Raw genomic sequence first — 121,896 nt, forward strand, 5'->3', positions numbered from 1 at the left:
ACAAGACTTGCACAGGCTGTTGCATGTGGCTGTGGTTCATTAAACTGCCATTTTTATGTTCTTCTGTGTCGTTCTGCTTTTGATGAGTATTTAAGAATTCTGCTACATGTGTTTATAAGAAAGAGACTAAGAATATTGTATTTATATACTTGCCTTCTGGTTAAAAAACATGTGAAAGAGCCCTCTTGGAAAAATACCTAGGATTATAAATTGCTGAGTTGTAACTGATTTATCAGATGATGACCAATTGTTTTCCGGAATGGTCACATATTAAGTTGTCATGGTCTTAACTGTATGTTCTTTACTGATTTATTACATAGGTGTGATGTGTATACATAGACATTTATGCCTATGTGAAATAAATTTTAATTAAAAGGGATCCCCCCCCCAGAAATCTAAACAATAGCACCAGGGTAGCTGTTTTAGAAAAGTGCACATGGTGAAAACTGTGGTTGATTGGGAATTTTTGTCCTTTGTTGCCAGGAAACAAAACATTAACGGAAAAATGGGAAGAATGTTTTCGTTGTGTCTTAAGAGATGGAAAAGCAAATGCACTGATCTTTCCCTTGCCTTCCATCACACTGCGATGTCTCTGTTTCAAAGACTAGAGTTAATATTTTGCTTCTTTTCCAACCCTTGTCCTTGGTCTTTTACGGATTCAAAGCCTCGATAGAGACGTTCAAATCTGGGTGTTAAACAAGACAGCAGTTTTAGGAATGGTATGCTCTCCTTCAGTCACAACTCCCCCCAAACATCAGAATCACAACAATGGAAAATAGTTTAGTATGGTTTTATCTTGACCATAACTTCTTGGAAGGTTTTTTTTCCCTACGGTATCCATTATGCACTGAAAGTTGGTGGAGACCCACTAACTGCACTATTGGGTATATTTCAAATATCCTGAAGCTTTAGACTTTACTTAACTAAAATCCTCTGGGTACAGTAGCACCAGAAGTGCATGATTCTCATTTATAGCTAAGTTTCTTTAATCAGTGCACAGTTGTAAGAAAAGCGTTGTTTGTTGAAAAAAAAAATGGCAAAATGCAAAATGGGGGAGGGGCCCTTATTATGCTTCCTTTGGGTAAACACACTGTTTTCCAAACCTTCTAAATGCTATAAGAACTCCAAATTACTTAATTAGAGCCAAGCAAATGGTAATATCTTGAAAATTACTCAAGCAGTTCAAATCAGCTCTAACGCTTTTCTGATTCATGTCTCTACCTTTTCTGGTCCAATGCACTAAGAGCAGGCATTTTATCATCTGCTTGGTTCAACAGGGCACTGCATTCACTAATGTGCTTTATAAGCACCAAATACGTAACCAGAAATACTCACGAACAGTCACTGTTAATAGCCTAGTGGTGTATTTACTGAATATTAGATAGTACAGTGTCTACTGAGTATTAGATAGTACAGTGTCTACTGAGTATTAGATAGTACAGTGTCTACTGAGTATTAGATAGTACAGTATCTACTGAGCATTAGACAGTACAGTGTCTACTGAGTATTAGATAGTAAAGTGTCTACTGAGTATTAGTACAGCATCTACTGAGTATTAGATAGTACAGTGTCTACTGAGTATTAGATAGTACAACATCTACTAAGTATTAGATAGTACAGTATCTACTGAGTATTAGATAGTACAACATCTACTAAGTATTAGATAGTACAGTATCTACTGAGTATTAGACAGTACAGTGTCTACTGAGTATTAGATAGTACAGTATCTACTGAGTGTTAGACAGTATAGTATCTACTAAGTATTAGATAGTACGGTATCTACTGAGTATTAGATAGTACAGTGAGAATTAGGCCACAGTCCTCTATGGAAAATTCAATGGAGAATCACAGAAAAATCTGAGTTTTTTCAAAGCACAATATATCAGATGCTAAATTATTTGGTGGTAATTATTAATCTGTTGGAGAAATAGTCGAAACAGAGATGGTTTCTGTAGTCCAGTATTGCCAAAACAAAAACATTATTAGCTATTAAAAGTTCAATATCTTAAACTCAAATCACAATGATGTCGAGTGAATATTAGGGAACACTTGTCATGGGCACTAAGCATTTTATATGTTACTCCATAAGTTGCGTGAAGTCTTTGGAGGTGGGTAATATTGTACCGTGTTACAGGTGAAGCTTAGAAAATGATGCAACTTACCCAAAGATGCAGAGCAGATGAACAGACTGAGTGAGAATCACTCCCCTGCCACTGCTACAGAAGACTGTGTCCAAAACCACACCCGGCACTTTTCATAAGATATGCCTTACATCAATACCTTCCTTCTCATAGTCTAAACACTCAGCATTTGACATATACCCTCCTGAGTCCCAATAAAGTGCCTACTGTGTGCACCGTGCCATGGACCCATTCACCCTCCCTTTCCGCAAGGAGCTCACAATGCAGATTAAGAGGTAAAATACATGAATGAAAACACATGTGGTCAAAAGCAAAATGAAGCAAGTGCCATAGAGGACATGCTGAACCAGGGTACAAAAGACAAATCTCCCAATGGTGGAAGGGTAGTCCTTATAGAAATAGGATGGGGCTTTAGGAGAGAAGAGAAATAATCAAAAAGTGTGTGTGTGTGTGTGTGTGTGTGTGTGTGTGTGTGTGTGTATCTTAGCAGGCATGTCTTTCATGAAAGGTGTGGGGTGGATGTCATGGGGAAGGCAATTAGAGTTCTTGTTGGGATAGGAGGTGTTTGTGTGGGAGGTAAGGGAGAACTCTGATAAGAGAGAGTGAGGAAGTCGTAGAGGTTTGAAAACAGAGATATCACCCATGTAACAAGTGTTTATGCAGTGTCTGTCATATGCCGGATATTGTGATAAATAATGGAGCTGGAAGGGACAGGCCAGTCCGCTAACATTTTCTCTTGTAACTACTACAGGCTGAAGATGGAAGAAGAAACCGGTTTTCCTCCTATTGAGACAGCAGTGGCTGTGGATCAACCAGGAGCAAACCCAGATTCGAAAAACACTCTGGTGTGTTGCATAATGTTTCTTAAATAAATCCCTTTTAAAAAATAAACGTTTAAGGATGGCATCTATAAATTTGCCCGAGTGGATGGGGAAAACCCATGGCGCTTCCTACACACACACACACAAAAAAACAAAACTACAGGGAACTAAGGCATGCTGGGAGGGAGAAGTAGTCTTTCCCAGAGCACAATTACACTGGTTGTCCAATACAAAATCACCAGCCCTGAAAACATAATGCAAATATCAAACTATGTGCTGGGAGGGGCTAGTTAGGAACGCATACGCATATCCTATTGCATATAACAACAATTGGTGAGAACGAAGATACGTATTTGAAAGACAGCAGGGCAGGGCACATGAGAGTATTTGGACAGAGGAACAAGAAGGGGGCAAATGTAACTATACTCTTGTTTCAGAGTAGCTTTAGACTCTGTGACATTTGAAACTTACTTTAAAATAATGTATTTCTTTACTCAGAGAATGTTATAATGAATCTGAACTTAGTCATGTTTGCAATATTCAAAACATTTTAAAAAGTGGTTTCTAATTATCACGATTTTCAAAATGTCTCTCAGTCTCAGTGAGAATTGCTGTTGGGGCTGGAGCTTGAGTACACGCTTGGCTCACACAAGGCTCTGGGTTCAAACCTCAGCTCCACTAAAGACATCAATAACTATTTCTCCCCAGGAGCCCCTTCTACACTCAGGTGTTATTTTTTGTACTTTTTTTTTTTTTTTTCTCTTTTCTCTTCCCACTTTTCCTTAATAATCTACAGTCCTCAGAATCGATAAATAATTAACAAATGAATCAATGTAATATAATTACTCTTTGCTCACTAAAACAGGATTCTATGTCAGGATTCTTCTTGTCAGTCAAATTTTGGAAAGACAAACACATTTGCACATTTAGTCACACAATCCAAACTGCTGCCGTGACTAAACAGACACACATATTGTGAGATGTCTTTGGTACACTTGAATTTGGCTCTGATAGTCACAAATATAACAGACCGAAATGTTAGCTAAATTAGAACATTTTCTAATGAGCAGATCATGTGCATTAGAAATGTAGAAAGTCCAGCCTACAAGGAACTCAGAAGACCAGGGTGAAGAAAGCTCCAGCTTTAATGGACAACTTATTCACCTCTAACCCATGCAGCCCGTGGATCAAAGGTGCACACTAGCAAGATTGCTTTAAAGTTTCTCTACAGGCTTAGAAATGTAAATCATGGGTACTTGTAAAAACCAAAACTATAGGCTTCTGAATTATTATTTCTGAGAATAGTTTTGTCTCAGTACACACTAACAATATGGGATGTCTTTCTAGACAGCCTAGTTAGCATGGAGACCACTTACAGGAAGAAGAGAGTAATTAGTCAGGAAGAAGAAATCGGATGGCAGCCAATTAAACAAAAACCAACTGGAATGTTCTCAGGGTTGCTTTGCATGATCCCGAAAGCCGTGCAGACAGCTGGTTGAATGTATGCACTGACCGCCTGCATCACCAGTATTTACTGCAAAGCTTTCCCAAAATAGCTTGATTTTCCTTAGGCAGCCACACAAAACTATACATTTTTGTTACTCTTAAATGTAGCTCCTTCCTAAACTAAGATGCAGGATTTTATGTCTCCTAACATCTATCCTTTGGAGCTGGGCTTAGTGATGGCACACACTTCATCTCAGTAGTTGGGAAGCAGAGGCAGGCAGGTGTCTGTGGTCTACACAGTAACACCCTCTCTCACAAAAACAAATTCTGGACGGTCAGGAATCCTTCCTATATACAACTCTGCAGCTGTCTTCATGCGGGTTTTATTTGATAAAGTGTTTTATTTTAAAACCAGAGAAAAAGATTCTGAGAGAAACGTTCTCCTTTCTCTCACCCTCATGTCAGTAATAATCTATGTCCTACGCCTTTAAATCATCAGACCTCACTGCTCTGGCCATCGGGTTCCCTGGGGTTTGTTAGGAGTCTATTTGGCTGCAAGTTGACAAAAAGAAAAGAAAAAGAAAACAGTGACCACAAGTACTGACAGGAATAGAGGGGTGTCTGCTCGTGTAACTAGTCTGAAATGTGTTCTCCATCAGTTCTGTTAGTAGGCAGAGCCTGTATGATCTCTAGCCTACTTCTTTTTCTGTATTTCCACCTCTTTGTATTAACGGTTGCTGGCTTTCCTACCAGATAGATGGTTGTCAGACAAAAACGTCTCAGTCCATGCAGAGGACTGAACAGACTTTATGCATGGTCTATAACTACTCTACTGCGGAACCACATCTCCAGCCCCTGGTTGTCATAATCAGAAACACCAAACACAGGCAGCGATGCTCGCCTGTCAAGAAAGGGGAAGCTGCACAGACAGGCTGTTAGTAACATCTGCCTTTTAATTTCATAACTAAAAACACTTCCCACCTTTCCTCCATGATGCCCTTATGCTAAGGCCACCCACAGACTTCAGAGGAGCCTAGGGGACACAGGAAACACATTTCTCCAGCTTGCATGCCTATCGGGCAATATATGAATAAAGACACAAACCATATACACAAAGAAAAGTGTGTTCAGCCCTAAAGAAATGTCAACTCATGGTATTCGTGGGAAAACGGACGCGACAAGAAAGCATTTCGTTAACGTAGATAAACTAGACACGGAAAGGGAAGGTTCCTATGTTTTTACACATATGTGGAGCCTAGCTTTAAATATATACATATATGTGTGTAACAGAACTCTAAGGGGGAGGAAGAGACCTGATAGAGGGAAGCAGAGGATGGGATGGATTGAGGATGGAAAGAAAGCAGATGGAGTGGAAAGGAGGCACCAGGGAGAATGGGGATGGGGAGAGCGGTGATGAAAAACAAGGCATAATGACACAGGATGATGATGACCGCGTGATGAGACCCGGTACTCTGCGTGCTGACTTAACTTCAGAACAATTACAAATAAACTTAGCTTTAAAAAAATTACAAATAAAAGGGCGGGGTTTGTTTGCTCATTAGTTTGTTTGTTGAGACAGGGTTTCTCTGTATAGTCCTGGCTATCCCGGAACCAGGCTGACCTCAAACTCAGAGATCTTCCTGCCTCCTGAGTGTTAAAACTTTAAATATTAGGATGGCATCTATTATCGTCCTTATATATAAGACTGAAGTCATACCGGGGGAGCATCCCCAAATTTTCCTACTATTGTACAAATGGAAGAGGTTCTATACAAAACTTGGGGTAACTAAATGGTGATAGATAGATGATAGATAGACAGACAGACAGACAGATAGATACATGACAGAGATAGGTGGATAGATGATAAATAGATAGAGGTAGATGGTAGACAGACATACAGGCATTCAGACAGAGAGACATAGCCTAGCATAGCATTCTTTAAGAAAACATTGCAGCCTGGATAACTTGAACAGTGGGATCTAGCTCCTCAGTTCCAGAGGCAGACTCCAGCTTCGATGGGTACCTGGGTCTGGATTTTCAGCATGCTTCCTGCAGTTTTACACAGGTACAGAAGGTACTCTGATCGGCCTTCCTTACTTTAGAAAGAAGATAACACTATAATGGAACTTCCATTCTGATTTCTTAGTTTAATTCTTACCAGTTCCCAGAGACCTCCGCCCATAATCCATAAAATATACCCCCAAATCACCAGAGAAATACACCGTTGCATTTGGGTTTCAGGCCTTAGATCTTACTGTGTGCAGCGAGGCTGTAGATAAAAGGAAAAAAAATAACAAAATGGTTCTCATTTGAATGCAGTTTTGGAAGCTATGAAGAAGCTGTAGCTACAACCCAAGATACACTGAAAACTTTTTTCCCCATTAATTAATTAATTAATTAATTAACCCACTTGGCATCCTTATCACCACCACCTCTTTCTTTCCAGCACTCCTCCTGGTACAGCCCCTCCTCCATCTCTTCCTCACCCCCCTGGGTACCACCCCACGCTGGGAAGTGCTGAAATTTTATACAGTAACTGTGCTGCTAATCTTTAATTTGATGACTGTTGCATGCTGACCACACGGTGTGGGCCTGCGTGCTGGAGGCTTTCCACGGAGATCTCTGGTCCGGAGCGGGTTCAGGCAAAGGGGAGAGAACTCTGGAAGGGAGAACTGCTTCTGCTGACTCTGCTGCTGGTGCTGCCCTGCCTCTGTTTCCACTGTTACCGCTTCAATTCTTCAATTGCTCCTGGATATCCAGCCGGGGGCTGAGCCAGCAGGAGACTGACTACCCCCAAGGGGTGCAAGGGAGCTTCAGGAGAGCAGCTAGAACTCGATTCTTGCACACCTTTATTCCTGCGGGGGGGGGGGTGAGCTGGGGGGGCTGGCCTCCTGGGAGTTTAGGGAAACACCTCAAAACACCTACTTCCCTTAGGGTCACCTGGGTTTCAACCTTATCTTGGCCAGGAATCAGGATACCTTTCACAGCCCCACAACGCAGACCACTTTATTGAATTTCCCCACCAACCTGACCAGTCATGAGCCTTATTTTACGAACGGGAAAACTGAAAGCTGAGCTCCTGCACGAGGAGGCCAAGGTAGAAGGATTGGCACAGCTCATGGCCAATAGGAATTGCACGATGAGGTTCAAGCCAGCCTGAGGTGGAAGAAGGAAAAGCCCAAACCGACTGAAACTGCAGTGGGGTTTGTTTGAACTAGAACTCTTCTGTTGAGGGTGAGCAATGTTTGTGCACAAAGTACACACTACATACTACTTCACTGATTCAGTTTGTGGAAGCCAAAAAAAAGCTTCCCTCATTTTATAAACACTTCTGCTTCATTTTGACCACCTCCCCTTCCCCAACTTACTCTACTCCTAGAATTCTCACTGGTGTCTTTGGTAAATGGGTCGAAAGAAATAAGATTGGGTTCTTGAGAAATCAGATAAGCTTTGGTTGGTTGGTTGGTTGGTTGGTTGGTTGGTTGTCTGCTGGCTGGCTGGTTGGTTTGGTGTGTTAATTCTGGGGTCAAAGTGCTCCTTACATCTATGTGAGGTTATCAAGAGGGATGGATTTAAGATAAAAGGGTAAAAGGAAAGAAGAAAAGGAGGAAGACAATAGAAACAAGAGACAGAAAGGACAAGAAGGGGGTGGGGGGGATCATGAAGTGTTTCTCCAGGACTCTTAAACCTTCAGTGCTGTATCACCCTGTGCTGTGACCCTGTCATCTCTGGTCTCTAGCCAAATGGATGGTTTGATAGGTCTGTCAAAGGTTAGCAGACTCCCAGGGAGTCATGACAGCAACTGGATGACTTTTCTCAACTATTCTCAAATTCTTAATCTTGCCTTGAAGGCCTTTGGTTCTTAATCTTAAACCATGTAAATATTTAACTTTGATCTATGTTTCAGAAGCCTGTTTTCAGGCAGGTATTAGGTTAATACTCCTAGTTTGAGCATTAGGCTGAAGAGAATGTATCCTTAATTTCCCTGGCCTAGTCCTCTTGCAATGTTGTTATAGTTCAGGTGTTCAAAACTGACTATTTTTATCTACTTGCATGTCCTATTAATATGGCAGGGAATATTTGATATAGGAAAGAAAGTTTAAGGTCCAAACATGCATCTGAGATCTCAATTCACCTTTATCTCACACTTAGAAGAAAGCAAAACAAAAGAGTAGTGACTCAAATTGGTTTCCTAGCTCAAGTTTGGACTTTTCTACATCTCTGTGCAACTCAGGACATTTATAGAGCCCTTCCCTAATGACTACTCTGGATAGCTCAGGCATTCCCCAATAACAAAAAGTCTTAAAATGTCAGTAACCTAAAACAAAATGCTTCTTTCTTGCTATGCTACGTGTAATTTATTATTACAGAAACACTTGGCTCCGGTCTAAGTTCTGACGGAGTACCCTGTCTGTAACACACACAGTTTCAGGTCACGTTACTAAGAAATCACATTCTGCCCATTTAAGTTTCTATCCTTCACTGTCCGTCACAAGTCACGCGGAATTGTCTCACTAAGGAGGCTAGGCAGGGGGGTGGGGCAACCCAGAGAAAGACCAAGAATATTTGGAATAGCATAATCTTCAAGACACTTATTGAGTCAACATTTTTACCTGACTATATTCAACATGTAACTTAGAGTTTTACATCTCAGTGGGCAGGCAACAGGAGGAGAGAGTTCCACTGGGCCTGACTTGAGCTTCTGAAACATCAAAGCCCACGCCGAGTGACACATTTTCTCCAACAAGGCCACATCTACTCCAACATGGCTATACCTCCAAATAGTGCCACTTTCTATGAGTCAGTGGGTGCAATTTTCGTTCAAACCACCATAGCAGTCAAAAGTGACTGTCCAATGCTGGAATGGCAGAGAACCCTGTAGCTGCTCCACCCACAAAGCTGGATTCCTCAGCAGTAGCAATCTGACATAGAAGGACTCGTGAGTTACTGGAGAGCATCTACAGTTCAGGTTGGAAGACTGAGGAACCTGGGTTCTGGTGACAAAAAAAAAAATGGCAGCAAAAACAACAGAATAGACCCATTCACCAGCAAGAAAGGAAGACTGTCCAGAAACCAGCACTGCTTTTCCTCTGGTTATCCAGCCACTGCCCCTAAATGCTGCCCACTCTAAGGGGAAAAACTGAACTCTCCCAGTTAACATTTCCTAAAAATACCCTCACAGACCAAGTCAGAGGCCTGTCTCTGAGTTGCTTCAAGATATAGTCTGTTTAGGTCGAGATGAATCATGGTACCCTTAATTACCCTGATAAAATTAATTTTTAAAAAGTTCAAATTTATGTCTGGATATATTTTTCTCCAAGACCAATACCCTTCACGCAGAATGGTTTCTTCTCCAGTTCTTAATCTGAACTTTTGTGTGTCAATGAGGCTATTAACTGTACTACAACAGTGCAGCCCTGTTCAAGTGCTTCCATTTGCTTATCTGTAAATTTAGTTTAGCAATAGAACTTATAGCACATTGTACTTGATACAAAGAGATTATTAGTAGGCAGTGCTGAGGAAACGTGAGCCATTTATTCAAATTCTTATTGGAGTAGTGCCTTTTAGGGTCCAGTCCTCACACAGTCTTCTGTAGCAGGAAGAGGATCAGCAGATGGGAAAATCGTGTGAGAAATGATAAGAGGCGAATATCAAGGGCCGTGGGATGACGTAACACAAATCTCTGCTAAGGTGTCTCTTGGCAAATTCTTCCTTTATGATACTGCCAGACCTCCTCTGCTCATCTCCCCTCTTGCCTACGAGTTCCTGTCCGTGCCTAGTAAGAACATATAACAGTCTGGAGAGCAACTCACTGCAATCATACTGTCTTTAGTCAAGCCCACGATCAACAGTGTGGCAGTAAGACAAGGAATTCAATTATTTGTCAATTCTTATCCATGCTTTATTCAATTATTATCTTGAACTTCCTCTCTTTTTCCCTTTGTTCCATGAGTCTTTTTTTTTTTTTTTTCTCTGTTGACCTTTTTATTGATGCCATATTACCAATGGGTCTGCAATGGGAAACTTTATAGAAGATTTCTGTGTTGCAGTTAATTAGGGTTATTTCCTTGAAAAAAAAAAATAGTCAGGGTCATGCTGGATGGGTCACAGGCATGATTAGTGGTCTGTTTTATCATGCACACATACCCCACACCTCCATACCCTGTTGACAACCAACATGAAGGAACACGGAGAACTGAATAAGAGAAAGTGTTGGACACGTAAGTTGAAGTCAGGGTCACTGTATATCACCAGGGGAAGGATCAAACAGTAAGTTTCCTCTCGGGCCTGTGTGAGCAGGTGTCTCCATGTTGACTTTCTTCCCAGGGGCAGAGCACATTATCCAAGAGAAGCACTAAGTTTCTCTAGGACACACAACCTCCTGCAAGCATGGCTAAAGGAATTTGACATTAGATTTTCAGTTGACACTCTTGCCTTTGTTACTATTTTCTGTGTGCGTGTATGAGGAGGTCAAAGGACACCTTTCAGGAGTCAATTCTCTCCTTCCATTACTGATCCCAGGAATCAAAATCGGGGTGGTAGGCTTGTGCACTGGGGTTCTGGTCGGCAGGACCATCTCATTGTCCTGGTACTCACTGGTTTTGTTGTCATAAATGGGAAAAAAGATGAAATGTCACAGAACTTACTTGTTTTTGCTTTTTATTTAAATTTTCTTTCCTTTTTAAAGAGTATTTTTAGAAGGGTAGAGGACGGGTGAATGTTGAATTTTCCTCTACTTTTAGAAACTGTAAAAGTTTAATTCAACCTAGTCCGACAGTGCTTAGGGACTGTGTGTTGCTGTGATTGTTTTGCTGCTAAGATGGGTATTTGAATGCCTTTTACCTCTATCTGAATTTTTTTTTCCTGACAAGAAGATGGAAAATGTGTCAGTCTCATGACCCTGGTGACAGATATATTAGCCTATGCTCGGGTAACTGACGTGACCTCTCGGAGTAAAGCTAACTTAGAACCCTCAGGCAACTCAAATCCTCTGAGCAAAGTGTTGGGGGGCAGGGACACGTGCTCTACCCTTCTCCATCTTCTGACATTCTAGCCTATCAGTGTGCTCCATTGCCTTTGCTGTTGGTCCACAGACGATTCAGTGCATAAATATTGACTTAGCATGGGACATGCAGACAGGATCTATTATTCTCACTCTACCATGAGCCGTGCATGAGGAACTCTTCTGGGGATAGGAGGAGGAGGAGACGGAAGTTCTTGTTCTAGGAATTTCAAATGTTAGGCTAGGGCCGTAAATGTTATGTATTGCCTCTAAAGAGAGGTGAGGGGGAGAGAGGAGGGGAGGGATGGAGGGAAGGAAGGAGGGAAAGAGAGAGGGGGGAAGGGAGGGAGAGGGTTGAGGAAGAGGGGATTCTGTGAAGGCAACATCCATAGCAAAGCAGACATGGAGTCTAGAGTCATGTCAAGGAAGAAATAAGGCTTGCATTCCAGTCAAAACATAGGTAGTAGGAAATGTATTGATTTGGAAAGGAGAAATATAGTTCTGAAGCCATTCTTTTCCTAGCCGTTTGTGTGGCCTTGGTCAAGTTATCGTTCACTTCTAAGTGTGTGGCAGTGGTAGGAACTGGATAGAGTGCTGATAAATGCCTCTGCTCAAGAGTAGGAAGGAAGCCCAGAGCCAATGCTGAGTAACTAGGGTGAGTTTCTTATCATCGTTGGGAGAATTACACCCAGTTCATTAAATAAAACACCTAGTAGTTCCAGTGTATGGCAACTGTTTCCTATTACGTAATGACAAAATCTGTAATATTAACCTTGCACGTTACATGAAGAATGAAAACACAGTAGGGTTTTTTTTTTTTTACTCGCTGTAAAATATTGTGCTAAAAATTACGAGAAATATAAATTTATATTTTTAAGAAGTATAAAAACATTTAGTCTAGTCATAAGAAATATTAACATGTGATCATAAAAAGGTGAAACATAATAAAATATGCAGGTAAGAACAGATATTGATTGACCCTTTGATAGTTTAGAAAATAAGAAGAATAGAGACTACAATAGACACAACCGTGGGTACGATACCCTGGAGGAAGGTGAGGCATCTTCTGGGCAGGATCACGAACCACCCCTGAGTCAGTCTGAGGACAAGTAGGCTAGTGTTGAGTGGCCTAACAGAAGGAAGGTGACAAAGCCAACAATGGGTCCAAGACAAGCATGAGCATAACCCCCCTACTCCCAGTGCATGTGTGTGTGTGTGTGTGTGTGTGTGTGTGTGTGTGTGTGTGTGTGTGTATGTGTGTGTGTGTGTCTGTCTGTCTGTCTGTCTGTCTGTGTCTCGGCATCTGTGTGTCCGTGTATCTCTAGGTGTCTCTGTGAGTGTGTCTCTGTGTCTCTGTATGAGTGTGTCTGTCTGTGTGTGTCTCTGTGTGTCTGTGTGTCTCTGTGTCTCTATATGTGTGTGTGTGTTGTCTGTGTATGTATCTGTGTCTGTGTGTCTGTGTGTGTGTTTGTGTGTCTCTCTATGTTTGTCTGTGTGTGTGTCTGGTGTGTTTGTCTGTGTGTGTGTGTGTGTGTGTTTCTGTGTGTCTCTCTATGTTTGTCTGTGTGTGAGTCTGGTGTGTTTGTGTGTGTGTATCTCTGTGTGTGTGTGCTTATGTGTGTGTGTGTGTGTGTGTGTGTGTGTGTGTGTGTGTGTAGGGGCAGGGTGACAATGAAAATAATTCATTCAAGATAGCTGAATTAGGTTACTTACTTCTCATAAGAAGCCTCGTGACCGTGGCCATCACATGACAGATGGAGATACAATGATGAATAAGACATGAAAGAAATCTTGTTAGGTAATGCTTGCTGGAGAGTTGCATGTAATGTCCTTTACCCCTTGCCTTCTTTACCTTCCCTCTCTCTGTCTTCCTGGAGAGCGTAATTGTTGTTAGCTACAATACACTGGAGAAATGTACCTCCGCTTACATCACCTCTGCATGACCCAGCTTTCTGGTGAGGAAAGTGACCTAACTTTGTCATGTGAGATGATATGGTTAATATTGCTTACATTGTAATTAGCTTCCCACATGGGATGTCTCATTACATATGCTGTCTGTGCTGTTGTCTTATCTCTTCCCCCAGCCATTGCTAGCACGGAGTTCTGGTTTTCAAGTTATATGAGCATGGTGAAGGGTGGTCAGCAATAAATACCGAAGTGAACTGAGGGTCTTGAGAACTTCAGTGGTCTGCAAACTTCAGGATGCATGCGGATTCTTCCAGATTCTGTAAGTTGGATGTTATTCTGAAGGACTTAAACTTGTGAACACCTTTTGTATGGTGGGAAAATATCCATATGCTAATTTTTAATGCAGTGTAAAAAAATAAAAAAGATTCATATTCTATTCACCCTAAATCTCTGCCCATCACTACTGTGCTCTGACATAATCAACTTACTGACCTTCCATACTTTCATTGGAAAAATCTTCAAAGAACAAAGTCAAATCTATTAGCCAAGGGGAGTTTTTACTTCAGTTTCATTTGTAGAACTTCGTCCCCTTACATGTACTCCCACATGTGTGCAGACATACATGTGTGCTGCTCATTGAAGAGTTGCTATTGAAACGAAAAAGCCATAAGAATTTCCCAACTCCCCTTGAGTGCAGAACTGATATAATGCACTATGGTGTAGCTGTGCTGATACTTACAGTGTACTTAGAGTGAATGGTTCACTTTGAGTGCTTTTATTCCAAGTGATACCTTGGACAGATTTCCGAATTGTCAAAACTACAAAAAATAAAAAAAAATTGGGCTACGGTGGAAAACCCCTATTGGTGAGACATAAACATACTTATGGCTAGTGTGTTTCATAATTCATTCATTACACTTAAAGGGTGTGCTGGCCTGGGAAATTTCTGGAAAGATAAGAAGGAAGTACATGCGATGATTACTTCGTGGGTGGGCACACTGCTAAGGTAGCTTCACAGCCTTACAGTTTTTCGACTTTCACCATGTTAATATCTTTTTATTAAAATGTTTAATTAAAGCAAGAGCATAGCAAATGGAGAAAAGCCATTTTTGGGTCAATTCCACAATGGTCAATAAAGGCCCCAATAAAGGCAACTTTGATATGATGTTCATATTAACAAAGTACCATTTCTCAAAACTGGTTTTATTAAAAGGTCATTTCCTAGTGACTCAAAATTATTAAAACATCTTAAAGGATAACTTAGTTTTCAAAGGAAGTTTGTTTTATTCATGCTGAAGAGGAAAACTAAATAGAAACTATTTTTTTAAATGGTCTTATACAGGGCAGTATAATCTCTTTAATGTCCCTATATTCCAAAGGCCCAAAGCACAGGGGAGCCCCATGCTCTTCCTTGCAGCCCACTCGGGTAACATTTTTCTCTTTGCTGTGGAACACAGAGCGCCTTAGGGGTAATGGGCCAATGTTTTCAGTTTCTGCCTTTCCGGGTTTTCCTCTGTCTTCCCTTCGCCTCAACTCAGGTCAGGCACACAGATAAGCATTATGCCGAGAATAAAACCTGCTTTGTCCATCTGAGCGAATAAGTGAATGGGGCCAGTTATTTTCGCTGGCTTATTCTGCAAGGAAACCAAACCAGTATCCACAGAGCTTAGATGGGTCCTAAACCCAGCTACTTGTTCTTATTAATAATCAGCAGCTATTAGCCCAAAGTGTTAAAGAAAACAAAAGCCAATAGTTTATGGAGGACTTTCAAGCTGCTGGCAACTAGGCTGTGTTTAGAACTAGAAAGTAACACGGGACCCTGTGCGTCCTGAGGCCCCTCACGTTCCCATGTTGGGGAGTTTGAGTCTCTCAGTTCAATAGACACATCCTTCATGTTCTAGATGCTTCCCTCTTCCTTTGGGCAGTGTCCTTCTCGGGCTGTGTTGCTTTCTGCTGATAAGCAGGGCGTTTGTGGTGCAGGCACAAGTTTTTCAAAAAGCTCTGTGTGATAAAGAAACTTAAAACTCACATCTGTATGTCCAGCGTTCTGACAGACCACTCACTAGTGTGGCTCATGGAAAAGGAAGCTTTTCCCCTCCAAGGTGCACATATAGAGGAACCTCAGGGTGATCCCACCTCTGTTCAGGAAAAGCACGCACTGTCTCTTTCATAGAGCATTCATGTTCTGGTTAAGATTCATGATGGGATTCTTCAAAACACTTTTACTACTGTTCTTAAGTTGTTTCTATAGAACACATACAAAAGCATTTAACATAACTGGGGAGGGGGCGGTGACAGAAGGGATCAATATCCCAGGCTGTCCTGGAACTCCTTATGTAGCCCAGGATGGCTTGGAATTTACAGTAATCCTATTTCTGAAGTAAACCCAGCTTCTTGGGGTAAGATTACAGACATGAGCCATCGTACCTGGTTTTAGCTATTAGCCTGCTTTTTTAGAAAATTGAAATTGTTTAATAATTTAAATTTTGCTTAACTGTTGTCTCCACTTGTTATTGATGATGTAATAGCATACTAAAGAGATTATTTTATAAGAAAAATGTACAAGGAATTTAAAACAATATAAACTTGCCATAATATATATTTTATATATGTTTATAGATCTAGATATATAAATATCATATATATCATATTATATCATAAATATAAATATCTAGATATATAAATATATAAATACAGATATCTAGATTCTATCTGTATTCCTAAGCCTCCAAAGACAACTTTGGCTAAAATGTCCCAGTCTTCATAGAGATAACAATATGGCAGATCTTAGGGAAGCCCAGATATATTTATAGACAAACAGGATCCTCCAGAGAGGGCTTGGGACATACTATCCTTTGGTGTGCTGATTATTTTGAGGTGCAGTCTTTGAAAAGCAGCAGGGGGGGGGGAGAGAGAGAGAGAGAGAAAGTGTGAGAGCTTTTTGACTTCTCCTTTCTACCTAAAAATAGGCTCCATTATTTTGATGAGAAGGAGAAAAAAAAGTCCTGACACTCAGAGGTTTCTATGGCTTTTGTTCAAATTCACTCCTGTGATGTCGTTTCTCCTGTGGGTCTTTCTGTAAGTTACTGCTCCTAGAACCTTAGCCCCACTACAGGACCTCTCACCCCTATTAATAATATACCAGTGACTGGTTACTGATTTCCTCTTTGCCATTTTATACTGTCTGCCATAGACAAACACTTAAATGATTCCCATTCCTTAACAGTACCGCACACACCCGAGTACTTTTTGCTGATCACCTTTTCAGGTTTTCTGTCTACAAGTTACTTGCCATCCACATCGAAGGTCTCTGAGTTGTGTTCTAAACATGAAAAAAGCTAATGTCATTCAGGAGTAGTTAGTATTTCGCCCGGAAGTTGCTCAGACAGAAAGTTTAGGTGGAGGAAGTGGTAAAGGAGACCAGAAAACCAGATGCTCGATCTAGTTAAAGATATGAGAAATTCGAAAGACAGTAAGGCTGAAGAGGTTAAGCAGTAGAATAAAAAAGTCATGTGTGGAAGGAGGCCAGAAACACCCTGAGGCTGCTGGCCCTAAGGAGAAAAAAAACCACAAACAAAAAAAAAAAAAAAAAAAAAAAAAAAGAAACTCTCAAAAGTTTGGGTGTGAGTGCGGGTAGTTGTGTAGTTATGTTCAGGACACTGGACAAGACAGCAAGAGATCATGCCTAAATCTACTTTCAAATATTACTAATTTCTCAATAGGCGGAAAATAAAAGTCCCCTTTGCAATGACAGTTTCAAACAGTCCCTTATCTTCTTTTCCCTCTCTCAGTGCTATTTAGATTAGACCTGCTGGGCCAATATCTTCTTAAACCAACACACTTGAAAAAGGAATCTTGGCTCTCTTCGTCAACTGCCCAGCCCCCCAACCCCCGCAGGTCGACATCTATCACCATGAAGGGCGAGCTGTGCAGTTTTAGCAGGTACAAGATCTACCCGGGACGCGGGCAGCACTACGCCAGGACCGACGACGGGAAGGTTTTCCATGTGAGTCTGCATTCCTTTCCAAAAAGGAATCCTCAGCAGACAAACTGGACTGTCTTCTACAGAAGAAAACACAAGAAAGGCCAGTCGGGAGAAATTCAAAAGAAAAGAACCCGCCATGGCAGTCAAATTCCGGGGAGCCATCACTGGTGTATCTCTTGCTGATGTAATGGCCAAGAACGGTAGGAAACCGGACGGTAGGAAGGCTCGAGGAGAGCAGGCTAGCAGGGCTGCCGAGGAAGCAAAAGAGGCTAAGCAGGCATCAAAGAAGACAGCAATGGCTGCTGCCAAGGCCCCCACAAAGGCAGCACCTAAACAAAAGAGCTCCCAGGATTGGTGGGAAACGCTAATTTGGTAGATCAAAATTTAAAATGAATATCTGTCTTTAACTCTAAAGATGAAAAAGAAGAAAAAAGAAAAAGAAGCTTAGAAATCTTTCCAATGTAAAATCTTTACAGTTACTGTTTACATGTATTTAAATCCAGGGGTGTTTGTTCAATGGCTGAAATCACAGAGGTGATTCGGCCGTGTTTTTTTTTTTTTTTTTCCAAAATAAAGTCCAGGGCAACACTTTTATAAAAATGCAGCCCATCACCAAACCCAGACAATATCGTGGATGCCAAGAACTGCGTGCTAACAGAAGCCTAATATAGCTGTCTCCTGAGAGGCTCTACTTGAGCCTGAGAATTGCAGAGTCAGATGCTCTCAACCAACCATTGGACTGAAAATGGGGTCCCCAATGGAGGAGCTAGAAAAAGGACTGAAGGAGCTGAAGGGGTTTTCAACCCCACAGGAAGAACAACAATATCAACTAACTGGACCCCACCCCAGCTCCCAAAGTCTAAACCACTAACCAAAGAGCACACATGGAGGGACCCATGGCTCCAGCCACATATGTAGTAGAGAAATGGCCTTATCAGACATCAATGGGAGGAAAGCCCTTTGGTCCCTGAAGGCTTGTTTCCCCAGTGTAGGGGAATTCCAGGGTGGGGAGATGGGAGGGAGTAGGTGGTGGGGAACACTCTCAAAGAGGCATGGGGAGGGGGAATGGAATAGTGGGGTTCCATAGGGGTAACCGGGAAAGGGGATAACATTTGAAATGTAAGTAAAGAAAACATCCAAAGAGAAAAAGAACATATTAAGGTTATAATGAAGGAATGAACAGATGAATGAATGAATGAATGAATGAATGAATGAATGAATGAATAAAAATGTAGCCCCGTGGATATTATTTCCCTGAACTATTGGCTCCTTCCCAAGGACACCTATAGTGCTTTTTGTTCAGTCTTGATATAAGCAGGCGGACTTTCTGGGCAGGGCCCAAAGATCAGACAGAACTCATGCAGTGAAGTCCAACAAAAGAAGGCTTGGCTACGGGGTTCCACTTAAACCCACAACTGCACCAAGTAAAGCAAGGCTTGGCTCCTGCTCACGGTCATGAGGCTGGATACGGTGATGAACGCTCTTCACCGGGTTCTGTGTCATCTTTGCTCGGTTTCGCCAGAGCAGCGCACACATCCCAGCTTTTAAAAAAAACTTACGGTACGTGAAAACGTAAGGAAATCACGGCTGAGCTCCAGCATCCCAAGTCAAAAGCAAGATTGTTTTTTTTTTTAACACTTGAATTGTTTATGCGCATCTCCAGATACCTCCACTACCTGCTTATTCTACTCATTTTCCAATTTGGGGCTTCAGTATGAATGGTTGACCTTCATCTATAAGGACAATAATGTATATCTAGAGCTCTGCCACACTCTATCTGCCATGTACAAGAACAAGATGATGATGATGATGATGATGATGATGATTAATTTTTACTTTCTCATTCTTTATAGCCCACTTTGGGGTTAAGTCAATTCTTAATTTTTACCACTGTTATAATAATGGCTATCACATCTGAATCATACTGTCTTGTAATTAATATTGTGTGTGTGTGTGTGTGTGTGTGTGTGTGTGTGTGTGTTTCCTAGACCATAACGTAGTCTTGTCTCCTTACTGCATCTATCATCTGGTCAGATAGTCTCAGATTTTCTGATGCTTCTGTTAAACTATTAGGAAAATCAGATCTAATTCAGTGAACGGTCCCCGGTCCCTTCTCCCAGGACCTGGACCATCCTCCTGCTGTTTCCCCCCATCTGTAATTAACCTTCCTGTGGATCGGATGCCTTACTCCTCTTTTTAATTCCCTTTCCCACCTTGAAGAAACAAACTGTTGAGGACGTACCAGGCAAATGTGTTGAAGGAATCCAGAAAAGCACCTTCAGTTTCCCCTCGAGCATGGCTGTGGTTTGGCAGGGCTGGAACTTCTGGGTTGGAAGTCACCCTCCCTCAGAGCCCTGGAGACAAGAATGAGATCCTGATCCGGGTTGCTTTAGAAGTTTAGTGAAGTCTGGTCCTGATGCTAAAAGAGAAAATGTTTTGGGGTTGTTCTTTTATCTCTAGAGTCCTGATGATGACCCGATCTGACTCTTCACACACATGAGAATACCAGCCCTTCCAATCTGTGAATATGTGCTTCAGTTTGATTTTAGTTTCTCCTTTCTTTCCTTTGCTAATGCTGTCTCTGTTTATCTTGTCCTCATGAAACCATTACTGACAAGATGTGACGATGTCAAGTTTCTGAACAGTTAATTGGATCACAGGTCTGGTCCGTATCAATAGCCTTCCAGACTGTCTTCGACACAAAGTCTGGTCATTCCATAATTTACGTCTCTATTTTCAGTTCTATTTATCTGATAGTTTCCTTTAATATATTTTAATTCTTCTGGTTTTCTTGGTAGCACTGTATTTTCTTCTTTTCTTCTTCCATTTCTCTTTGTAAACTTAAAAGCCTCTGTTTTACTGAATGTTTCATTCAGAGAGCACACTGCTGTTTTTTGTGGGTGCATTCTCTACTTTTGCCTCTGAAATCACTGCTTCCAGGTATTTGCTCTCTGAAGGGATCCTAGTTTCTGGTGTATGCAGAGCGCTCAGACTGCAGACCCTTCAGAAGCCAGCACCACATTGTCTTCTGCCATTAACTGTGGACGTGTGGCCTGAGCTCTTTTTCTCCATGAGATGGAAGAGGATATTCACTGTATAGGACCTTGGGAGATACATGGGGAACTCTATGTGTACCAAGCACCAAAACTACTCCCAGGAAAGAGTAAGCCTTGATAATATTTGCTACACTGTACCCTTCCAGTTTATTCTTTGTTAGCTTCAGGCTGCATCTTTTTAATGTTTAAATACTGGTGACCCTCAGTTCTTTGTTTTTAATTTAAGAATAAGGAACTAAAAACTGATTGGATGTTGTCAGTACATGCTGGATGTCTACGTTAGAATTTCAGGAGCTACACAACCTTATAAACTCAAAGTAGTATTGTAAGAGCAAAGAATTGAATGGGAGTTTCAAGGAAGCCTTCTTGTAAACTAAGCAATCCTCTTAAAACAAAGATTTCTTTATTCTTAAGAATTTTAGTTGCATATACAATGAAGTATGATCATATCTAAGCTGTTCACTTTCCTTCCAACTCATCCCATATTTCTCTCAATATGTACCCTTCCCAACTTTGTGTGTGCATGTGTGTGTTTTGTATCCCAAGTGTAATTAGAGCTACATATGTATGTACTCATGGATGTGGGGTCGTTCACAGTAGTGTGAGAATTCTACAAGTGACCACATCCTCAAAACGAATAATTTCTTGCCCCAGCAGGTTAACTACCAATAGCTCCTCAATAAGAAGTAAGGTCTGGTCATCATCTACCTCATCTACGCCAGACTTTAGGATGGCTGGGTCTTCTGCAGATAACTCCACCTCATGTGAAACTATACGTTAAATGGATGTGTCCTGTCCAGGAGACCTAATTGCACAGGACTCCTCATCCAATGAAAAGAGATGACCATACTCACTCACGCTTGACTTTTTGGAGCAGATAATTCACCATAATTGTCTAATGACAATTCACCATAATTGTCTAAAGGCCTACATGTTTTAAGCTATAGCATAACTCTCACACTGGGCAGGATAATGTTTGAACTCTGAATATCTTGACAGAGACTTTGTGTCTAAGATACATTTACTTCAAGTCAACAGACTCTGTTCCCATTTCCTTGCTGGCTGCTTTATTTCCACAGCTGAAAATGAAATTAGTCCTCAGTCGCAGAAGGTATGAGAAAAGGGAAGACACTGAGTAGTCAAGGATCTCAAAGAGTGGACACAGTCGCTCAGCATCCAAACTGGGGACATTTGCAGTGCTGTAAAGCATGCATCAACCATTCACCACGTGACTGGCGATCTCAGCTGGAAATTTTACTCTGCATTTATCTGACTTGTTTCAAAACTCTTAGCTTAAAATGAATATAATAGTAGGCTAGCAGGAAAATTTTTTTTTACCTGTTTTAATCACATAAAGTCACAGTGAATATGAGATGGTTCTTTGTATGCTCTGTGGGAGATATTATTTGTTGAAACTTCTAACAACATTAGTCACAGGCAGATGTTTAATGTAACAGTAGCTAGGAAAGGGAAGATGCTGAGGAAAATCTAACCATTGTATACAATGTATTTGGTTAAAAAAAAAAAAAAAAAAAAAAAAAGGACTGATGTCTTTAAAGTTGTATTCTGTCTCCATACTAATATTACTGCAGTTTCTCCACGTGGAGAAGACCTCTGCTGTGGACTCTGGGGTTGGGAAACCACAAGGAGCGCTGCGGTTCTCAGCCCTCCCCGAATGTCGGAATTACCCGGAGAACCAGCTTTTGATTGGTTAATCTCTAATCTGTGTTAGAGACTAAGAATTTACATTTCAGGAAAGGCTTTGGGTATTGCTACCTTCATCGGCTCATGGACCGCCCCCTTTAAAATTAGCAAAACACATCTATTCTATTCAGTTTGGACCCACAAATGCTAGGTGGCATCAAATGATGTCCTTTGATTAATGATTGATACAACACAATGTGCGATTTTGAAAGGCATCGATTTCATCCTTTGAACGCGTTTCCCTACGAAAGTAAGAAGAGAAAAAGGTAAGAAAGTTGGAGCTCACTTAGAGATAGTAACGAGTAAACCTAGATGGAGTGAAGCCCAGTACCAGTGGCTCTCACGGTCCAGTCACCTTTGAGCCCTCTGCGAGCGAGCATCGCGTACTTCACTCACATCGACAAAGCCACTGAATGATTGTGCCCTTGCGCGTTAGGAAACACCGATGCCTTAAAGGGATAAGACACAGGGTGAAAAGCATTCTGCCTTGCACAGGTGCAGAATTTCCCAAATCAAGAAATTCTGGACTCACAAGGGTGGTTGATTGTCTTAAACAGGAAGGTAACTAGTTTCCAACTGATGTGCCCAGGAAGTCTGAGAGTGCTGCAAAGCTTCAAGTATGTCCTTCAGGGTTATGGGCGGGCTTCCACCCCTGCTGTTCATCCATGGTCCTGAGAGCCGCTCACTCTGTGTCCTCAGAGAAAAAATCAGAGCGAGAACGTGCACCTGATAGGATGCTTTATCTTTATTGCTCTGTCTGTCGTGGACTGGCTAACCCAGACGACCTCCAACATGACTTTTGAGGATTGTCTTTGAGAATGGAACAGCTTGTTTCATTCTTCAAATTAGAAATCCTAATATGTGAGGAGATAAGGTTCCTTTCACCAAGAGACTTGTGTTTCAAATTGCTTGTAATGAATGCTGAAATACACAAAGTATAATAATAATGTGTTCGTTGATTCCACTGGGGGAGAGCACGGGATAAGCAAAAGTCTAAAGATGTACAAACAGGGATGAGTAAGTGTGAGGCACACACATATGGGTGTGACTATGAGGGGGAAGGATGGGAGGACCAAGCACTATTTATATATGAAGTGCTTGTGACACAGCAGTCACCTTAAAGAAGTTGGGCAGCGCTGTATGGTAGGAGCTCACGAGGGGACTTAGCTACTTGGGATAAGGTGGGTTTCTAGAAGGCTCATTCCTGAACCCAGTTCTGAAGGAAATTATGGTTGGTTAAGGAGAGACACATCAATGGGGACAACCAGTTGGAAGAAGTGTCTGTGGTCTCAGAGCAAGGAATCACTGTAAGCCGATCATGGGGCAATCAGAGATAAATGAGAGATTGAAAAAAAAAAAGAGCACTAAGTAAAAGTACCCAAGAGCACTAAGTAAAGGTACCCAAAAGGTATTAACGAAGCCCACAGACTAGAGGATGGGAGACACAATAGGTTGCCTTGAAAAAGACTGAAGTGCTTGAGTTTCAATTCCTTTAGCAATACTGATTCTTCATTACATCTGTCCTCACAACTGTGATGCTTGTTATTTAGCATCCTGCCTTGTTTTGAATAATTATGCACATTATCTTATGCTATGTGCAATATTGTAAGGCAGGTACAGTAAAATCAGTAGTGTGTGGGGGTTGTGGAGTGGGGTATGCCCTCCCATGCAAGTGTCTATGAGCAAGCCCTAAGGGCTTTGAGATGTGTTTTGAGAAATGGGACACTGGAGAAACAGGAATCAGTTTTCTTCCGGGGATCATGCTCCAGAGAACTCCTCTAATGTGTCTGCATTAGAAACACAAACAGGAAGGAACACAGAATTCTGCAGAGAACCAAAGCCCATTTTCATAAGGGCATTTTATAAGAAATATCTTGAGCCTGAGTTACGCTGGGCTCCAAAACACTGAGAAACAGAAAAGCCATCTGCACAAGGTTCTCTGTCGGGAATGCCTAGCTCCGGCCGGACTTTTCTCATCCACCCATCATTATTCGTTGAATCTCAGAGACCTTAAAGGCATGTTTTGAGGGTGTGAAACTGAAGCCTAGAAAAGATACACTTGATGTTGTGACTACTGTGCATTTATCAGTTTTCCCTGTTAGGGAAAAAACGGCAAACCTCGCTAAGAGACAGGAGTGAGGATCATGTTGTGTCTGACGCCACATTATAAATAACAAAGATTACTAAAGGACCATGTAGGTGGATGCCAGCAAAAGCATGTGAGACAATTCATGTGATTATATTGGAGAAGTTCTATAAACACACTGACCAAAAAAAAAAAAAAAGACACTTAGCAACTGATTGATTATGCATGTAAATACATTCTGAATGCACAGCTATGAGGTCCTGGAAAGAGGGGCCTGGTGAACCTGTACAATCAAGCAGAAGCTTGAGTTTTTGCTGGACTTGGAGACACAATATGCCACCTTATAGCTTAAATCTGTCTTTCTGTTATTTGCAGCTAAATGCATTATAGTTGATTCAAGATTGATGGATTTACTTCCAGTGAGGCACATTCTTTACAACAACAACAATATGCTTGTCTTTTCCCCTAGACAATGCCGCACTGTACTAGAAGATGTAGGAAACCCTATTAGTAATTGGAAATTACTCTCCTGAGCCCTGCCAGGTGTGGAGCCATTAAAAGGCAGTGGCGTGGGTGTCCAGAGAGTTTTAACAACTTTTTAGAAAATATCTAGAAAGAATCTTCCTTTCTTTAGTCACTGGGAGATACCAGAGACTAGAAAGAAGTTGGTTTTTGTTTGTTTGTTTTTTTTTTTTTTTTTTTTTGGTTTTTTGTTTGTTTGTTTTGGTTTTTGGGTATTTTTTGGGTTTTTTTTTTTGGTTTATTTTTTAGGTTTTTTTTGTTTGTTTGTTTCTTTCTTTCTTTCTTTAGCCTAGGGCAGTGATGTAGCCGGCTCTTCCTTTGTATTTGCTTTTACTTTGCTTTTGTTTCCTTTGTTGCTTGTGTGGATCATCCTTGTATACAAATTTCTATTTTTCAAATGTCTACATTTTAAAAGACTAACAGAGCTAGTAAACAGTGCCTTGATGATATATTTCATTTAATCCAATATATATCCAAGTTATAGCTTCAAAATCCGATCAAGAAATTTCACAAGTCCATTCACAGTACTAATATCAGACTGCCTTTCAAATCTTACATGTATTTTACAATTCTAGCATATCTCCAGCATTGACTAGCTACATAGCAAGTGTTCAGTGGACAGTACACAGGTAGCCATATGTCTATCTTCTGTGTTTCACTCACAGCACATACTACTCGGCACATACTATATAGCAGCAAGCTTCATTGCCTTGTCCTCTGAGGCAGCACTAAACTAGTGTTCTTCTGTTCCCATGTCTGACTTAATGCAACCTTATGTGCCACAGTTTCTAATACTGAGATGAGAGCTAACCTTGGCGGGCATGGGGGGATGTCAAGACATCACCTGTCCTTAAGACTGTTCTTTTTATTCTCTATTCAATGTCACTTTATTGGGTAGAAATATTACAATTCATCCTAGGAACCCTGATCTTCCAACTACACACTGACCAGAAATGTAAATGAATCGAGTGCTGGTTGTCTCTGTGTCAAGTAGAATAGTTATGCAAGAAACAAATCCTCAGACTAGAATCAAATCTTTATGCGTTGCTCTTTGGGTAAAAAGTGTTTTATGTATGGTTACTTAAGTGGCAAGTATCTTAGCAAATTGATTAAAGAGTCCAGACATGTATTATTGTAGAGACCATATATTTTAATTAAACAAACTCTGTTATAATGGTAACATTTAGGCATCTTTATGAACTTTTTACTCATAGAACGGGAGCCATAACATTGCAAGTAGAACTATTTGTATAAAGCTAAACATGTTTTTCCTGTTCTTTTTCATGAAAAAAAGAAATCTCTCAAACTAGCTAGCCCCAGAAGCTTCCCAGAAGAAATCCCATTCCTGGACTCCCTGCAGCTCAGGACCTCGAAGACGATTTCTGGTCAGCAGAGTATATCCTAGAGATGCATCTGCCATTTTTGACAAGTAGCCTTAGAGCAGAGGGGAGGGTTAATTCTCTCTGTGCTCTTCTGTGATGGCCAGAGGTCATGCAGTAGGCATAGCTAGAACTGTCACCTTCAGCCACACAGTGGGAATGGGACACCAGAGGGAAAAGAGGCCCGAGTTGCTCATGAATGTAGTCAGGGAAAAACTTCTAGTCTACCTACCTGGGCCTGCAGAGAAAATCAGTTTCTGGCTTCTTTTGTTGCTTGCTGATACTTATTTTCATTAACTTGCTACTGATGCTAACACATGTGTAATCTATAAGACTGTTTTGAGAACTAAATAGGCTAGCATAGGCAGAGAGCACTTCCTGTTGCATCTGGCCCACAGAAATGCAGAGGCTTAGCACATGACTGTCGGATTGCCTTCAAAGGTTACTGTCAGAGTCAGGCTGTAAGAGAGCATGCTTTCTAATCTAGGAGTCGGAGAAATCATGGTGTGAATGATGCTCATCTTCATTAAATTAGTATAGAGGGTTAGCCAACTGCCAGCGATCTACTCAGATCAATCTACTTAATGAGAATTGGATACAGATTTCTTTGCTTTTGCTGGATTTACTTAGCTTTAATCAATTATGAATGCCTGTAGCCTTGTTACATTTAAAGCTGAGACACTCTTTCGAGTAGTGGGAAGAAAACTGTTAGATCCCGATGAGACTGTGGCACATATTGCCTGTTTATTTTGACATTAACACATTCACTACTGCAGGCTGGAGAGATGGCTTAGCAGGTAGCAGCTCTTGCTACGAAGCTTGACAAGCTGAATTCAGTCCCAGGAACCCACTTCCTGGAAGGGAAGAATGCGTTCCTCAGGGTGTCCACTGACTGCCACACATGGTACATGAGCACAGTCTCAGTAAGTAGATAAATGTATAAAAATTAAAGTGCATTATTCTAAAAAATCACTGTGGTGCTTATAATCAAAGTAAATCACCATCTTAAAAGCTTGAAAAAAAATACATGAAACTCCACACCAACAGTTTAATGAACCAATCATTATATATAAAGTGTTTTTTTTTCCCCCTTTAAAAAGTAAGTTAACATTTTCTCTGCAAATAAAAAGGGATAGAGGAAGAGAAACCGTTTCTTGAGGAGGTCCAACACGTAGGTTTTAAACTTATATGCAGCAGCTGTTTTTTTTTTTTTTTTTTCCAAATTAAAACATCTCCCAGATATTTTTAATGTACATAGATATTTATCTGTCTCAGTTTTGCACCTTCAAGGAAGACATATATACATTTTTACAATTTCATAACAGTTGCTAATAAATTATTGTAAAATAAACAAGACTTCCTAAAATGAGTGTAGTTAACAGCTTAGCATCATGGGAATATCATTAGGTAATTGAGAAATGCTTAGCAAAAATTCTGACACACAGTTAGTGGTTAATAAATAACCACATGGTGGTATTACAAAGATGAATAAAATCGACTGAGGCCAGTATATTTAATTTCTAGAGAAGTGCTTTATTGTGTATTACATCTGGCACTGTATGTAATATTCACCATTGTATTGTTGTGTGTGTGTGTGTTCTTCACTATACTGTATGTTTTCACGTTAAGGTCTCCTACTTGGCACATAGGCACTGTGTTCTAGCAATTGTGTTGTTAGACTCAGGTCTGCTCTTTACTGGATTTGCACAGCCAAAATGGAACTTTTTTTTTTTTTTTGACTGTCCTTCTGCCAAGTGGTAAGACATGAGAGAAGGTATTTACTTTTAGGTATTAGAAAACTTATAAATAGAAATTATCCAAGGAAAGATGTTTGCTAGGTAGGACTTGCAGCCAGCTAAATGTACACCCTTCCCTGTAGCCATAAGGTCTGGCATGACAGTGAAACCTTGGAGTGGTTCTCGTCCTATGTGTTGCAACCCCACTGGAGGATTACATGACCTTTTCCCAGGGGATATCAGATACCCTGCATGCCAGATATTATATATTCATAACAGTAGCAAAATTATAGTTTTGAAGTAACAATGGAAATAACTTTATGGCCGGGCGTCACCACAACATGAGGAAACTGTATTAAAGGGTCGCAGCATTAGGAAGGTTGAGAGCCAGTCCTAAGGCTTGGGAGGAGCTGAGGGAATATGTGGGGTCTCCAGAAAGCGAAGCAAAAATGGGAAAGCGCGTTCTGTGTGATGAATCCTCTCTCAGCCAGGGCAGAGGGTAAGTTTCTCTTGACTGACAGTGGCCTTCTCCTTTAAAGTCTGATTGCTTTGTCATTGTCAAAACACTTTACAAATAATTATACCCAAGCTGACAAAAGATCAGGTAGATGGGGAGGGGAAGACAGGATTTCTTAAGTGCAAACAACTCTTCAGCCTTCTGTAGAAATATTAGGATACATAAATCCAACAGTACCCTCTTCCCTAAACTGGAATATCCAGAAATGTGTATGCATAGAATGTCAGCCACATGACAACACCACCCCCCCGTAGGACAACACTGCTGGAGGCAAATTATCCTGACTTGGTGAGAAATAGCATCGGCATCAGGAATGTGTTATAGTTTTTGCTAATTCTGTGAGCTTGGAATCCATTCTTTGCAACATCAGAGAGTTCCGTGCATGGAGGAGGTGACACCGTGCCATGAAGCATCCTCCACGAGGCAGGCAGCTTTTGGTAGTTTGTAAAAAGCCTTTGTGGTGGAGTCTCAGTCGAGCTGGCTGAGACACCAGGGCTAAGTGACTTCCAGTAGCACCATACCCATCAACATGTGGTGTTCTCAGAGCTACAGGGCGTATAGAGTCAAGGGATTTTTGGATAAGATACATTCCTTGGAAATGTTGAATTCCAATTTATTTTTATAGTCTAGAGAAATGAAGCATAGAAGAGTAATTTTACCTAAGCTTAGATGGGTAATGTTTTTTTAAATAAATAATATTGCAATAGTAAATGAGTTTCTACAGATCTATTTACTAATACATTGGTTTTAAAGGGAGGTCGAGGGTGGAGGAAGAGAGGAAACCCTAATAAGAGGCCTCCATCCTGGCTTAGTGGCTTGCACCTATTCATGTACCTGAAGCAGAGGCACAAGTTCAAAGGTAGTATGACCTGTCATATGTGGAGTGCCTGCCCAGCCACGAGACACTTTCTCAAGAGGAAAAAGGAAGTTTAGAGGTGTGTCCTCTTTTCTTTCCCATCCTCTTCCAAGGCTTATTTTGCTGTTTTTTCAATCCACATTAAATACTCAAAGAAATTCTCCTGTAAGATTCCAGAAAAATGACAAAACCCAGAAATGTATCAAGTCTGAGAGATGACACACTGTTTCTGACAAAGCATTGCTACTGAAGGCCAGGCAATTTTTTATGGGTGGATTCTGTGACTCCGTAGGGCTGGAGAGGATGTCATAAAGACCAGTTGTCGATGTTCACATGCAAATAAAGCTTTTTCTAAACTCTTCCAAGGGATAAAGGTGGGGATGATGGCATCAATATTCGAATCCAAGCACCCTATGGAATTCTCCATACATGCTAGACAGCAGAGGAAGGAATGGACTTCCCTGGAGTACATGCACATAATGAGTCTACTTATATTTTTCAATGACAAATACATTTATATATTCATTGACATGTATGGAAATTTCTAGACTGTCTAAAGCAGAGTAGGGGAAATGCAACTGAGTTCAGGAATGAATTGGCTAAAGAATAAAAGATGCAAGTGTGAAGGTACGAACATAAGGCCTTAGAAGCCTGTGTGTCTCAGTTAGGGTTTCCATTGTTGGGATGAAACATCATGATCAAAATCAAGTTGGAAAGAAAGGATTTATTCTGCTTACACTTCCACATTGCTGTTCATCATTGAAGGAAGGAAGAATAGGAACTCAAACAAGGCAAGAACCTGGAGTCAGGAGCTGAGGCAAAGGCAATAGAGGAATGCTGCTTACTGGCTTGCTCCTTATGACTTGCTCAACTTGGTGTTTTTGTTTTGTTTTGTTTTGTTTTGTTTTGTTTTACGCTCCAAATTTTATCCCCCTCCAGGTCCACCTTCTGACTATTTCCCATCCCATACCTCCTCCCTAGCCCTCTTTCTGCATGAGGATGTCCTCCCCCTGCCCCCCCCCCAGGCCTCTAAACTCCCTGGGGCCTCCAGTCTCCTGAGGGTTAGGTGCATCTTCTCTGACTGAAACCAGACCTGGCAGTCTTCTGCTATATATGTATTAAGGGTCTCAAATCAGCTGGTGTATGCTGCCTGGTTGGTGGTCTAATGACAGAGAGATCTCGGAGGTCCAGGTTAATTGAGACTGCTGGTCCTCTTACAGGGTCCCCCTCCTCCTTAGTTTTGTCAAGGGGTCAGCAGCTTCTGTTCATTAGTTGGGTGTAAATATCTGTATCTGACTCTTTCTGCTGCTTGTTGGGTCTTTCAGAGGGCAGTCATGATAAGTCCATTTTGTGAGCACTCTATAACCTTAGTATTAGTGTCAGGCCTTGGGGCCTCTCCTTGATCTGGGTCCCACTTTGGGCCTGTTGCTGGACCTCCTTTTCCTCAGGTTCTTTTTCACTTTTGTCCCTTCAGTTCTTTCAGACAGGAACAATTATGGATTAGAGATTTTTACTGTGGGATGGCAACCCCATCTCTCACTTGATGCCCTGCCTTTCTGCTAGAGTTGGGCTCCAAAAGTTTCCTCTACCTGTAGGGCACCTCACCTCATCCAAGGTCCCTCCCTTTGAGTCTTGAGAGTCTCTCACCTCCCAGGTCTCTGGTACATTTTAGAGGATATCCCCACCTCCCACCTTCTGAGGTTGCCTGTTTCCATTCTTTCTGCTGGTCCTCAGGGTTTCTTACCTTTGCCCCACCCAATACCTAATCATGTTCCCTTCTTCCTCCCTGTCCCCCCTTCGTAAGTCGCTCCCTTCCTACCCCTTGTGATTGGTTTCTTCTCTCTCTAACGTGGGATTGAGACATCCTAACTTCTGTGGACTGTATCCTGGGTATTCTGGTGCTTTGTTTTATTTTGCTAATATCCACTTATCAGTGAGTACATACCATGCATGTCCTTTTGGGTCTGAGTTACCTCATTCAGAATGACACATCCATTTGCCTGAAAAAACTCAGAGGTTGTCCTCATTCTTAATAGCGGAGAATTATTCCATTGTGCAAATAAACCTCATTTTCTATATCCATTCTTTTGTTGTGGGTTGTTTCCAGCTCCTGGCTATCACAAACACGGCCGCTATGAACATAGTGGAACACACATCCCTCTGGCCTGATAGGACATCATTTGGGTATAGTCCCAAGAGTGGTATAGCTTGGTCTTCAGGTAGGTTTATTTCTAATTTTCTGGTTTCTGGACTGATTTAACCCATTTGGAATCCCACCAGCAGTGAAGGAGTGTTCCTCTTTCTCCACATCATCACCAACATGTGCTGTCACCTACCCAAGGCCACCAACCCCGGGGACAGCACCATCCACGATGAGCCGAGCCCTCCCTCATCAATCCTTAATTAAGAGAACGCTCTACAAGCTTGCCTGTAGCCCACCTTATGGAGGCATCTTCTTAATCAAGCTTCCCTCCTCTCGGATGACCTTGGCTGTGTCAGTTGACAGGAAACTATGCAGCACAGTGACTAGGCACTCTGAGCTGTGGTGTGATGAGTCACTGCTCTGTATGAGACCCTCAGAGGCACCCCAGAGGGCCATGGAAGGATGTTCTCTTGTTATTCACTAAATAGCTTATGGTGAGTTTGGATGATGTAGTTTTAAACAGGTGCTCTGATTGTTCATTGGGAGAAGGAACAACGCCAGGAACCCGTACACCGAAAGGATGGGAGGAAACGGGGTTTTCTTTCTAAAAATAAGAAAGGCTGACTTAGTAGATTTGACCCCGGGAACATGTAATCACAGGTGTCTTGACAAGGCTTTGTTCTTATTTTAATGGAAGAGAGTCTTTTGGACCAAACAGGTGTCTCTGAGTAAGCAGTAGGAGGCAGAGTGTCAGGGTGCATGTAAGCAGCAGAGTTTCTCAGCCTGCTTTCCATAAGGCATAGCCTCCTCAGCCCGCTCTACATGAGCACCTGACTTAATGATGAAGAACAAGCCAGTAAAATGTGTGTGTGTGTGTGTGTAGTACATGTACATATGTGTATACTTATACATATAGGTCTACATATACACATAACACACACACACACACACACACACACACACATACTTCTTTTCAATCTTATTTGACAATTAAGAAACTGCTAAGACAACTTATATTTTCCTCTTCCCCAAATCATATACTTTTGATACATTCAGATATTGGGGCCCAGAATATAATCTTGGTGGCAGAAGAGTTTCAGAGTTTACTTATAAAGCTAGAGGTTCTTATGTAATTGATAAAACAAATAATAAACAGACTAATGAAAGAATAGCAACATTTCCCAGCCACTGTCATAGCTACATCTTTCCTGGGATCCATCTTTCCACGTGGAAAATACAGACACATTGCTTTCTTGTTTCTCTGGCACCTCCACACTTGCTTCCCATATCCACGGCGTGCGGGGGGAGGGGGGGCGCTCGGTAGCTCTGCAGTGCCCAGCATAGGGGAGTCTTCCCGGTGACTTTAATTTTACAGACTTTTTAAGGTCTCACTTGCCTGCCCACAGACAGCTCTTTGTGTGTCTATCTGGAGTTCTTTGCTCATTTCATTTTTTAAAATGTTCAATCAAAGACGCGAATAAAATTTTACCTACCACAGCTCTTGAATTTTACCACTCAGTTTGAAATTTTTTCTTTTCTCTCTTCTGCCAACTATAGTTTGTCAGAAACTGAAAAACAAAAAATTTGAATCTTATTTGTCGTCTTTGTCTCTAGTTGCAGCAACAGCAGCAAAACTTAGCTTTCGAAGGTACAAGCATTACATAATCTGAAAAGACTGGAAGAGAACTCCCAGCCTTTCTTCACATCCAAACAGCACTCTCCAGATAGCTAGAGCAAGAAATCCCCATGCGTGTTCCATGTTCCTGTGTCTCATACTCAGCCATAGGATCTGGAGCTCGGTCACATTTTCACCGGAAGCCCTTTGAAGCTGGACCCTGAACGTGACTACCCGAAGTATGCCCTGCAAACGCCGGGGCTTCAAATACAAAAACCAGGCTTTGCCATAGCAATGGGGCACACACTGCTTTCAACTAGTCTTAAAATAACCTTCACTAGTGAACGCTGTCATTTCGTTTTTAGAAATGAAAACAACAATAGTTACTCAGCCCCACCGGACACAATGACAAAAGATGTGTCTGGTTTCCCCAGCTGCTCAGCTTGGAAGCTAAAGCATTTAATAGTGTGCTCACATTGGTCTCTGTTCTTTCATCCTGCTCACCCTTAAGCATCAGACACCGGCTCCTTTTCCAGAAGTGTAATTGTTGAAGAAAGGTTGGATGTTCTGAACTCCGCACCATGTATACCATGTCCTCCCAGTTCAATCAGATGAGCATTGACCAACCAAAGGGCAAGTAAGTTACTGCAGGAATCATTCTAAATATATATGAAACAGCTATTGATACACAATGAAAACCACACTTCAAAGAGTTACAGGGCTGGCCTTTGAATGGTGATACACAGATTCCTACAGCCAGATACAAAGAGCTGGGCATGTTCTAATCCAATGATTTCTTAAACTAATACTAATAGAAAACAATTTTCAAAGGCTCTCCAATTGTTTTCCTGAAACAATTGATGATCCTTTAATTTTTATTTACATTTCCTTAAGATGGGTGTTTGTGTGTGTGTGTGTGTGTGTGTGTGTGTGTGTGTGTGTGTGTGTATGTGTGTATGTGTGTGTGTGTGTGTGTGTAAGAATACTGTGGTCATATGGGGTCAGATGACATTGTTATGGAGTTGGTTTTCTATTTCTTCCTTTGCTTAGCTTTGAGGGATTGAACTCAGGTCATCGGCTTCGAGCAGAGCAACAAGAGCCTTCCCACTGAGCCTTCTCGATGGCTCTGTCTACTTTGCTTAGACAGGATCTCTCACTGAACATGGAGCTCACTGACTTGGCCTGACCAGCTGACCAACAAGTCCCAGGGATCCAACTGTCTCTGCCACTCCAATACTGGGGCTTGTAGGCTCAGATTTTTCAAATCCTAAAGTTAATAAGGGCTCTCAAAGGCTTTAATCCCCCTTCTAGCCCATAATTCAAAGGTAGGGGAGAAAAGATGGTAAATGGGACAAAGGCATGTGGACCTGTTTAGTAGTAGTTTCTTGGGACAATTCCAATCTCAGTCCAGGTCAGTAGTGTCAGGATGCCAACAGTCCAGTTCAAAAGTTTCACCAAACACGAATCAGCAGTGGCAGCACGATCCAGCAGAAACCGACAGTCATCTGCAGAATCGGCACCAGGACCAGCCAGAATGCCAGGAGTTCTCTTCTGTGCTTTTCTCCATGACGGGAAGATCAGTGAAGACCAATGCAGCATGGCATGGCTACCTATGCACGCACCCCATTGCTGTCCATTGAGTCCCACTTACACTGCCTCCAAACATCATATGTCCTCCCACAAGTCTTGCCTCAGCAAAGGATCACATGAGTCTGCATCGCGTGATACAACCAGAAACTTTCACTTCATAGGCCACTGAGGGTCATCAGCAGAGTGGCCTTTATGTGGGGGCTGGGGGTTGAACTCAGTTCCTAACGTTTGTATGGTAAGTGTGTTACAAGCTGAACCATCTCCCTGGAGCTCTTCTCACCTCTTTAAAATCACAAACGACTGAAATGCAAGGCCAGAAAGATGGCTCCATGGGTAATGATGCTTGTTCAGTGAGCACGGTAAACTCAATTCAGCCTGCAGAGCCTGTGTACATGTGGAAAAAAAGAACTGGATCCACATAGTTATCCTCTGATCTTTACACACACACACACACACACACACAGAGAGAGAGAGAGAGAGAGAGAGAGAGAGAGAGAGAGAGAGAAAGAGAGAGAGAGGTGAGAGAGGGACACATGTACATAACAAATATTATAATTTAATAGTATAATTTAACACATATAACAATATAATATAATAACACATATAGCAATAGTATAATTTAAAATCCTGAAGTTTAGCCAATTCTGATAAAATGATGCAAATCTAGTGTCTCTTATACTGTCAAAGCATGAACATACGGTATTCTTAGTCCTCCCCCAAGGTGGCAAAACTGGCTAAGAAAATGAGAAGATTTTCTAGTAAGACCTGAGTTTAACTCCTAGAACCTACCTAAGAAACAGTGTGTTGTAGAGGAAGGCAGATCACTAGAACTCCATGGCTGTTGAGTCTATCCTCCCCAGAGAGTTTCAAGCCTACAAAGTTCCTTTCTCTGACACAGAAGAGAGATTCCTGAGGTCAAGTTTTGACTTACAAATGAGGAACTTCCATTCTCATGCTTCCCCCAACGTGGCTGTGCCCTACATGTTTAGGGCAAATTGATAAAACATTTAGGGATATTTGTTTGTGATAAAAATATTACCAAGCGATAAAAAGTTTTAATAATATGTTTCTCTTATTTTTGAGATTTTAATACAAGTTTGACTTTTCTCCCCTCCCTTTTCTCTCTCCAAACTCTCCCATATATGTTTTCTTGCTTTTTTCCAAATTCATGAACTCATTTTTGGTATTTTTTTTTATTTTTTGCTACAGGAATATATGTAAATTATATGGGTATGTATATGTACATATATGTACACATGTCCCTGTATATGCATACTATATGCACATATATATGTATACACATACATACATATATATGTACTGAACACACACACATATATACATACATACACACACACACACATAAATACATTTCTAAATAAACCTACTTGGTCTATATAATGCTATTTGTACATATGTTTTCAGGGATGATCATTTGGTATTTGGTAACCCATGTATTCTCTTCCCTAAGTAAGACTATTTTTCCTGCTCTCAGCATTCTTTAATTGTTTATAGCTCTCTCTCTGTGTGTGTGTGTGTGTGTGTGTGTGTGTTTGTGTGTGTGTAGGGCTAGGCTCTCCCCCTTCCATTTTGGCATGCTTAATTAATTCTAGCTGCAAGGCTTTTCCTTTAAGTTTTCTAGTTAGGTTTTTGAGTTTTTAAATTCCATTTTTATTTCCGATTGTCTTCTTTCATGTTTCTGAGTCCTGGATTTCATTCTCAAACCTTAGATTCTTTATCATCTCCATTCGCTGTTTGTTTGTGTTTGCATGGCTGTCATTCAGGCACTTTTTCTCCTTAAGTTCTTTCTCTTTCATTTCATTGAATTGTTTCTTTGTGTCTTTTTAAAACTTCTTGAACTCTTTGATGAAGTTTAGGGTTGCTCTTTTAAAATTCTGTGTCCTTTGTCCATCTAAGTAATTCTTAGTGGCAAACATTTCTGCAGGACTGGTAGGTTTTAGAGAGAAGATACTCAAGTGATCTTTTATGTTGTTGGTATTTTCGCAATGAGATCTGGGCATGTGACTTCTTTTGTTAAAGCTATGTCTGATACAGACAGAGTAGGCTGGGCTTGGCTGGACTGAGGGATCAGAAATGGCTTAGGCAGAATGAAGTTATGTGGACGGAGGGGCTGGGTTGGTGTGTAGTGCCTCCTGGATGGTTAGTGTTAGTGAAAATTTGTAAGTGTTGCAGTTTTTCTTTTACCCAGGCTATCTTCTAAATAATTGAGACAGGACTATAAGATTTATTTAACAGCTTTAGTGTTCTACAACTGAGCAATATTGATCTGTTTTAATCTTCCAAGCTAATATGGCCACCTTCTAGCCAACATCCCTGAAAACTTACATTTTAGTACTGATCTGAATTTCTCAGCTTCAGGTGTTGGTTTTTTTTTTTTTTGTTTGTTTGTTTGTTTGCTTTTTTCATGGTGTCTCCTGGACCCTCTCCCTCTGGAGAATCCCTACATTCTTTCTATCCCTTCCCCTCCCCTCACTGGGAGGAAGTCCAGCTCAGTCATTGGCTGAACAACTTCTTTATTGACCAGTGAGGGAATAATTGGGGACCAGTGTTTATACAACACCGAGACAGGAGATTCTCAGAATAAGGATTGCAACCAGATATGTGGTACAAAAATGAGTATCTGAATAACCCAAGGAAAATCTTTATACAGTGCACAATAGCATTATGCCTACAGACTGGCTGAAAAGCTTTGATGTGTCTGGAGGCCTGTGACTTGGTAGAAAGGTAGAAAGGGGTCCTGACAGAAGTTGAGAGATGTGTTGCTTTACAAGCAAGGTAGACAGATCAGGCTGGGGTATTATATATCTGCTGGTGTTTTGGAAAGGATGCACAGATGGGAAATCTCGGGGAGAGTTGCCAGGCTAGACCCTGGAGAAGGATGTAGGCAATCTGGCTGGGTAGAGAGACTGGCTGTGGCATTGCGTGATAACCACTTCTGATGGGAAAAATTCAGAAAACAATTGGGAGAATTTGAAGGTGAAAGTAATGGAATGGTCCAGGCTTGATACTTCTGTAATACAAGATTTTTTTTTTCGGTTCAGTGATACAAACACTATCAGAAATATCTAAACTTTCTCCTGCTAGACATATAAACTACACTAAATATAGTGTGAATTCAAATTTAATCTAATTTAAATTTGATTTAAGAGTACTTATTGGAAAGGTGCTTTTGGACTTGCTACAATAATCAAAATGAAATTAAAAACAGATAAGATCAAATTATGTTACTTGCATGGGGGAAGTTGAGAATATTATCTGGAGAGAGGTAACCCAGTCCCAATAGACGTGCATGATATGTACTCAATTATTGGTGGATATTAGCCATAAAACATAGGTACCATGTTATACTCCACAGACCCAAAAAAGCTAAACAAGAAGAAAGGTACAAGGGAGGATGTGTGAATCTCACGTAGAGGGGGAATAAAATAGTCATAAGAGGCAGATGGAGGGAGGGATGGGATGGAAGAGAGGATAGGGAGCAGAATGGGAGGTTCCGGATCAGGTGTGGGAAAGGACAGGAGAGCTGGCTAGGTGACCATGGAAACGAATGGAAATCTGCAACTGCCCAGCATGCTGTCCTCTGAGAGGCTCCACCCAGCAGCTGATTCAGACAGATACAGACACCCAGGGCCAAACAGTGGGTGGAGCTTGGGGACTCTCATGGAAGAATAGGATAATGGATTCTGGGCCCCCCAAAGGAGATAAGAACTCCATAGGAACACCAACAGAGTCAACTAACCTGGATGCTTAACGGCTCTCATAGACTGAACCACCAACCAAAGAGCATACAAGGGCTGGACCTAGGCCTCCCTGTTCATATGTAGCACATGTGCAGCTTGACCTTCATGGGGGTCCTGAACAATGGGAGCAGGGTTATCTCAAAGGCTGTTGCCTGTACATGGGACATGTTCTTCTAGCTGGGCTGCCTTGACTGTCACTGGGAGAGGAGGTGCTTATCCTTGCAGAGACTTGTATGGGGCGGGAGGGGGATCCACAGGGGCCCCCACCTGCTCAAAGGAGAAGGGAAGGTGGGATGGGGAAAGAATTGTGGGAGGGGGTGACCAGGAGGTGGGCAGTGAGTGGGGTATAACATGAATACATAAAATTTAAATTAAATTTAAGAAATATATAAACTTTTTATCAAAACAAAACAAAAGTTACAAAGTAGCTAATGTGTATTAATAAACATTTAAAATATGTAAGTGTTACAGTTTCTACCTTCAGAGCCTGAGGTTTCTTCCGGTCACAGTTCCTTGGCAACCTATCACAAATTTGACAGCATATTTCCATGCTGAACTCATCTACAACTTCCCTTCAACTCTCCAGGACGAAAGGTCCTTTCCACGCTGTTGAAAGTATTTTCTTCCTATTGATGTATGGGAAAAAGTGTTCCTTCACAGCAGCCTATGAAACTTGAGTGGGAATCCCTAGTACTTTTTTTTTTTTTAAGCTTAAAACTGGAAGGACTAGATGGGAGGCATGTACCAGATCGTTCTGGTCATCGGGAGGTTCAGAAAGTTCCTCCACATTGTCTTAATGAAAAAGAAGAAAGTGAGCAACTCTAAACTAGAACCTCCACCTAGTCATCAAGATATACAACTGTATCACACACTATAATAATGAGATAAATTGGGTTGTTCAGAAGCCCCGCCAGAAAACCTGAGGACCTGTGGTATAGCACCTAGGAAACAATGATTGACTTATACACACGGGGCACCAGTGCAGATCCTAGAATGCCAACGAGAACGCAACACAGGGGAGTGGTTTCAGACTGGGAAGACATGGCTGTCACCAGGCAAAGGCAGGGAACGCTGACTTTAACAGGCCCCCGGAGGGAAATTAAATTATATGCTTACATCACCGCACTACTCAGCCAAGAGAAGTTCAACCACAAAGAAAAAAATATTCAAGGGAAATCAGAGAAATAGGCAACAAACACAACCCTGTGGATGACTAAGCATTTCTACTATCACTTTAGAACAAAACTAACGCCTCTGAAAGTTAGGGAAAGAATGCTAGTCATTGTGGAAACGTGTTCCATAAACAGTAAAGCACCCAGAGGGCCTGTAGCTTCCCTTATGGGAATCAGTGTGCAGTTTGCATTCGCATGGATGGTGTGATCTACAGAAAGAAAACAGCCAGGAAACTGGCATGTGTCTGTCAAGCTGAAAAACAAACCATCTTCACTTCCAAGGAGGCTTCATGAAAGATAATCAAGCGCCCCCTTCCTTCTGTTAATTTATGCTTAAAATCCAAATTAGAGACATCCCCAGTGCTCCTGAAAACAGGCTCCCTCCCCCAACAAATTATATACTATAAATCCCATCCAATAACTACTTTTGAATATGACTCATGACAAAAGTATGGTTGCCTGCATTTCGGTGATTAGTGCAATCGCTCACTCTTGAGTTTCCTGTGCACTAATTGCATCTGCTCCTGTTCATAACAGGTCCCCCCTTTTATGTCTCTTATCTGATGTAGCCCCATCCTTACATCAGTCACGGTGATCTGTAGCAGTAGGCAAGACACATTTTGGAGAGATGATGTGAAGTGTTTAATTCCTTCCCCCTTCCCCAGGAGCTTTGCTTTAGACGAGCGTTGTTCTTCAGAGATTCTAATGTGTGCCCCTCTGCCCTGCATTGGGAGCCCCTCCCCCTTTGGAAAATCACTCATATTCTCAAATATGAGAATGGACTTCCCCTCTCATCTTCGAATGAAGACAGAGACTTAACAGTTTTTCTTCACACTGATGTAATAGAACATGGTGTGTGTGTGTGTGTGCCTGTGTGTGTGTGTGTGTGTGTGTGTGTGTGTGTGTGTGTGTGTTAGATGCACTGATAAATGCACCAAGAAGTGCACAAGCATCTAGGAGAGCTCATACCTGACTCATTTTCATCTTGAAAACAATGAAGGATCCACATCTGCTGAGCACGTTGGTTGTGATCACGCCATAAGATGATGGTTTGGGGATTGAAAGGTCAGGGGAAAGAATGATGCTTCTCTTTGGATTATTTGCTTAGAAACTCTAGCCAAAGCCAGTGAGCCATAGATCAAAGCAGGGTTTCATCAGCAATATTAATGGTTGCTTCAGGTCTGAGTCAGTGACCTGGACCATTCATTTGCTTGGGCTGTGAGGAAAAGGGACTGGAGAGGTCAGGTCCCTGCTGGGCCGAGGCTGCATCCCCAGTAGCACCTGAAACAATTAGCCTGTGTGCCTCAGGAGTCTGCAAATGCTTCATCCTCCTCAGAAAGTAAAAGGCAAGATGACAAGTATATCCTTCTAGGGAGGAAGCTTCATCCCAGTTTTTCTTTATCTTTCTTTCTTTCTTTCTTTCTTTCTTTCTTTCTTTCTTTCTTTCTTTCTTTCTTTTGCCAGACTTGAATATATCTCCACCTAACACTGATTCCACATTTATTTACAGATTTTTAATATATTGTGCATTGCTACTTTTCCACTATTTTATAGTTTTCACAGTAATAATGTTAATACATTCATTATTTTGGCAACAGAATATTTGGGTGGGCCTAGTCAGCCTTCAGGAAAGCACCCCACTCACTCACTTTAACATAGATGTATCTGGTTAGATCCCTCAGGGACAATGGCCTGTCTCCTTTGATGTAAAAAGGCTGGCCCTGAGGATCAGCAGAGACCTGATTCACAGTCTAGCCCTGCTTCTCACCAATCTTTCTCTCACTAGTCTTCTAGAACTTCCTCAGGCAGACATCTGTCTGTTACTTCTAGATGGTGCCAGACAAGAGAACCCAATATGGAGGCTCAAAGGCTCAGTTCCTACGTGCTGAGACGCCTGGTTTGGTTGACTTAAAGTCACCATACTATTCTACAGCGTAGGGCTTGAAGAATGGGCATGGTCTAAGACTTCAAAAGTCAGGCTCCCAGCAATCCTATCACAGCATCCTGACACAGGGCTAGTGAGGCTCTGTGATTTCCGGGTTGTAGGCCTGAGATGATTCCAACCATGTAAGAAGCAGAGTAGCTCTCTTTCCCAGAGATGCCCACAGCCTAATCTGCAGTGTGTTCACCTACAGGGCAAGAAGACTGAAGGCGTTAAGCAAACAAGAGCACCTTGCTTTGTCCCCAGGGAACCACTCCAGCCACAGGGGTCACCTCACTAGGGAAAGATATGATGGCAGAAATGAGGTGGAGTGATGTGCCCATAAGCAACCTCTGCCCCCCCTCCCTCCCCCCCTCCCTTCTCCCCCCCCCCCCCCCGTAAATGCAGGATCTGGGACCTGGGGAGTTGTTCAAAGAACTTCCAGAGGACAGCTTGACATGGCCCAGATAAGACCCATTTCAGACTTCTGACCTGAACTGGAGGAAACTACATCTGTGCTGTTGGGAGCCAGCTGCTGTGCAGGGATTTTTATCCTAACAGCAGTGGGAAGCTGATGCAGGCCCCCTGAGGGCAGTGCTTTTTATCAGGACTTCTTCCCTCCTGTCACTCCGACTTGATCCTTAATTTGAGGGGAGCCCTAATGCAAAGAAGAGCCAGAGACAAGTTTAACGAGGCCTCCTCAGCTGCACTATATTAGACATTTTTAAAAGAGCTTGGCTGTGTGGAAGGATTGATTATCGGGACTGGTACAGATGGCCATGTTCTCCCAACAGATGGAAGTCTAGGCTGGGAGGGACATCGACGCGGAGGCAGAAGGAAGATTGACAGCGAGACGCAAGCACCACCCAGGAAGGCTGCTACAAGGACATTGCTTTACTTTTTCTGATTTCTCAGTGATATTTTGCCTTATTCTTCAGTAATCCTTTCCTGATTATTTTTAAATCATATTTTACAAGCATGTTTTTTACTTTTCTGGCTCTGCTAATATTTTTTTTCCAGTCCTAAGACTACTGATTCTCCAGAACTATTCAGTGTGTGGTAGTGGAAGACAAACACTCCTATTACTTGCATCTGGAACCAATAGTTCTGTGTTTCCCTCGTTCCTTGCTGCGCTGGGAAAAGGTCTAGTTTCAGATTCTCTTGCAGTTGAGCAATGAAAGACTGGCTTTGGTTTACCCTGCTAGACATTTGGGTTTAAAGGACAGCAAGGGTTATTATACAAAAGCTGAACCTTGTTGGAGACTTTTTTATATTAGTTATTATGAAAATGATAAAATCTCTCGGAGAAGGGTGGGAAAAACTGGAGCACTGGCAAAATGATTTAACCATAAACAGAAGAGTTGACTTCGCTTTGATAAAATAAGGGGTTCTTCCGTGGAGACAGGTAAAGAGAGAGAACAGTACCAGTGTGTATGAGATGAGGGAGGGAAATCAGGGCGGTCATAATTTTATAGTTAAATAGGCAAGACCTTAAATAACCTTGCAGTGATAGCTTTACTGGAAGCATGTGAGAGTAAGGTGCATTTCCACAGTGGAGCCATTACCAGGCTGAACCCTAGAAAGCATCCAGAGGATCATCTTACCCCCTAAGGGCTCAACATCGTCACTCGCCTCCTGCCTCTCCTGATAAGTTCACTTCACCAGATAGCATCTTGTTTGTGCTGACCCGAGGGAGTGATGCTCATCTATCTCCTTGAATTGTGCTTCCGTGTCTGACTGATGCCATCTCCCAACGCCCCAGGACAGACATATGAGCCCAAGAAGAGGGAATTGTTACTATATACACTTGGTGAATGGTGTAATAGGAAATCCTTAGGGCTCAAGGGAGCCAGTCTGGTTTGATCCTCTCCTAGCTTCTCCTCATCTTTCAAAACAGGTGAGATGGTAGTTTTGATGGATTTTTTTACATGCTGATTAAACAATGCATAGATAATAAAACTCATAACACAGTGAGAGCAATATAAAATTAAAGCACTGCGTTCTATGACAACACAGTGCCAAAACACAGGCCATGGATCTTTATGACTGTCTTGGATTTGGAAAGTGGATAGCAGAAAGTCTTTGTTGTAGACCTAGTAGAGAGCAGACATCTGGCAGAAAGAAAATAAATGTAATTACAGTGTTAAGACAGGTATGTTGGTTCACTTGGAAGGGCTAGGGCAAGAAGATCCCACATTGTTGGCCATCTTGGGCTGCTTAATGTCTCAAGGAGGGTCAGGGAGATAAGACAGTTCAGAAGTTAAGAACAGTGGCTGCTCTTCTACAGCAACCAAGTTCAGTTTCCAGCAACTCCCATGGCAGCTCACAACTGTTTGTAACTTCAGATCCAAGGGATCTGGTGTCTTCTTCTAGCCTTTGAGTCTATAGGCACACACAGACATAAGTGCAGGCAAAACACCCATATATAATTAATTAATAAAAAAAGAGACTCACTTTTGAAAAATGTATAAACAATTTACCATATTTCAAATCACTGTTTCAATGAAACTTAAATATGCTCTCTATTTATAATTAAAGCACATTTTTTTAAAGATTTATTTATTTTACGTATGTGTGTACACTGTCGCTGTCTTCAGACACCAGAAGAGGGCATCAGATCCCATGACAGATGGTTGTGAGTCACCATGTGGTTGCTGGGGATCGAACTCAGGACCTCTGGAAGAGCAGCCAGTGCTCTTAACTGCTGAGCCATCTCTCCAGCCCTAAAGCACATTTCTAAAACATAGATAAATCATCTGTGTATAGCTATCAGACTTAGTCCTATAGAGATAGGCTCCAACAAAACAGGCAGAAGTGACTGTACTGCAAACCTTGGGACCTAGCAACTTTCTTGTCTATTATTGTAGACCTATGCAAATTGTTTCTGTTGCTTTTGTCTATGTTAATGGGGACTGGGACCCCATGAACTGCTTCAGCCTTAGTTTTGCACCAAGGAAACAAGGCCATGACTATGAGCCCTGGAGAAGGTGGCTCTGTCATGTGTGTGGGTCCTCTGCTTGGCACAGGGCTCAGCATGGAAGAGATCATCACCTGAATGGATAAATGGTTAGATAGGTGAGTGAATACAAACAGGAAGGGGCAGAAGACAGACGCAGCCCTGTCCACATCTAGTTTGGGAGAGCTTTGACTCTACATTGAGATAACAGTAAAAAGCTTTATTGGTCTGTGAACCTGGAGCAAATAAATAAATTTTATGGCTAATGTATGTGTATATGCACATTTACATATGCATTAGTCTATTTTCTGTCACTATAATGAAATACCTGAGGGTGGATAGCTTATGAACGAACAAGGCTTATTCAGCATACAAGGTTGGAAGTTGGTGGTCAGTTATGGACTACCCCACTGATCTGGCCTCCAGTGATGGTATGTATCACATTTGCATAACCTAATATAACTGATGAGAGATCAGAGTGAAAGAGGGCACCAAAGGCAGAGATGGACCATTTTTAATAATAATCTAGTTTTGGGGAAACTAAGGGAGTCTTGGCAGAAATACTCTTCAGGGTATTAAGGTGACTAAATCGCTGTTGACTAGGTCTCACATCTGCAAGTTTCTGATCCATTTTAGTGCCCGCATACTAAAAATCATGCCCTTGATGTGTGTGGGGTCACACTATATAAAATTGTTTATATGTCTATACATATACAAATATATGCACATTCGTGAATGAATGTGCTAAATCAGTCATAATCTGAGCTCATCTCTGAACCAAAGGACTGGGTTCAGGAGTCTGGAATGTTAAGAGGGATATGCATTTCAAAAGCTGTACCAGTGACTTGTTATTACCAGGGAGCACACTGTTGTTGAAAAGAGTGCCCTACCTTTAATCCCAGCACTCTGGGAGGCAGAGGTAGACTCTTCTCTGTGAGTTCCAGGCCAGTTTAGTCTACAAGGCAAGTCCAGGACAGCCTGGGCTACCCAGAATATACCATCCCGGAAAACAAACAAACAAATAATTCGAATGAATGAATGAATAACGAGTGTCCAGAAAAGGCATTTGAGAAATTTATTCACGTTGCATTTTATATCACTGTCAGCAACACTGGCCGTTCCATTAGCGAACTACAGTTGAATGTAGTTGCCCATTCCCCCACCCCCACTACATCTGTAAAGACAAGTTATTCAGTAGTGCACGTTGGCAGCAGTGTTAGGAACGCAAGGTTGAGCTGAACATGCAAGTAAGAGGCTTTTCGTTTGAAGTGGTCCTGGAGCCTGACCCTGAGGGGGTGCCAGTGTGAGGACGCACAGGCACGTAGCAACCAAGGTGCGTGTGAAAGTCTGCAGTGAGGCTCCCCGTGCCGCATGTGTCCTCTAGGCTGGGATTGCATTATTACCTCCGTATTAAACACAATGCAGAGTTTACCACCTGCTGTGTTAGCGATTCCCTCTCAAGCTAAATTCCTAACATCAGGTCAGGGTTGAAACAGCTCTTTCCCATCTAACGGCTTGTTTGCATGTCAACACTCTACTCTTAGGTACCATTTTAAATACCAGAAAACAGAGACTACAAAAGCCTAGAAAATCTGCTTCAAGTTGCACTGCTAAGAAGAGGCCAAGGATGAAAATCCAGGTTGTCCGGTTCCAAAGCGGAGGATGCTATGTGACCTCTCTGTTCTCATCCGGGATTAGAGGCAGGTCAGACTAGTACGGAGCATTAAATCAGAAAGACTGTCTATTAAAACTATATTGATCTGAACCAAAATGCTCTTTTGTGCTCTCTGTTCAGAAAATAATGAGAGTAGATTATAAATGATTTTAAGGGTTGTGCATAAGTATTTTTACAATGCGAATCTCCAGCTGCCCCCCCCCCTTCATTTAGTGTTTTTAGCGCTGTTTGAAAGGGCAGCATATCTTGTCTAGATCTCCCAGCCTTTGATGTGGATTTTGCTACTATGAATCTTTCCCGTCTTCTATAGGCCTTCGGTAGGGTGTTTCTGCCACTCACTGAAGTTCGGTTCTCAGTTGTTGAGGAAATAGCAGGCTTCATTATTGATTTTATTTTATTAGTTCATGTGGATAAGAGGAAACAGAGCAGGTTCCTCCCAGATGCTGATTTCTAGTCAGCACGTTGCTTGGGTCCCCTGGTTGAACATATTTCAGCCATCCTGTGCCTAAGGAGAAAAACACCGCTACTGGTTCGGGTCGCTATGGTAACCGATGCTCAGCAGGCAGTTGCTGTTTCATTTAACATTACTGGCTTTAAGAACTTGAGGGGAAAGTATGCTTTCATATAAGAGAAAGGGGAAGCTGAGCAGTTTAATTAATGTATCTCAACCTAATGTAAGGAAACAGGTCACTTACGCCGTTTGACCATGTCGCACGTAGGTCTATTTTATGTCTCTATCAGATCTCAAGCATCAAAGGACGGGGTCTTTCTCTCATCACGTGTGAAGTGCACAGAGTGGGTAGAGAAGAGAAACAGAGGTTATGCTGGACCCTTTGCAAAGGATTTTTCACTTTATAAAGCCATCTCAGCTTGAGAGTATACAGAAGAATTGCTTTCTCTTTTCTCACCCACAAAGGAGGCCTGAGAGATGTGTTGCTAGGCAACCTCACAGAGAAGTCTGGGGCACTTTGAAATTAACATAGCTGACCTCCCCATCATCTCTGCAGCTCTGCTATTCAAAACCATTTTTATGAGTCTTTAGGACTCATGAAAGTAGATATAAAATGTAAATACAAAATAAAGAATAGGGGGAAATAAATCCTTTTCAAGTAAAGACCAAGATTCACTCAATGGGATATGCAGCAGTCTGAAAGGATAGGTGGTGGGGAAAGTAGTGTTGGCTGCTATGAACCAGAAATCCATAGTTTTAATAATATAGGATGACAACATTTCCCTCAGTGTTCTTTTGTAGCTATTTATAGTTGCTATGTAGAGCGTCACAGCAGAATCTGAAAATACTTAGGGTCCGTGGAAAGATAAATCATCTTCTAATAATGCCGTTTCTCTGCACATGTTAACAAAAATGCTCAACTCTCATTCTTCACCCCATGGTGGTTTGCTTAAAGCTCTGGAGTCTCCTATTCACCTCTCTGTCACTACATTGTTAGTATGACGCTGTTGGTGTGGGAAAAGATGGAATTCATTTTGCAAGGAGAGAAACACAAGGAAATGGCAAAGCTGCTATATGGAACACAGCAAGAAATTCTTCAGTGTGACTTTTTAAACACTTTGTGCTACTGGGATAAGGTTATGGGGTCATTTTAAGATAGGCTGAATTCACCAGTACTGAAAATCAGAGTATGTGGTAGGCAGGGTTTTGTTGGGTTTGTGTTTGGTATGGTTATTTGGGTGAGGCAATTCTAATTTTGGTTGGATTAATAAGAAATAAATGTGTGGTAATTGGGATCTCAGTGTGAAGACTTGTGTAAATAATTCTGTAGGAAGGAGTTCTGTTGAATGAGTTGGAATCAATGTGATTTTTGTGATTCCTAAAATATGCATGTATACATTCAAAGTACACTGGTGTGATCCATGCATATATGTATTCATGAACGTACACATGTTTACTAATTGAAGAAAGGGCTCAATACTATCACCTGGGATCAAAACATAGATTTTATATACAAATTTCAATTATTTTTACCATTAATTTGGTGTGTGTGTGTGTGTTTAAGAGTTTTTCTGAGTGTATGGAAAACAGAGAACTTGTACGGTGGAGATTCTCCTTTTGTTTTGTTGGTTCTAAGGATCAAACTCAGGTCATCAGGTTTGGTAGGAAATGCTCTCAACCTGCTGGGGTTGCTGACTCTTCTCCTGCCTTGGATTTTTTTATGTCAAATATCAACCCCCGTAAAGGTGTACACACAACATAAATACACATACACACACACACACACAAACACACACAAATGATGCAGTGTGCACAAAAATGCAGGAATCAGCTGAAGGGTCTCCAGCTGGCCAAACATGGATAAAAAATTGTACACCCGAATTATTAAGAACATTAACAAATTATAAAGGATCTTGAGACCACGAGCCTACATGTTAAATTATCAAATTAAATAAAAATAATATTCTTACCCATAATATACTGCTGGTGACTGACCATTGTGTGCCAGTGGAGAAAGAGATAATGTTAGAATATTGTCAGCTGTGATCATCATGAGGAAACCGAGACTCCCAATACAGCTAGCAAGGGTTTTGGAAGAAGAGCAGGATGTCCATGTGTCTTGTTATGGATTCACAGTTGCAAGGAGAAATAAAGCTACACACGGAGAACTTGGGATAATCAAAGCTAATTCACCTGCAAAGCAGATGGACATTTGCGTTTTCAGGTATGATTGCCTGAGAACACATCAGTCATGTTGAGTTCTGGCCATGGATGCTTAGGATCTCAAATGGAATTATCGGACAAACCCAGAATAAAAAGTACTAGAGTATAAAGGTTCAGGGTGTTGAGGACTGTAGTTTCCCACAACATGTTTGATAGAGAAAGTCTGAAATAGAAACAAGGCTAAAAAGACATGAGAAATGCATGTGATGTCTGACCAGAGGGTGGATACTGACTCCAGAGGGTGGAGATGAGGAAGGACACAATTTGATCTATCGGTAGTAAGAAGTGAAGAGATACTGTGTCCATTCTGACTTTCTACTACAGAAGAGACTATGTCCTTGAGGAAGAAATACCACTGAAATAATTAAGGACAGGTAACTTCACCTTACATACAACTTCACTTATTCTCAGGATGCTCAGGAAAACCAAGCCACGTGTTAGGTTTTATATATGATTGTGTAAATATACATAACATTTGTATTTGTGAAGAAAGATAAACATTAGAGATTCTGTGCTAAGTATCTAGGTAAATATTTGTTTTGGTGTGTGGGCCCCTGAATCTTCCAATCCACGGGACTCTGTAAATCTGAACTGTAATGCTTATTTCAAAAAAACAAAACAAAACAAAACAAAACAAAACAAAAACCCCACATTTTAAAACTGGTTTGTGGGGAATTTTTATATTGGAATGCAAATGGATGCGTAACCTTTTAAGAAACCTACAAGGGGCTGGAGTGGTAGCTCAGTGCGTACTTTTTTATGAAGCATGAGGACTGAGTTGGATCTTCCAGAATCCACATAAAGAAAGCAAGGCATCTTACTACTCCTGTAACCCAGGACTGGGGGGGATGAGGCAAGTGGATTCCTGAGGCTGGACAGGCAGTCTAGCATATTAGCAAGCTCCAGCACGCACACACGCACGCACGCGACAGAGAAATATACGGATAGCTAACATTAAACAAGACACAATGGTTTACAAAATTTGACTGCAGAGAAATGATGATAGAATACATGATGCCATGTCCAATCCTCTCTCTTTCTGTGGCACGTGTTCAATCATTTTGTATTTGCAGCGCACACGTGCGCGTGCACACACACACACACACACACACACACACACACACACACACTTTCCTCTACTCTGTGATTTTTGTGTCAAAGTATCCTCTGTACTTTGTGGTTTTGGTCCTGGTGGGAAGTGAACAGAAAATTTCAATAAACAGTCGCCAGTTTTCATATATTGAACCAGTTGATTTCCAGTACTCTCGCATTAACACGTCTGCTATTGAGTGTTTTGGCTTGCCATCTTTCCTGAAAGCAGATAAGCCTGGTGAGCCTTTCAGTGTCGCCGAATCTGAGTGTGATGCCACCAGTTACACCATAGCACCTGTCCTGCAAGAGTTTTCTCAGGCTCTTACAGCATTTCTCACATTAAAAATACGACTAGGCTGCCCGGGGCAGAGACGGAAGTAGTAATTACCTTCTCAAAATATCCCTGTTTTCTTAAAAACAGTTTAGGATTGCCAAAAATTAAAAAAAAATGCTTTAAGGAAGATTAAAAACAACACTATCTGAATATGGATTGGCTTAGAGACTGTCTTCTCTCCTGAGGTTGTCCCCTCGGAAGGAGGCGTTCAGCAATCCTCTGGTTACTCAGCTTTTCTCATTTATGGGCTCAGATTACATTCACAGGCACTATGCCAGATTCACTGATGAGCAAGCACTCGAAGGCAGATTGTAAAGTGAAGTGATTCTCTTAAAAAAAAAAAAAAGACTGGTTCTGAAGAAAAGCATTAGGAGGGAGGTGGCACATTTTTTGCTCCTAAGATTGATGCATGATTTATCATGTCACAGTGCCACACCCTCCCTTTCTCCAGCTCAAGTCTGGCAGGCCGACTTCCAGCAACCACAACCAGGAACATGGAAATCAGTGAAGAATTCCTCTAGCCCAAGCCAAACGGAGGCCAAGATGCCATGTTTATGGAGGATAAGGGCTGCCCTTTGGTCTAAGACTATTTTATACAGCGAAATCCCGTTCTCATGAGGGTTCCTCCAGCCATCTTCTTATGTGCAGTCTCCTTCTGGAAGTTTCGGATCTCCATTTCCTCCTTATATTTCCCCATGTTTTATAATTTGTGCCTTCACTTTTTTCTGGCTTTCCCCCATGAACATTTCAATATACCAAATGTATCTATCCTAAAAAGTAAGCAGGCAAATGCAAACTTCTACCCTGTCTTTTCTCTGTCCTCCGATCTGAATACATTCCTATGATGTCTCCTCACCTTCCACCCTTAGGGTGTCACTAACCTACAAGGGAGGCTCATCCAAACCTGACAAGGGGGTCTCCTCCTCTTCATCCAATGGCAGGCATGTAAGACTCTACCAATACCAGGTGCTGTGACCTTGATTGACACGTTATTTCCACCATTCCGATTCATTTAATGTGGTAAGATTGTCATTAAAACTCCATTACTACCCAAAACCCAAAGTGCAGGCAACGGGCCTGCTCACAGGTCAGTCTTCCTAAGGCTGTGTTCTGTGCCCCTTAGGGCCACATGTTCCTTGTGTTGTTTTCACATTCGTTGTCATTTTATGGAAGTCTCTTTTCTCTCTTCTCAGTCTGCATCTCTGGCAATCAAAGGGAATTGGAGTAGATTTTGTCGGAACAATTAGAAAAGTTTAAGAATTGAGGAAAAATTAAGAATTTTCCCCTCCTACTTTATCAAGAAAAGATCTTTAAACAGTTAAAAGCTTTAAAAAAAATTGACAATTAAGTATCTTTGGAAAACATTTACCCAGTTTGAAAATAGTTAATTGAATAGCAATCCATCATTAAATAAATGTGAATATATTTGGCCTTTTTTTTTCCCCCTGTGGACAGTTTCAGTTCAGTAACACCAGAAGGGAGCAGGGAGGAGCAATGCTGCCTCCTCTCCCCCATCCCTGACTATTCCCAATGGTGCTTCTCTAAACCGGACTGTTGGTCAGAGGACAGACTCTCAATTGTTCTGCATTATCTCTACCAGAAGTGCATGAGCGCAGCAGTTTCCTTCCCAAGCATCTTTTATAAAGAGTTCTGGTAAGTTATTCTTCGCTGGTGAAATGAATCAATTCAAGCCGGATTAGAGTATATAAAGGCGGGTTTATTGGGAGGCCGCTCTCCAGTGGGTTCACTGGTCCCAAGGAAGCCAGAGAAGTCTCCATGGGGAGGGAGACAGAGGGGAGGGGAAGAAAGAATGTGCACATGCAGCAAGAGAGAACCTACAGAGACAGGAGGAGGGGGAAGAGGTTCTTCGGGAGGCAAAGCCCATCCCTGGGCTAGAAAACTCTTGACAGAAGGCTGGGAGTGCCAGCCATACAGGTCAGGATGGAGGGATGCCAAGTCCTCTTTGGTGTGTGAATCTCAACACTCTCAATCAGCACCAAGAGAGCCACAAGACTCTGCTTGGAAATGACTCTCCTACGCAGTCCTAAAGTAGGATGACTCTCCTCAGATCCCTCATCGGTCTCAAGACTCCCTCTACTTGAGCCCTGTTCTAAAGTTCAACCTCAATTCCTCCACCAGTCCCACAGAAAGACCTTCCTAGGTTTGGGCTGGGAGATTTGTTAGTCAAAGCAGATTAAACTTCCAACCACTTCCTCTTTCCTGAGGGCACTCAAAGCAAGGCAGTAGTTTAAGCTGAAGTCTTGGGTAGTCTGGGCTCCAGACTGCTTATATTTCTGATTGAGAGGTGTCACAACAATCAACTCTCAGTCAGGAAAAAAATTCTGGGGCAGTCACCGTTAGTGGGCGGAGCCAGAGTGGTAGGATGGCTACATTAAACTGAGTTCTGACATGACTGTAGAGTCTCTAAACTGATAACAAAATTAGTCAATAAAAAGAGTAAGCCGCCGAGGTGCTGTAAACCTGAAAAACCCCACCCCCAGCCATGGGTTCCCTCCAGTGAGGCTGTACCTCCTAAAGGCTTTATAATGTCCCTAAACGGCACTACTAACTGGGGACAAAGCCTGGAAATATTGTAAAGAGTGTTGAAGCCTGTAATGCGGGCATTTCTCATTCAAATCAGCACATGCACACGTTCGTTCTTTGTTATGGAGGGACAGACAGGATTTGGAGGTTGGGGGTGGTGAAGAATAGCTAATTAGGAGTCTCACCACTGAGGGAAGAGTAATTGTGTATCTCTTGCAGTTGTTAATTGCCTATAGCTCTTCACCTAGGGATCGGACAATTGGAATCTTTAGAGTAGAAATAATACATTTTCCTCGGCCTGTGATGAACAAATGCTGTAAGATATGTAAACATGTTTTATTAGCTACTAAACAGTTCCTAAATGTTATTGTCCTAGTTTTATGAAATGCTATAAACGCAACTTTGGTGATGAATGATTAGAATTTTATAGTACATAATTGGAAATAAAAGGACACTAAAATCATGGCGATATGATCCCCAAAGTAATCTATTTAAAAGAAAAACAAATTATTCAAATATTTTATTGCAAGTAAAAGTAAAACTGAAGACTATTGGATTTCTAAAGAACTTAAGAGGATGTTAGTTAAGACACTGAGAAGAATGTAGAACAGCAGAGACCAGCTATCAAAGAGTGCCATCTGCCAGGGCACCTGCCCTCTCCCCGCACCCCACCGCCCTCTGACGACCGAAAACAATTTTCACCATCCCGCTGTCTGGGACACGCTGCACTCACTCCTGGCTCTGGTTAAATATTGCTCTAAGAGTTTACCTACTTAAACTGGCTTCAGAATATGACCATTTCTTACACTTGTTTGGAGAACAGGAAGCAGGAACATAACGAAGAGAGGCAAACACAGACTTTTGTACTTTTCCAGGAAAGCTTTTTCTAATAAACGCCATTTTCTTTAATATTATTACATAACACTACAGAATGCCCTGTATCTTTGAGTTCTGAAAAATACAATCCAGATATTCACAAAAATCTTTATTTAAAATATACATTTAAAATACTTATTTTTTTCATAAATTACATGAGATTATATCACAAACTACAATAAAAAATTAACAGATAACAGTAGACTTTAAATCAGATTGTTGGAAAATCTAATACTCTCCAGAAAAGATATATCACCTAGACTTTAACAAAAATATCCTCTGTAGAAATGAGCTAGGCTTTATCACAGAACTACCTTTTGTGCCTAATGGAAGGGAGAAAGATGAGCTTTCAAAATTCGGTCACTCCACAAATGATACCACAGACCAGTGTTGTCCATGGGCTGCAGCAGCCTCTGCTGGAGAAGGCAGGACACACGTCTGTGACACTTCAGCTCTGTGACACTTCGGCTGGAGCCAGTGTGAACTGCGAGGGCTGCAGAAGCTGAGGGATCCCCGTCATCTCGGGCCCAACACCTCCATAAAAACAATCATTTTCAAGGTCTTAAAGATGCGCGCGCCTTATCAAGAATATCCTTTCTGATTTTGGGGTAAGTTGGATGTGCTTCAAGAACCTGGGGAAACAAAACCAAACTAACTTGTCGCAAACTGTTGAGAACAAGGGAGCTATGACTCTGATGGGCACTGTGGCCAAGAGCTCTCGGTCTTTACACTGTAACTGTCATACTTTTCAAAGGTGATAATCATCAGAGTGAGTGGTGACTCGCTGAGATTAGGAGCCACAGAATGTGGAACCACATATGGAAGCATCTCATACAAGTTTCCTTAACAGATGACTTATAATACTTCTGTAACCTAGCTTCCAGTGATGTCTCATACCATCTTGTGATGTCTAACGAGAGCATGCATCAGATTTACCTGGACTGACTTTGGAACGTTCTGCTCCCCAGCAATACGATGTCTGAGAGTGAGGAGCCATTCATTTCAATAGATAGAAGCCCACAAGTGATTCCAATGCACTTGCTTTAGTGTTGATCCTTACTTAGTGAGAAACACTGCCTTACAGAGGTACACAATCAACAGAATCCCCCTAGCCAGGGATTTACCACAATAATACTGGGACTTAGGATATGCCGTAAGTGTAAGAGCTGTGAAAACTGTAAGGTCCCTCTTGCAGGAGGAACAACTGGGACATGGCCAACACAAAGAGCTGTGGAAATTCTAAAGCTACAAGGATCGTAAGACATCATTTTAATTGTATGGCTTTAGTGGGATGAAACACAGACATATTTTCTAAACTGTGGACTCTTTTTAGCTATAACTTACAAATAAAAATTCTTCAATAAATAGGTTTAAATATAATCACAAAACGTTCCACTTAGTACAATGATCTCGGAAATCAATACTATCTTCGAATGTGTCCCAGGTGCCTGCAGAGGCCAGAGGACGGCAGATCCCCTGCAACTGGAGTTACAGAGGATTGAGAGCCACACGCTGGTGTTGGCAACTACTGCCAAACCATTTCTCCAGGCCTTCAAATACCTTCCAAACTGGCGTTTGTTCAACAAGTTTTTCCTACTTGCCTATGTCTTTAAATTGACACAAATACTTTATTATCTGAACCCCAATTGTAAATATATCTTTGCTTTAAATAAACATTTTTAAATTTTAACTGAATACTAATCATTTCCCCATAATTTATTTAATAAACTATTTAGCTAAACAGCCGCATCTTCCTATTCAGTTGCATTTGAGAGTAAAAGAAAACTGTGTATCCATAATTTTGGTTATAGGCCTTTAAGAGCTGAGCCATCTTCCCAGCACCTATGCTATTTTAAAAACTTGTAATGTAAGCATTTACCTGGTGACATACATCAATTGCATCCACGTATCGTTTTGCTTTTAAGTAATTAAATGCCAATTTATATCCTGTTAAAACAAAAAACCAAATCTGTTACAGTGGTACATGGTTTCTGTCCCTCTTCTGCTGACTCACTACAGAAGCCCTAAGGGAAACGATTGGCCAAAGTAACACAGAGACAAGAGATGGCAAGAGAAAGCAAAGTGAAGTGACGATGAGGAAGCAGAGGGAACAGAGGGCCCAGTGAGTAGCTGCTGGGTGGGAGCATGTGTGTGGCTCTTTAGCTTACTAAAAAGGTCAAAGGTCTCACTGATGTCAGGGTACAGTCAAATCTCACCGTCAGGCAGGCGTCTAGTGGCTGCCATGTAACCTGAATGCAGGCGAGAAGTCTCTAGTGTTTTTCTATCTTAAAATATATATTTTTTATTTCAAATGTGTTCCTATGCATATTCGTACAAGGAACACGAACACATGAACACACACACACACACACACGAGTATGTGGATTATATATATTACTGGCATATCTATTTGGGGTCATTTGCAATGACAGCCGGCTTGGGAGCTCTACGGAGAGGGTGTGTGGAGCTGAGGGTGTCTTGACAAGTGCGAGTGCAGTGTTAACTTGGGAGCCAGATGGAAGCAGTGGATATAGTGATAATCTTCAGGGGCAAACTAAATAACTGAGAATATCAGAGGAACACCTATGAAAGGAACTCTGGGAGAGCTGCCAAGATCAGTTATAAACTATAATAATACAAGGAAAAATCTGGTGAGTTGGAGTCTGTGTTTTCTGAAGCTTTCTAAGGAACAGAGTACATAAATAACTTTGAACATATTACTCTGAAGGAACAAATTATCAGAATTATTTATATTTTATGGGTATTTTAAGAAATTTCAATTTTACAAGGTGACTCATATGATATATAATATAAATATATAAATGAAACTGCAGAAACAATCATTAGTTCCTGTACTTTGTCCAATCTAGCAATTTAATAGATCCTACAGAAGCACGAGACAGGGGCCAGCCGGACAGATGGCAGCGAGGGTGAGGAGGACTGTCTGATTGCGGTCAAACCCTGTGACACAGCTGACTCACCTAATCTAAAAGAAACATCAACACCTTTATACTGACAGAGAGTCAAATCATCCTTACAAACACACTCATACGCAGTTAAACAGTTCAGAAGGGATAGAGCAAGCAAAGTAATTTTGTGGCCACAGAAACTCTGCATCTCCTCTGTAAGTCTAAAAAATCTCACCAATGGTTACAGGGAGAGTTGGTGAACCATGTTTAGTGTTGTCAAGGGACAGTGTCAAGCAAGGGAAGATGACAGCCCTCTGAGGGAGCACCTCAGAAGGAAGTCCCCACTGGAGGGCTGTACTCTGGGAGAGGGAAGGCACTCTAGATTGCATCACAAATTGATCTATCGGCACAACACGCCCAAAACTGTACTGGAGTGTTAAAAGGCTTTAGAAGATCCACAATAAAAGAACCTTAGGTGATGATGTAATGTAACCCTTCCATAATATTTTTGACAATGGGATACTTTTTGTACGAACATAATACGTTTGTATCAACATTACCATTTTCCAAAGAGAAGGGTGAAGGGAGAAGAAAAGGCAGAATGAATCTAGTGATCAGGTAATAATAACTCACCATGAGGATAAAACACTGGCAATAGAAGTTGGGTTGTAGTATGGATTGTCTACTGTGCATTTCAAAGAGCATCTACAAACTATATCCCATGTCTTGTGAAGGCACTGGGCCCAGTTTGCTGAACTCACCCACAGCAGGATTTGTCTGGTTGCTATGTTTCCATGCCATCTCATAGTTGAAGGCGGCATCCGTATATGCTTGTTCTTTCTCCATAATGTAGCCCATATACTCATAAGCTTTGCAACAGGACTGAGGGAAAATGGCAGACACAAACAGATTAAGCTCCCCACCAATAACATTGTATGGGCTGTGTGTAACCCGCATAGCAGCCATGTGAACCCATGCAAACGGTGGATACAGAGATGCCTTTCCAGCTTGAGTGTACCACCAAAAGATGGAAAGGGCGCACTGAAGAATTCTGATGCCAAGAGCCAGCCTGGACCTTTCAGAAGCAGGATTTCTTTTATAGAACCAGGAACACATACAATAGTATGGATATTTCATTCACAAACAGGTACCCAGTTTATTGTGACTAATTTAAACATATATTTAGACTTAAAGAGTATAATGAACTCATAACTTTCCTTCAAAAATTAACTATTGACTCAGCTCCTGCTCCACACTTACACTTCCACACTAAGTAAAATATCCCAGAAACTGCACAATATTAACCATTTATATGCTAGAGTGCTATTAGAAAAGATACACTTTCTTAAATAAACCCAAACTCATGCACATAGATTATATCAACTTCTTAATCACCCACGTATTCAGACACTAGTCATATTTAAAATTGCTAAAATATGATTTATTTTTAAAGAATTTTTTTAGATTGAGAATCCAATCCATGTCACAAACTGTGAGTGGTTTGAAATAGCTCAAGTCTGTTTGATTTTCTGTATCTATTATCTTGACTAAAAAGTATAAAGACTCTTTACAGCAGTATTTCCACAGATTTAGTTGGGGGCATTTTTGTGAGGTTTCTATAATATAATCCAATCTCATCGATGTTTCCTGCTTTTTGTGGTGCTTCTCAACCTTTCTAATGCTGTGACCCTTTAATGCGGTTCCTCATGTTGTGATAACCCCCCAACCATAAGATTATTTTCATTTCATTACTATTCCCTGACTGTACTTTTGTTAATGCTATGAATTGGGGGTGTAAATACCTGAGACTCACCATGGTCTTAGGCAACCCCTGTGGAAGGTTCACGGCCCACAGGTTGAAAACCATTCTTGTAGGAGCTCAGTCTGAATATTTTCTTCATATACCAACAGAATTTGTTGTAACATTTTACCTTATTCTAGGAAATTTCATCAGCAAGTATTTTCTCTAAGACCACTTTCCATTAAAGCACACATATAAACGGGACTCTGGGAAAGCTCGCACCCCAGTGTCCCATAGCTCAGCGCAGTAGAGTCTCAGTGCTTCGATATTACTGTCTACACTTGACTCACAATACAGTACACTGCTGCATTGACCTTGGTGCCTGTGTTTTCTCTCACCACAGCTCCATCTCTGCCACAGACATTGTGTTCTATGGCAAAGCACGGGATGTTTGACTCACTCCCTTTTTGTAATATTCTGCCCATTCAAAACTCATCAGTGTTGAAACACAATGGCACTTATCATTGGTGATTATTTCAAAAATCTCCATTGAGATGTCTTATCAACTAATTGGTTGCTTACAGCTGCACTTTATAAAGAAAACCTAACGTAAGTGCTGGATTCTCCACTGTCTGACAGAACGTCAGTTTATTAGCACACTGCAGCTGACTAATTCTATTTCCTCTCCGTATTTTCTCCAGTCATGTGTGTAACATGAATCTGTTGCAGTTCTCATTCCGTTGGGAACTTGGTGTCCCAACTCCAGCCCTTCCACGTGGCTCCTGAGGGCCTGGCATGACTCTTACTGTATTTGATAGCTTTTCGGCCATCTGGTAGAGCAAGATGATCTAGTGACATTTTATGCTTTCTTGGTCCAAATATCAGTGATTTTTTTCCCTTTAAAACTGTATAATTCAAGGTTCCTAAGCTTTGATTTCTGAGCCTCAAATAGACATGCCATAGCAACCGGGCTGAATGAAGATTTTGAAGGAGCAACCAACTTTAATCACACAGGTTGTTGCTATGTGGCCAGTGTTGACGAAAGCTGGGGCTCTGTTCACATCAAGACCTTGATTCCTATTTAATGTCAGCTAATCTCAGACTGGAGATATAGTGTTCTCTAGACTGCTGTCTGTATGCAGGTGAGTGCAGGTACAAGGTAAGACTAGAGCCGATTAGGCAGTGGAGAAGGAAGGTGGGCTGAGAGTTTTGGAGACGGGAGAGATAGGCAGACACAGGAGAAGGAAGGAAGATGGAGAAAGAGAAGGACAATCTAGATTCCATGTGGCTTTAAATAGCCACAGGTAGCTATGAATATCTTATAAGGGGTGGATTATTACAGGATGAGTTGTCTTATCTAGGTGGGTAGTTTATATCAATATGAACTGGCTCTGAGTTCTGTGTGTGGACAATTTGTGGGCTGCATATTTACTGATATAAATCTGTCTGATAAATTAGAAGCCTCTAGAATTTTGATTTTACCGGGTTACAAGGATTTGTGACAGCCAACCATGGGGGCACATGGCTGGGAATGTGAACAGAATCCACACCAAGAGAACCTCGAGATGGGCGGTCGCTGCATGGGCCTAGCCATGAAGGTGGCAAGACCGCAGGGGATGGTGCATTTTAAATTGTACCCAATGGGGTCCAACTACACAGCAGCTTAGATTTTAAAGCTTATCAATAAGTGTTTAGTCTTCGAGGCCAATTTCAGTTAAAATTGATTGAACTGGTTATTTAAAATGTCTATGGATTGATAAAGGATATACGTTTTAAGTTTTTGATTCCTATGATCATCTTAATAATACTAGGTAATCATAACTCCTTAAAAAGTAAATTATCCATGTTATAATATAATTTTCTTAAAGAGAATAAACACAGATTTACGGTGATTAACATCTTTAGCTAACTGGTACAAATATGTGACTACAAATAGCCTCAGCTTTCTATCAGATGTAATTATTTCTCAGTAAACACTAATTTACACCTAAGTTAAAAAAACATTTATAATACAATATCTTTTTTATGTGTCTAAACAACATAAGTAAAAAAGGGTTTCTACTGTACAGACTTGAAAATTTTCCATTTTATACCTAACGTTAAGGACTTTCATTAAACTGGATTAGAAGCCCCTATATATATATGTATATATATATATACATGTCATATATATGATGCATACTGGTCTAATAATGTGGAAATGGCATCCAGATGCAGTAGGTTCATCAAGAACCCAATTAACACTTTACAATTTGCATTAGTTCTGGGATGGGATGGGTAACCATGGCAAACGCTTGACACTCCGTTCCCAGCTGAAAGTCAAAGCTACATCCATCCATCCTTCCAATCCCTTCAAGGGAACACAGCTTCTTTTTAATCATAGTGTTCACTACCTGATTAGGATCTTAAACATTCGAAATTCAAGACACAACGAGAAACATCAGGAAGAGACTCACTGCTCTACTACCGGACGCCTACACGACAGTTAAGCAGTGTTTCTCGGTCACCTACCCGGTTATGGCACAGACACCGTTTTAGTAATTCTTCTGCCATGTCATATTTTGCTGACTGAATATAAATATCGGCAAGCAGCAGCCAGCTCTTCTCCAGATCCTCGGCTTCAATAGGATTCCAAGTCATTTTTGCAATCCGCTTCAGCTGGTTTCTGGCTTTGGGCGTCTGTTTCAGGATCATATAAGCTGTTGCCATTCCCAAGAGAGCAGGGATATGATCCTTCTGTGAGAAAACACAACTTTCGACCGTGAGATGCAACACAGGGGAAGCAAAAAATGCTCACTTGTGCTTCTCTCTGGTTCTGCGCTGGGCAAATGTGACTATTACTGTTTAACACAGCAAGTCATCTTAAGTCACAACGAGCAAGTCAGTAAACATGTGACCGAACAAATTCACGAGCTCTGCAGATGCTAAAACACAGTCCCAACCATTAGGGGGACTTCATCTGTTACGGGACTGACTGGCAGATGAGGTTTTGTACATGACAGAAAAACTGGAATCTGACTTCACTGTCATGCTTCCTGAGCTGTTTTTCTTTTGGATTTACAGTTTTTTCTTTGTGGTCCTTTTTACTTGTTAAACATGAGTAACACATCCGATTCCTAATTCACCTTACTGCTATCTTCCCTCACTTTCAGTAAAGACAAAAAACAAACAAATGAAACGAAACCTCTTTTCCCAGTCAAGTCTGGCCAAGGAAATGTCATAAATAGGATATGCCTCAAATCACTTTCATAGTCCATGGAACAGACTCATGGTGTGACTACTTTTAGATTCAGTCTCCCAATAGGGTCTATACAGCACAAAATGGCCTAAGACGGAGTACGAGCCCCTGAAAGTCTGTCTACTGTGAGGCTTCGAGGTTAGTTAGAACTGGTATACAGTGGAGCCACGAGGACCTGCCGGAGAACGGGCTTAGGCAACAGCCTGCCAGTCCCTGACTGAGCTTGGTGAAGGATCAGGAAGTCTGTAAGCTTAACGTCTTCAGTCAGCAATGTGGGAAGAAATTGCAGTGCTGTGACTCTCACACCAGTTGTCTGTAAGTCTACAGATTTGAGCAACTAATGACAACTCTCCAGAAAAGAGTAGGAAATGCTCATCTGTTTATGTCCAAGCCTGAGCTTGGTTGAAAGTTGGAAGACGGCGAAGCATTGAGGCCCAATGGAAACAGGAGGGGGTAATACTTTCTTGTCTCTGATTTTCGTTTCTTTCTTTCTTATTTATTTATTTATTTCATTTATTTTTGAGACAAGGGTCTCTCTACATAGTCCTGGCTGTCCTGAACTCACCATGCAGATAAGGCTGGCCTTGAGCTCTCTTTGCCTCCCTAGTGCTGCGATTAAAAGTGTGTGCCAACCCAGCTTCTCATTTTATTTTCAAAAAATAGTTTCTTAACCCAAGTAAGAAGGAATAGCAAGGGAGTTTCATTGGGTTACCAAATCCAATCACGTTGTGGTAATCTCTGAAGAGATACCTGGGCTGTGATAAATTATAAAACCTCACCCTACTCACAGGGTGATAGGAAATGGCAGATCATGGTAGCCCATGATGTAGCTGTCAACTGGTCCTAAAGGGTCTCAGAATAGATGAGTCCTCCAAATTCACATGAACAAAGATGTCCATATGGTAGAGTTAAAATAACTCTTTGATTTTACAACCTGCAGTCTGATTAGGATGTTGTGTGTGTGTGTGTGTGTGTGTGTCTGTCTGTCTGTCTGTCTGTCTGTCTGTCTCCATATAGGTGTGTCTATTTGTCTGTGTGTATGGAATCTAGAAGCTGAGGTCAGGTTTCTATCTCGGTCTGTTTCTAAATCTTATTTTCTGAGTCAGGATCAGTAACTGAACACGGAGTGTAATAATTTGGGTAAGGCTGTCTGGTCAACTGCTCTGATCTGCGGGACAGTCAGTGGGAACTGGGGACCACCTAGGAAAAAATGGGGGAACAAGAGGCACGAAGAAGGCCAGCAAGTCAAGTGGTCTGATCAAGGTGACAAATTTTAATTTTTCACATTCTATTTTTATATAAGTAGAAGAAGGAAATAAGGCATGGGAAAGTAAGGCATGGAACTAAGGGAACTTTCCAGTAAAAGGATTTTTCACAATACCTTTTGTGAAGAATTACTTGAGGAGGGGGACAACCTAGGTGCAGGAGGGAATGTTCTGCCAAGCAGCATCTGTTGTCTGGGTGACTGTTCTATTCAGCTAGCTACCTGACCAAAGTGAGATCACCTAATTACTAGGAAAAGGCCTTTACTGTGGGAAACAGAAACTTAGGCTGAGATCTATGTAAAATGGCATTACTCAGGCTAAGGAAGTTTCTTAATTCTGTCAGCTCCTGGCAGTCAACAACTGCAGGGATCTGCCTGCCTCAGCCTTCCAAGAGCATCTTTGCTCTGACTTTGTATGTGGGTATTGGGGAAAATCTGAGCTCATGCTGTCTGACAAGCACTTTGCCCACAGAACCATCTCCCTAATTTCCATGAGTGAAAACTTTCTCTTTTTTCCTCCATTTTTTTACTGGATATTCTCTGCATTTACATTTCAGATGTTATCCCTTTCCCACAATCCCATCCCCTTCCTTCTCCCATTGCCTCTGTGAAGGTGCCCCCTCTCTGAACCTCCCTCTCCACCTCAGAGCCTTGGCATTCCCTGACACTGGGAGAGCGAGCCTGAATGAAAACGTTCTGAACCTGAAAACAGTGTGAATCTTTGCAGTAGACCATTAGCCCCTTATGAGCTTCAGTGTGGATTTTGTACTTTCCTGGTGCAGCCTATGAAGCAGGTCTTTTACAAGTGTCAGATGTGGCCAATAAAGTGCCCTTACAATCGCTGCACGTGGTTCAAGCGGTGCCATAGGATTAAGTGGGATAGAAGCATGGGCCGAGTGCACCACGCGCCGCCGCCTCCTGACTTCCTGCACAGAACCGGGGATACGGTGTTTTGAATTAGACTTCTCTGCCTTTATGGTTTTTTTTTTTTCCCCTTCACTCTCTGAGACACTTGACTCACTTCTGTTTGTAAAAATGCAAATTTCCCTGGATCTTTAATCACACCTGTTTCTAGAATCCCAGCTTTCTTCCAAGAGTTTCCCAATCTCCTCAGAGTCTCTGTCACTCAGGGGGATGTGACCTGAAGGCACAAGGAAGCCATGCGGAGGTTATCGCGGCTCTTCCCTGGCCACAGTGAGACTGAGTCTCAGGCTCAGAGCACCACCTATAGTACTTCCATTTGCAAGTCCAGGGGAGAATACAAACTCCGTCTTTGGTTCAGATAACCATGCAGTACTTACTGCATTTTTCTGAAGGCAATGAGCAATGTGAAGGGAAGGACACATTATTTACTGATCCTCACTTTGCTGAATAGATGCTGGCTGCTCAGTGAATACTCACCTTCTTAAATATACTCAGGCTGAGTTGAGTGGAAGAAGAGGCGATGCGAACACAGTGCTCCTGGACCGCAGGCCCCCATCCCCATCCCTAGGCTGACATGGTTAGTAAGCCGACTGAGGGCGAGGTCTGAGCAGCACAGACGAGCGTCTCCACGGAAAACCCTGACTAGTCCCTCTGGGAAAGAGCTGCGGTGCTGCAACTGTGTCTGGCTTTTGTTTATTTTAAACATGACAGTAGGGATAATGGATTTTCTATATACAAACTCTTAACTATATGATACAGTACCATCTCACAGCAGTGGGTGGCTGTGACACCTAGCTGCAAATTGTACCTTTACGATTTTTTAGACTGTCATGAACATTCCATTCCCCTTCTTTCAGTAGCTGACATCTATCTAAGAAAAACATGGAATAGGCAGAGGCATCCCTGGGCTGAGTTAGAAATCTAGCATAAGGAAAACTTCCAGGAACCTAACTAAGAGTCCTAGCAATGAGGGAATAAAGACCCTGAAATCGCTACCTCCTCTAACCAGGCAAGACTTCCAATGGAGGGATTAGGATACCAACCGAGCCACAAAACCTTAACCCAAACTCTGTCTTGTCTACCAGATGTGCAGCAGTAAAAGAGGAAGCAGAGGCTGAGGGAATATCTAACCAAAGACTGGTTTAGCTTGAGACCCAGGCCATGGGAGGAAGCCCACCAGACACTGTTAATGATATTCTGCCATACTTGCAGACAGGAGCCCAGCATAACTGTTGCCAGAGGCTTCACTGAGCACCTGAAGAAAACTGGTGCTGAGACCCACAGCTAAACATTAAATGGAGCTCAGGAATTCCATGGAAGAGAGGGAGGAAGGAGAGACAAGGACACCAAATGAAAACTTTCACAATCAACAACCTAGTTCCAACGGGACCAACAGAGACTGAACCACCAAGCAGAGAGCAGGCATGGGACAAAGCTAGGCCCTCACTACATGTATGTAACAGCTGTGCAACTGGGTCTTCAGGTGGGACTCCGAACAGCGGGAGTAGGGGCTCCGTCCGATTACATTGCTAGCCTTTGGATACCTTTCCCCAAATTGGGTTGTCTAGTCTAGCCTCAACAGAAGAATATGCACCTGCTAAAAGGATGGCTAAGTGCCTGCCCCACCCACAAGTAAAATGTGGATCTTTTCTTTCTCTTAATAGCGTAAGGCTGTATTGAATATATGTTTGCTTGTCTTACTGTAACTTGATATGCCAAGGTTGACTGATATCTACGGGAGGCCTTCCCTGTTCTGAGGAGAAAGGGAGGAGGGTCTGGTGGGTGAAGGGAGGTGAGACAGAGGAGGAGACGCTGAGATCTGGATGTAAATAAATAACTTAATAAGAATGTACATAAGATGACACCTTTGCCGACTTTGAAATTGGGCTGCTCATCGTTAAACTAGGGACAATAATCTTGACATCCTCCTAAGAGCAATGCTCTGAAATCTAAGCTGTGTAAGAGCATCTTATACATCTGTAGCAATATTTCTAAAAACCTATGACTTGACCTAGATACATAAATTTAGTAAAGAGCCCTGTGACTGACTTCACTGAATGTCTTACATTACCAAAGGATAACTCTCTCTCTTTATCGAGTGAATCATTTAACACTACGCTATAGGAGTTCTTTAGACTATTTTAATATTTTGTAATTCATTTTTCATGAGAAAATCTACACAAATCAGTACTTCATATAATGGAGTTCTCATAATGTCTTCCTTAAGACGACCTTAACAAGATCACATTCTTTCTCTGAGCAGGGAACTGTAGCAATCCTGCAAGGTGTCTCTCCCTTTGTCCCCATTTCACCCTATAGAGTATGAGGCAATACTTCTGAGAGCACCCTCTCAGTGTTTGCAGAAGGGCTCTGCTTTGTCTTGGGATTACATTGTTGGTTTATAGTGGAGTGGAAGCTTCCATCTAAGGCAGCTCTACAGAAATCCACAGCATTTTACTCTTCCTTGGGGGTCCTGAAAAGTGGAAGAAAATTGGAGCATGCTCAGGGGGTCTGGTAGCATAGTTGGGGGGTTTGGTAACGTGGTCAGGGGGCTTGGTAGGCTATCTAGCACAGTTACCTCCAAGCCAAACCAAGTAGAAACACCTTTTGCTATCCTTTGAGAGACACACAAATGAGTTTTCAATGAGCTTGAGCGTTGCTCAGTGGAAGTGTGGGCAGATCAGTGGTGGCGGTTAGAAGTCGGCGTTACTGACTGGCACTGTCCTTTTTCAGTAGTATTGTGTACAGGAAGGCCTAATTGTACACTCGGGGAGGGACTAGATTTGAGTGGAGCAAAAAAAGAAATAGCCACAATAAGAAGATTCCAGGAGGTCATTTCAGTGTCTTAAAAGAGAAATCATCATTTCGTGGCTGACTTACACATTGCCAGTCCTGATCCCACTGAGATCGTCAGCTGCCCATGCTGAGTGCGCCTGGGGGAGAAGCTGAGCCGTGTAGGCAGCCAGGCCTTCATTCTCACTTAGGCCCCACGAGCCTCTGCCATACCTACAGCATAAAAACCTTCCAGAACAAAGATCTGAACAAGTCTTCTCTTCACAGTTATCTTCCCCTCTTCTAAAGAATTTCTTTTCTGTAAAGTATTTCCATGTCCCCTCAGAGGAAACACATAATAACACACCAAATGGATGGCCCACCACGTCAGGCCATACTAAAGTATGTATCTACTTTGAACTCTGAGCTATCAGGTCATGTTCAGGAACCAATCAATTATCCAAAACAGTACTTGGTCTTAGCAGGGCGAGGCAGACAAAGCCGAAAAGAAAAACACTGACCTCCGAGGCTGCTATCTCGGTGAAGGTGTTCAGTGCCTGCTCTACGCTGGACTTCTGCTTGGTGGCCATTAGGCAGCAGTTTTCCATAATGCGGAGTTGCAGGCGGCCCTGGACGGTCTGAGGCTTCAGTTCTTTAAGGAGCTTTTCTGCTGTCCTCACTGCCAACTGCACAGACTCCTGCTTCTCTGGGGACGTGCTGCAGACAGGAGGATAAGTCACACCTACATGTGTCTGATACTCAGGGCACTGGCTCCTTTTTATCATTCATGTAAAGACTTCCTGGTGACGATCCTTGTTCTTACTCTTCTAATGCCAAGGATGTGATAGAAGTGGATTTTAACCAAGATCAGTGTATCCTCAGAAAGGCACCATTAATCCCCAAGTCACTTCAAAATGAAAAGTAAACAATATATCTACATAATGGACATGTTAATAGTAGCTAATATATAACCAGAATAAAAATAGACTCTTCTAGGCTAGTATCAGTGCTGTCCTGGGGTCAGTCCCTAACTCTACAAAAAGAAGAAAAATTCAAAGGAAAATCATGATACTGTCCAATAGTGTTCTGTGCTTAGAACAGACAGGAGATGAGCAGAGAGAAGAAAAGGGGCAGGCACTGTATGGCTTCCTTCATACATGTTCCTTCTGTATATGTTGAGTGTACCTCCTAATTTTGGAAGGCTGAGAATCAGAAAGTAGTATATTTTCTCAAAGGAAATAAAAAAACTTCCATTTGAGTCTATGTTTATTAAACATACTTTCCTTCATCTTGTTACACCAGACACTTAGAGAGAGAGGAAATTACATGTGGTGTAAGGTAGCAAATTTCAGGTATAGTAACAATTCAAATATTTGATAGCAAATTCCCTATAGATATACACACACACACACACACGCACACGCAGAGCACAGTGCTGGCATAAAGCTACTATGTGATAGGCTGGTACTCTTATCCTTTTCTTCAGTTTGGTTTTGCTGTGTGTGGTTGTGCATGTGTGTATGTATACATTTTACATATGTGATTTTGCAGTGTGTGTGGTTGTGCATGAGTGTATGTGTACATTTTCCTTGTGCTCATGTGGAAGCCTAAGGCTAACATCAGAATGTTCTTCAATCACTCCACTATATTTATTAAGGCTGGGTCTCTCATCCCCAGAGTTAGCCAATACAGCTGTCTACCAAGTCTTGGCTCTGCAGATCCTCTGCCCCTGACCAATGAGTGACAGACCAGCCACCAAACCCACAGAGCATTTAGGCTCAGAGATTTGAACTCAAGTATTCACACTTGTGGGACAGACACTCTATCTACTGAGGCATCTCCCAAGATTCAGCCATTGCTACTATGATATAGATTTGTATTATGGTTTTCAGATTCTGTATTTTATTTTATTTGTAACAGAGTAATTAGGGGAGTACCTTTGTAACCCATTTTCATGACTTAGAGCATTTCATGCCTGATTGTTGTGGTTACTTTTCTACTGCTGTGATAAGGCACTAGGACCAGGATAACATAAAAGTGACTGTTTAACTTGGCTTATGTTTTCAGAGGGTTAACGTCTGTGCTGACGCTGTGAAGGAAAGCTGAGACCTCATATCTTGTTTCAGAATCACAGGGCAGAATGAGCCCTGGGAATCTCCCAAGCCCTTTGAAACCTCAAAGCTCACCGAATGACACAGTTCCTCCAGCAAGGCCATACCTCACAGTCCTTCCCAAACACTTCTACCAACTGGGGACCAAATATTCAAATCTAAGAGTCTGTGGAGGCTCCCAGTATTCGAACAACCACACTGCTATGAGCATCATTTTCTAGTCCCTCTATATGTTAATATGAACACATCACATACACATTCCATCCACTTTCCCTCAGCATTATGCTAGTCGGTGATTTTCTTTTGCTCTCCTGCTTATTTTCCTCAATATATGTTTTAAAAATGGCTCCAAAAGAACTCTGTAAAATGCTACTCACCCTAGGTCTCCATTCAGGTTTTCAAACACTTCACCTCCAATAGTTTCGTTGTCTGGATTCAAGCAGATTTCTATCATATTATAAAGTGCATTTTGACCCCAGTCACTATCTTTCCGAGCTTTATTAAAATGTCGAAGGGCATCATTTGGTTCTCCAGTATACCTTATTGATTGAAAAGAATCAATTACTACTTACAAATTTTATACTAGATTATATCATTCATAAATAAGGCAACTAAAACACTTCAAAGGGTAGTTTTTTTATTAAGTAGGAAAAAAAGCCTTTTCTACTTTCTGTATAAAGAGGGAAGAAAATCATTGTAATGTAGGATTTATTTGCCAATAGACTTACCAAAAATGTAATCCTTTACAGTACTGAAATCCTGGCTCCAATTTTGTTCTGGAGTTGTGTTTCTCAGCCATCAAGAAAAATCTTGGAACATCGTCAAGTTTCCCACATCTTCTCAGGAGATCAATCAAACGAGATAAAGTCATGAAATTATCTAGAAATAAGCAATACTTCAGGTATAGATCACATATTAAAACATTTGTTCTGATGGTTCTTCTACTTTATTAATGTATGGTTTATTCCAAATGAAACAGATATAACCAAATGAGTATTTCATGTGCGACTCAGTCCTAATGAAGTATACGGCCTGGATTGTTTGTGAAATGATACCTGCCTTGTTGGGCCAGCTACTGTGGAAGAAGGCGCAGCAACAGAGGCATGTGTAGAAAAGGGCCATTTCTGGCGCCTTTGCAATTTCCTATCACCAAAGCCCCTAGAAATGCCCTTCTTCTAAGGCATGGAGACTGAAATCTAGGAAGCTTGATTGACAGCTGCTCCTGAGACTCTGCCTGTACTGACTGCAGAAGGAAGGATGGGAACGAAGTGCTGGACAGTAACTGGGGAGCAGTCACCTTTTAGTCCAGCGTTTATGTAACGAACGTGAATGCTGAAGACTAGACTCAGCTCCGGAGTTAATCTTCATTCACCCTTTTCTACAGATAATAATGCACTCACTTTTCTCATTCTACTGTAACCTTCTTCTAAGTTCCTTCCGGTTTCCCCTTATTAGTAATGTTAGGATTAAAGCATAATTTTGACCATGATTCATGAACACCAAAAGAAGAAAATAATATACAGAATCATGTGTGGAAAAAAAAAATGTCCCATTCCCATAAAACAGAAATGAGTTAAGTCACACATGCGTGACTAATAGCCAACTATTTGTAAATGAAATTTGGCCGATACTAAAGAGTTTTGATTCAACATTAAACAATAAATATTTAATTGTTATTAAGTGGTCTTTAATGCTTTGATTTTTAATAGCTGTCTAAAAGACTATCACATTAATAGTTAATTTCTCTGGGAGTTTGTTTTTAAGTCTTAGGGCTCTTGTGTTTCAATTATCATAGAACTCACAGAGAATTTGTTAAAATTCTTACAGTACTCTGAGGATTTTCTTAGGGTGAATTCATAGGATTAAAGTATCATCATGAACAAACAAACATAGCCCCAATTTCAAAATAAATCATTCTTGATTCTAATTTTTAGAAATGAAGACACTGTATTATATGACGTATCAGTGCACTTATGAGGCCATACCTACAGCAGCGAATAAGGCTTCAACCAGATATCTGTGCACATGTTGACAGTAGTGTGATTTGCAATAAGCAGGAAGGGTGGGACCTACCCATATGTCTATTACATGTGACAGCTAAATGTGATATATGCACATATAAAACACTAATGACTTGAAAATGTAAGCAAACTCTTAACATGACAAGGGGATGAACCCTGAAGACGATGCTAGGAGACATAAGCCAGACACATGGCCAAGTTCGGTGGGTATTGTTGTAAATATTAATCAGGAGGACTTATCCTGTCAGCCACCTGGCCTTGCTAAGAATCATGGAAGCAGAAAGCAAATGGAAAGAGGTGAGAGGGACGGGGTGCAGAGTTAGTTAGACAGATTATAGATGCTCTGGGATGGATGGATGGATGGATAGCCTCGGCTCACACTGCAGTGTGAACAACCTAATGCCCCTGAACTATACGCTCAGAAATGGGTAACATGGTAATATATGTTACACCTTTTATCAGAATAAAAATTAGGAAAAGAACTTTGGAAGGTTTGCCTCTATTCACTTACATATGTGAAAACAGCCAAATTCTTTGCCCCCTTCTGAACCTGACTTTGAGTCTGTATGTTTTGTTTATTCTGCTTTTAGTATCACTACAAAGAATAGGAACCAGGAAAGGGGATTCAAACTTGGCCTTCTCTTTTATCACCATTAAGACATGTACACAATCTATACCTACACAATGACTCACTTAAAATAATTACACTATCCATCTTTCTGAGTGAACAGTTCAGGGGCATTAGGATGTTCACACTGCAGTGTGAGCCGAGGCTATCCATCCATCCATCCCAGAGCATCTGTAATCTAACTCTGCACCCCATCCCTCCCACCTCTTTCCATTTGCTTTCTGCTTCCATGATTCTTAGCAAGGCCAGGTGGCTGACGGGATAAGTCCTCCTGATTAATATTTACAACAATACCCACCAAATTTGGCCATGTGTCTGGCTTATGTCACCTAGCATCGTCTTCAGGGTTCATCCCCTTGTCATGTTAAGAGTTTGCTTACATTTTCAAGTCATTAGCGTTTTATATGTGCATATATCACATTTAGCTGTCACATGTAATAGATATATGGGTAGTCAGTTCCCCGCCTCTTCAATTAAATCAAAGGAAGGTATGAAAGTGACTTATAAATTCCCAGCATGATTAGCTGCATTTACACCTTTAAGTCTTTAGATAGTAGGCTGCATAATCCACCATAAAGCCAAAGAGGATAAAAGTAGGATTGAACTAAGCAAGGACTCAGTGTTACAGTATCTGGCTAAAATGCTTGTATGTTATTGTAAAATGTGGCATATTTTGCAAATATCTATATTCAACAGAGAATATAGAGACAGATTCATGAAAAATTCTGTCCAGTACTGATAAAATGCATTCATTAGCTCAAGGCAATAATGATCACAGAGAGACCACTGTCTTTTCATTAGCCTTGACATTTAGAGAATGAAGTGCTTTCATTTTTTGAAAATGGCAATATATCACATGGTAAAAATAGCGGGTACATTTTTATTGATGGACAGATAATCACAACACATATTTCTAATATGGGCACATTTACCAATAAAAAGCAAAGATCATTAGCCACATAGGTACAAGAGTGACAACAAATCCAGATTACACTTTGCTTTTCCTTTTATTTATGCCCAAGGGGTACCTGGAAAGTGTGGAGACCAGGAGTACAGTGCTGTGGAAATACAGAGCACCAGGGAGGCCAGAGCTGCTCTCCTCAAAGAGCTGACCTTTGAGCAGCACCAGGCACTGGGGCCAGACACTGCCGGGACGACAAAGACAACCCAGTTGCTGATAGCATGAACCAAGTGGGGTGCGGCCCAGACTTCATGGCAACCTCCATGTTATTGACGAGCAGTTAGAGGAGTGAAAATAGAAGCAGAAGGCTAACCCAGGCCATGGCATCATTAGAGTCAGGCTCTAACGTTAGGCTTTATTCTGAGCTTTACTTATGGGCGTCAATACTGGTCTGATGATATGGCATCCAACAGCAGCAAGTGTCCCACTGGAAGAACAGGTGAGGTGACAGGGTACTAACTGTGGCAGTGGGTCACAAGAAAATGACAGACTGACTGTGCTATTTAGCAACTAAGCAGACAGAACTAGGATGCCTGTAATTAATCAAAGGAGAAATTTGAGACAAGGTACAGTATGTTGAGTGAAGATATACCTGCCACTTTCAAGTACAAATACAATTGGACAATACACTTCTTAAAGATTTTTAACTGTGCGTGTGCCTGTGGTGCGTGTGCCTGTGTGTGTGTGTGTGTGTGTGTGTGTGTGTGTATGCACACACACATGAGGCAGATATCTTGTAGGACAGAGGCGTTAGATTTCCTGGAACTGGACTTACAGGTGGTTAGCTATGTGACATGGGTTTCTGGGAACCAAATGTCCCTAATAACTACATCATTCCTCCAGCTTTGAGCCAGCGTATTTCTAAAATAAGCTAAATACAGCCACAATTTAAGTTATATTACTGGTCATGATCAACAGTGCACACATAAAATCACTGTGCATAGGAATGTTTTAGAAGAAATCACACAAAATAAATTGGTAGATAAGTAGGTTTATCAGGAATAAAGCATACATTATGAGAAAAAAGGGTCATGTGAACAAAAATTTTAACTAAACTGCAGCCAATGTAAGAACTGACAGCAATCCTTTCACTGGTGATGGATGAATAATAAAATCAATGTATTCTCTAATGAATTCACTCATTCAAATTTTCTTTGCAAATGTTCTTTTCTTTTTTCAAAATTTCAATACCCTCTCAACATTTCCTATTCTCACCTAAAAACCTGACTGCTACCTGAGTAGAAAAATATGAGCAGCCAGAAAAGAACTCTGCTCCCTGTCTATTCCCATCCTGTCTCTCACAGATACAACTCAATCAATCCTCATTGATCCTGCACTATATCACTGGCTTGTGACTATCAGGGATTTAAAAGGAGCATATTATTCCTGACCTTGAAAAGTATACAGTAACAGAGAAGACAAATACAGAGATGGTAATATTCATGTGTGTGTTAACAAATACTCTTAAGTAAAAAAAAGAGCTATTTATTGACAACGTGATATATGTATGGGTTAGGGTGATCAATTCATTCCACTTTCACCTGGAATGTTCTGGATCTAGGACCCTTGTAGTCCTGGGCCAAGCAGAAAGCAAGGTAGTTAATGAACCCTCAAGGGTTATATATTTTAGAATCCATAGTGAGAAAGAGAGAGAAAGAAGGAAGATTAATATGGTATAGGCAAGCTAGAAAAAACTCTACACAAAGTCTCAGGGGTGGGGGCTCATGTCTTCCAGTACTGCTAAAGCACAATGTCCTTACGCTGAAATTATGACTAGATTTTTTAAACAGACACTTAAGTAGGGTACAGGGAGTTATCACACATCTCCAGGAGTGATGGCATAAGCCTAGAACCTCAGTGCTAGGGAGATAGACAGGAGGGTATCCCTCTGCCTCACTGGCCTGTCAATCTAGCCTAATTCATGAGTTCCAGCCCAGTGAAACACCATGTCTCTAAAGAGATGGGCAGTTTATTGAGACTAATGCCCCAAATTTTCCTCTGGTATTCACAACGCCCACTACCCCACTCTTGCCCGTTTTTCTGACACACCCAAACACTGAAGCCCATAAACAATGGTGCAGTTTGAGAAAGGAAGGGTATTAGGGTAACAGAAGTGGTTAATAGAAATGAATATAGTGAACTCACACTGTACACATATAAAAATGTCACAGTGAAACCTCTTGCTTCACACAATTAATATATGCTTGTAAAAAGGAAAAAGCCATGCTTGTTAACAAATGCTCCAAAGCAGCAGGCAGAATAACTCAGTCAGCTGTTTGCAAGAAATGCAGTTGTTGGGTAGTGGACACCTAGGTGGGAGGGAACCCAGGACACAAGAGGACAATGTGGCCAGGAACAGCTTAACCTACTCGAGAGGGAAGAAAAGTCTGTACTTTAAAGAACACACAGAAAGATTAGATAATTCCTCTGTAAGAAACAGGGGCAGTGAGATAGAATAAAAACTGAATTTGAAATGGAAAATTGAAAGGAAGGCAAACAATGGTGGGGGCTTAGCAGGAAACAGAGGGAGGTCTGGGCCAAGTGAGCAGGAGAACAGGATGCAATGTGTGTCTGAGTTATCAGTGCAGGGCTGTGTGCTGATCAAAGAACCTGACAACAGAGAGAAGAAATCGCAGAGTCAAGCCCTTTGGTGGCCACGGGGCTGTGTGCACTGCACAGGGGAAAGCCAGCTGCAAGTGGAATCAGACATAGGAAGGATGGGGGTTGGAGTGGGGTATTGGGTGTGGGAATGGGGACTCTCGCAGTTTGGTGTGTAAGGATTTGGGTGAGGTGGCAGTAGTGCTGGAGGCCTGAGGAGAAAACTGGAGTGCTGGAATCACTGCGGTAACACAGATCGAAAGCCAACCCACCCTGACCATGTTCACAGCTCCCCAAGAGATCGACAGATGGTGGCGCTTTTCCTGACAGCCACTTGAACAACGTAGGCCCAAGTGCGGGCTGAGCAGGGTCGGAGTCAATCCACCACTCCTTCCCCAACAAGTTCACAGGATATGGAAGCAAAGCAAACTTAGCCTAAGGGGACAGGAAGATGGACATATTTAGTTGCACTTACCTGGTTTTCGTTCTAAAAGTTGCTGCAAATGAAACACTGCTTGCTCATAGTCCTGTTTTCTGAACATAAGGTCGGCCATCAGCTGTAAAGACAAGCAGGGTCTAAAACCGGCACCACACGTTCTTACAAAGCACGTTCTTTTAATGAAACATTCAGCACTATCATAACATTTATGAGAAAAACCAGGAGGGGCAGAAATTTATAAAAATTAATCAAGCATGCAGATCAGATGCTCTGCTCACAGTTTCTAGCCACGAAAAGTTTCAAGTGGGCATAAAAACAAGTCTGGCGGCTTGCAGCCATGGCTCAGTGCTCACAAGAGTGTACTGCTCTTGCAGAGGACCCAAGTTCAATTCCCAGCACCAACCAGGGACAGCTCACAGCCATCCTGTGCCTCTGATCTCCTAGGGCACTGCACTAGGTGCACACCCTTTACACCACACCCACAGATGACGAACATAACCTTTAGAAAGCATTGGAGGGTATTTCATTAGTATTAGTATTTCACTGTGCTACTGTAGAGACATGCCTCACCGTACTAAAGTGACTGTACGAAAGAATTGAAACCAAGCTCAAGTCCTACATGTCTCAGATGTAAAGCATGCGAGACCTGCCGAGATTTCCCATGTGTTCTAAAGCAATATGCCTTACATTCTACTGAGTTGTAACGGTGGTCCTGAATGAGCCGTGTGCAATGTCACGTGTACTAGATAATTAAAAGCGGAAAGAAACTTCAATCCATGTAGGAAAAGAACAAAACTGTGAAATGGCCATCAAGAGTGACAGTGACACAAGGCTTTGTCCCTGTTCCCTGTGACTCCAGACCTTCTGGTGTACCTATGTTAGAAATCCACTATTCTTCCAAAAGCACAGAAAAGCAAGACCTCATCATCTAGTAACACTTCTACGGATAAGATGTGAACACATCTCATAGAGAATGAAACTCAATTGCCCGCCCGGCAGAGAGCTCTGGACTGACCATGGTGGCAGGCTCATTGTCCTGGTCCCTCTGGAGAAGCAGAGCACAGTGCCGCAGGGAGGCATCAAGGTCTTCTTGGGCCAGGTATAACTGTGCCAGTTCCAGCATTATCTAGGCAGCAAAATCAGCAACAGTCAGAAAACTGGTTTCAAAATAAAATGACTAAATGTTTGGATGAGATGAAGGTTCATTTGTCTGAAAGTTCCAGCAATAAAATTTCATGTACAACAACGAGATAGATGGCGGGCACACTTGTCCCTACCGACCGTCGCTTCAGGAGAAGACAGAAGGGCAGGCGATAACTCACTTGGTAAACACAGACAAAAGGCACTGCTGATTTTAAAGCAGCATGCAGAATTTCAGTACAAACTTCTGTGAAAGGACCAAGGCAAAAACCTCTTTAAACATGTTTTCTCACTAGTAAAACGAAAAAGGTTCAACTAGCTAGACAGTAGCTAAGATATGCTTCTGAGCAGAACTAGTGTTTCAAATTTCTTAGCCACCACTGCAAAGGTGCCTGCTTCTGTATGCCTTAGTGACCAGAGTCACTAATGCCCCTTTCACAGTCCCAGCACCAAGGAGCCACTGACATACAGACGCTGGAGTGTATAGTACTGCTTACCTGAGATAGTTGTGATTAAAAAACCAGCTTTAAACCTTTAAGGTAGAGAAATTGCATATTTGGTTTACATTACGCATTCCATTACAAACCATGTATACTTGTGAGTGCATCTGCGCATGTGTGTGTGTGGGGGGGTGTCAGAGGTTAACATCAGGTGTAGTACCCTATAACTTCCGATCACATTTTGAGACAGGGTCTCAGAGTAGATCCGGAGCTCAGCCATTCAAAGAGGCTGTCTGTCCCACAATCCCAGTGACCTCCCCCTGTCTCTGACACTCCAGTTCTGGGCCGAAGTGTGTGGTGCTGTGCCCAGCTTTTCTTACAGCTTCTTGGTGAATGCAAGGGATCAACCTGTGCTTATGCTTGTGTGGCCAACACTTCACGGATAGTGCTGGCTCTGCAATCCCTCCGATGTAAGGTGCCATTAGGCTTGTTCTTTGATCTTGCATTGCAGGAGACTGAACTCAGAACTGGGCACATGCTAGAAAGCATTAGACTGTGTAGACCCATGTATAGCTCTACTAGAAAGCATTAGACTGTGTAGACCCATGCCTAGCTCTACTAGAAAGCATCAGACTGTGTAGACCCATGCCTAGCTCTACTAGAAAGCATTAGACTGTGTAGACCCATGCCTAGCTCTACTAGAAAGCATTAGACTGTGTAGACCCATGCCTAGCTCTACATGCTCTCTCAAAGCTTTCCAGAAACATGCTTTTTTTCAAGCTTATTTTTGTTGCTGCATTTATTTTCAAATCTTCTTTATTAATAATCTCATAGGGCTTCTATATCTGAGCAAATCAGATGGTCCCTGGAATAAAGGTAGGTACTTACCCTTGTTACAACAGTACTGACCTTACTGTCTGTCTCACAGTGAACCAGGGCCTCTCTATAAAATGTAATTGCTTTTTCGTAGTCTCGCTGAGCAGCGGAGTGTTTTGCAATCTCTGCACAAATTTCAGCTGCGAAGTGTTTCTGTGAAGGAACCGCATCTGGCTGTTCCATCTGAACTCGCTTCAGTATCCGAGCCTGCAGTTCTCGAGCCTAGAAAAAAGCAAGCGTCATAACATGAGCAAGAACTGGGAAAGGGAAAGGAGCAATTTTCAACAGTTTGTCTAACAGTATAATTGTACTGTAAGATGTATATGAGTGTTGATGGTCTGTGAGGGAACAAACTAATCCTCCTGCACTGCAAAAAAGAGCCTTTGTAAGATCTCAAACAAGCAGCTACTCGCAAATAAGCCGGGAGGCAGTATCTGTTCACCCAAAGAACTGTAATATTGAGTCTTTTCCTATGTTATAGGGATGAACATAAGGAAAAAAATCATCATAAAGAAATCACAGTGATGGAATATTACTGATAAATTATAAATGCCAAATATAATGTAATAAAAAACTAAATACTGGTAGGTTACAAGTAACAAGTACATCACATATTGATAGTTTATAAATTAATCAAATGTTTTTCTAAAACATACTAATACCAAAAACCAACTAGTCTATTGAACTTAAGCTTTTCCAATCCTGGGAGGCTTTCAATGATTTATTCAGAATGAATGGAAATAAAACACACAGCTACTATCCACTGTAAAGAAGAAATATTGGTGTTATACGATATAAAAATCCACAAAGAAACACCAACAACCCAAAAATCCTTGAAGCAACCTAAAGGTCTAATGAGGGGTACTCTCAGGATATATAAGCATTAACCTATGTTATGCGTAGGCACCCTAGATTGAGCTATCCTAACCTGCAGAATAATAAACCAATTGTTGGATTAGAACATGTCTTCTAATCACACTTCTGGCCTGTAGGGCATTCATAAACGAGAGAGAATGCCTTCTTTAGTGCTTACCAGTAAAATCTAACCATGAGTTACTGACTATCATCCTTGTGACACATTTAGAAACAGTGAGAACACAGCATATTAGGCTGGGCATGGGGCACTGTTTCAAAGACGCCTGTCAAGATGTTGGCTGACAATTTATATTTGATGAATATGATTTATAACATTTTAAATTTCCATTTTTTATCACCAGTTTATAGGATTATAACAATCTTTCAGAAATGAAAGTCTGATAAAACATGAATCTACATTATATTCAGCAAAAAGTAATTCTTTCATACAATTTTAATTTTGATTACATTGCATATATGTTTCTGTTTTTTGTTATATACTTAGGTATGTGTGTGTATCCTATATATATATCTCATCTATGAAATATATATTTATTTTTTACTGTGTTAAAATAGGTTTCAGGTCTTACTGTATTTTGCCCACAGTAAGAAAGAAAAAAATGAAAAAGAAAGGACAAACAGTATTTGCTACAGAGACTCGTGACAACTGCATAAGGACAGCTCATTCTTTAATGACTGAATCTTGGACGTAGACTCAGTTTATAGTTGCTTTCCCGTTTTATTAATAACATTGACCTCCTTTTTATTTTTTTAAGAGAGAAATTTATCTATGTCGCAGAGGCTGGGAACTTTAATATGAAGACACAGTATCAAGCAAGGGCCTTCTTTTTCTGTGCCACCCATGGCGGATGGTGAGGCAATCAGAGAATAGGAGGTTGATATGAAACTTTAAGTTCTTAGTCTAAATTAATACACTCATAATGGCGAACATTTTAAACATCCTTCATTGGTAGAACTCCATTTGTTGATAGTTAAATTTTTAACACATACTTTGAGAGAAGCAGTTAAACCATAGCAACTATTCCAAGCAAACACAGATTCTCAAGTCTTTGCTGGTAGTCATGATCCCATGACCTAATGTCGCGGTATAGCTTTGGTTTATAATTTGGGTAGCACGTGATAGTCTAGATAGTCTTTACTTTGTACCTGTAAGACATTTGCTCTACAGACATACTTTGAAAACTTGAGCATTGGTATCTGCAGCTGAGTGTGAAAATGTTTGTAAATTCCCAGGTGATATTAATACCAATAGAAATCATCCTGCAGATGGCTAGATGGCCCGCAAGCATCCCACCTGGCACAGCACGGGCTGCTGTTACAAAGAAGCAAGCATTCGCAGGTGGCACAGCAGCTGAATGGCTGAGGGTGCTGAGAGCCACTTCATACCAAACAGTGGCCTAAATGTTAAATGAGATTGTAGAAGTAATGTTGCCAGCTCTGAGCTGGGTATATGGCCACTCAGTAGATATTACTATTTTAGCTCTCTCTGATTAACTGTATTGCTGTGTATCTCAATTGTTAAGCTCTTTGGAGAAACACATTAAAAATGTGTGTGAGAGTGTGTGTTGTATGTTGTGTGTGTGCAAGTGTATGAGTCAGAGATAGTGAGGGACACACCTACACACACACGAGGGGGAGAGACCTTGACATTTTCATAAGGATCAATAACTAAATGACATTTGAATAAAATAATTTTGCAAAATTTTGCATCTAAAACATTTTATGAAAAATGTTAAGTTTGCTGATAGAATAAATACAACCATTGTTAAGATATATTTTTATAGAACATATATTTACACATTTTTAAAGATTTATTTTTATTTATTTTAAATTATTTGTAGGCATGTGTTGTCTCCATGTCAGTAAGTAGGTATGAATGTAGATGCCCGAGGAGGCTAGAGGTACCCATTTACTCCCTGGAGTCAGAGTTACAGCTCTGTTGCAGTAAATATTAGAAATGAAGCCTTTTATCCTGTGCTAGTGCCAGCACCAGTAGGTCCACATGGCACTGTGGGGTGTCTTTATCTCAGCAGCTCCATGCTACCCCTAAGTACTCACAGACCCTGGCTTCCTTTGACCCAGGCAGGCTGCTCCGCCCAACCCGGCTGCATTTGACCCACGTGGTCCACAACTACCACAGCGTGTTGTTTTCACTCGTTTTCTCTTGGCAGGTTGTTGCCAAGCCTTGCACACACACACCCCAATTCCATGGAAGGCTTTGTGTGTCCTGCCACTACACCCTCTTTTGAACACACACCAAAATATTCTGATCCAATTGGTATGATAAAATTTCCCACCCAGATAAGTCAAATCATCCTGTACAATTCTATCCCTTGTGATATATTCATAACAACCTTTATCCATAGGGAGATGTGCCGAGAGAAACAGCTACACCTGCTTCTGTGCTGTTCCTTCTTCAACCTCCACTTTCACCTTCTCCCCCGCCTTACCAAAACATTGTCCTCACCCTACTCTGTACTGTCCAATCATATATCACCTTGACATCAACTTATACAGGTCCAACAATACATTAAAAAATTGGCATCATATTATGTTTCTTCTTGGTTTTTAAAAGAATTAAAGCTTTGTTACAATAACAACATAAGCCTGATTAGCATTTACATTTTAATCCTTTTAAATTTCTAATATATAATTCTAAATTCTTTCAACTTCTTAGGTAGAAAAAATATATACATATGAACATTTGGTACTTATTTAAGAGTAGAAAAGCCTTTGATCTATAAGTCCATCCAACCAACTCCAGTTATAGGACGGTTTTCACGGGAGTAGAAAACAGGATACTGACTCAGTGTTGGAGGTCAGGTGGGGCTTTAACAGTAGCTTCTAATCGTTCCTTTCTATTTTTGTAGCTTTATGCTGCAAATCTTATGATTGCTTAAAAATAAAATATACCCTTAAATAGATGTAATATTAATTTTTACAAAAAGTAACATGGCAAAACTATGCAGATTAAACAAAAACAAATGTTGACTGTAAGAAATATAAACAAATATAATCTATATATATTAGAGAATCTTATCCAGAATTAAGCTGTAAAATCAATAGATACTGGATAATGAGGCAAACATCAGTTAGATTAGAACCTATTGGGCCTATACACTCTGAAAATACAGATTAGTTATCACTTTAGGAAGAGATGGTTGATTCATAAAAGGAATAGAATGGTCAGTGAAGGACAGACAGGAACAGACAGCTCTTACAAGTCTCTCAGCCCTAAGCAAGAAGAAACTAGGAACAAGGCAATGTCCTGTGTGCTTCTCAGGGATGAGGTAGCAGAAGAAAAGTACTCAAGTCTTAGAAATGGCTAAGTCTCCAATCTCTTAAAGCTTGTTTATTATATCTACTGCTCTGTTTTCTGGTGTGGGAAGGGTGCACATTCGGGGGTTACTCCACTTGGCCTCTGGGGATCAAACTGATGAGGCGGTGAGTCTCGCTGCCAAGTACCTTTACCCACTAGCTAAGCCATCTTGCTGTTTCCTGCCTCTAGCCTCTACTTTTCTGCCATTCGACTTTCCATGTGGTATACTGTCAGCAGGTCACATTATGGAGGATGCCATTTGCTTAATCACTGTCAAGTCGTAAATTTTATTCCAGAAGACCTTTGTCATGATGCTGCATTTATCTGTGTCAATTAATAGCTTAAGGTTTTGAGACTCAATGGCTGTGGATAGATTCTGAATAAAGATGAGGAGCTACAATAGGTAGCATTTTGGGTCCTGGGTAAGGAGGAAGCTAGCCTTGCTAAGTCAATCTACACTGTTTGAATGCTAGATTATACCAGGTGATACAGGCAAATGAAATGTTCACTAGTGGTGATGGGTTTTCAAATTTTGAACCTCTTTTTATAATTCTGTAATAAACAAGAATGTACTCTAGATATCTAAATGTATTAGGATATCTAGAAATCAGGGGCTGGAGAGAAGGTTTAGTGGTTAAAAGCACTTCCTCTTTCAGCAGAACACTTGGGTTCAGTTCCTTCCATACGCATTGGGTGACTCACAGCTTCCTATGACTCCAATTCCAGGGGATCAAATGTCTACCTCTAGACTCCATGTGTAATTTCTGCATGGTCATGGTACATACACAGATAAACAGGCACACACACATACACATAAATAAAAAAATTAACTAAGAAATAGAGATTAGAGGTAGAGGTGGACAATGGATAGAGCATGAAATAAAGTATAAACTATAAATAAAAGTACATGTGGTAGAAAACATGTATGAATAGCAATGCCTACATAATATGCTGGGTTATTATACAATTACCTACATACGCAAAGGACTCTTTGCTTGGCTTCAGATGAAAATGAATTGTGTAGTGTTAACTACAAATAAAAAACCCAGCATCCAGTCTGAAAGATATGAGCACCAGAATGGGAGAGGCAGTGCTGGAGTCAAGGGGAAGGGTAAGCCCGGTGTGTGCACCGCAGTCCACACAGCACCCACGGAACACTGAACCAAGGCACGGATAATAGAGCATGGAGGGAAAATGCACTGAAAATACACTAAAAAGTCCAGAAAAAAGAAGGTGAGGTTTTAAATGTTCAAAATGAAAACAAGTTGTAATACGGTAGATAGAAGTCCAAATATAATCTATCATTATGCTGCATGCAAGAAATGAAATATTCACTTTGTAAGAACTATATGCCCTCCATCATCTCTATTTTTCATTTTGAGAGAACATCTCAGTAGGTTCTTGGGGCTGGACTTCATCTTGCTCTGTACCTCAAGAAGGCCTTGAACTTGTGGTTTCTTCCTTCCCAATTTCACAAATAGTTGGGATTGCAAACTTGTGCTATTAGGCCTGCGAATAAGTTAATGACAGTGACCAGATTAACAGAAAACATATTGTCAGAGCACCTGGAAAGTACTCACCATTGGCCTTCATTATTAAGGGAGTGAACACTGAAAGGAAAACCTACTCTGTGCAAACAAGAACCACAGGGAAGTCAGAGTCAGGCAGAGAGGGCGACCTGGGTAAAGGTTCTTGCCTAGTAAATCTGTCAAGCTGATCCTGACAGAGAGGTTCAGAAAGTCAAACAAAAAATCTGACTGTCACACGTGAGCCATGGCATGTGCCACCCTCACAAAGTCAACTGACGTACCACAGTGGCATTGGCATATGATGAGTACTCCTTAATGCCAGATATCTGTCACCAATGTCCACAGAAACTAGTTCTCAAACTCAGTGTCATAGAGAACAGAGGCAAACGTCGATAAAGCCCAAAGGATTGGGTCACACAATGGTGCTGGCGCAGTGCAACTCCAGAGGTCAGGACACGGTCCCCAAACCTGCCAACCCCAAGGCTTGTGGTTCAGTTTGCATTTTCAAGTCTGCAACAATTTGTGTTCATAAAAATATTTTAAAAATTTGTTAAAGCCATTAAATATGTCTATACATTTAAGAAGAAGACGGATTTTTAAAAATTTCTAATAAAGTGGCATCATGCATTTAGAAAGCAAGCAAGCTTTCATGGAAGCCAAAGGGAGGAAGGGTGACTCATTAATAATATTAACAAGAATAAGCCTTTGTGTGATTATCAAAATGGAAGGCAAATAAAACTAAAAATAACAAGACTGTGAAAGATACCTTTTTATAGTAGACACAGGCATTAGAAGATGTTATTGTAGTTGACAACTGAACACATTATTTTAAAAACACGACCATAACCTGACAATAGAGGAGATTTTAAATGATCAGTGTGAAGTCTATTAAAGCTGCTGAATTAAAAAGTTGTTTCTATAAAGGAGGTGTTGCGTCTTCGATGGTTACAAAATTGAAGTGTTCTCAACATTAACCATCTTTAGGACTATTTGTGATAAAGCTTCTGTCGGTACCGGGTGAGCAGAGCTTGTTCAGCGCTCGGCCCAGGCCCACACGTCGTACCTGCTGCAGTGCCGCAACCGCGTCTCCGGGTCTCTCCATCCTAGAGTACACTTTTGCTAGAAGGACTTGGGAACGTCCGTCCACCATGAGAGCTGACAATTCATTTACTGAGAATGGAATGCAAACGGGACAATGTCATCTTAAATAAACGTCTATACTTCTCTACATTAAAAACGTCTTTAAAAGACTTTGACAGTGAATATCTTAAACTTTTAGAATTTAAGTCCAGCAAAACCTTTTGTAAAAAAGGTTTTAGGATAGAAACTGACTTAAGAAAATGCAGAGAAGTGCAAAGTAACCAGCATTGGTTTTTAGATATTTATTAGCAGGGAACCCCATCATTCACATCAAGATGGCAGACTTTTAGTGTATAAAGATGTCTGTTGAAGACCTGCATACAGTTACAAAGAAAATGTAATAAACCAGCACCATTAATGTCACAAATTATAGTGCCAATAGGTTTCTAGTCTGGGCTCATTTCTAACAATCTATGTAATCTCCTGTTCCCTTGTAGAGAAGCCAACTTGTGCTAAATAATCCAATCCAAAGTATACAGGGATCTATGGGATACTCTGATGTAAAGGGCATGCCATGGTTCTGTCCTTTGACATGGGTCCTGGAGTTCAATACCAGGGTGTTGGGGTTGGCATCAAGCACTTTCACCGGCTTAGCTAACTGCAACATTTCAACCTAAAAAGTAGTGTTTTAGAATTAACTGGGTAACAAAAACCCAGTCTAGCATGAATACATTTCCAAAAAAAGGCCGTTTTGTCACAGCTACTCTCCAGGAAGAAAAGCTGTGACATGGACACAAGTGACAGGTTTTCAGTGACAGCGTGGACGCCCAGGTAGCCGTTGTCTTTGTTCTGGCCCGTTAGAGGCCAGAGTGGGTGGGGCTATAAAAGAACGTAGCTGGACTTATTTAGAGAGGCTGTAGCAGGACTGTGCAGCTGAGGATGGAACCAGGCAGGCCAGCCAGCTTCCATCCTAAGGGACAGACGAGGAAGACAGGAAGCACAAGTGGATTAGTGGGACCAGAGATTCAGACCTGAGCATCAGCTGTTTAATAAAACGACAAGGCACATGCCACGCCTTTGATTCCTACCAACTACAAAAGAGAGAAAAATTGTTAGGAATGAAAGGAGGGTTCCCTGAACACCTCCAGGGGGAGGAGCATTGGAAACATAGGTTTGGCCAGAGGAAGTTAAAGACCTAGGTAAGAAGCCAAGCACTAGTATTTATGAGCTGTGACAGACAACCTGTAGACATGAAGGAAATGAACTGACTGAAAACTTGAGATAGTTTAAAACTAATTAATGCAATAATTAATGTTTGTGAAGGTCTGAGTATGCTTCAGGGCATATTCAGCAAACATTCAGTGAGCATTTCCTACACAAACAAACATAACACAGGTAACTTATATGAAATACACACTTTCTACATATATTTCCTACAACCTTAGGCCTTTTTGTGTTTACTAGCTACATCTGACAGACTCACGCACACTGTTTGGCATGAGTAAGAAATCGCACAATAAAGCTCTCCATAATTGAAAGGATTTATGGTCAACTTTATTAAAGCTAAACTAAGACCACTGGGAGTATTAGAAAGCTCAGGGTAGACTCCTCTTATGGATGGAAACAAACGGTGGGAGCAAAAGGAAATCAATGGAGTAAAATTAAGTTTCTTATACAGTTGCATATATGAGATTTATTAAAAAATAAAGTTGGCATTTGAACAAAACAAAATTAAAATTGACTATTCATTTTGAAGATGATAAGAAAAAAAACCTATGTTGTTTAAAGTTCTTAATTAAATAAATAAAATAAAATGGCTATGTAATATTTTAAAAGAGTTTTATAACACTGATTTAAAAAGCTTATTCAAATAAAGTAACTTAGACATCAAAGAAGGAAGACTGTCAGATACAATACGATAAGGCACAACAAATAAACTTGGTAAAGGAATACCAGCCTTAGCAAGTCTATCAACCAGAACAACCAGCAAAGGGTTAAGGGTGAAGGGGGTAAATTAAAGCAGATTTTGACCCATAAATAAGAAAACTAACCTCAGTCATCAAAGAACTGCAGATTAAAAGCAGGGTTATATTTTATTCTCACAATGACTGCTACATTTAAGGGCATTTTTATCCTTAAGAAAGTATAAACTTTTAGGCAAGGTGGCTCATGAATTTGGGCAGCTCAGAGAGGACTGGCATGAAATTGAGGCTAGCCCGAGACTAGAGTGAGATCATCCTTCCCACAGAGCAAAACAAGACAGGAGAATGAAGCAATATTTAATTCTTGTAAGTACCCAGAGGTATACAAACCAAAATCTTATTTCAGTTTTTTCTTATTTTTCTTCAAATAATAATCAGTGCTAATACTTTGTGATACTAATACACAATAGCATGTGTATGTTTGAAATAGAGGGCTGTATTTGCAAATAAGGAAAGAAATTATAAGACGAAAATTCATCATGACATAATTACATATACGCTATAACCTATTATCCGTATGCATATATAAACTATATACATATGTATAAGCTATTATACATAGCCTAGTGTGCACATCTGTCCCTCAGGTTTCTGGGGGACTGGTTTCAAGTACATCTAGCAGATGCCCAAAATGCATATTGGTGAGCTCGTCTATTATGCAGGTGATGCAGTGTTTGCACACAATGTGCACCTGTCCCCTGACGACCTTTAAGTCATTGCTAGATGACTAAAAACAGCCAACACAATGTAACGTTGCACAAATAGCTCTTCTACTGTGCTCGCCAGGAGGTGACGACAAGAAAGATGTCCCTGCATGGTCACAGCAAGAACAACGTTTTTGTGAAATATTTTTAAAGTTGAGAACTTATTTATTTTAAAATAAACACTGAAGCTTACTCATTATCCACCACCCTAAAAAACTTTTGAATGTAGAATGTTCAACAGCCTAGGCAGTTCTAGAATGCTACAGAACAAGCAAAAACTCCAGTTGTCCAATGATGAATATCTGAAAGTAATTGTTGTTTTGAGTAGCTGATTCCTGGCTTTGAAAAAAAAAATGTTTGCAAAGGCTAAAAGTAAAATTTAATTTCTGTACAGAAAATAACATTAACTTAGTAAGTAGCCTTTGCTTTAACAAGCGGAACTAACTCTCCATGACGTAAAATGGAATGGGACAAGCAACATTCAGTTCATAGGCACACAGAGCTAGTGCTCAGACTGCTAGCGTGAATTCCAACACAGAACACATGGCTGCATCCCCATGTGTGGAGACTTTCCGTCTCCATCAAACTGGGCTCTCTCTGCACCTAAGGCAAAGAATCAACACTTTGAACAGAAGTATCTACTCTCAAAAAGGAGAGAATTCAATTAGGGCTAAATTAGAGAAAGGAGAAATGAAAATACTTCAGAAACAGTTACTAGACATAACCACAAAGTCTGTGACTCTGTGACTCTGACAATGAATGGGGTCACTCACTTTGGCTGTTGAAACCAGTGCTTCAAGACACAACTTTTAGAAACATGTTTTGTTTGTTTTGCTTATATGATCAGAGCTGAAACTGCTGTCTGTCATTTCCCTGTTTCAGGGAAATGGATCTAAAACACGTACTGGTGCTTTTCAAAAGACAGAAATTCAACCGGGTGGTAGCAGCAGGCAGGTGATATCTTTTTCTTTAAGAACTTTCTGGCTGCGGGAGAGGAACATGGCAAATGTGTGATGACTATGAGCCATGGCCGGTTGTGTCTGCGGATTCCAGAACATTAATGGTAACTGTGTGCATCAGGAGAGAGACAGGAGTAAGCTGGCTTAGGAAATACACAGATGTTACTGGAGTTTTCTCTGGTGAGTGAGGGAGAGCAAGACTTCCTCTTACTTCAGCATCTCCAAATTCTGACGAGAGTAATAAGTAAGCACGACATTTTACTAAAAAAATGAAAATCTCAAAAATAAACCCTGGATACTTGTAAAAAGGCAATGTGGAAGTATTGGGAAAATATAAATGCATAAACATTTTCCCAGCACGTTATTCTTATGAAATATAAGGGAGTGTTGGGAGAGATGGCTCAGTGGTAAAGATGCTGCCAAGGCCCCGGATCACGTTTCCCAAGCTGTCCTCTGACCTCAGCACCTACCCAATGGCCTGTGTGTGCTCCTGAAACACACACTATAAATCCAAAGTAGATCAATAAAAAAATTTACGAGCCAAGTGTTCACCAAGGATTAAAACATGAGCATATTAGTTGTCATGTGGTTTATGGTACCAATATGGCAAAGCAAAACAGATGCTCAACAGTACCAGTAAAATTAAAATATTACCAAGTTATAAAACATTAATGCTATCTGATCAGATAGTATGGATGTACAGGTATCAGCACATATTTTCTCCCCTTCTATATGGAGAAAATTGCTGAATAGGTAATACATTTTATTAAATAGGACAATTACAATGACCACATACGTACAAAGCACAAATACATAGGAATATATATTTAACCACATTCTACCTATATGGAAAGCAATAAGAGAGTAAGCAGAATTTATGGAACAATAGCTAATTTTGCATTTCTATACTTTTATAATGCCTGAAAATTATTGTGTGAGAATGTGTGTATGATGTCAGGTCACCCTAGCCTTGAGATAGGGTCTCACTGACTCTGGAGCTGAATAGCCTGGTCAGAGTATCTGGCGAGGATCAAGCAGGGATCTTGTCTCTGTTACTTTATCTCTGAGGATGACGGTACACAGTGTGTCAGGCTTCTTGAAACCTGTTTAACGTCAGTGCAGAGTCCAAATCTAGGTCTTTAAGGACATGCTTTATGATGGAGCTACCTCTGCAGCCACTTTAGATGCTTTACTTCTTTTTCTAAAAAAAAATGTAATATTTTTAGAAGATAAAGATTATGAAAGTGTTGATGTACTTAAATACCAGTAATTGTGATTTACATATAACTGATATGATTTTGGGAATTAAGTTTTTTTGTTACACAATGGACTACTTATTAATAAACCTGTTATTAGACTTAAAGCCCACCTATTTGCTAGAAGTGAATTATGAAAGAAGACAAATACACATGAAGTCATACAGCTAACCACATGTAAAAATACGGAGAAAATAAATACACAATTATGTATTATAAAAACAAATAGGCCAGATTTACAAGTAAAAATTTTCCAGTCAGAAGGACGCGCATACCGGGCTCATGGGCTAAGGAATGCTGGAGGACTTTCTCCGCTTTCTCGTACAACTTCAGTCTCAACAGGAGCTCAGCCAGGTCGTAGCAAAGGCAGGTCTGCTGTCCACTTTTCAGAGCAGCTTCATAATAGGTGATGGCCTAAAAAAGCCATGTCAGTTAGGTCTAAACGAGCACAGAGACTTCAGACAGCCCAGGCATAAGGCATATTTGTCAGTAGAAATAATATAGAAAGCATTTAGGCATGTGTCCCTGCTGTCAGTCAAGTGAGCCGCCTTTTCTTAGGGGATCATAGCCACAGCACAACTAGCATCTTTTTGTAAACACTAAAGGGGTAATGAACAGTGCTTGGCAAAAATATTTCCCCAGAGATTACCATCAGGTAGGCAAGCCTTCCCAAATGCATCTGCTTGCCTAGTTGGTGCACATAAACTTAACAATGGCCAGGAATAGCAAAAGAGCGCACAGTGAGGGAAGATCCTTTATCTCTGTACAGACGACATCAGAACCACCACCCTGAAGCACAGCTTGACAAGCTGGTGCAGCGGAAAGGCAGCTGGCTAGGCTACATTCTACTGTATACTACACACTGTGGTATGGGTGACTTTATGGCCATTATATTGTTGCAAAGACTGAGATAGGAGTCGTTTAAAGTAATGGTAGCATCAAAACACTCTCCACAGAGAGCAGCACTGGAGAAAGCAAGTCACCAGGAAGATCTCACATGACACAAATACCAGTTTGCTCACCCAAGTGTGGAGCTTAAAATCACCAAAGATGTGAAAAGTGGTCGCAGAGATTTCTCTAGAGCAGGTCTCCACCAACTTGACCCAATAGGTGTCTGACACTCTGTGAAGCACTTACCTTTGAGTAATTGTGAGTTTTGACAAGTGCTTTCCCAATTTTTCTTGCCAGTGTTCCATCTTTTGGGTTCTGATTCAATGCCTGCTCATAGGCCACAATGGCTTCCTCAGGCTAACATTGTCAAGACACAAATGACAAACTTTAACAAACAGCTTAAGTGGATCCATCAAAAAGCAATATTTTCAACAGTTAAGCTCCTCCCTACTTGAAATACTTTGTTTTTAGAAAGCATATATTGAATCTGAGTTCTGTAGAGTTAGAAAGTTTACCTCTTGAATGTTCATGTATGCATCACCAAGGAGCAGGAAAGATCGGGGGCTGGGCATTCTTTCAGCAATTTCTCTGGAATTAGACCAATCCTATTTAGTATACTGAAAATAGGCAACATTTACAAACCAGTAAGATAAGAGGTCAGCTTATGAAACTCAAATATACACCAGCAATCACAATACAGCCAGCCATGCAATCTTGTTAAAAGTCACACACTCTGCATGCATACATATACTGAAATGCACTTTTCTGACAGGCATGGGGCAGAGAAAAGGGAGACGGCAAACAGGAAGGGCTCTTTAGCAGGAGGAAGCGACTGTATTGTCCTTCTACACAGCCAGAACTCTCATCTTCAAGGTAAAAACTATGCAACAATTACCTTAAAATACCAAGATTTTTGCTTTAGTTTCTGCTGACCATTTATTTGCAGCAATCAGATTAATAAAGTCTTCCTGCTTCAATATCTAATATACTATGATTACAAGTTTACAATACCTTGTTGGGCTTGCTGTGCAACATTAAATACATCTTATTTAACTGCTTGAAACTTCAGAGATAAAAGTAATTATTGCTCCAACTTTACACATGGTGCCAAGAATACATATAGCTAATGTAACAGATGTTTGAAACAAACCATGCATCTCATTATTAGATCACAGCACATCCAATATACACTATACCTTTTTGGTTATGTTTGTTTTTCTGTTTTTTGTATTCATTCATTCATTCATTCATTCATTCATTCATTCAGTCCTGGCTGTTCTGGAACTGACTCTGTAAACAAGGCTGATCTTGAAACCAGAGATCTGCCTGCCTCTGCCTCCCAAAGTGCTGAGATTAAAGGCATTCTCTTGTTTTGCTTTTTGGAGACAGAATCTCACTATAAAGTCTTTCTGGCTTGAGACTTTTACATAAAGCAGGCTGCTCTCCTATTCATTCACAGTAATCCTCTTGCCCCAGGCTGCTTACTGCTACACACCACCACACTAGGCTCTCCTAAAACAGTGTGGAAACAGACCTCCAGCACACCGAGTGTGTCTGTGTGATTATTGTTTCACCTGTGATGAAGAATAGCAACACGTATGCAGGTGTGTCCCAGCAGCATGGATGCATATGTGAGCCGGTAACTTTGATGGCCTGTTTGACCAAGCTCTATAAAGCTATGATCACTGCTGTATAATGTTGTTATCAGAGTTTATCTAACTCTTGTTTTTTTGTCTCCCCAAACAAATCTAAATTTCTGGTTTAGATCAGATCTAAAATGAACATCTGACGAGGAGATTTGAGAAAGCACCCGGTGACACACTGTGGCAACCGTAGCTCTATTTTAGAGTAGTCCTAGGCAGAAGGTAGATGACCGTTTCCAAAGGTCTGTAAAGACCTGTGACATACAGGACAGGTATAGAAAGTAACCACGCAGGTTAATTTCAGGAGGGAAGTGTGGGTTGCAAGGAACTGCTCACCTGTAACAGGTGATATACAACATTTTCTCTTTCCTATGCTTCAGATAAATATCTGCCATTTTTTCTTTGGCCTCTATAAAATAAGGCTGTTCGGTTGTGACATTTCGAAGCATGCTTAATGCACGCTCTGTATCTCCTTGGGCCAGAGCCAGGTCTGCATTAGCAATAGTGACACGTAATTCTTCACAAGTTCCAGAAAACTCATGGATGGCATCCTGTAAAACCTTTGCTGCCTCATGCTGCAAAGAAAAAAATTAAAGACTGTCAAATTAGGCAACGAGTTACCCGAAGAGGACACTCACTTTCCAAAACACAGCGACTAATAATACATGTCAGTATATTCATGGTATTTACAATAAACTGGTAAATTTTTATGAAAAGTCTTCAAATTTAAAGAGACTAAAACCAGGTGATACTATAAATATTGATTAAAAGGCTGGATTTTTGTTTGTTTGTTTGTTTTTTACAATCACAATAAAAGAGTCCCATAAATTACATGACTGCATGTCATGGTGGCCAACCTAGGCACACTGAGAAAGTCATCCAGGCGCAAATAACATTGAACATCCAAGCACTTGCAGAACACACGTTTCAGTGAAAAGTAAGGAAAAATAAGATGACGAATGTTGACAGTTGGTCCAGAGACCTCTCTATATTACATACATATGTGTTGAAAATTATTCAACACGAAATATGTATCTTTATATTCCATGTGACATCAAAGAGTAGGGAATTAGTACAGACACACACACACATAACAACACTCCAATCTGAGTTAGCTTACCTGTTCTCCATTTAAGCGGTGGACCTCCACCAACTCAAGAAAGATGGACAAGCGATGGCTCGCATCGACCTCGGCCCTGTGCTTTGATTTCGAGGAGGCTCTGCTTCTCCTCATTCCGGGGAGGTTCATTGCCATGTGCAGGGTTTTAATTGCTTCTGCTACTTCTCCCATTTTCTTTTGCGACTGTGCTTTGATTAAATGATATAATGTGTACTCTCTCACCTGAGAAACAGATTATCAACAGTTCTTTGGAGTGCACACAATGGATATCAGAATTTATGACCAATCAAACTTGACATGAAGTTCTGGAGTATAGTCCATTTGTGACCATATCCTCAAAGCATGTTTCTGACCTATTAGTTTTTCACTTCCTAACCATAATTTTAGATTAAAACTTCATTAGCAGGATCTACAAATAATAATAAAAAACTTCACATAGTGAAATTACCGAGACTCAACTACTGTACATCTCAGTGAAGCATACATTTGAAAGCCTAACCATAACAACATTAACACTCAGGGAAACTGTCAATCCAGCCTCTTCTTTCTGGAATGTCAAATAGGTAGAACAACTCTTTTTTGCTCTTACAGGCTAGCTCCCAAAACATCCTAAAATTTCACTTTTCAGTAAAGGGATGTCTTTATCTGAGGCTCCTCTAATAGTGATATGCCTCTTAGATTTCTAGAAAAAGAAGTTTTCAGTTCTACTCTTTTACCTTTCAATACTTAGAGTTTCAAAGTGTTTTCACTAAACACTGGCCTCTCCTTTCCATCCTACCCCAAAACACAGAATGGGGAGCCTTGCTTCTGTATCTCAGCTGTACACAGGACACAGAGGGCAGGGAAGAGGCTGAATGAGGAAAGGAAGACCAGCTAGAGGCCTATTAGTGAGGTGGCTTAGAGGCCACAAAACAAACAAGCAAAAACCAAACAAACAAAAAACAAAACAAAACAAAACAAATCCCTGAACAATCGCCAGTTCTCCGTATGCTAGATGCTGTTCGCCTGTAGGACTGTGGGGCTGTGAGCTGTGACAGGTATCTTGGTACCGGTTGAAACCCTGGTGACCCTAAGGGATGGTAGGCTTTTCCCCCAAAACTCCCAGGTAACCAGGTGCTGTCATTAGTCACAGCTCCCCATAGATTTGTGGCCATCAGGCAGCACCCCAAACCCTTCCACAGGAGAAGACATGACCACAGGTCACACAGGCTCGGGACAGGTCGTCATTATAATGAGGCACATAAAGTCCTGGAGGCTTAGCCAATTAGCCTTTCTTCCCAGACACTCCTCCCTGCAGAAGGTATTTAATCTCAGGCCCACCCTGAGACATTAGGTACAGTTTTATTCATCCACTTCCCTCCATGACAACAAATGCCTTAACCATGACTGTCTCTTTCCATTGGGACCCGCCATTGGGAGCTGTAGAGAAGGCCGTTGTCTACAGAGCTGCTGCCTAATCTCCCAAAGAAGACTTCTTTGGGTGGTGGCCGTGGCCGCCACCCAAACCAAACCTGCAGCCAAAGCACTGACAAGAAGTGGATTCCCCTCAGGACCAGCTGGAGCTCCTCTCTTTCCCCTGGCCCTGGCGGAGCAGACTTGGGGACCCCCACGCCCCACAACATTAACCCAGCACAGGACTAGAGAACACTCACACCTCACTTCTTCCCCAGTGACTAATGCACAGGGCATGCACGGAGCACCTAGTGCCCCTTCAATCTAGAAATCTACTGTCCTAAGAAAAGGCAGGGATAAATGTGGGCTCTTAGAACTTGGCTTCTCTAGCTCATCTGATGGTTTTTCCTTGAGACCTGGGGTGAGTTACTGTTGAGGCTTCCTTCCACAAGCCTGAAGTAGTCCTGAAAGTAGCTCACGTTCATGGAAAGTACCGGACATTTTCTCGTCAGTAGCAAGTGTTTTTAAAGTTTCAAACTACATAATGTTCATGTCCAAAATTACTGTGTATTCTTTAACACTAAATCTAAAAAGGGTCTATGGGAAAATAATTCTAGGAGGTTGTGGAGCTCTTAACAGTACCCCTAACATTTGGGAGGTGGAGGCAGGAGAATTTCTCTAAGTTTCTTGACAGGCTGGTTTACCAAATGAAAAAAAGGCCAACCTTACCAGAAAGAAAAATATCTCCTCAAAAAAAAGTAGAATAGAAAGAAAGAAAGAAAGGAAAAGGAAAGAATGGTCTAAGAAGGAAACGAGCAATACCATTACTAACCTTACCCATAAAAATATTTGGGGTATTTCTCCACGCTCTGAAATTATTGTATATGTATATATAGTTGCTGCATCTAATTCTCATTATAACAACTGCTATTCTACAAGAAAATATCCTGGAGTTCCAGCCTCTCAAGTACCCAGGATTACAGGCACCCCTGCCTATGAAATTTGCTATTGTGGTTGTGTTAGGGCAATTCACGTAAGTTTTCATCTACATCAAATACACCTGAATGTTTCCCTTCTATTTCCTGTTATTTCAAAGTTCGATTAAAATATTTTCTGGCAGAGTATTTCAATTCACACGTAAAGTAATTGAGCAGTACACATTCATTAAAAGCCCATGGTCTGTGGTACGTCTTGGCCTGGAGTACTAATCTGGAATACTCACATTAAAATTGTAGCTCAGACAAAGCTCCAGTGACTGAGAACACAGTGTGACTTTGTCCTGAGACAAGTACACCTGTGCCATCAGGAGGTGAGCGTCTGCGTAGGAAGGGCTGTGCTCCAGGCAGTGTTGCAGGTTGTTGTACGCCGCTTCACTGTCACCTAAGAAAGGAGCAATGCCTGTGAGGTCTCAGCACTCAGAGCTGGGACCCCAGCAGGACCCAGAATACAAGCAGTTACGGTTTGGCGTTTACTATCTCTGTTCCTGAACCTTGCCTCTGTTCCTACTGGCACCAGCTAGCTTCCTTGTAGTTACGTGAAGAACAGACCCAGATGTCTGTCAGGACAACTGCTGGTCATAGCAAACCAGAGACAATGCAAAGGATGACAGCAGCTCCCTGTCATTACTGTCAGGACTGAGAAGCTACATTTATTCTTCTTTTGTCTATAGCTCCAGTAAAATGGGTGTCAAGGCTGTCTTTCAGTGAGAATTGCCTCCCATAGGCTTGAGCATCTGAACTCGTGGTGGCTAGTTGGTGGCCCTGGATCTTGAGGGGGGTGGTGGGGGGATAGAAAGAGTGGCCTTGCTGGAGGAAGCACATCACTGGGGGTGGGTGCTGGGAGTTTTAATGTCACCCCACTTTTTTTTTAAATTTCTTTTTCTTTCTTTCTTTCTTAAGTATTTATTTATTTTATTTATGTGAGTACATTGTAGCTATTTTCAGACAGAACAGAAGAGGGCTCAGATCCCATTACATATGGTTGTGAGCCACCATGTGGTTGCTGGGAATTGAACTCAGAACCTCTGGAAGAGCAGCTAGTGCTCTTAACCGCTGAGCCATCTCACCAGCCCTGTCACCCCACTTCTAGTTCCTTTCTGTGCTTCACTTTCGCATGTGAAGATGTGAGCTCTCAGCTGATTGCTCCAGCCACTAAGCCTGCATTTGGTTATTTAGTGCATTTGGTGCTCTGTCCCCAGCCATGAGAAAGTCTTGTCCAGCTGGAAAAACAGCCCACATATCTTAGAGTTTCCATTGTTGTTAAGAGACTCCATGGCCAAGGTAACTCTTACAAGGACAATATTTAGCTGGGGCTGAGTTATAAGTTCAGAGATTTAGTCCATTACCATCAAGGTAGGAGCATGGACATTTATAAACTGGAAGGCCGCAGTGTCATGTACACTAACGGAAAGGGCACGCTCTGCAGCCAGGCTACAGGATTTTGTGTAAAATAGAAAAAAGGTCAAGGACACATCCCTGAAATTCTAAAGCGTGAAATGTGGATTAAAATGCAGCATCAATTGAAATATCAAATCTGTAACACATCTGCTAAGTTTCTGGATATCTAAAACAGTCTGCCTAACCTTAAAACATCACTTAGGATTAGTGCGATAAGGACGGTGAGGTTCCAGAGGGAGAAGACTCTCCTGGTCTGGGAAGATGCTCCCCACACATCTAGGAGTTACAGCTTCCTGTGATGTAGTGCACATGGCCTTGTATGCTGCCTTCCAAATACTGGCTTAAGTCAATATAACAAGGCCCACTTCCCACCCTACCTTTCTAGAACAGCAGAAGAATAGGTCCTAAACTATGCTCTCTTGAAATACACTTCATCTGTTGCTCATAGAAAAAAACATGCTAAAATTCAGTTTGTGGGATCACAAAAGCTCAGCCTACTAACTGAAATCACACAATACCATCCCCCTCCCCCCACAGGCAGAGAATTAACGGGCACAATACTGGCAAAGCTAGGCAGTAACTTACTAAACGTATTGTTAAGTTTGGCAACTAACCATCAGCAATACCAACAGTCACTTTGGGATCTTTATTACTGTAATGTCTAATACCGAGAACTGTGAAAGCCAAGGGGGGGGGGATAATTGAGTACAACACATCTGAGTGTGTCAGTGCTGATACCAACCTGGAGCCCACAACCACAATATACTGTGAAAAGTAAAATTTGGCAAAGTAAAGAGCTACATGGTAAAGAAAGGCCTTCCTGTGGCGTGGTTTACCTATTACTGGCAGGTATCGCAAGAGATCGTGGATTACGAAGTCTCTGCTTGATGTCTTCACAGTACGCCTTTGGTTCACTACCTCTAGAGCCTACACTATGCTTCTGTCCATTCTCAATGCACTGCTAATGTTCGGACAGACTCTCTAACTTGCTATTAGGTTTTCAAGTGGAAACTGTTTAGGATGAAGAAAGATTAACAATAATTTATTAGGGTTGCTTGTATGAACATGGGGTATGAAATAAATCTAAAATAGTAAGATTTGAATTTTGGTTTCAATTTCGGATTCAACATACATATTCACAGACAAAACATATAGTGTATGTGAGTGTCCTCCCTGGGGAGGAGTCCAGAATCGATTCACACCTGTCATTTCCAACACCAACATCACACTCCTTATTGTGTGTGCTAAGGCATAGTCACCTGACAAATACTTCACTTTGGCCATTAGGAAGATGGCTTGTGGAAGACCTGGCGCAGTTCTTATTATCGTCTCCAAGATTGAAGAACAACGTCTGAGGACCGGAGAAAGAGGCTGCCCAGGACCTGCAGGCTAGACAAAGCAAATCAGGTCATTTTCTAAGTTTCTAATCGTATAGCCAGGCTTAAACACACACTAATTCTAGTGTGACTGATATGATAAAAGAACCTAGTGGTTTTTTATAAAATTTTTCCTAGGGTTTTTCATACTATCTTTGCTAAATACTTACACAAATATTAAATTATTCCTTAGTTCATCTATGAATAGACTTAGAAATTATTGTTGAGTTCTGTGCAGTTTATTATGGGATTGTTATGTAATTAGTATTTTGATAACATATGAAAGTAGTTTTCAGTTCAAAGCTGATCAAAGAAACACCCGTTGAAAGAAAAGACAACCGAGAAAAGTTTCTTGCTTAGATCCCCTGCACCGCTTCATTGATGGCGTTCTTCCAACCTGACAGACCATCTTCCCCAAGTTGCCTTCACCCTTCAGATCAATGACTGTGCTCTCTCGCAGAAGATCACTCTGATCATAGGACACATAGCTTACAATAAAGTCTCACATCTCTTGTCCTATGCTGAGGCACAGAACTTGTTCCCAGAAAGATACTCAAAATATGACTATTGCCTAACCCATCCCACTTGATCAAATCTCCACAGCACACACTCTATGGTCTCCCACCTAGTGGCACTTCCTTTATGGGTTTTTATGCATCTTCAAGACCAGAGTTTTATACTTGTTAAATGGATACGAGGTACATTCCTGAAAACTCTTGTGATGGCTAATGCTGACTGTTCACTTGGCAGGATCCACAATAAACTAGAGACAACGCTCTGCCACTCCTAGTCGGGAGTTTCTCCACTGGGTGAGCTGAGGTGGGAAGGCACACCTTAAATGTGGGTGAGTCCATTCTATGAACTGCAGTCCAGAGCGGAAGACAAAGGAAAGAGGAGCTGAGTTCCAACATTCACCTACTCTGCTTCCTAAACGACCACCTCAGAATCCCAGTGCTCTGCTTCCTCCACCGTGTGAGACTGGACCCACACAAACTGTGATCCAAGATAAACCAACCCTTCCTTCCCTCCCTCCTTCCCTCTTCCTTCTCTCCCTCACTTTTGTTGGGTATTTTGTTATAGCAACAGTATGAGCCATTAACATGAATATCTCTCACCACAAAAACTGTTGAAGTAAAAGATGTGGTAAGTCTCTAATAGACCTTGCTGCTCGTTAAGAAACCCAGAGGACAATTCTCTCTGTTTCCTTCTGTTCTGTTGCTTGATAGGCTTTGAGGCTGAGCCTCACTATGCAGCCTGGGCTGGCCTCACTTTCACAATCCTTTTGCCCGAGCTACTGAAAAGCTAGAATTAAGGTGTAGGCAGCATCACCCAGATAAAGCCAGTCACAGTTTCATCAGTGTCCCCTTGTATACACAAAGATTAAAACAGAAGTCTAGAGACAATCTTTCAGATTATGTTGGTAGATTAAAATATTTAAAAAAAAAAAAAACCCAACTATATGTGAAAGGGGCCAGTGAGCAAGGAGCAGAGCTGAGGCCAGTGCTGCCTTTCTCATGTTTCCATGACAACAGCATTATGAAGCTGACCAAGTTACAACGTAAGGAGAAGAATTGCATTCTGGGAAGAAAAGAATATGCATTTAGAGATCTAGCTGCCAAGTAATGTGTTATTTTGTGAATTACCTATGGTTTAGTCCATTCTTAGCACAGTGAACAAAGAAATCCTTTAAAATTCTCAAGGACTGGAACCTTGCCTGTCCTTACTGCCCCGCTCAGAGCAGTTGACTCACCCTCTGTTCCCACAGGTCCCCTTCAATCTCTTTTTACAGTGAGGCTTACCCTGCCGCTCTCCCATACATTTTCACCCTCTACCCGGCTCTGTCATTTCCAGACACCACTATTTAGTCCCGTCTTCCGATGCTAGCTGCTCCATCCTTTTGGACTCTATCTCTGAGAGCAGAAGGTATAACTTGTTGTTCCCCAAGCATATTCTGCAAGCTCCATGTAGCATGCTGGATGTGCTAAAGAACATCTGCAGAAAGACGCCTAGATGCTGAATGAATGCTGAAATATGCACTTAAACTGCCAAGCAACTTTGTGTGGACTTGAGAGACAGAGCCCGATCAGTCTGAGTTAATCACCAAGTAGGATTTTGGGAAAGTATAGTTTCTAAAGGTTACAAAGGCCTGAAAACAACATGATATTACACAATATGCAGAGCTCCCTCCGGGAAGATCATTTTTCTTATTTTCATTGTTAATAATGCTGTAAATCGGGGGTGGGCAGTTGCTAATAATTTTGGTCTTAGCAATGAGTTTCAAATAGCCCTACCTGAAAACTATGTAGGCACATGAACTGAGTACAAGGAAATTAGGTTATGTGTGCTAACTGCCAGTACCAAAGGGATGCTGCCTACTAAATGCAGGTCACTTTACAAAGGATTCCCAGGTAGTGCCACACAGGTGTCTCAAAACTGCTAATGCTTGCAGAAGACCCCTGATATCTCTACGATAGATCAAGCAGGTGGCAGCTGACAATAGGTTTCATGTAAAATAAAGATCAAGAGCTAAAAGGAATACAATAATGAAAGAGTATAAGATAAACAAGATAAATAAGATAAAATGGCAGAAATTATTCCACAAATACATTTGAACTCAAAGGCCAGAGTAAGAGATCTCAGTATTTGTTAACTCATAACTCAGTAGGCATAACATTTTTTTTTAAAAGGCAACTTCCATGCCTGCATATAGAAAAGGCACAGGAAATTTATTGCACCAGAATTATCTAATCCAATTCTAAGCATCTACTTTATGAAGGAGAAATGATTCTTCTTTAGCTCAAGTAACTAGACGTTCTGTGTAATTCCAAGGGGCAGGGGAAGAGTCAGCAGTCCACTTTTAACACAAAGGAGAGCTTGCATTCATGCAGAAAATGGTGTTATTAGTTTTACTAAAGAGCCCCAGTTTTGAGTTTGCCTAAGGTGAGATGACACTTGATGTCAATCAGATTCAAATACGTGTCAAGCATGAGAATGAACAACCTTGAATATTTCTAAACGAAGAGTTTTACGATTTAAAAATGGAAAATAATTCTTTACTAATCAACGCTGAGAATTTGGTAGTAATCCTTTCTATAAAAACTGCTTTAAAATGGTTTCAATTAACAGAATTATGAATGTTAATTACAGATGCAGATACACTTGCACATGCTCAAGAGAACTTAGCACCATCCATGGGACACATGGATGCAGCCTTGTGGAGCAGCAGAATTCCTTACCTGAATTGGACAGAGATTCAGATACTCGGTAACAACATCTAGTAAGAAGTCAGGGTTGAGCTTCTCAAAATACTGTATGCCCAGAGGGAGGTCTTCCAATTGCGAAAAGTGAGTGTTCACAACATCATTCAACAAATTTATAACTTCGTCCTGACGATTATTTTTTTTTGCAGCAAGAACCGCATGCAAATACATTAATTCCTGAAAAGTAAGTAGAATTCATAACTTACTCTATTTGTCTCTAAAGCCATTTGCTTCTGTTTACACTTCAAATGTCTACCAAAGTATCATTTATAAGAAACTATTCAAATGTTAGATATAAAAGCTTCAAACCTAAGTGTTAGCTCAATGGAACTGTAGGGTCATTGAGAAGCATTTAAAGCCAAGCTGCGCAGAGGTAAACTAACACATGAAACTGTACTTTAAAGTCAGTGCTCCTGCAACGTTTAGAGTCACTCATGGTTTGTAAGTAGCAGCTGCGATATGCCATGTGATAAAATGCCGTACGTACCGCAGATTTTCCCATGGACTGTTGGAATTCACTGAAGAACTCCAACTGATGGTCTGCATCTTGCAAGTGCCCTTCTATTAACTGACATCGGATAAGTCCTGAAATCAAACAGAAACAGTCAGGGCCTATTCCAACTGACTAAACTAAGTTAATGAAACATCTTCCATCACAACGATACTGCTTTAGGCTGGGAAAAAACTGAAGGAAAACAGCAGGGGGAGGAGTGGAGAAAAATAGATAGCCAGGAACTACGTAAAATCTTTCACTGCACAATCCCTAACTGGATAGAAGCAACCAGATAAACTCTATTCTTTCCAGACAGTATTGGAGAAGTAAACTAATATTTTTAAAGATACACAATTTTTCCTTTTATGCACAGTAGAGTTTAATTTTCTTAAAGAGATTAAATCTGTGTTTTCTGCCTCAGTGGGCATGTCCTTGCAGTGAGTTCCTCTGGGGGAGGTTGTCAGCGTACCAGTGACGGCGGAGATGTTGTTTTCATTCAGTGTCATGGCGGCCCTGTACCACTTCCAGGCCTCCTTAACTTTGCCTTGGAGGATCATTTGGTAGCCAAGCTCTGTAGCAATTTCTGCTTCCTGGGGGGTTAAGCTAAATGCTTTCTCTAGGAAATTTTGAACTTTTTGAAGAATGAGTTGATTACGTCCACACTGAAAAGAAAACAAACACCATTTAGACAAGAAGTCCAGACTCAGAATATCAGAACGATTTTTCTCTCCTCTTCCATTTATGGCTTGGAGCACACAGAAGGGAGAGGGGCATGAGCATTATTTTAAAAAGAAAGGCTTTCTTTCTATCATCTGGATATTACATCAAGAAAGACCATGCTAACTACTTCCCCCCAAACTTTATATTTCAATAAGGACTGTTTTCTGACATCAACATCTTGACATATACTTCTCTTATTCAAAAACATAATTTTTTAAACAAATTAGACAGGAAAATCCTTCTCTTAAGCTTTCTAAATAAGTGTACATAATTAAGTAAAGTCTGTTTTCCCGTTACAGACAATTGGCTTTGCCATTCTGTTGTATTGTTTCTTCCATCCCTGTCACCTTTTCTGTACAGAATACTCGAACAGATGCATGCCTGCCACAACAACAAATCCCAGTCATTGGTTTTCTGCTCCACTGAAACACTCTATCACCTATTTGACAGATTTTCCCAACAAATTTATAATAAAACAGCAGCACAGAACACTCCTAATCCCAAACACTGAATTCTGGCTTCTGCCAGGAAGGCACTCTCCAGGTCTAAGAGGACCTCTTCATGGTCCCAGAAAGCTGGGAAGGGGCAGCTAGAATGTCCTGAGTGTCCTTTTGTGGGAAAAGATAAGACACTTAGATCATATCCATTTCACTGCAAGCCATATGTTCCTCCCAGTTCCACTCACTGACTGCAAACTCTTTTTGTTTTTTAGATTAATTTATTTTTTTATGTATGAGTGCTCTATCTGCATGTATGCTTGCATGCCAGAAGAGGGCATCAGATCACACTAAAGATGGTTGTGAGCCACCATGTGGTTGCTGGGGATTGAACTCAGAACCTGTGGAAGAGCAGACAGGGCTCTAAACTGCTAAGGCATCTATACAGCCCCAACTGTTAACTTTTATTGACAGGGTCTGGCTAGTAGGCAGTCTTACAGTTCTGCTGAAGGCTATTGAAATCTTATAAAAAAGTTGAGCATTCTGTGGTTCCATGACATCCATTGCATTTCCTAAACTTTCCAGCTTGTCAGCGGCCTAAAACAAAATAAACAGTAAAAAGAGAATTTAACACATGACAATATACTCTAATATACTATTACTAATGTATTCTTAAAGATTTACTTATTTTTATTTAATGTGCCTATGTGAGTGTCTGAATGTATGCACACACACTGTGTATGTGCCTGATGCCTGTGGAAGCCACAAGAAGCTCTTAGATCTCCTGGAACTGGAGTTACAGGTGCTTGTGAGCTGCTATGGGGATGCTGGGAAGTGTATCCAGTCTTTTTCAAGAGCAACAAGTACTTCTCACCTCTGAGCCATCTCTCTAGCCCCCATCACTTGTATTTAAAAAAAAAAAAAAAAAACCTTTGTTTTCAGAAACATCTCCTATCTAGTGTGCGTGCGTGCGTGTGTGTGTGTGTGTGTGTGTGTGTGTGTGTGTGAGTGTGTGTGTGCGTGCTGAGGTGAGGTATATGCACGAGGATATGTTTGTGTGCACATGGTTTTTGTGTGTAAAAGTTGATTTATAGAAGTCAGAGTTTAGGTATTTATTGTTCTCTTATGAGATAGGATCTCTCACCAAATCTGGAGTTTATTAATCCAGCAAGACTGGCTGGTATGTGAGCTCTAGGTATCTTCCTGTGTCTCCCTCCACAGTAGGAATATAAGCATGTGTCACCATGCCTAACATTTTATAGGTGCTGGAGATCCTAATTCAAATCTTCATGTGTGTGTAGAATCTACATACTGATTATTTTCCCAGATTCCTCAATGTAATCTAAAGCTGCTTTGCTTTTTAAATAAGCTCCAGTAATTACACATAATTATTTCTTGTTAATATTCTTCACTGAGTAGAAGTCTCTGGATGGATAAGGATCGTCACAGTTATTCAAGAAATGAACATGTTGAACTTTTTTGGATAATGAAGCCATGCCGCAAAGGCTGTCTGAGTGACATTCTAGTTACAAAAATGTTACATGTGCCTTTGGACTTCATAGATAGCCTAGCTTTATTTGAAATGGTTTCTACAGTAGAAAAGTCTTGAAAGTGAGGAGTATAAATCATTTCTGTTATTGTTTCTGGTTTGTGTCTTTGGGAGCTGAGAACCAGCCTTGTATATACTATGCAAACCTCCCTCCCACTGAGCTGTGGTCCCAGCTCCAAGTAATAAACAAGAAGTCCATAGAATATTTGATCCATGAAGACTCTCCTAGTGTCTGTAAAGTATTTGCTAGGTACTGTTACATTGGCCAAGTTAAAGATGCAGACCTTCTGTGTAACAGCATTGGCTCCAGATGAGACTCTGCACTCCTTTGCCAGTGCCTAGTGAGTGTGGGCATAACACTGAAACAGTCTTACAAGGATTTCATACTAAGCTCATTTAATTCACACAAACTCACCTAAGTTGCAAACATACTGTGAATCTTACTTTGCTATGTACATTCATGTCTAGATCTTAGACAATGTCATGTAGCAGCATCTTATATAAAAGTACATATACCCTTACTTATGATCTAAAAACATTTGGGAGAATTTTCCCTACATACTTTTGCTTTACTAGATGGTACAAGAAAATCTTTGTAATGTACTTCTAGGAACCAATTAAGAGCTATAATAAATATTCTGAGATGGAACTTCAAGCTTCAAATGAATATGCTCACATGCATTTATAATGGTGCGTGATGAAATTCATCGTGACATAAGCGACTTGCGTCACACAAGACAATTTACCTTCTCTATGTCCCCTTCTCTACACAGATAATATAGAGCCAGCATTCTCAGCGCCTCCACATTGTGACTGTCCTGAAGCAGCAACCTACAGCAAAAAGAGCCAGTTAATAAGAAGATAACTTTGGTTGTTGTTCGAGGGCTTAAAAGTTTGTTTGGTGGCTTGATTCTTCTACCAAACCAATAAGTATCCAGAAAACCACGACAACGATTACTTTAGATAAAAAGTTATCTGTAATTTAACTTTAGTGTTTTAAGATATGAACAGAGGTTATGCCTGCTTCATTTAATGCTGTGGAAGTGTTACTTAAGTATCAGTTAATGATACACAGCAGGGTATGAAAAGCTGACTCAGGAGCTGGAGACATGGCTCCATGGTTAGGAGCACCTGCTGCTGCTCCTGTAGAGGACCTGGTGTGGTTCCAAATCTCCAGCATTCTTGGCAGACCTGATGCTTACACCTGGTATCTAAAGGACCACATGCATGTGGCGCAGTTACATACAAGCAGGCAAAGCATTCATATACATAAAATAAGAAGTAAACATTTACGAAGTTGAATTTACTTCAAGGATTTTATTAAAGAAATTCTAAGAATGCCAAAATGAGTGAAATATTTACATATGTATTAATTTCTTCAGAAATTTAAAATAGACTCCATGTGATAGAATACATACTGGAAAATTTGAAATCATTTATTAATAACCAGGAAAAAATTGGCATAAGTCTAGCAAGATATAGTCTATGCTGTAAGAATTCTTAAGAAACTTTATTAAGTGGCATAATAAAAGTAACTGTTCACAGGGGTCATGTATAAGGTGTCCTCTCATGCACATATGAAACCATGAATTTCAGATTCGCTTTCTCTCCCTTCTGAATACATCTTCTGCTATGCAGCTGCGCAGTTCTTCTCTGAAGAAGCTGAGTGTACTCTGTGCACTGTGACTGCAGACGGGCTGCTTTCCTTGTTTAGGCCAAAGGGATGATGGCAGTGATGTTTGTTTGTTTGTTTGTTTTTTTGGTTTTGATCTGCCACTGATGAAATGAACCAATTCCAGCCAGATTAGAATAGGTTTATTGGGAAGCTCCTCTCTTTCCCAAATGCCAAGGACCTATGCCAGGGAACTCAACTTGGGAAGAAAGAAGGTGGGGCAGGGGAAGAGAAGGGGAAAAAAGCATATGCAGAGAGAAGGGAAGAAAAATACTAGGGAGGGGGAGGGGAGGGAAAAGAGGAAGAGGAGAAAAAGTAGAGGAGCAGAAACTGTCTGGATTAAATAGGAAAGAGCCTGTGGGGGAAGGGCAGCCCAGCCTCTGGGCTGGGATGGGGTCAGGGACTGAGGGACTCTGGGAGAAACTGGAGGCCAGGTCTGCTTTGATATGTAAAATATGTACCTTGGTTCCTGATCCTAGGATCCTCATCTAAACAGGACAATGGCCTCAGCCTACACTGCATAGGCAGTCTGTGTTTCTGTCTCTGCTCTGTGCCTTTGTTATTCACAAGAGGAATGTTTCATCTGTGAAGTTACTGCTGGTCACTGAGGTCTGAAACTTGAAACAGTCCCAGCAAATCAAATCCCGCCTAAGATCAGCCAGTTTAGATTACTGATAAGCAAATGAGAAACCACTGCTTTATTCTTTGACATATGTAGTTTGTTTCATTCCAATTGCTGTCTGATAAGATATTGCTCGGTTTGAATTAAAAAAGGTTCCCCCAAATAATCTATAGTGTTGGATAAAACATTAACAGGTTCGTGAACACACCTTATGTGTGTTCAGCTGCAAAGTGGCTAATAATGGCTACTTCTTGGGTACCAGCCACTCTCCCATCGGCCCTCTGGGTGCTTTTCACCAGGCTATTGATAAGTTACTGTCACTCCAGATGCTCAGACCAAAGAGCCTGGGGTCATCTTCCCGCAGCCTCTGCCTTCCTACATACCCAAAGTTCAGTCACCTCTCAAAGCCCCTCAGGAGTGACTTAAGGGTGACCGCCCTGACTCCCTCACCAGAATTCCTATTTCATAGTACGCAGTGACATGAAAAATGGTCCCCTGATTTTGCTTCATTTCCTTCTCCACACAGAGTTCTCAAAACAGCAATGACTTTATTTAGTGTAATTCAGACCATAACACTTCTTTACTCACAACACTTACAACTTTGTGTGTCGGAAGAAATGTCAAACCCTTCCACTGGTCCATGAGATCCTTCCCCGTTGTCTTCTCAAAGGCTCTACCCTTCTCTAAACTGCTCTTTGTTCCTCAGACAGGAAAGTCTCGGGCTCTTTGCACAGTCCCTGCCTGCATAAGCCCTTCTCTTGGGAATTTGCATGGCCTGCGTGCTTTTTCCAAGCTTTTCCTCAAGTGCCACTCTTCAGTGAGGCCTTCCGCGGCCACCCCAACCTTCTCACCCCAAACCCAGCATTTCACTCTTCTCCCTCCCTGGCACCTGTGCTCAACACACTGACTTCATTGCACTGCTTAGCATATGTTTTAAGGAGTACCCATCTTAAAACACATACTCAGATACTGACATAAATTAACAAATTCAGGGCATTTTCCATGTTCATGTTGTTGCATGTGTGTGTTGCTATGTGTTGTTACCCACGCACATGTGCACATCCATGTGGACAGCCAACACTGGCATCCTGTATCTTTCCCAATCTCTCTTGACCTTGCACAGATGGGGGTTAGAAGTGAGGCACCTTTAATGAGGAGTACGGAAGCACCAGGCTTGACCACTCGCACTAAGTCACCTCTCTAGCCCCAGTTCTGTTTAAATACCTTTTCAATTGCATGCTGCTTGAAAAAAAATCACTCTTATTACTTGAAAAATCAAACTTTATGCCAGGTAAATCCTGTAATGGACTGAGCGAAACCTAATTCCCCTGGCCATGTGGAACTAGATCCAGAGAGGCTGCGCTATCATTGCCCACGTAACCTTTGTGCGGTCTCCACTGTCTGGTCCCAATCCTGCAAGGCCAGTTGCAATTTCATTTTCTTCTCAAAGGCAGGAAGGAAACTCGGAAAATTTACAATTATCTGGCTCACTGTCTCCAGAGCTCCGGAATAATTCTGTCGAATCTCAAGACACAGTACCTAATGGGAGGAGAAAAATCATGTCAGGACATGCCCTTGTACATCAGGCCCGCTCAGGCCAGCCTCAGCTACAGAGTAAGTTCCAGATCAGCCTGGGCTATGACAGAATACTGAGGATTAACATTTAGGGTTCCTTTTTCAACAAGGAGCACATCATTTTATGTAGAAATAAATTAAGTTTTTATCAAAATCACACCTGAAAATATCACAGAAAAATTAGCATGTTACATCAGCAAGTTTACTCTACAGGAGACTTTTTTTTTTTTAGAAATACATTGCTACTTAGGATAGAAAAATTACCTTTAAAGAATAAAGTATCTCTAGGAGATTTTAAAGTAGCATATGAAATTAAAGCAATTTTATACATGTTACACTGTATTGGGAAATGTTACTTTCAGGTTAAACATAAGTTCTATTAAGTGCCATGAGCACTTAACTAGAATTAAGTTCCAAGAACTTGATACTTTAGTTCTAGGAAGTACCTTGGGGAAGTAACCTACATAGGGACATCACAAAGAGGCACAGCCGTGGTGGTTACTCCCCAGCTGCTGGAGAAAGAAAAAGAAAAACTAGCCCACAATGTCCACAAAGGAGTAACTCAAGGGTTCACTCATTTAGCAGGTCCTAAGGAGTGCGTGACCTGTGCAATTTCTATTCACAGGCACAAAGAATACCTGTTGCACATGACAGGTAGTGACAGTTACTGTCTTACTCAAATGTTACTACACTTTCTGGAAATATTTTTATAGTGTCTGTATATTGTATATATTGTTTCCTCCAGGAGAAAATAAGCTATGAGTGTAATTAATATATATGAAAATTCATGGTGGCGTCTGCAAGATGACTCAGCCGAGCAAGACATCAGCCACCACACCTGAACACCTGAGCTCAGTCCCCAGAGCCCACATGGTAGAAGAAGGGTGATTCTCACAAGTTATCCTCTGGCCTCCATAAAACAAATAATCTACACTCATAAACCATCATATTTCCCTTTTCATTTTTTCTTCTACATTATCTTTGTTTTGCCTCAGTGTATTTCAATCAACAATTAACAGTTTGTCTCAATATATATATATATATTTTCATGTAGTTATAGAAAAGTATAGTCACCAATAAATCTATTATGTCAAAATGAAATACATTTCTAGATAACGGACAACCATAGAAGATTAGAATAGATTTTAGTGCACATTCTCTCTTGCAATTGACCCACAGAGCAGTACTGAAAACAGTGAAGCCCTGCCACAGAGATCTGCAGTGCTGTTGCAGTGAGTAGTAAAATGGGTTGCTTCATCTCTTTATTGCCCCCCCCCCCCCCGTGGTCTCACTCTGCAGGGACTACGTTTAGTGTGGAGCCGTGCACACGGACTCTGTCACTCAGTCCACAAGGACACTCCACGAGACTCCCTTCCCAAGCGGTTCACTCCGTCCGCCCTACTGCCTCTGTCCCTGGTGAAATTACCACCTCAGTGCCTTCTTTCCTCTACCGCTGTCACAAACATCACTTCAAAGCCAGGTAGTTTTTCAAACGGGTTTATATAATAAATGTAAACTGTGTACAACTATTACCACTTGAAAATAGTTTGAATAACTATGTTTTCCCAAAGTTAATTAGCTTGCGTAGGTTATAAAACTAAATTAGTCTTCAACTCCATCAGAAATCTGAGAATGGCCAAATATCTAAAAACACAGGAAGCCTAACACGGTTTCCAGAGCTGAGAGAGGTTGTAGAGACAAATCTCCACTAGCCGTCCCCTGTTAGCAACATGTGAGAGCAAGTCTTCGGCCTTCTGGCCCAGAATCACTGACAGACTTTGAAATGCAGAAATATTAAAGGGCTGAGAATACATTTAAAGGTAAAGGTTTTTTTTGTTTTGTTTTTAAGTAAACAAAAGGAGTGATATGTAGATTTATGTTAAGTCAATATGACTGGACTGTGGAGAGGTAGGTGGAGAAAAAGTAGGAAATGGAAGAGGAACAAGGATTGGAGAAAAATCAAGATGGAGCCAGGGAAAGCAGACTTAGATCTGTTGGTTGTAATCGGACATAGGTAGTTATAAATATTTAAAGGGATTCTATAGGTCTTTATCTCATATGGAAGAGCAGTTTGTATCTTTGTCTATTGGATGGAATCTTACTGTGCAGAGGATTTGTGAATTGAGAATCTATTATATACACCCGTTTGAAAAGTTACCGGGCTTTGAAGTGATGTGTGTGCCTGCAGGTGAGCACAAGGGCACACAGAGAGGCGAGAGGACAGCTCTCAGCTTTCCGGGCTCTCTCTTCCCACTGTGTGCTCTGTGGACATCAGTTCCCGTTTCTCAATTCTGAGACATGTTCAGAAGGTATTAGTGGGGACAGATGCAAGGGTGTAACTAATAATACAATTCAACAGAGAGTTCTTAAGATGCCCAGTTGTTTATTTTCAACATGCAAGTTAGATCATACAACTTACCTGGTCAACCAGCTATCCCTAAATACAAGGCCAGAGCCACAGGCAGACGCCTGTCTCTTAGGTCCACCTCTGACCTTGGCTCTATTCCTCTTCTTTCCTCAGACCTCTAACTTTTAGAATTCATCCTCCTCTGACATGGACTGCTGGTGCTGCCCTTAACGTGCCTTGAGGTAGTCGAGTCTATCACCCTATTGTTAATGGTTCCCTACCAGGCTATCGGGGCTGTACCCTTGCCATCTTTCTGACTACCTCATCTCCATCTGCAAATACACGCCCTACTCCTGTCTCCAACCCCAGCTTTGATTTTTACTGGACTGATGACCTACGGTCCAGTTATACACTAAGTAGTCAACTTACCCACTTTCTCACTGTTCATGTCTCTAAGAGAAGAGAAGCCTAAGATATGAGGTGATCACCTTTTCCATGTCCTGCTTCTTCTCTAGCGATCCCAGATCCCACACACACAATAGATACTTGGAAACACTGCAGTACGAACTCAAGGACCAGCCACCTCAGACATAGCACTGATCCAGAAGTCAGGCCCTTAGGTAGAGAAGCCACTTCTCTGGCTGCGTCCCACACAGACGGAAGTCCCTCTGACAGCTGACAATAGCACCACAGATACCACCTTTTGTGATCTACGTAAGTTTTATTGCACTTCAGATGTTCTGCAAGTTTTAAAACATATTTTCTTCATCGGACTCCAACTCACCTTACCCAGCAGAGCGAAAATATCGTTTCCATCTTGTAATCCCTCCTCAAAATACCGTAGGGCTTTCTTAGCATAAGGTTCTTTCCCTCTTGTAATATCAAGCCACGCTTTCAAAATGGGTCCCTGGCAAAGAAAGACCCTACTGGAGTCAAAATGGATCGAAAGACATCTGTCAGTGATTATAGTACAGCTCCCCTCCCCTAAGCCTTTGATATAAATGACCATCGTGACAATAGTGACATTATCATAGCTCTCCCGTGGCTCACTCTGTTCATTTGTTGCCCTAGGGTAGGAGCAGACATGACACCTTACTTCCCACAGGATAAAGGCCAAGATAAATGCACAGTGATCTTCACAAGCTCTGCAATATTCTAGTGAATTAGGTAAATTCCTGGAAAATGAAAACCTGAAATCATGGATGTTTCCAATAGATTGGAAGGTTTGTAGGATCTCAAAGATGACCCTTTGTTTTTAAGGTCATATAAGAAATGGAAAATGGTCTGAGAGATGAGTAAATAAAAAGAAAAAAGTAAAAGTAGAAATGGGATATGTTCTAGCAATGATTTTTAAGATTCACTTACAGGCATTTAATAAAGGCTATTCTTGCCTCCCTGACTGTTCACCTGAGAATATGGATGAGAAGCCCGACCAGCTCCCCTTCAACTAAGGAGACCACTTACAATCTGAGTGGGTTTCAAAGGGCATTTCTGTGGAGTGACTGACAACGTGTAGTTTTAGCCCTTAAACCTTCTAAACTTTATAATACAGAACTTCCTTCCTTTTCCTGAAGCTCACCTGCAATTCTGTTTGCTGTCACTTGAAACCCAGCATGCTGTAAAGACAAAAGTCACCTCCCCCATAGCCAGTGTCTACATGTAACACTTCCCTCCCCCATGCTGGGACCCTGAGACTTCCTTGAGCTCATGCCTCATTATCATTCGATGTGGATCAGCTGACAAATCCTGGTGGGCAGTAACAGATTTGTACTCCTCTAGTCCCTCACTACCTTTTACCAGAATACACTAAATTTTCACCAAACTTTAGTTTCTGTCTGAATCAGCTGAGCCTATAAACCAGTAAAATAACCTTCTTGATCTGTGCTGTAATAAAGCAACTTCTGTTATTTAAATCCTTTAAGGATTTCTCAATGTCTATCAAATTGTCTACAGATATTCTTACCTGGTAATTATCTTTCTATCTCTTCATGGTTTCTTTTTACTATTTTGCTTTCAGTTTGCTATTATTTACCTAGTCTCATATAAGACAGGCTCTCAGGTAAGCAGAAAGCCTGTCTCTTCTTCCTTCCCCATTACTTCCAACCGGGGGTAACTATACCTCCTTTCCAGGTTTCCTGGGGAAACAGAATGCTTTGTGGAGGCAGGGATTGGAGGGTTGCTGTTGGTTTTAGATGAAATGCTATTTCCTTTCTAAACATTTCCCTGAATCACTTACTTAACCTTTCTCAAAGCAATGGTTCCAACAGAATAGGCAAGTGATAAATGTTTCTCAAGCACTTTAATCACACCTCCTCACAGCCCTTCACGCATGCTCTCAGAACAGAGAAAAGGCGTGAGCTCCATGCTGATTCACCAAGGAAATAAGGCCTGCGCTCTCTTTATGCTTCAAGTCTGAGTGCTACAGATGTGGAGCAACGAGAGGGAGCAGAGGGAAGAGGAAGAAGGGAACAGAAGGAAAGAGCACAGCAGGACACACAGTACCTAGTCCAAAGCTACTAGGGCCACAACACAAACCTTAGCCTGACCATGATATTCGTGCTACTTCATACTAGTAAAGACATTTGTAAGTCAGACAAAGGTCACCACTACATAACAACACAAGCGGCTTTAGCATTAGTTTTAAAATAAGAAAACTGGTCACCTCATTGTTATCATGTGGCATTTTTGACATTCTGTCAATATATTCTCTCGCCTTATCATGGCGACCAATGTGCCAAAGAAACAGGCCTGCATGGTACAAGGCTTTGCATCCGGCTTCCTTCCGTTGCTCCTTCATTTTGGTATCTAATTCCAGGATAGCTTCTCTATCTGAGAGAGAAAAATAGTATTACACTTAAACGGAAAATAAAATGAAATCCCGGTTCCTGTTCATGACAGGTCTGATGACTAAGCCGGCACAGAGGTCAGTCATTTCCCCAAGAGTAGCTCGATCAGAGTAACGCACACACTGTGGTGCCATCTAAGCACTGGAGCCCCGCTGCTCCACCTAAGAAGGAGCACGATGAACCCCAACAATGTCTTATTTAACCAGTAAGTCCACATTACACAGACAAAATTAATGAGAGCGCTGGTTTTAAAAACTAACCCTATTACATAGGCTTATTCAGTTTGCTTCAAGGGGAAAAAAACATATACATGCTTTAAACAGAGTTCAAAGCAGATCCATACACTCAAATTGTTCCTTATATACACTGTTTAATACCTGCCTCAGGTAGTATATTAGAGTTCAAAGAGTAATTTAAAAATTGGGCTGGCTAAGATGGCTCCGTGTACAGAAGTGTTTCCGGCATAAGCCTGGTATGAGGAATCTGATCTGCACACCCATGTGGAAGGGGAGATGTGTCGGTGTGCATGTCTGACCTTACCAGACCCATGGAGGGCTCGCTGTGGTGGCGTGCCTGTGTGAGCTCAGCACGACCTCAGCAGGACGGGAGACGGGCTTTCCGCTTTGTATGTCAGCTTAACATCAACAAGAGTCATTTGGGAAACTCAACTGACAAAATGACCCTACAAGATGAGCCCCTTGGCTATTTTCTTAGTCATTTATACAGGAGGGCCAAGATAACCGTGTCTGCTGCCAGCTCTGGGGTGGTCATTGCATATACTCTGATAAAGCAGGCAGAGCAACACGGAAGGAGCAGTCACCCTCGTCACCCTTCAATGCTGCCACCATGGTCTCTGGATCTGTTCCTGTCTCTAGGTTTCTGCCCTGATTTTCCTGGATAATGGACTACAACGTATTGGTGCAGTAAACCCATTTTCTCCCAAAGTGCTTTGAGAAATGGCGTTTTGTCATAGCAATGAAAACCCTAACTACCACAGAAACTGGCATCAGGTGCTGAGGTGCTGCTGGGACAGCCTGATCGTGCTGTTTTGGACAGTACTATGCAAGGCCTTTAGAACTTTGAACAAGCCACTGAGGCTAGGTATATGTGACATGGCAGAGTCAGAGAAGCCCAGCAAAGCACGAGTCATGAGTAAACCCCAGACACTGGACACCCACCATATACACTGTGGAAGTTTGTTGCTACCTCTCGAAATAAGAAAATAATTAACTTGATTTTTAAGCTTACAGGAACCCAGTTATGAGACCTTAGATATTTTCTACATAGACACTTGAATTTGATAGACTGTGGAGTTTTTCAGGCTTTTAATATTTTAGAGACCTTGGCTATTTTGAAGAGACTGAAGTTTTAAACTGTTCATATTTTTAAAATCTGAGAAACTTAAAATTTGGAATGTTTTTGCATTGTGATAACATTAGCGATATTAGCATATTATCTTGGGGACAAATGGGGAAAAAGGTTCTAATTGAAAAATGATGCTTTTATGTGTCAGTTGACAAGGAATCCTGGCTAGTTTTTTAGTTTTTATGCCAACTTGACCCTAGCTAGAGTTATTTAGGTAAAAGAAAACTTAATTGAGAAAATGTCCTCCCTCATCAGATTGCCTGTAGGAAAATCTGTGGGATATTTTTTGATCAATGGTTGGTGTAAGATTGAATGGGGTCCAGCCCTCTGTGGGTGGTGAGAACCAAAGCAGGTGCCCATGGATGGGAAAAGTGTATGTAGACCACCAACCAGTCCACAAGGAACAAGACAGCAAGCATCGCACTCATGGTCTCTGCATCAATTTCCGCCCTGAGTTTGTGCCATGGCTTCCTTGGGTGATGGGCTACAATCTGTAAGATGAAATTAAGCATTTTCTTCCCAAGCTGCTTTTGGTGATGTTGTTTTGTCAAAGCAACAGAAAACTAAGACAAAAACAAACAAAAATCACTTGGAAACTTGTGAGTCAGATAACCTGGAGTTCCTATGGTGGCAGAAACAGAAGGAACTCTGCCTCAAACAGTGGAAAAAACAAAGTTGAACATGCCATGGTATGTGTAACCCCTAACCTCACAGACAGACAGACAGACAGACAGACAAATAATTATGAAGTTTTTAAATTTAAATTTAAACTTAAATAAATAAAAAATAAAGTCTTGCACACAGACTATTCACATTTCAAATTCAAAAGACACACTTAGTCATGTAGTAACTGGACAGTGTATGGTATTCCTAAGAAAGACAATGATAGTATTTCTGTTAAAGACACATATATAAAACCCTGTGATATTCTAAAGTGATAAAATGACAGTGGTAGGGTCAATACTAGCTCTCAAACTACCCAACACTGCAATCCAATCCTGGAGCACGCATGTGCGGTTCACTCACTGCAACTCTCTGTATCTTGGAAACGGACTTAGCACAGTCCTAACGGAAGGTACACAACTGTTTGTCAAACAGTGTTTTATTCATTTTTATCTGTGTATGTGTGCTTTGCAGGAAAGAAGCATGTGATAACTTTGTAAAGATAAAAATGTTTCTAATATTTAAAAAAATCATTCTATGACATGCAGCTTGCTTAATTATTTAAAACACAGTACTATTAATTGTTATTGGACACACACATATATTTTTAAGTTACTTACAGTTTGGATTCTCTTCTGTCTCTGCAATAGATTACATTACTTGCTAACACAATGCAACTCAACTTTAAAGACCATTCCTTACATAATATAGCCGCACATCTCAACTACTACCTAAAATAACATTCCATCCACAAGATAGCCATGAATCCCAACTACGAGAGAACAAAGTTCCTTCTATGATATCGTCATATGTCTCAACTTCTACCAAGAATAATGCTCCTTACACACTAAAGTCGTATGTTCTAGCTACTATACATTGACAATCATGACGTTACTTCCACAATACAGCCAAAGGCCTCAAGTACTACACAAAGAATATGTATTGAACATTTTTCAGGAGCTACGTCCCATGGGAACTATCTAGGCCTTCTAGAAGCTTCCTACATTGTCTAAGGAGACAAACTACGTACTGCTACATATTTGCACACAACTTTGTACATCACTGTTCTTTAGTTGTTTTTTTTTTTTTTTTTACTGTTTTGTGAAGAAGTTGCTGACATATAGAGAGAGCAGACTTTGTTAACTCAGATCATTGGTATGCACCCTTGAAATATGAGAGCAGCATGTAACAGATGAATTTACACTGGCCAGGAAGATCAAGCATTACATAAAGCACCATGGATACAAAACTAAAACTCATTAAGTCAAAATGAGCAGAACACGGAAATTCCATCTCAACACTGTACTTAAACACTGTACCTGGATTGGGGCTCATTTTATGGACATACATCAGTGCCATCAGAGAGCACAGTGAAACGTCTTGCTTATTTTTAATGGCCTCAAACTCCCGAAGGGCTTCCTGAGTTTTACCTGGAAATCGAGATTGGGGTTTGAAAAAAAAAAAAAGTATTCTTAGTTCAAAGTTAGGAGGATTCCGAGCGTACGGAAGACGTGATGATTGGCACTCACCCTCCATTAGTGTACCGTAGGCATGGTAAAACCGGAAGACGGGGTCGCTGCTGTACTTCTTCATCCCTTCGCTGGCAGCGACAAGCACGTGGTGATAGTATCTCTCTTGACAATAGTAATTAATCAGTGTCTGCAGGGAAATCACGGCTGAGGGTTAACAGGCACCTTAATATGCAGAAGAGCACATCAACCTTGGATAATCCAGAACTTAATACATTTACTTCTGCTTTTTAAAATGCTGCTAACGATGGACACTCAATAGTAAGGATGAGAAGGAGTGACCATGGAATTAGTCACAAGTCAGTGTTTTTCTTTTTTAATGTAATTTATTCCCCCCTTTAATTAGTGATTTTCAACAATATTGGAGTCAGACTATGTTTACATTTTACCTCTTTTGGCTAAAATTTCTTGAAGACTTTAAAAAAAGGAAAACAAAAATAAATATTGTGGACCAAGAAAATAAAGAAATAAAGAGGCTAGATCTGGTTAGTTGTTCTTTCTGTTTGCTATTTATTATTATTATTATTTTTATCTGGTTTGGTTTTGTCAACTTGACACAGACTATAGACATCTGGGAAGAAGGAACCTCAGTTTACAAAATCCTTAGATTAGCCTGAAGGCAAGTCTCTGAGGCATTTTCTTGACGACTGCTTGATGTGGGAGGTTCTACCCCACTCTGGGTGCCCTGAGCAGGTTAAGTAATCAAGAAAAAAATATACATATATCTGTACATATGTTTATACACACATAAATCTGAGTTAGACATGAAAGGCAAATCAGTAAGCAGTAAGCAGCATTCCCCCACTGTGGTAGGTTGAATGAGAAAAACCTTAGGCTCGTATATTTGAATGCTTCATCTCTCTCTAGTCACTGAAACTGCTTTGAAAGGAGTGGAAGGTTTGATCTTGTTAGAGGAGGTGTTTCTCTGGAAGCTTCAAGTGTCAAAAGTTTAAGGTAGGCCTTGTCTTTTGTCTCTCTCTGCCTGTCTCTCTTTTTTGCTATCTCTGTCCCTGTCCCCCTCTCCTTCCCTACTGCTTGTGGATTAGGAGGTAAGCACTCAGCTGCTGTCATGCTCATGGCCATGATGGTCTTGAACTCTGACCCTCTGAAGATGTAAGCAAGCCCCCAATAAACACTTCTCTAAGTTGTCTTGGTCATGGTGTCTCTTCCCAGCAATAAACAAGTCACTAAGACTGCTTCGTCCATCTCCAGAATAATTCCTCGATTTCTTGCCCTAATAAAACACAATGGTCAGAAGTAACTTAGGAGGGAGAGGTTCATTTCATCTTAGTCTGTAGTACAAAGAAGTCAGAGCGACATAGGAGTGTGGTTCACTGGCTTGCTCAACCTGCTTTCTTACATCACAGAGAACCACCAGACCAGAATGGCACCACCTACAGTGAGACGGGCCCCCTGACATCAACCAAGAAAGTTCCTTGGATACTTGACTACAGGCAATCTAATGGAGGCATTTCTTTAACCTGAAGTATCTTATTCTCAGATAACCCTGAGTGTGTCAAGTTGTCATAACCAGGACACAAGCTGTGACAAATTTGGTCTACTTTTCTTGAAAGGTTTAGCTGCTGACCTACTCGAAGAGGGAAGCTACATTCTCACCATCACTGTAACTACTGGACTCCCTTATTTTATAAACAAAGGTGAGGAATCCTGTGACACTGTCGGACAGCACCAGGACCACATGAGTAAGAAACAGAAAGGACATAGGTGTGTGCAGACAGCCTTTTTACAGTCCGGATGCTGCCGGGCTACAGCACACCTTTTCTAGAGCTCAGCCATTTGGTGTTCTCCATCAGCATTTTCTACAACTTCTGCTCTGTTCCCCTCATTCTCCACCTCACTTCTGGAGAGTGACCCACATTCCGTCTCCCAGACAACCACAACATACCTCAGCAAAGTGCAGTTCAATTTCCCCCCAACTTCCTCATGCTCCAGGATCAAAATGTACTACCCTACTTGACTTCTGTGCTGCAGGAAAAATGAATCACAGACTACGGCTCTGAAAGCCTATGGTGCGGCACCACAGGGAGGACATGAATGTAAAGGTGCAAAGACGTGGCCTCTAGTTTTCATATATGTGACAACTTTGTTCACAGAGAAGCCACGGTTAGAAAAGCAAACGTGGAGGCGGTTGTGAGGAGTTCTTGATGATGCTGTGAGTGTCCTAGTCTAAACACCTAGGAGTAAGTTATGCCAAACTCTGCTGCCTGGCCAATGTCTCTCTCCTCACCTCCCTGTTTGTACTCTGCTACCTGCTGCCTAAACCAACCATGACCCTCCCACCTCATTTACCCTGCCCTGCCAATCAAAGTAGCCTTTAAGTGCATCCAGTTCTCTGATTTCCCATTACTCTCTATACCTACTGGTAGGTTTGTGGCTCAAGTCAGACCATTTAGTCCAACTAACTTCCTTTGATTTCAGAGGTAGGATCTCATTAATGTAGATCGGGCTGGCTGAATCTTGCTCTCCTCCTGCGTCTTTTTCCAGAGTGCTGGAAAAGAGTCTTTTCTCCCCACGCTCAGCAGTCTAGCTAACATTTTCCGACTGTTTGCTTTCTAGTACTAGGTACTGGGTAAGACACCGAGAGCATAGTCTATACTGTACTGTGCTACAGTATGAATCTATAAACAAGATGCTGAGAAATGTGAGCAGGAGTGCTTACTGCCGTGAAAAAATCTTGAACTTTCAGGTGCGTTGTAATCTGAACACCAGCTGGGACACAATGCTGTAATGAATGTGGAGTGGGGGTAATACTTTGCCTCTGGAGACCACAGAATACTGTACACAGCTTGGTAACTGTGGGTGACCAGGGAACCCACTCTTGCAGAGGATGGTAGCGCTGATTCTTCAATTATAAGCCCATTACTCCGTCTCCTCCACATGTAACACTGTATTTCTCCTAATTTTGAGAAAGGCCTAGGAGTGTACAAGGAGCAACCTAGACACAAGTGTCTGGTACCTGGGATGGGTGTGACGATGGGCGGGGCGAAAGGCCAGCTTTTATTCTACAATAGGATAGGAATCCAGAGTGATAGGTCCAATGGTAGGGTAGGCTTCCTTCCCACTTGGTTTTGTATGGGCAGTGAGCTAAAAATATTTGGAGAAGAGGAGCCAGGGAAAACCTGTCACAGACAAGCTTTAGAGCTCATGAAGGTTTACTGGCATATGAGGATGCTCATTCATTTATGTACATCCACAGCTGCTTCCCAACCACTGCGGATGGACAGAGAAAGTAAAACAGGCACCACCTGGCATTCTGTGAGGGTGTTTGCCACTCCTTGTCTGAGAACCTTGTTCTGACAGAGTACTGGACTGATCAAGCTGGAAAGGGAAGAAGACAGGGTCAACAGTCTCACTGTTAGGATGTGAGTTTAAGGCTAAGTGGTGAGAAGTTTGATAATAGTTTTGTCTATTTTATTATATTTTATTGCAGCACTCATTTGGACAGTCCGAAGGATAAAAAAAAAATTAAAAGGAAAGGAGTTGGAGGAAAAACTTGAAAGGGTAATGCAGAAATTCATTTAAAAAAAAAAAATCCAAACCTTCCAGTCTTTCCTGTCATCTACAACAAACAGTTCTCATGACATTTGTGTATTTAACAGTTATGGGATCAGACCTCGTAAATCAAGTGGAAGTTGCAAGACCAGGCACCTTTACTAAAGACTCATAAGTACTTAAGAAAATAGTGCAAAACACGCAGAAGGCAGCCAACCAATGCTTGTTAAATGCACTAAGAATTTTTTCAGAATTGGATTTTGAATGAGTAAATCTCATGTCTAGGAGTCTGTTCAACTAGCTCCAACTTCCAGGAATCACCCAGGAAAAAGTGCTCCAAAGTGGGGGGTGGCGGTGGGGGTGAGGGAGGGCGTGGGGATGGATCATCTGAAAAGGAAAGTCCTTGCACTTCCAAACCTTGTCCTTGTTTTGCTGAGTGCATCAGTCTGAAGGCCATTTTCATAAACTAACTACTCCTCTTTTTAAAAAGCCTTTTGTTAACCGCTTGCATATCTTGTCCTGCTCCTTTGCAGGTGAGTGCAGAGTAGAGGACATTGGATGGCTAAGTCCCTAAAAATCACACCTGGAGACTAAGCAGGCTTCTCCAGGAGAAGTCCACTGCCAACCCGAGGAAGGGGCTGGGGGCTGGCCGTTAACCGCAAGGTAGTTGCTGTGTCCGGGCCTCGGGATCATCCTGGGGGGCGCGGCATCTCGGCCAAGGCCGCAGGCCCTCTTCCTAAGCTGCCGGTGCCACCCTGCCAGTCCCCGCGCCCTGTCCACGCCCAGCGCCGCCCGCTCACCTTCAGCCCCTGGGAGTCCATGGCCACCGGCTACCCCGAGGGTGCCTTCCACTGCCCGCCGTAGGGTTAGGGGTTCAGACCCACTTCCCGGGCCCTAAAACCCTAAGGGACACGGCGGGCGGTGCGAAGGGCGTGGCCCGATCTCCATTGGCTGCCGGCGCGAGGGGGCGGAGCCTAGCTGTAAGACTGGGAGGAGGGGACCCTGCCTAACCCCGGAGTAGGCACGGAGGGAACCCCGAGGGAGGACCGCGAGGGCGACTGGGGCTGCGATCGGCTGGGAACTGAATGCGGACGAGTCGTGGGGCCACAGGATGGAGGTCCGGCCTGGAAACGGCGCGAGCAGGAGGGGGTGGGTGGAGCAAGAGATACGAGATTAAAGAATGAAGATGATGAAGCGGGAAATAGGA

At 41.4% G+C, this 121,896-nt stretch overlaps 1 protein-coding gene across 1 annotated transcript; it reads right to left on the bottom strand.

The window, feature by feature from the left end:
* Positions 1-53,775: 53,775 nt before the first annotated feature.
* Positions 53,776-121,510, bottom strand: TTC21B (tetratricopeptide repeat domain 21B; the record flags this gene model as incomplete). Its single annotated transcript, XM_080927801.1, has 29 exons — positions 53,776-54,145; positions 55,393-55,460; positions 57,184-57,304; positions 60,675-60,899; positions 66,883-67,078; positions 68,850-69,011; positions 69,201-69,351; positions 75,156-75,237; positions 76,135-76,245; positions 77,609-77,797; positions 84,363-84,469; positions 89,556-89,694; positions 90,418-90,528; positions 90,687-90,759; positions 92,151-92,389; positions 92,935-93,156; positions 95,549-95,706; positions 97,982-98,111; positions 101,335-101,535; positions 101,846-101,943; positions 102,321-102,513; positions 103,507-103,605; positions 105,304-105,388; positions 108,233-108,390; positions 111,558-111,680; positions 113,436-113,602; positions 116,967-117,077; positions 117,177-117,306; positions 121,490-121,510. 29 exons carry the CDS (start codon positions 121,508-121,510, stop codon positions 54,068-54,070), a joined length of 3,948 nt encoding a protein of 1,315 aa, XP_080783927.1. The 3' UTR covers positions 53,776-54,067.
* Positions 121,511-121,896: the final 386 nt, after the last annotated feature.

Source organism: Micromys minutus (assembly GCF_963924665.1).
Source record: "Micromys minutus genome assembly, chromosome: 13".
NCBI lineage: Eukaryota > Metazoa > Chordata > Mammalia > Rodentia > Muridae > Micromys > Micromys minutus.